The 142039-nt window shown below is 42.0% G+C and overlaps 14 protein-coding genes and 2 long non-coding RNA genes across 28 annotated transcripts; 8 read left to right on the top strand and 8 right to left on the bottom strand.

Annotated features, from left to right (window-relative positions):
• Positions 1 to 1987: 1987 nt before the first annotated feature.
• LOC120904049 (uncharacterized protein K02A2.6-like) lies at positions 1988 to 5973 on the top strand. The gene has a single exon (XM_040313770.1). It carries the CDS (start codon positions 2185 to 2187, stop codon positions 5956 to 5958), a length of 3774 nt encoding a protein of 1257 aa, XP_040169704.1. The 5' UTR covers positions 1988 to 2184; the 3' UTR covers positions 5959 to 5973.
• An 8068-nt stretch (positions 5974 to 14041) lies between these two features.
• On the bottom strand, positions 14042 to 18248 carry LOC120903862 (uncharacterized protein K02A2.6-like). The gene has a single exon (XM_040313519.1). It carries the CDS (start codon positions 18045 to 18047, stop codon positions 14190 to 14192), a length of 3858 nt encoding a protein of 1285 aa, XP_040169453.1. The 5' UTR covers positions 18048 to 18248; the 3' UTR covers positions 14042 to 14189.
• Positions 18249 to 25198: 6950 nt separating this feature from the next.
• Positions 25199 to 31380, bottom strand: LOC120901101. Its single transcript, XM_040308808.1, has 2 exons — positions 30629 to 31380; positions 25199 to 25208 (listed from the first exon to the last, which is right to left on the bottom strand). The coding sequence occupies exons 1-2, from the start codon at positions 31261 to 31263 to the stop codon at positions 25199 to 25201; spliced, it is 645 nt and encodes a 214-aa protein (XP_040164742.1). The 5' UTR covers positions 31264 to 31380.
• Positions 31381 to 33859: 2479 nt separating this feature from the next.
• Positions 33860 to 43852, top strand: LOC120903612 (F-box/LRR-repeat protein 20-like). Of its 6 annotated transcripts, none has more exons than XR_005739622.1 (4): positions 33860 to 34148; positions 38865 to 39517; positions 39595 to 40054; positions 42966 to 43852. XR_005739622.1 is itself a non-coding variant. In XM_040313142.1 (3 exons), the coding sequence occupies exons 1-3, from the start codon at positions 34045 to 34047 to the stop codon at positions 39654 to 39656; spliced, it is 819 nt and encodes a 272-aa protein (XP_040169076.1). In that variant the 5' UTR covers positions 33860 to 34044; the 3' UTR covers positions 39657 to 43139. The 6 variants fall into 6 exon arrangements, 2 of the variants coding, with proteins under 2 accessions (XP_040169076.1, XP_040169077.1); XR_005739624.1 differs by having other exon boundaries at positions 39595 to 39719; XR_005739621.1 differs by having other exon boundaries at positions 39595 to 39802; positions 39875 to 43139.
• Positions 37526 to 38149, bottom strand: LOC120903615 (mitochondrial import inner membrane translocase subunit Tim8). The gene is made up of 2 exons (XM_040313152.1): positions 37923 to 38149; positions 37526 to 37854 (listed from the first exon to the last, which is right to left on the bottom strand). The coding sequence occupies exons 1-2, from the start codon at positions 38022 to 38024 to the stop codon at positions 37684 to 37686; spliced, it is 273 nt and encodes a 90-aa protein (XP_040169086.1). The 5' UTR covers positions 38025 to 38149; the 3' UTR covers positions 37526 to 37683.
• Positions 43853 to 44056: 204 nt separating the features above from the next.
• LOC120903614 (clathrin light chain) lies at positions 44057 to 50230 on the bottom strand. Of its 7 annotated transcripts, none has more exons than XM_040313147.1 (6): positions 49872 to 50230; positions 48514 to 48612; positions 46222 to 46254; positions 45551 to 45740; positions 45203 to 45214; positions 44057 to 44582 (listed from the first exon to the last, which is right to left on the bottom strand). In XM_040313147.1, exons 1-6 carry the CDS (start codon positions 50044 to 50046, stop codon positions 44399 to 44401), a joined length of 693 nt encoding a protein of 230 aa, XP_040169081.1. In that variant the 5' UTR covers positions 50047 to 50230; the 3' UTR covers positions 44057 to 44398. The 7 variants fall into 7 exon arrangements, with proteins under 7 accessions (XP_040169081.1, XP_040169080.1, XP_040169078.1 ...); XM_040313146.1 differs by having other exon boundaries at positions 46222 to 46251; positions 48514 to 48621; positions 49872 to 50229; XM_040313144.1 differs by having other exon boundaries at positions 48514 to 48621; positions 49872 to 50227.
• A 134-nt stretch (positions 50231 to 50364) lies between these two features.
• On the top strand, positions 50365 to 53996 carry LOC120903611 (NHL repeat-containing protein 2). The gene is made up of 2 exons (XM_040313141.1): positions 50365 to 52662; positions 52726 to 53996. The coding sequence occupies exons 1-2, from the start codon at positions 51037 to 51039 to the stop codon at positions 53563 to 53565; spliced, it is 2466 nt and encodes an 821-aa protein (XP_040169075.1). The 5' UTR covers positions 50365 to 51036; the 3' UTR covers positions 53566 to 53996.
• LOC120901102 (dnaJ homolog subfamily C member 24-like) lies at positions 50410 to 50874 on the bottom strand. Its single transcript, XM_040308809.1, has one exon. The coding sequence runs from the start codon at positions 50872 to 50874 to the stop codon at positions 50410 to 50412; it is 465 nt and encodes a 154-aa protein (XP_040164743.1).
• Positions 53997 to 54236: 240 nt separating the features above from the next.
• On the bottom strand, positions 54237 to 68998 carry LOC120903610 (macoilin). Of its 2 annotated transcripts, XM_040313140.1 has the most exons (10): positions 68887 to 68998; positions 66368 to 67141; positions 61814 to 61958; positions 61607 to 61733; positions 61391 to 61517; positions 59506 to 61293; positions 59130 to 59421; positions 57658 to 57847; positions 57229 to 57566; positions 54237 to 56526 (listed from the first exon to the last, which is right to left on the bottom strand). In XM_040313140.1, the coding sequence occupies exons 2-10, from the start codon at positions 66442 to 66444 to the stop codon at positions 56407 to 56409; spliced, it is 3204 nt and encodes a 1067-aa protein (XP_040169074.1). In that variant the 5' UTR covers positions 66445 to 67141; positions 68887 to 68998; the 3' UTR covers positions 54237 to 56406. The 2 variants fall into 2 exon arrangements, with proteins under 2 accessions (XP_040169074.1, XP_040169073.1); XM_040313139.1 differs by having other exon boundaries at positions 56415 to 57566.
• Positions 68999 to 69608: 610 nt separating this feature from the next.
• Positions 69609 to 70560, bottom strand: LOC120903574 (probable elongation factor 1-beta). The gene is made up of 2 exons (XM_040313092.1): positions 70394 to 70560; positions 69609 to 70298 (listed from the first exon to the last, which is right to left on the bottom strand). The coding sequence occupies exons 1-2, from the start codon at positions 70471 to 70473 to the stop codon at positions 69710 to 69712; spliced, it is 669 nt and encodes a 222-aa protein (XP_040169026.1). The 5' UTR covers positions 70474 to 70560; the 3' UTR covers positions 69609 to 69709.
• Positions 70561 to 84221: 13661 nt separating this feature from the next.
• LOC120901103 lies at positions 84222 to 85355 on the bottom strand. Its single transcript, XM_040308811.1, has 2 exons — positions 84873 to 85355; positions 84222 to 84470 (listed from the first exon to the last, which is right to left on the bottom strand). The coding sequence occupies exons 1-2, from the start codon at positions 85353 to 85355 to the stop codon at positions 84465 to 84467; spliced, it is 489 nt and encodes a 162-aa protein (XP_040164745.1). The 3' UTR covers positions 84222 to 84464.
• A 24079-nt stretch (positions 85356 to 109434) lies between these two features.
• LOC120904501 lies at positions 109435 to 110928 on the top strand. Its single transcript, XR_005739773.1, has 3 exons — positions 109435 to 109942; positions 109998 to 110302; positions 110372 to 110928. It is a non-coding gene; the product is annotated as an uncharacterized LOC120904501 (long non-coding RNA).
• A 1800-nt stretch (positions 110929 to 112728) lies between these two features.
• LOC120904502 lies at positions 112729 to 114018 on the top strand. Its single transcript, XR_005739774.1, has 3 exons — positions 112729 to 113032; positions 113088 to 113392; positions 113462 to 114018. It is a non-coding gene; the product is annotated as an uncharacterized LOC120904502 (long non-coding RNA).
• Positions 114019 to 115705: 1687 nt separating this feature from the next.
• On the top strand, positions 115706 to 118420 carry LOC120901104 (uncharacterized protein K02A2.6-like). Its single transcript, XM_040308812.1, has one exon. The coding sequence runs from the start codon at positions 115721 to 115723 to the stop codon at positions 118418 to 118420; it is 2700 nt and encodes an 899-aa protein (XP_040164746.1). The 5' UTR covers positions 115706 to 115720.
• A 1358-nt stretch (positions 118421 to 119778) lies between these two features.
• On the top strand, positions 119779 to 124238 carry LOC120901105 (uncharacterized protein K02A2.6-like). Its single transcript, XM_040308813.1, has 3 exons — positions 119779 to 120233; positions 121718 to 122036; positions 122961 to 124238. Exons 1-3 carry the CDS (start codon positions 119779 to 119781, stop codon positions 124236 to 124238), a joined length of 2052 nt encoding a protein of 683 aa, XP_040164747.1.
• Positions 124239 to 139258: 15020 nt separating this feature from the next.
• On the top strand, positions 139259 to 140286 carry LOC120903601 (trypsin beta-like). Its single transcript, XM_040313125.1, has 3 exons — positions 139259 to 139521; positions 139588 to 139964; positions 140045 to 140286. The coding sequence occupies exons 1-3, from the start codon at positions 139366 to 139368 to the stop codon at positions 140235 to 140237; spliced, it is 726 nt and encodes a 241-aa protein (XP_040169059.1). The 5' UTR covers positions 139259 to 139365; the 3' UTR covers positions 140238 to 140286.
• Positions 140287 to 142039: the final 1753 nt, after the last annotated feature.

Consider the following 142039-nt stretch of genomic DNA (forward strand, 5'->3'; position numbering starts at 1 on the left):
GCTACTGTACCGATTTGCGACGTAACGGGCGACTTGCACTCATGGATAACATTTCTGCTGAATTGGCCAACTTAAAATCGGAATTGCTTTGCGAGTTTGATAGCCGCTTAACTCAAGCGTTAGATGCTGTTCGCAACGATGTGTTCGTGATGCTTGACAGAGGCAGCGATCTCACGTACACATCGAATCTGGATCGTCCACCTACCTCGAACATCGCGGCAGTTACACCTATTAGCTCTCGGCCATCTGATATGGATCGTGCTTCGCAGAATGCACCGCAGCGAAATGCGCCTAAACGTAGGCTTGTCGATTTTACTCCTCCTGCTCCTGATTCTGCGGCTCCTTTACACATTGGTACAGCACCCATTTCACCTTCGTCTCGGACTGTGTTGACAATTCCTATGAATGCATCACATGACGCCAGATTTTGGCTCTATATAACACGAATTGCTCCTTCGGTATCCGATCAGGAAGTTAAAGAGATGGTCATTGGACAACTGGGAACCGATGACGTGATTATAATAAAGCTGTTGCCAATTGGTCGTGAAGTAAGTACACTGACTTTTATATCGTTTAAAGTCGGTATGTCGCTTAACTTCAAAGAGAAAGCACTATCAGCATCCACCTGGCACCGAGGTATTGTGTTCCGCGAATTCATTGATAAACGAGCTACCAATACACAAAATTTTTAAAGGCCTGTCAATCACGATCCTCAATTTCCTACTGCTACTCTCGCACCGCAATGTTTACCACAAACACAGGCTCATCCACTGCACTACATCAGCGACCCGTTACAATGCCGATCACCAACCCAACATCTTCCATTGAACAACTCCAGCGATCCGATACACCTACACTCTCCTCACGCACCAGATTGTGTACCACTAACACAGCCACAGCACAACACCAACAACCTGTTACAACATACAATAGTTCCAGAGGAATCCCACATGGCGTAAACAACTATACTACAGTCTCAACTACACTCTCCAATAATTTGTTTATTTACTATCAGAATGTGAGAGGAAAGCACAAAAAATCGCACAAAAATCGCTGACATTCGTATGGCAATCATTGAGCCCGAGTTCGATGTATTTGTATTGACGGAAACCTGGTTGGACGATACGATACCTTCATCGTTAATCATCGACGAGACATACAACTTGTGATCGTAATTCGGCTAATAGTTCGTGCTCTCGTGGTGGAGGAGTGCTTATTGCCTGCTCTGCAAAACTCTCTTCATCGATCATCCCGCACACCTTTACATCGCTCGAGCTGTTATGGGTTCGCATTCGATTGCGTCACTCTTCTCTGTACGTCGGCGTAATCTACATACCCCCTGACCGGAGTGGCTCTGCATGTGTATTTGAATCGCTTCATGAGAGTGTGTCGATCCTTTTGGAGAGTATGAAGGCTGTTGATCTCATGCTCCTTCTCGGCGATTTTAACATTCCTTCTCTCTCGTGGAAAGCTGCACCGCCGCCCGATAAATTCTTTATCCCTTACAACGTGCTGTCTAATGGGGCTGTAGCATATCTGCTATACAAAACTTATTATAATACACACTATCAGCTATAGACACATTCTAACACACTTTGGATAGCCAAACCACACCATTGTAACTGTTGGAGACGCTAACCCGTCGGCATAAACGCGTTGCGTTGTTTGACGTTTGCTGCTTGGGTCGGAACCGAAGCCAGGAAAGTGCGCGCTCTTTGTAGGCGATCTCCACGGTGTACGGACGTGTGTGTGAACCAGAATAATTTGTAACCCTTTAGAACTATCTGAATTACCGAAATACAAGAACTTTTACTTCGTAAATACAACAACTGGCGACGAGAATACCACGATGTCGAAACCACCTGCAAAAGAAAGCTCAGAACAATGGATAATTGAAATGTTCAACCAGCAAAAGCAAATGCTTGATCAGCAGCAGCAGCTCTTGAACAGTGTATTGTCGGTGATGAAAACAAAAATGATGATGGATCGGAGAAAGCGATCGATGCCATTGCGGGGCAAATAAAAGAATTTCACCACACGGAGGATACAAACTTCGAGGCTTGGTATAGCAGATACGAAGGTTTGTTTCTTGACGATGCGAAGCGGTTGGATGACGGAGCAAAATTGCGTCTTCTTCTTCGTAAGATTGGCGTTACGGAGCACGAACGCTATATAAGTTCCATCATGCCGAAACAACCGAAAGACTTCGATTTCAAAAACACCGTGGAGAAACTGAAGAAACTGTTTGGAGACCGTGAGTCCATCGTGTGCAAACGGTTTAAATGCTTGCAGCTAGTGAAAGAGCCTCACGAAGAGTACGGAGCGTATGCGTGCCGCGTAAATAAAAAGGTTGTTGAGGCGAAGTTGGCGGGGATAGCAGAGGAGGAAATAAAATGTCTGTTGTTTGTCTGTGGTCTAAAACGGGATGCGGATGCTGATGTACGAGTTCGGCTGCTCTCAAAGATGGAAGACAACAGTGAAATCACGTTAGATCAGCTAACCGGTGAAGCTCAACGCCTGCTTAACCTGCGCCAAGATAGCAACCTTATCTCAAACACTGCGCATGAGGTAAACGCAGTGAGAAAGAATGAGACGAAACAACAAAACATCAAAGGAGGTGGCAAGGAAGCGAAAGCAGTAAGTTGCTGGTTGTGCGGAGGGCAACACTTTGCACGAGAATGTTCTTTTACGTCACACAAATGCGAGGACTGCAACGAGATAGGTCACAAGGAAGGATTTTGTGAAACGGCGTACCGTAATCGTTCTCGCTATCGCAATAACAAAGCGAAGGTAAGGGTGGTGACAGTGAACAAAATCCAGGCTGGCCGAAAGTATGTCACTGCTGCGCTAAACGGACGCGAGCTGAAACTGCAGTTGGATACCGGTGCAGATATCACCATTATATCGCAGGGAAAATGGCGTCAGATAGGAGGTCCCAAATTGAGTCCAGCATCCGTTTCAGCGAGGACAGCTAGTGGAACACCGCTTAAGCTACTAGGTGAGTTTTGTTGCAAAATGACAATTAACAAACAACAGAAAGAAGCGTTAGTTCGTGTTGTAGAAGAGGAACTGTTACTTTTCGGAGCAGACAGTATGGATGTCTTCGGGCTTTGGAAACAGCCACTTGATGCCTTTTGCAACATTGTTGGGTGTGTTAAAGATGCCGCAGCAGCTGTGATTCAGCAATTTCCATCGTTGTTCTCGAACGAACTTGGTCGTTGTGATAAGATGAAAATTAGTCTACAGTTGAAGGATGACGTGAATCCTGTATTTCGCCCGAAACGTCCAGTAGCGTATGCTATGCAGTCGATGGTTGAAGATGAATTGACCAGGTTAGAGCGTAATGGCATAATAACACCCACTGATTCTTCGGAGTGGGCAGCTCCGATTGTGGTAGTACGGAAGGCGAACGGAACAGTCCGAATATGTGGCGACTATTCGACAGGTCTGAATGACGCGCTTCAGCCGCATCAGTACCCGTTGCCGATACCACAAGACATATTTACAGCCATTGGAAAATCAGCTGTTTTTAGTCAGATTGACTTAGCAGAAGCTTTTCTCCAAGTGGAGGTATGTGAAAGGAGCCGTGAGTTGTTGACGATAAACACTCACAAGGGGCTTTACCGTTTCAATAGATTGCCACCGGGAGTAAAGACAGCACCTGGTGCATTCCAGCAAATCGTTGACTCAATGTTGAGCGGATTAGAAGGTGTCGCGGGTTATATGGATGACATCATTGTAGGCGGTGCTGATGAGGAAAGTCATTTGAAAAACTTACGCGCAGTTTTGATTCGTATCGAGGAGTTTGGTTTCAAGCTACGGGCAGAAAAATGTTCCTTTTTGAAGCCCCAAATCCGATACCTTGGACATTTGCTAGACCGGCAGGGTATACGACCAGACCCAGCAAAGATTGAAGCGATTTTGAAGATGCCAGCGCCAACGCAGCTCAGCGAAGTTCGTTCGTATTTGGGAGCGATAAATTACTACGGTAAATTTGTGTTTCAAATGAGAGATTTGCGTTATCCCTTAGACCTTCTTTTGAAAAAGGGCGGAGAATTCCAGTGGACAGCTGAATGCGAAAAAAGTTTTCGCCGCTTTAAGGAGATTTTAAGTTCAGACCTTCTCCTGACCCATTATGATCCTTCCAAGGAAATTATTGTGTCAGCGGATGCTTCATCAGTAGGTCTTGGAGCTACGATCAGTCATCGGTTTCCAGATGGTAGCATAAAGGTTGTTCAGCATGCTGCTCGTGCTCTAACGAAGGTGGAAATGAACTACAGCCAGCCGGATCGCGAGGGTCTTGCAATCGTGTTTGCAGTAACAAAGTTCCACCGCATGTTGTTCGGACGCCGCTTCATCCTCCAAACCGACCACCAGCCGCTCCTTAGAATCTTTGGCTCACGTAAAGGAATTCCCTTGTATACTGCAAATAGACTGCAGCGCTGGGCCTTAGCACTACTTCTTTACGATTTCGCAATCGAATATGTTGCGACAGACAATTTCGGAAATGCCGACATACTGTCCAGGTTAATGGACCGACACGAGAAACCGGAGGAAGACTACGTCATTGCTAGTATCCAGCTAGAGGATGATATTAATCATCTAGTAACCAGTGCTACTCAAGCCCTACCGTTGAACTTTAAAGATTTGGAGCGTGGTACACAAGCAGATCCTTTGTTAAGGAAGGTGTTCCAGTTCGTCCAAAATGGTTGGCCAAAGGGTGAAGAGAAGACTGAAGACCTAAAGCAATTCTTCGCACGACGAGAGGCCTTATCTACGGTTGGAAAATGCCTCTTATTTGGAGAACGGGTTGTAATTCCCGCGAATCTTCGGAATCGAGTGTTAAAACTGCTACACAAGGGTCATCCTGGAGTATGCCGCATGAAGGCGCTTGCAAGAGGGTATGTGTATTGGCCGAAATTGGACAGCGAAATCGAGAATGCAGTGAAGACGTGTCAGTCGTGTGCAAGTGCGGCGAAATCTCCAGAGCATTGCACACCAGTAGATTGGCCAAAAACTACAGGCCCCTGGCAGCGTATTCACGTTGACTACGCTGGACCTATGGAGGGAGAGTATTATTTTCTGGTTGTAGATTCCTACTCGAAATGGCCGGAAATAATACCAACGCGTCAAACCACAGCACAAGCGACAGTTCAAATGTTACGGGGATTGTGTGCACGGTTTGGTATACCAGAAACTGTCGTAAGCGATAATGGAACACAGTTTACAAGTTCGGAGTTCCGTGACTTTTGTATGGAGAATGGTATTCATCACGTGCGGACTGCGCCATACCACCCGCAGTCAAACGGCCAAGCCGAAAGGTTTGTTGACACGTTTAAGAGAGCGGTCAAGAAGATTCGGGAGGGTAGAGGTGAGATGCACGAGGCTTTGGATGAATTTCTTTTCACCTACAGGAACACGCCGAATAGAATCTTGGATCAAAAATCGCCGGGGGAGATGATGTTAAATCGCAAGGTTCGAACGTCTCTGGAGATGTTGCGTCCATCATTTCGCGATATTCGACCAGCGGATCCAGTGGTGGCCGACGAAGCTACTAGGAGGAGTTTCTCCATAAACGACCGTGTCTACGCAAAGCGATACCATCGAAACGGCTGGGAATGGGTATCTGGAGTAGTCGACAAGCGCGTGGGTAACGTAATGTACATGGTCAAAATCGATGGCAGGACCTTGCGCTATCATGTGAACCAGCTTCGGATGCGTAATGCAGAGACCAACGAAGGGCGAACTCAGCAACCAATGCCACTGCATGTGTTATTAGATGCCTGGGATATGTCTGGAACAACGGTGTCAGCATCCTCATCTGAAACAGCGGCAGCGACTACAACAAATCTTGCGGAACGTGAGATGACACCTGCGGATGGTACAGAAGAAAGCCTTCGTCGCTCGACGAGAGTGAGGAAGCAGCCTCCGTGGTTGGAGGGGTATCATCGCAGTTAAAGCGAGGGAATGTTGGAGACGCTAACCCGTCGGCATAAACGCGTTGCGTTGTTTGACGTTTGCTGCTTGGGTCGGAACCGAAGCCAGGAAAGTGCGCGCTCTTTGTAGGCGATCTCCACGGTGTACGGACGTGTGTGTGAACCAGAATAATTTGTAACCCTTTAGAACTATCTGAATTACCGAAATACAAGAACTTTTACTTCGTAAATACATCAGTAACACATTCATTATAACACATTCAGTAAATCAGATCATACCATAGCACCGCAACCAGAAGAGTTCAGGCCGTCCATTCAAACAAATAACAGATGTGACACACTTATCAAAAGCAACCGAAACGCACAACATAAGCAGGAACAGTATGTAACCCAAAGCAGGAACAGTATATGCGTTAAACCCAAAACAGGAACTTAGTGACAAGAACCATCGTTCTTGTCAACAAAAGACAAACGTAACTAGCTGAGTGAAAACAATAACTTTCCAACATAAAACCAGGAACCAAATGTGAGAAACCTTTAACTTCATTTAAGTATAAATAAAACCAACTCCGATCATGGCAAGTCAGATTCGTTCGGACTGTCAAGATAGGACATTACGCTGCCCAAAAATCTTCGCCTTCCAACTTATTTTAAGAGTTTAGTTATGTCCCCCTTCCGAAGGTAAGGCTTCTAAACTCCAACGTTTCCAGTAAGGGAAACCTCCTAAAGGTTTCTATGATCGCCTGGACGATCAAGTGTCGAAAAAGTCCGCTCGAACGAAGTTTTATTCCACCTCGGCTCATGTCAGCGAAACACTGACCTACCGCGACGGTACTCGACGTGCAGTTGTACGATCATCGCATTACATGGCGACCGTATCTATCGTCCGAACATATTACATGGCGACCGTGACCTCAATCTGCAATCGGCAGGCAGAAGTGTAAGCAAATTATTTCAAGTAAAATGTGATACGCACAACGGTAACGTAAAGCTTAAGTGACGTGTGACGAACCAAAAGTATTGTGAGCATAACCGGCATTCGGCGGAAAGTGAAAAAAAAGTGTCAAATGTGCAATTTTTTTACGGAACATTCATCAACGCAGCTAGCGCAAGTAACCCATATGTAAACAAAAGCAATAACGATGAAAGAACAGCTACAAGCAAGTTTCGTACAGTGCAGAATGAAAAGAAAAAACATTTAGTGCAGTGTAAGTGCAAATTGAATGTTTAATTGATGAACAAACATTAACCGTACACAGTGTTGTGAGAACCTACCTAAATGTGTAAAAACGTATTAACGCTCATGCGATCGGTTTACCTAGTAGAGTAACCTTGAAATGGGAAACTATAGAAAAAAAAGCTAACTTTTAACAACAACCCAAGTTCAGCACAGTACAATATAGCAATCTATACGATTCTTGGAGCAAGTGATATGGAATGATAAAGTGCAGTGCAAAACAAGCAGTGGTCAGCGTGATTGAATGGAACAACCGTTCCCAACGTGGAAGACCAAAAGACAAGGCGAGCCCACTGCCCAATATGGATTGGCACGCAAGAATGGACAAGTGTCCCAACTCCGACAGAACATCGAGCGACGACTGATGACATCGCAGAACTTCACATCCAACACCGAGTATGTACCTACCACCGATTAAACACCAAGCACCGGTAACAAGCGTAGCATCAGCAACAGCAACAAAAACAAATACATGCTATGTATTTAAAGAAGGTACCGTAAATTTGAAATATTACTAATGAGGCTGTATAAATTGGCAAGAGTAGCATAAAAAAACAGGTTAGGAATGTATCCCCCTTGCATGTTAGATACAGATAATTATCCACAAAAATGACAAAAGCAAATTTGAACAAAAATGCGAAGGCAAGCCAAACATTAGAGTTTGCGCTGCATCAGACATGCCCAAACGCAAAGAAACGCAAAAGAATCAAGTTATTACTATCAATGATAGCATATTAAAATATTATACCCAGCAAATAATTAAAGAAGTAAGAAACAATTATATTTTCGACGTTGATTTTTTTTGAGCATCAGGTTTAAAAAAAAAAGATAAATACAAACAGTACAGAACATTTTCTATAACCTATATGTCCAGCACAAATCAAAGAAAATAACATTTTTTTATTAAACTATATAATCTCAAACAATTTAACGAAATTGAAATACATCAAAACGCGAATAATGGCACAGTTCAATTTGGAAGACGCTTTGGCTCTTATACCCATGTATAATGGCTCAAACGAGCAACTTAACTCATTTATAAGATCGATACAATTTGCCAAAAAAATGTTTCCAGCAGATCAGGAATCAATACTAGTTGAATTTATTTATACCAGATTAACAGGAAAAGCTGAATCAGGAATAATTTCAAATGTATCAACAGTAGCAGAAATTGTGGAAGATATAAGATCAAGATGCGAGAAAAAGATAGAACTAGGAAATATAATATCCGATATGAAAGCACTAAAGACAAAGAATACAAAAATTCTATGCAATGAGATAGAAGAGCTTACTGAAAAATTAAAAATTTTATATGTACAAAAAAATATACCAGCCGATGTTGCAAACGAATTGGCAGTTAGAAAAGGAGTGGAAACTCTAATTGATAAAATTACAAATATAGACTCAAGAACAGCCCTAACAGTAGGAAAATTTGAAACAATATACGAAGTGACTAGAATAGTAAATGAATGTGAATATAGGCAGAACATCGCACAGATACATCATTTCCAAGGATCAAATAACTATAACAGAAATAAGAATAGGGATTTTCATCATAAAGACACCCTAATAAATTATCAAATATGTCCAATTTTTAATCAATCAATAACTACTCAAACAACATCCAACAACTACAGTTATAGAAATAATAACAACTTTAGTTTCTATAAACGCCACCATCAGTTAAGCAATTGTAGTAGTCAAAGTCAAGTTAACCAAGGATATGATAATCACGAATTCAACTATAATACTAGTAGTCAGAACAAATCCAATAATATCCAATGTTATTATATTAGAACAGAACAGAACAGAAACTATGAACAGTTTAATAGTAATAATCAACTCCATACAGATCATATTTACCACCAAAATGATGAAGATTATAGAAATACTATTGAAATGAAAGACCATGCTAAGAAGTATTATAAAAAGATTAACAGCAAAGCAAACTATAATGACAGAAAATATGAAGACAAATCAAAAAGAAGAAATGCATTTAATAATGAAACAATCAATTATATGAATAAGTCAAGAGACGACACTGAAAGAATAAAAGAAAATAATAACTTAACAAAAGAATATGAAAATGATAGTAACAATGATTATAAACATGAAAACAAACAGCATATACAAATGATTACAATAAGCAATGACAATGAGAAAAATATGGTTGAAAAACAAGTAACAGATAGTTTAATACTGCTAGACAACATGGAAATGAATGATGAAATTAATTGCAACGACAATCATGCAACTGAGCCAAAACATTTGAAGAAAAGAAAACGTAACATTACTTACTTACTTACTTATCTGGCACTACAACCACTTTGCGGACTTGGCCTGCCTCAGGAGTTTCAGAAGCCGCTCACGGTCTCGCGCCTTCGGCTGCCAGTCCGTTATCCCAGCCTTAATGGCGGAAACCTCCACGCCATCTTACCATCTCAGTTTAAGCCTACCACACCTCCTCTGTCCTTGTGGACGGCCTAAAAATACTTTACATCCGTTTCCATGCGTACAACATGGCCAGCCCACCGGAGCCTGGCAAGCTTGATACGCTACACGACCGTAAGGTCGCCGTACATCTCGTATAGCTCGTCATTATAGCGGCTCCTCCATTGTCCTTCCACACATACGGGGCCAAGTATCCTTCTGAGCATCTTCCTCTCGAACGCGGCTAAGAGGGCTTCGTCAGATTTGGACAGTGTCCATGTCTCAGAGGCGTATGTGAGTACTGGTACTATATAGGTACTATATAGTCCCAGCTTCGTCCGTCGCGAACGTAACATTAAATCAAAGAAAAAGTATATAAATGAATTAAACAATGAATTATATTGCCACGATAATAAGGCTAGAAAAATGAATTATTCCACATTATGTGAAGAAAATATGAAAGAACCAAGAAATAATGTTACTTACGACAATATTCTGAAAGAGCTCAAAGAAAAATTTCATAATGTTATCTCCATGCTAAAAGTCATAAGATCTATAAAAGCAGAAAACTCTAGAAACGAACACAACAAAGGAATCATAGGAGAATCTAAATATTTTAGAAGAAAATTAAATATTCCCAATTATTTATCTCTAGATAATAGATCTATTTACATAAAATATTACCCGCCTTAAGAGATAAGAAACGATTATAATAGTAAACCAAATAAGCATAGCTAAAACCGTATCCTAATTAAATGAAAAGAATAACTTCAATCAATTTCATTATTTTCGTTATTCTCCTAAAGGGAGGAGGTGTAGCATATCTGCTATACAAAACTTATTATAATACACACTATCAGCTATAGACACATTGTAACACACTTTGGAAAGCCAAATCACACCATTGTAACACATTCATTATAACACATTCAGTAAATCAGATCATACCATAGCACCGCAACCAGAAGAGTTCAGGCCGTCCATTCAAACAAATAACAGATGTGACACACTTATCAAAAACAACCGAAACGCACAACATAAGCAGGAACAGTATGTAACCCAAAGCAGGAACAGTATATGCGTTAAACCCAAAACAGGAACTTAGTGACAAGAACCATCGTTCTTGTCAACAAAAGACAAACGTAACTAGCTGAGTGAAAACAATAACTTTCCAACATAAAACCAGGAACCAAATGTGAGAAACCTTTAACTTCATTTGAGTATAAATAAAACCAACTCCGATCATGGCAAGTCAGATTCGTTCGGACTGTCAAGATAGCACATTACGCTGCCCAAAAATCTTCGCCGTCCAACTTATTTCAAGAGTTTAGTTATGTCCCCCTTCCCAAGGTAAGGCTTTTAAACTCCAACGTTTCCAGTAAGGGAAACCTCCTAAAGGTTTCTATGATCGCCTGGACGATCAAGTGTCGAAAAGTCCGCTCGAACGAAGTTTTATTCCACCTCGGCTCATGTCAGCGAAACACTGACCTACCGCGACGGTACTCGAAGTACAGTTGTACGATCATCGCATTACATGGCGACCGTATCTATCGTCCGAACATATTACAGGGCTTGGCTTTTGGACGGGATGAATTTAAATGGGTTATTCCAAATATCGGATGTAAAAAATTTCCGTGGGCGTCAATTAGATCTCGCCTTCGCCAACGATGCTACGGTTCGTAGTTGCACCAGTATTCTTGAGTCTTCTTATGCGCTTCTCACAATTGATCGTTATCACCCGGCAATGGAATTGTCCCTATCGATTCCCGATTCGATCCCGGCAATGACGCCTCGTGCTTCGTCTAATTTTTCATTACACCGTTTCTACTTTAAACGAATGGATTTCTTCAACTTCAGCCAAATCATTGAAAGCACGGACTGGGCATTTATCGAAGAGAATAGTGATATCGATGTAGTAGTAAATAAGTTTACCGATATTGTCAATTCCTCCTTTCCCCTATGTTGTCCTCTCCTTTCTCCCCCTCCCTATCCTGCGTGGTCTAATCGAACCTTAAGAGCACTTAGAGCAGATAAAAATCGTAAACTACGTTTATATCGGCGACAACGTACTTCATATTGTTTGCGTATATGCAAATATGCAGCTAGAGCGTATCGCTCTTATAACCGGTGGCGTCACAACGCTTTCTTAATTAGGCTCCAAGATCGCTTCTCGATGCATCCGAGAGCTTTTTGGCGGTACTGTAATGCCAGGGTAAACCCTAATACTATTCCTTCCCTACTTTCCTTGGACGGCGAGTCTGCCAGTTCTCCCGATGATCAATGTAATTTATTTGCCAAACACTTCGCAAGCGTATTCGTTGACCCAAATACTTGTCCCTTGTCTTTGTCGGATGGCCTCACCCATACACCATCAAATATCATTCCTTCTTTTGATGTCGCAATAGATGAGGATGATGTTGCTATGGCTATATCTAAGCTAAAGCTCTCTTTCTTTCTCTCCAGGTCCCGATGGTATTCCTTCATCTGTGATTAAAAAATGCGTATTGATTTTTGTCCCATTACTGTATCGTTTATTTAGAAAGTCGTTAAATTCCGGTTCCTTTCCAATGTTATGGAAATGTGCATGGCTAGTGCCTGTACATAAGAAAGACGAAAGAACTAATGCCAAAAATTATCGCGGGGTGTCATTACTTTGTGCTTCGGCCAAGATTTTCGAATATGTTATTCACTTCTCATTCCTTAAGCGTGTAGTGCATTATATTTCACCTCACCAGCATGGCTTCATGCCCAAACGATCGACCTCTTCTAATCTCATGTCCCTAGTTTCGTTCATTTTCAACAACATGGCTTCTGGTCGTCAAGTGGACACGATTTATACTGATTTCTAGGCAGCATTTGATAGCGTTCCTATCAATTTGTTATTGGCCAAATTTGCTAAACTGGGATTTAATGATTCTATGGTCGCCTGGTTGAAGTCCTATCTAGTTGGAAGATCTTACCGAGTCCGTGTCGTAAATTGTCTATAAAACCGCTTTGTGGGCCTGTCTGGTGTTCCGCAAGGGAGCGTTTTAAGCCCCCTTTGTTTGTCTTGTTTGTAAATGACTGTGTAAATGTGCTTCCCCCCGATGGTCTTCTTATGTATGCGGAAGACCTAAAAATTTTCTTTCCTGTCTCTTCTTCTGAGGATTGTTGTGAACTTCAAAATGTACTATCCTCTTTCTCTGTTTGGTGTGAACATAATGGCTTGCGTCTTTGTCCACTAAAATGCAACACCATCTCGTTTGGTCGATCCACCCGTAAGGTACTTTGGAACTACACGTTGAGAGATATTCCTATCAATCGTGTAACTTCCGTCAAAGATCTTGGCGTCTGGTTGGATGAAAAGCTTACGTTCAAAGACCATATCGACTTTGTCACAAGCAAAGCTTACCGTACTTTGGGCCTTATTACCCGTCTGTCTCATTTTATCCGTGATCCCTTGTGTCTCAAGTCTCTCTATTGTTGCTGGGTACGCCCCATTCTCGATTACGCTTGTGTGGTTTGGTCCCCCAATAATGTGCAGGATATTGCTAGATAGGAAGGTGTTCAACGCAAATTTACACGACTTGCCACGAGGCGTTTTCTTTCGGGTCATGATAATGCAGTAATCCCGTCTTATCCACATCGTTGTCGACTCTTGGGTCTGGACTCGATAAAAACTCGTGTGTATGTGTGTGTGTGTGTGTGTGTGTGTGTGTGTGTGTGTGTGTGTGTGTGTGTGTGTGTGTGTGTGTGTGTGTGTGTGTGTGTGTGTGTATTTGTGTGTGTGTATTTGTGTGTGTGTGTGTGTGTGTGTGTGTGTGTGTGTGTAGTAGTAGTAGTAGTAGTAGTAGTAGTTGTAGTAGTAGTAGTAGAAAGAGAGTGTGCTTTTTAATGTGTATTTGCAAGTGCGCGGGTTTGTGTCTGAAAAACGTAGCTTGCCATGATGTCACATTGCGTTGAAAGTATTCTGATAATGTGTGTTATCATGTGAATTATCGTACGTTTACACTTGGATAAAAACTAACCTCGGACGAAAACGCAGGTGTGCTGTTTCATGTATGTGAATGCGACACCGGTGCGAAATGGACACGCGATCAATAGCAATGAACTCGGCATTCCCTCACAGGTGTTTTCTCCAGTGCACGCCATTGAAAGGCCTTCGTGCATCTCTGCGTTGAACGTTGTGTGCGCATGCAAAACTTGGTGCGTGCATTGATCTGGTGCGCAGTTGTTCTTTTCAATGGGTTTTTGTTTCATGAGCGCGGCAGTATTCTGTTCTCGATTTTGAAGGGAAGACGCTTACTCGCGTACTCGTTGATAGTTTTTATCCATGCTATGTTTTCGCTGCTCGACAACGATGTAATTCATCGCGTATAGAATTAGAACGCAGGCAAAGCACGGGATCAGCCGTGTCCAAGTTTTTAACTATTATAGAGTTGCGTGTTGCTTAATCGAGTACTGTTTTATGACTGACGATTTATTCCTATCCTTACATATACATAGATATACTTATCTCTAACGCTTACACTATACGCTTACACTATACGCTTACGCTATACCTATACTTAGACACTACATTCTCCCCCCTTAAACGAAGTTTACTTCTATCTTGGATATTTCAATCTTGGTTGTCCTTCTAATCTTTTTGAACGTCTTAACTGCGGAGGACTTGATTCACTCCTTTTCCTTTTATGTGAAATATTTACATTTGTTGGTGTTATGATTACATTCTTATTCATTCGATTATCCTTTTTCCTTATTTGGTTTTTATGCACCATACGTATTACTCCATTCAGACTAATCAAGTATCTTAAACCACTTATTTTCTTTTTGACTATTGCTGGAATCCATCTCATATGTTCCTTAAAGTGGTTTTTATAATACACTTCTTCTTCTTCTTCATATTCATCTTGATCCTTTATCACATGGACTTGCTTTCTTGTTTCTTCCTTCGTTGAGACTTGTCTTTCATGTCCTTTTATAGGATTTACTTTTGCTATTAATGTGTGTGGTACATAACAAAATACTCTCTCTGATGGTGTGACTTTAGTTACCGTACATGGACTGTTTCTATAACTGATTAGAAAATGATTCAGCTTCCTTTGTAGACTTAATGGTTTTAATCTCGTATCCAACAAATACTTTTTAAGACTATCTTTTACTGTCCTAACCGCTCTCTCGGCCAACCCGTTTGACTGTGGGTGGTACGGCGGGGACTTACTGACTTTTATACCTTTTGCTCTTAAGAATGACAAAAACTTTTCTGAACCAAAAGGAGGACCATTATCTGACACTATTTCCTCTGGCAATCCAAAACATGCAAAAAATATTTCAAGCATCTCTATGACATTTTCCGCATTAGTGCTTCTCATAATTTTAACCTCCATGAACTTGGAAAAACTATCGACTATTATGAATAGTGTACTATTTTCAAAAAAGAAAAAATCGATATGCACTCTCTGAAACGGACGCGTGCATTGTACCCATTTCGTTGTGACTATTTCTTTTGGTACGATTTGTCTACACTGACAGACTTGACATGCTTTTATGTACTGTTCAAAATCTCTATCCATATTTTTCCACCATACGAGTTTTCTAGCTGACATTTTCATTCTTACTAACCCATCATGATTTTCATGGAATAGACTGACTATTTTATCTTTTAGTTTATCTGGTATTACTACTCGATCGTTGAAAAACAACACTCCATCTTCGATTGCTAAACTGTTGCGAACTTTAGCATAATCTTTCAATTCCCAATTCACATTATTTGACCATCCGTACTTCACATTTATGTAGACTTTATGCAAAATACTATCTGACTTTTGGAATTGTTTGACCAACTCAATATCTACAATTGAGGAAGACGACATCGTGTTTAATTGTGTGAATTCATCTTCTATCTCTAAAACTTCTGCCAAGGGTAATCTGCTTAACCCATCCACATGACTCATACATTTCCCTGGTCTATGCTCTATCACGTATTCATAATTCGCTAATAACAATGCCCATCGGCTCAGCCTAGCTACTGCTATAGAAGATGTTGTTCTTGACGGTTTAAATATTTCTTTGACACCTGTATTATCAGTTACCAGTTTAAATTTGATGCCGTAAATGTACTTGTGAAATTTTTGGACACCAAAAATAACAGCTAATGCTTCCTTATGAACCTGAGCATAATTTCTCTGTGCTTGAGAAAGAGTTGTTGAAGCAAAATATATAGGTTTTTCTACTCCTCCAATTTCATGAGACAACACTGCTCCTAACCCGTAAGGACTTGCATCCACTGCTAATATGACAGGTTTTTTTGGATCAAACGGTACTAAAATGTTGTTGGTAACTAACATTGCTTTTGTTTTCTCGAATGATTCCTGACACTCCTTTGACCATTCATATTTTTTCTCTTTGCGTAGAAGTTCATACATTGGACTTAGTATTGTTGCTAGATTTGGCAAAAACCTGCTGTAGTAGTTTATCATGCCTAGATACGCTTGTAATTGCATCACATCTGATGGTACCGGTGCTTTAATAATCGCTTTTACTTTCGACTCATTCGGTGTTATTCCGTTCTTTGATATTTTGTAGCCTAGGTACTCTACTTCAGTTTTAAAAAATTCCGACTTTTTTTCATTTATCTTTACTTTATGAATTTCTAGCTTTTTTAAAACCTCACATAAATTTTCTTTGCATTGTTTTTCGTTTTCTCCACCAACTAGTATGTCGTCCATATACGCAATGCCTTTAGTATTTAACAATATTTGATCGACTATAGCTTGAAATATTGCAGGTGCTGATTGTACTCCAAATGGCATTCTAGTGTACTTATATAAACCCTTATGTGTATTTATCGTACACACATTTTGAGAACTTTCCGATAGCTTAACTTGTAAATACGCTCCTGTTAGATCTATTTTGCAAAACACTTTCCAATTTGCAATTTTTGCCAAAATATCATCAATCCTCGGTAATGGGTAATGTTCAACCGAAAGGTACCTATTTATTGAAGCTTTTCCATCCAAGCAAATGCGTACAGAGCCATCATTTTTTCCTACCACCACTATAGGACTCGCCCACGCCGATGTACGTGTTGGTACAAGTATACCGTCATCCACTAATTTAGTTAGGTTGGCTTCTACTTTTTCAATTAGAGCGAACGGCACTGAATACGCTTTGTGAAATATGGGTGTATAGTTTGGCTTTAACACTAAATTCGCTTCAAATCCTTCTATCGCTTCTTTATGATCACCGTTTGTTAAATTCGGAAACATTTTTTTTATTTCTTCAAGCCATTTATCGGTATCAATTTGATTTAAATTAAAACTTTTTCGCCAATTAGGAAATAATATGTCTAACGCATCACGACCTAGTAGAGGATTCCCTTTGTTTTCAGTTGCGATTACTGTTATTTCTAGACTGACCGTTTTACTCTTTGTGCTTACATTTACACATATTTTTCCTAACGGTACTACACGTTGACCCGATGCCGTAATAAAACGCAAATGTGTTTGTTCTAATTCGATATTGGCAAATTTTTCGTTATACACACTCTCCGGTATGACTGTATTACACGCACCACAGTCTATCTCAAACGCAACGTCTTTCTCATTAACTTTTAGTACGCACACTTCTGGACTACTAATCGCGTTATCATCGAATATGCGTGTTAGTGACACATCCCTATATTCCGATCGCAAACTATGCACGTTAGTATTTCGGCAACACGACGACACATGACCATACTTCTTACAAGTGAAACACTGCCACATACGCGCAGGACATGTCTGTGGATTATGCGCTCTTCCACATCTGTAACACTTGCTCTCCTGCTTATGCGCACTGCTCTGTTGATGTATAGGTGTACTGCTTCCACGGTAGTAGTGCACTTTCGGACCGACGCTTCTTTTTGGCGCACACTTTATCACCGCCATCTCCCTCGGTTTCTCCTTCGCTGCAAACGTTTCGTTTTGTTCATCTGCAGCTTCCCACGTTCTGGCGATATTTTCTGCACTCTCGAATGTTAAATCCGACTCTCGTAGAAGACGTTTTCGTAATCCTTCATCTCGAACACCAGCTACTAGTTGATCTCGCAAGCATTGTGCTAAACAGCACGTGAATTTACACGATTGTGCGAGTGCTTTTAGTTCAACGATGTACTCTGCAACCGACCGATCTTTTTGCAGACAGTTTCTGAAGTTAAACCGTTCCGCTACTACGTTGACTTTCTGTTCCAGCTGCTCTTGTAGCTTAATGCACAGCTTCTCATAGTTCACCGTTTTTGGCTGTTCAGGCAACACCAGCTTTGATATGAGGCTATACAGCGACGCTCCACCCAAGGTCAGCAACATAATCGTCTTCTTCGATGGTTCCACCTCGTTTACTTGGAGAAAAATATCCATACGTTCCAAGTACTCCCTGATGCTCTCGCCCATGACAAATGGTTCAATTTCACCGATTAACGACATGACTTTAGACTTGTGTACTTTGACTTTTTCGGTAGCTTTATCCTCGTCGCCAACTATTATAGAGTTGCGTGTTGCTTAATCGAGTACTGTTTTATGACTGACGATTTATTCCTATCCTTACATATACATAGATATACTTATCTCTAACGCTTACACTATACGCTTACACTATACGCTTACGCTATACCTATACTTAGACACTACATTAACCAGCCCGTTCTTGACGGTCCAAGCAAGCAATGTTAGTAACAATGGGTCGAGGTAAACATTGTACCGATTATCAGCGCCATATGATAAAGCGAATGGCGGCTGCTGACATTAAGCGCAAAACGATCGAGTTCGTAATGGAACGATCGAGCACTTTTGTGGCAAACGCGCTTCGGACAACCGTAACGTGCTTAAACAACCGAAACGCGCTTGGACAACCGAAACGCGCAAGTCAATCGGACGTCTTCAGAAGACCACGGCGAAAGAAGACCGTAAAATTGGTAATATATCGAAAAAAACTGATCGCGAGGGCAGTGGTCCTGCTTATTACATCAAAAACCTAACCCACAACACAAAAAACTACTAACAAAACTATCCGAAACGACCTACTTGTGAAACAAACACACACACCAATATACATTCACACATACATACACACACACACACATGCACACACACACACATGAACACACACACACACACACATACACACTCACACACACACACATGCACACACACACAAACACAAACACACAAACCACACATAAACCTGTCCCAACGGGTGCATGCTGCGTTGAAAACACTAGGGTCCTATCATTCTGTCCGATACTGTACCCACAAAAAATCATGTACAGTGAACCCTCTCTTATTTGACACCTCTCCAATTTGAAAATCCTCTCTTATTTGAACATTTTGCACAGTCCCTTGATTTCCAGTACATTTTTGTTCCTTTAATTTGGAAAACCTCTGAAATCTGTGTCCCTTTTATTTGTGTATGGTGTTGCCATGGTTATTGAAAGATGTATGCTCAAATTGGCAATCCTGTTCGCAGTTTCCTATAGCAACAGTTAAGGCTGCATACTAAATGTTCTGTCTCTTTCTTCTTTGGATGGACCTTTCATTCACTTTTCACCTCTGTAATTTGAAAACCCCTCTTATTCAACAGTCCCATCGCCTCTCAAATAAGAGAGGGTTCACTGTATAAGTAGATCTAGAACAGCCTGCCAGAGACATTCATCAATATACCACACACTTATGGCACACGCAGCTATACGATACTTTCCTCCTTGCAATAGTATTTTAGTAAGCAAAATTATAGAAATGCTAAATGTTTACCGAGCGTAATATATTTTTTTCACATCGGCACTATACAAGTGTATCAAAAACACAAATGAAATTGCTCGTTATGTGAAATTTTACTCGTTAAGAGCGATTAGGCATTTAGATTTGATTGTTATGCGAAAAACTCGTTCTGCTAGATCGAAGAAAAAAACAGTAATCTGACGGAATAAGGAGAAGAAGTAAGGAACGAGTCATTGAAATAGGGATCGTTAGCACTGCATACCGTTGGTGTGATAGGGAAGGTTAAGTAATCTCACTGGTGAAGAACGCGCGATGGGGCATTATTTGGATTGTATTTGTTGGAAAAACAAAGTAGACCATTGCATATACGACGGGTATAAAAGAAGCAGCTAGCTTCAGTGATGTAGTAGTTTAGTATAATAAACTGTAGAGACACATTCTAAACTCATTAGGTTATGGGCTCTCCACGTCCCTAACTAGTGTGTCGCGGATATAAAAGGGATTCATTGAAGATAATTTTATTGTTGGTGGTCGTGTTCATTCCGGTCGATATTATCGAAGTACTCTGGAAAAATCAACATGGAGGAAGAACGAATGCAACGCGTGTATCTTTTTGATGTAACGAATTTTTCAATTTGGAGTTTTCGTATGGAAATATACCTGGAAGAATTGGGGTTACTCCATTGTATCGAAAAGACTCTGGAAGAGGAAGATTTTTTTCAAGTGGATCCGACGGCAGAAATTGAAGCGCTAAATGCAGAAAAACGGCTAAAACGGAAGCAACAAGATGCGAAGTGTAAATCGGTTTTAATTCATAATTTTGTACTTTTAAAATGGTATGGATTTATTATCTACAATGTAATATAATGTATAAATTAGTACACTCATACAACAATAACAAACGGGATTGAAATACGTCCGTCGTACGGGCCGGTCGGGAGCGAAGAGCCGAAACTTGTCACTCTCTCGCTGATAGCGCGTATCATCGGGAGTGATCGGCTTATCCGTCAACCGATCGGCAATCGCGACACAGGGTGATCCCAACATCCCTCCTCTTTAATCACGCTGGTACGACTCCATCCACTGCGGTTGTCTTCGAGCTCGCGAAGATCGGCGTAGAGGCTGTACCGGCGATGGTGATCCGCTATCTGCTGTTTCAAAACCAGGGGATGCAATCGTTTCCGTACTCATCTCTGACAATGGAGAAGTGCATAACAATGAGCCGGACGACGGTGACGATGACGATGACGATGACGATGACGATGACGATGACGATGATGACGATGACGATGATGAAGCTGGCGATGATGATGATGAAGCTGGCGATGACGATGATGATGATGATGATGATGACGACAACGAAGCTGGCGATTGTGTATCTGCATCGGAATGACATTCATCCAGTAAAATGTCTAAGGCAATCGAAGTCTGCTTAGCATACGGCTGTAAATCCTGTGCCTTAAAATCAGTCTTGTTGTTCAATCGCGGCCGTAACTGGTTGATGTGTGACCGCCAACATTTACCAGCAAAATTCACCACTTGGTACATCACTTTTCCAATTCGCTTATCAATAATAGCTGGCACCCAACTCCAGGTGTTGTAATGATATTTCTTCGCATACACAGATTCACCAATGTTAAAACTTCTGGTTGAAAACTGTCCATCATCTTGATAAGGTGAAGCTTTTACAGGTGGGCGCAGCAGCTCTAGGCAAGTACGAATCTTGCGACCAAACATAACTTCTGCTGGTGTTTTCATGCCTTCCAACTGCTTATTAGGTGTACTTCTATATGTTAAAAGAAACATGTCCAATGCTTCCTGCAACGACACCTCTCCCACCTTAATCTTTTTTAACGCTCTTTTGAACGAGTCCACGAACCGTTCAGCCTGGCCGTTGGACTGCGGGTGGTACGGGGCAGTTCTGATGTGTTCAATACCATTGGTGTTACAAAAATCAGCAAATGCTATGCTCGTGAACTGCCTTCCGTTATCGCTTACGATTGTATTTGGCATTCCCAGTCCTGCACACAATCGTCTCAAAATAGCAACAGTTGCAGTAGCAGATATTTGTGAGGTGGGTACAATCTCTGGCCATTTGGAATGTGAATCAATCACTAACAGGAAATACATGTCTTCAATTGGCCCAGCATAATCAATATGTACCCTCTGCCAAGGTGCATCCGTTGTTTGCCAAGGTACCGGTGAGCTTAGATTTGGAGACTTAGCCGCAGAAGCGCACGATTTACAGCATTTCACCATATCCTCAATATCTGCATCTATGTTTGGCCAATATACATAGCTTCGTGCTATTCCTTTCATGCGCTCAATCCCTGGATGTCCTTGGTGCATCAACTCAAGTACATGCTGGCGCTGCGACAAAGGTATGATTAACTGGTCTCCAAAAATAATGCAATCCTCAATTGCCGATAAAGAGTCACGTCTCGCGTGAAAAATTTTTAGCTCACGGCCTTCTAGCCTCTTTGGCCATCCACTCTGGATGTACTTTAACAACACCCGAAGCACAGGGTCTTTGCGCGACTCGCGCACAACGTCTTCAAAAGCTAGCGGCAATATCCTTGCTGCATTCTTTACTAAAGCTCCTATGTCGCTCTCAAGCTCGATGCTGGCAATTACAAAGTCCTGCTCAGGTTTTTCGTGTCGATCCATTAGACGAGAGAGCACATCAGCATTTCCAAATTTATCAGTTTGAACATACTCGATATGAAAATCGTAAAGTAACAACGTCAAAGCGAAACGCTGCAACCGATTCGCGGTGTATGTTGGTATCCCCTTTTTAGATCCAAATATTCTTAGTAATGGCTGATGGTCAGTTTGTAACAAGAAATGTCGCCCAAACAGCATTCGATGAAACTTGGTGACGGCAAAAATGATGGCCAAGCCTCCACGATCAGGCTGACTGTACCGTTGTTCCGTTGCTGTGAGCGCTCTCGATGCATGTTGGACCACTTTCATTCTTCCGTCAGGCCACCTGTGTGATATTGTAGCCCCAATGCCTACCGAAGAAGCATCCGCTGAGACTACAATTTCGAGCAGTGGGTTATAATGAGTCAGCAAAAGGTCCGAAGCCAAAATCTTCTTAAACTGCTCAAAAGCATGCTGACATTGCGGTGTCCATTTAAATAATCTCTCTTCCTTCAGCAGCTCGTCCAGAGGCTGCCGTAACATACGCATGTTGTGGACAAATTTTCCGTAATAGTTGATCGCCCCGAGAAACGATCGCATTCCCGGGACGTCAGTCGGAGGCTGGAGCTTAATGATGGCAGTAATCTTATCAGGGTCTGGCCGCAACCCTTTTGCATCCAACAAATGGCCCAAATATTTAATTTGGGGCTTCCGAAAACTGCATTTCTCTGCACGTAAAGTAAAACCGTACTCTTGTAGTTTCTCTAACACGGCATGAAGATTACGATCGTGCTCTGCCATATCTTTTCCTCCTACAACAATATCATCCAGATACACAGCTACTCCAGCCAAGCTGCCCACCATTGTATCCAATAATTGCTGGAACGCTCCCGGCGCAGCTTTAACACCTGGTGGCAATCGGTTGTATCTGAATAACCCACGATGCGTGTTTACTGTTAAAAAATCTCGACATTTTTCATCTACCTCCACTTGCAGAAATGCGTCAGAGAGGTCTAATTGGCTGAAAACTGCACAATTGCTCAAGCTCGAGAAAATATCTTCTGGCAGAGGTAACGGGTACTGGTGTGTCATTAGCGCATTATTAAGGCCTGTGGAATAGTCACCACAGATCCTTATACTACCGTTTGCCTTGCGCACCACCACTATTGGAGCGGCCCACTCTGAATACTCCACATGTGTGATTACCCCTTCATCCTCTAACCGCTGAAGCTCATCAGTCACTGGCTGTAACATAGCGTACGCAACAGGTCGCTTGGGGCGGAACACAGGGGAAGCATCATCCTTCAATTGAAGTTTAACCTGTGTCTTTATACAACGCCCGAGCCTATCAGCAAATAACTCCGGATATGACGTACTAAGAGCTCCACAGCTCACATCGCCGACATCGACTAGCCGGCAAATTGATGATAACGGAACATCCCACAAACCAAAAATCTCCATAGCATCCGCACCTAACAGTAGTAAATCAGCGTTAACAACACGTACCATACACGGCTTACACTGCTGCCCTATGCTCATCATACACTGGAACTCGCCCAAAATGTGCAAAGGCTCTCCGGATGCTGTTTTGGCTTTAATGTCAGGTTGTGTCATCGCCGGTTTACCCATATCCAACCAATGCTTTTTAGATATTAAGGTTATGTCGGCACCAGAATCGATCATCATCCGAGTTGGCATCTCATTTAAAATAACATTCACCAGTCCACGTTTAAAATTCGAAATTCTGTTTATCCAAACAGTTCTTATGCTCTTCTGCCTCCCACCGTTGGACCATCTTAAAGCGGAGTTACAAAATCCGTCCATGTGCCCGTACCGACGGCATTTACGACATTGGTGACTTTTATATGGACATCTCCTGGCATGATGCCCTTCACCGCACAACCAACACTTAATCGAGGACTCGGCCTTGCTCTCATGCTTAGTGTTATTTGGTGTTTTGGAATATGGTCTATAGCTTTGCTGACCTCGTATTGCACTGACTGTTTTATCGGCGTTTATCATAGCATCATCATGTCTCAAAGTGGCTAGACGTTTGCATTCTTCTGTCATTTCATCAAGGATAGTCACACGTTTGTCTCCTAAACGACTCAACAAACGTGTACGTACATCGGCATAACTTTCATCCTTGAGACCACACACAAATATCAAACATTTAAGCTCCTCTTCAGATAAAACACTTAGCTCAGATTCAACCACTGCCTTATTCACACGACACGAGTATGATACAAAATCTTCTTGTCTCGTTTTCGCCATATTTATGCACTTAAAACGCCTTTCCATCTCGGAACACGGTGAGCCAAACAGCTTCTTTAGCTTTGTTACAGTTGTGTCAAAATCAAAATCACCCGGCTTGGACGGTAGTATGTGTGAAACGTATCGCTCGTGCTCTACCATCCCAAGCTTTCGCAGCAACAATCTTACACGCATGGCATCATCCAGCTCTCTCGCATCATCCACAAACAAACTTCCAAAGCGTGTAAACCATCCGGCAAAAAATACGCGATCATCCGGATTGTAGCGGAACTCTAGCACGTCCTTCGCTAACGCTTCGATAACACTCTCCGATCCTGTCGGTTGCGGAAACTTTATAGTTGCGAAAACTTTTGTCATGAGCTGCTCTTGCTGTTGTAAAAACGCCTGCTGTTGCTGGTGTAGAGAATCTTGCTGTTGCCGAAATATATCCTGTATCCAGTTGGCATTAAGGCTTTCTTGCTGCTGCTCGACATGGCCGTCGCGCGATGGCCGGCCGTTCTCCATTTAGCACAATGCAGCACAGCACGTAGATATGAATTAACACGGCTTTCCAGCACAATACGTTGTTCCCGTGTTTCCTTTATCCTCGTCGCCACTTTTGTACTTTTAAAATGGTATGGATTTATTATCTACAATGTAATATAATATATAAATTAGGACACTCATACAACAATAACAAACGGGATTGAAATACGTCCGTCGTACGGGCCGGTCGGGAGCGAAGAGCCGAAACTTGTCACTCTCTCGCTGATAGCGCGTATCATCGGGAGTGATCGGCTTATCCGTCAACCGATCGGCAATCGCGACACAGGGTGATCCCAACACATAAAATAGCCGATAATCAACTGGAATATGTTCAAGGAAAAACTTCTCCAAGTGCAATTTGGTTGACGTTAAAGGAAATTTTCGTTAAGAAAGGAATTTCCGGAGTGTTTTACTTGCGTTTACTTGTATCTACGATGAAGTTCGATGAAAAGCGAACATTGCAAGAACATATTTTATCATTCGAAAAGCTCGTCAGGGAACTTGAATCGGCTAACATCAAGTTGGATAAGTCGGTATTAGTATTCTTTTTGCTACAATCGATGCCGAAATCATTTGAACATCTGATTACGGTATTGGAAACGTTGCCAGTTGAACAGTGCTCGATGGAATTTGTTAAAGCACGTTTGCTGAATGAAGCCGTTAAACGAAAATTCAACGTGGAAACAGTCGAAACCAGCACAGCCTTTTCTGGAAGAGTTGGAAAACCTGGAAATACTGGAAGATTTGTTTTCAAATGTCATGCTTGCGGAAAACCTGGTCATAAGCGTATAAATTGTCCAGAAAACAAAAGAAATGAAAGACACGTAAAAGCGGAAAATCAGAAGAAGAAAAGTACGGCACATTATGCGGAAAACTAAGACGACACGGCGTTTATAGGGTAAATGTACCTATAGTGGTGGTAGTACCAATAGTGGTGGTATTGCACTAAAATGCGGTTCATACGGCAAATTACAAGTAATTAAGTTATTTACGTTAGTGTGAAATGTTCTTTAGCCTTTTACAAGGGTTTTAAAAGTTAAATGGGGCCATTCCGTTACTTAGTGACCGAAAAATCCATTATTTTGTGAAATGTGTCAACATTTTTCCAAAATCCTTAGGATTTCATAACGAAACTCATTTTTCTGTTAACATTCTAAACGACCACATAACCACGCAATTACTAGTTTTTCAACATAACTGTTATGTAATGTTATTGTTTTACTAAAATTATTTGCCTTTTGACCATATTTATGCATTTTTAAGTGTTTTTTACCATAGTGCCATTATAGGTACACAAAACAGGCATGTTCCTATAGTGGCTATAGTTATAAAATCAATGAAAACAGGTCGTTTTAGATTTTTTCGAGAATATTTTTGACATATCGTACTGTTTTCACTAAAATAAGCAATAGAAATGAGTTTTATGTAGGTAATTTACCAAACACATGCCAATATTCGCTTATATGGCTGAATGAAAAATTGACTTCAAATCAAGCACGCTCTTCCGGGTGTAGGTTGACGACAGATGTGATGCATTACTTTTGTCAATAGTTTCATTGGTCAAATTTATACATTTTTTTACGATAAAATTACTCAAGAAACCAATATTATGGAAGTAATCCTTGCTATTCCTACAAAAACAGCTTCGAAACTAAGTTTCATTGATATTTTACACCGTTTTTTATGCATCTTTGTTTACCACCACTATAGGAACACAATACGACGACTATAGGAACCATAACACCAGTATAGGTGCAACGAAGCAGTCACAAAAATATGTATTTTTTCGTAAATTTGATGTATTTCATGATAAAAATGGTTGGGATTGCGTAGATAAAACATATTCCAATTGGTATGTGTTAAAATATTCAGAAATTGTCCTTCCTGCCACTTTAAATCCATTAAAACACATCGGCACCACTACAAATTGCACCACTATTGGTACATTTACCCTAACTGGTGATGTGAATTTAGATGAAAATTTCCGATGGATACTTGTTATAATCACACCATCCATTCACTTGCAAGGCTCAACGAGAAGTGCCTGGTTTTATTCCTCATTTCTCTCCGTACAGTTACATGCTATAATATGCTATAATCTAGTCCAGGGGGCCTCCAAACTTTTCAGCTCGCGGGCCGCATTGCTTCAAAAATAACTATGTTGAGGGCCATTTGACGCTAGCTTTAACTGATGATTGAACGTTTAAATCTCGTTTTGATAACAAAATACTAACGTTACTTGTATAGCTTCGAGTAACCAAAGCTTGATTTTTGTCTAAGAAAAGTAAAAAATACATTTTTATTTGAAAAAGTCATAATAACTTAATATTTATATTAACTCTGGCAAAGTCATCGTGGGCCGCATTATAAGCTCTTGAGGGCCGCATGCGGCCCGCGGGCCGTAGTTTGGAGACCCCTGATCTAGTCTAATCTAATCTAATCTATAATCTAATCTTAAATCTACAATAATGGATATAACAACTCTCCTCCCCTAAGGAAATTATAGATTTAGCCTTTGAGGCGCTTTCCTTACTCTTGTTGATCTACGTAAATATTCTGTGCTATCTGTTGGAGTCTCGTTTAGGGGTGTGTCTCTTGTTCGTTGGTTCGTTGTGCTGATGTTTTGGGGTATATTGTTTTCTATTATTGGAGGGTACATATCGAAAGGTATTCTTTGCTGTGAGTCAAGATTATTCTCCTCCCACTGCATTCCTGGTCCGGGGCTCAACTGATCTATATGTCGTTTCCATACCCTTCCGTCGTCTAATTGTACTTTGTAATGGAGTGTGCCTATTTTCTCTAATATTTTTCCAAACCTCCACTTCTCATTATTGGACATAAAATCACGGGCTGATACCCTATCACCCACATCAAATGATCTAACTGTTCTTTCTCTCTCTTTATCTGATGTATGTTGTTCGGATCCGGGAATCATTAGGTCCAATTTTGATTTTAATTGCCTTCCAAAAACGGCCATAGCAGGGCTTTTCCCAGTACTGGGATGTGCCGTCCTACGATATGCCCATAAAATATTTTGTAAATGTAGGTGTACCTCGGGTCTAGAGCATGATAGCGCTTTCAACTTCTGTTTAAATGTTTGAACAAACCTCTCTGCCTGACCGTTTGTTGCCGGATGGTATGGAGCACCCATTCTGTGTAAAATTCCGTTTTTCTTTAGGAACGTTTGAAAACTTTCTGATGTAAATTGTGTACCTCTGTCTGACACTAGCATGGCTGGTAACCCAAATGTAGCAAAGAATTCTCTTAATTTTTCTATCGTGGTTTCTGTTGTCGTGTCTGATATTATTTTTACTTCCGGCCACTTTGTTCCTGCATCTATAATTATAAGGAAATTAAGTCCCAAAAATGGCCCTGCAAAGTCTATGTGTATGCGTTGAAATGGTTCCACTGGTTGTTCCCAGCTATATCCCACCTTTTGTGGGTTTTTTCTAACTTTCGCACAGTGCATACAGTCACGCGCTGTTTCTTCTATGTCACGATCTATAGAGTCCCACCAACAGTATGTCCTAGCTAAGGATTTCATTCGTGAGATTCCGAAATGACCCATGTGTAGCTCCTTTAATATTGTTTTACGCAAAGGTATTGGGATGTAAACTCTAATTCCGCGCATTAAACAATCGTTTTGCAAACTGAATTCGGTTTGATCTATTCCGAATCTAAATCGACCCTCTACTGTCCGGCCTGTCCTCAATGCCCGTACTAGTTCTTGCACTGTAGTGTCTTTCAATGTATATTTTGCAACTTCTTTTGCCTGTACTGGTAGTGATTCAGTCTGATTGATTTGTAAGACATCGATCTCGTCTGCCTCGCATATGGGTTCGCCCTTTAACGGCAAGCGAGATATGCCATCCGCATTTCCGTGGTCTTTTGAGTTTCTATATCGGATTTCAAAGTTAAATGATTCTAAAAATACTGCGTAGTGTTGCATGCGCATAGCTGAGAGTGTCGGAAGCCCTTTTTGTGGGGACCAAATCTGTGTCAATGGCTTGTTATCTGTTACTAGTATGAATTTTCGACCGTATAGATATTTGAAAAACTTTTTTATGCCAAAAAGTACAGCGTACGCTTCTTTGTCAATCTGTGTATATCTTTGCTGAGTCTTTGTAAGGGTTTGCGACGCATATTGTATTGGTTTTTCGCTTCCATCTGCGTAAACGTGACTTAATACTGCCCCCACGCCGTAAGGCGATGCATCCGTGGCTAATATTAATGGTAGTTTTGTATCGTAATGTGTAAGCGCTTGTTTCGATTGCATTTCTGCTTTCATCCAAGCGAAAGCTTTCTCACAGTTTGGAGACCATTCAAAAGCAACTTCATCTTTAAGTAAATTGTTGATTGGGTACATGTGTGTGCTAAGGTTTTTCATGAATCTTCCGTAATAATTTACCAAACCTAACAGTGCGCGTACTTGCTCTTTGTTTTCTGGTCTTGGCATATTTTCTATTGCATCTATTTTGCCTTGTAATTTATGGATTCCTTTCTTGTCTATCATGTAGCCGCAGTATTCAATCTTATCTTCTAAGAATTCGCATTTCTTTAAGTTTACTCGCATATTGTGATCATTAAACCGTTTTAGTACTTCTCGTAATCTTTGTAAATGTTCCGTATCATTTGGGGCTGTTATTTTAACGTCATCTAAGAATATTGTTACTCCTGGTATACCTTGTAGAATTGAAGTTATTTCTCTTTGAAATATGGCTGGGGCAGAGGCTACCCCATACATAAGCCTAGTGGGTTGATAAAGTCCCATGTGCGTATTCAGCGTTAGTAGGTGTTGATCTTTTTCCCTGATTTCCATTTGTAGGTATGCTTGGGCTAAATCGAGCTTTGAGAATTTTTTTCCTTCACTCATGTTTGCAAAAAGTTCATCGATGGTGGGCAGAGGGAAATCATCAATTAATAGCCCTTTGTTAATTGTTAGTTTATAATCTCCGCACAGTCTTACTTTGTTACCCGTTTTCCTAACTGGTACTATTGGGGTCGCCCATTCGCTTCTCTCTACCTTAACTAGTATGCCTTTATCCACCATGTTCTTTAATTCCTCTTCTACTGTATCTCGAATAGAAAATGGAAGAGGCCGCGCTTTAAGAAACGTTGGGTTTGTCCCATTTTTCAAATGCAAAGATTCTTTGACACCTTCTATTTTTCCTATTGTGTCCAAAAATACTGCAGGAAATTCGTCTAATATTGCTTTTAAACCATTTTGGGTATTCGATGATTCAATAATTTTATCCACTGTGTACTGTTTACCATGCAAGATTTTATTCCAATCGTAATTTAAGGCTCTCATCCATTCGCGACCCAACAATGGTTGCCTATTGCCCCCAACTATGAACAATCGTAGTTTCTTTATTCCTTCTTTTGTCTTGATTTTCACTTCAGCCATTCCTGCGACAGAAATTTTCCCACCGCAATAACTTCTCAGTTCTACGTTCGTTTGTACGAGTTTGATATTTTTAAGATATTTCTCTTTGTCGTGTTCGTTGATTAGAGTAACTGGTGAACCACTGTCTACCTCGAACTTAATTGGTGATTTTCCAATTTGTACGTTAACAAAATTTTTTTTGCTATCTTTCACATTTTCTACTTGGAAAATATCTATTTTATGGATTTGATCCTCTTCTGTATCCTGACTGTCACTATCCTCGCATTGCTCCACGAGATTTGCTGTCCTACTCACTCGTTTCTTATTGTTCATCCCATGTGCTTTCCCCATTTTGAAACACACGCGTTGTAAATGACCGACCTTCTTACATAACGCACACACTTTCATTTTGTGTTCGCATTTATTCGCTAAGTGCGATGAACTGCCGCATCGGAAACAATACCGCTTGCTTCTTGGCGCTGGATATCGATCCATAAAGTTAACTGACTGAGCCCGTTGGGCTAAAATTTCGACACCGTCGTTAACTGTTTCTATCGAGAATGCGACTTGCTTTGCTTTCTCGAACGTTAAGTCTTTTTCGCCTATTAACCTCGCGCGTATCATTTTGTCACGTAAACCGAACACAAACTGGTTTCGCAGCCCTTTCTGTAAATAATCACCAAACGCACAGTTTTTCGCTTCACGTTGTAACGCCGCCACGAACTCGGTGATGCTTTCTGCTTCCTTTTGTGTGCGTTGTCGGAACTTCCACAGCTCTACCATTTCCAATGGTTTGGGGTCGAAATGATCGTCTAACGCGCTGACGATCTGGTCGTACGTTTTCGCCTCCGGTTCGTCCGGCGAGAGTAAGTCACACAGCACGTTGTAAGTCTCACTGCCCATGTAATGCAGGAGCGTCTGCTGCATGTCCGCTGGATCCACTTTGAACACTTTAGCAGCACCAGCAAACCGCTTCACCCATCTTTGCCAAGTGGACTTCTCGTGCACAAACGACTCGATATTAAATGTAGCCATTATCGATTCGTTTTTTAATGTATTGCCCGCCTCGTCGCCAACTGTTATAATCACACCATCCATTCACTTGCAAGGCTCAACGAGAAGTGCCGGGTTTTATTCCTCATTTCTCTCCGTACAGTTACATGCTATAATATGCTATAATCTAGTCTAATCTAATCTAATCTATAATCTAATCTTAAATCTAAAACAATGGATATAACAATACTCGATAGTGGTGCATCGGAACATATGGTAAACAACAAAAAGTATCTGCAGAATATTCGAAAACTGAATTCACCGATTGTTATAAATGTGGCCAAGTCGAGAGTATAACTAACCAGTGATGTAATTGGAGATTTGAAGATATTTGTGAAAATACAAGACGAGCAGTTGTCATACACAGTACACGATGTATTGTATGTACCTGAACTTTTTGCGTAATAAATAATGTAAATAAATAAATAAGTAATGGAAGTAAAATTCAGCAAAAATGGTGCAAAAATCATGCGTGGATCTAAGGTTTTGTGCACTGCAAGTCGAAAAGGTCGATTATATGAATTGGATATTTTAACACCAAATATCGAATCTGCCATGGTTACTGATTCTCAAGATTTGCTGACAATATGGCATCGTTGGTATGGTCATATTGGAAGCACGGGTCTGGTGAAGCTCATCCAAGCTGAAATGGTTGAAGGAATCGACAACTGTGAAAATGTGAAACCGCACGCAGGAATTTGTGAATCGTGTATGATGGGAAAACAAACAAGGCTACCATTTGAAACAGTTCCTCGACCTCGATCATCGCGACCATTGAAATTGATCCATTCCGATGTTTGTGGACCGTTCACACCAGCTTCCTGGGATGGTAAGAAGATGTTCGTTACCTTTATTGATGATTATACGCATTTTACAGCAGTGTACGTGAAATTAAAGGCGGAAGTTTTCGATGCTTTTGTTAAGTACACAGCGATGGCTACAGCTCACTTTGATCGTCGAATATTCCGAGTGAGATGCGATAATGACCGTGAATATATCAACTCAAATTTTACTCATTTTTGTGAGGAAAAGTGCATTGCAATGGAACCAACCGTTCCATAAACACCGCAACAAAACGGAGTTGCTGAATGCATGAACAGGACGATTATGGAACGTGCACGAGCTATTTTGGACGATTCGAAATTCAAACGATCGATGTGGAATGAAGCGGTTTTGACGGCAGTACATCTGATCAATCGAAGTCCATCCTCATCTTTAAGTATGAGCAAAACACCATACGAATTGTGGTTCGGGCACAAGCCAAATGTGTCTCGTTTCAGAATATTCGGAAGCAAGGTATTTTGTCACATATCTAAAGAGAAGCGAACGAAGCTTGATGTCAAGAGTCAAGTAGGATTTCTTGTTGGCTACGGAATCAATGGCTATCGTGTGTGGGATCCTGTACATCGGAAGATTATCGTTGCTCGTGATGTTGTAATCGAAGAATTAATGTCGAATCGTCGTTTGGAAGAATCCTCTTTTGACCAAGAAAGGATGCTACCAGAACAGGTTAGTGATACAAATGGTAATATTGAATTTACTGTTCGACATCTGGAAGATTTTGGCAATTATTTGAACACATCGACTGAGGGCATTAAAACGTGAAAAATACAAATATTGAAACTACGAATAGATCGGCTGATATTGTTGGAAATATGGAAGAAACATGTCATGAAAACTCGAATGATACGCCTGATGTTATTGACAACACAGAAAATAACGAAGTAGCAGTTCGTCGTAGTGAAAGGCTTCGAAATCCTACTGTGCGCTTTAGTAATTATGAAGCTAATGTCGCATTTGCACTGAACGCGGAAAATTACGTGGAAGATTTACCCGATACGATTGATGCACTTCGGAAGCGTGACGATTGGCCTGAATGGAAACAAGCGATCAATCGTGGAATCAATGGAATCAATCAATGGAAACAAAGCGAACAGTTCTATCTTCATCAGATGGATGTGCGAACCGCCTTTCTGAACGGAAATCTTTCAGAAATAGTGTACATGCTACAACCACCAGGATTTGAGAGGGGGAAGAAGGTATGTAAACTGAACAAATCCTTGTATGGTTTAAAACAGGCGCCGCGGAGCTGGAATGAAATTGTACGGTCAGCATATGACAGTTGGAAAAAGAAATCAAGGAACCATTGCATTGTCATCAACAGAAGCGGAATATGTTGCGTTAAGCCAATCATCCTGCGAAGCAATGTGGTTAGAAAATCTGCTTACCGAATTTGGCGTGCATTTGAATACTCCGTTAATTATATACGAAGACAACCAGTCGTGTATGTATATTGCCGAAGAGCCTCGCGAACAAAAACTGATGAAACATTTAGACATCAGATACAACTTCATACGAGAATGTATCCAGAACGGAAGAATCCAACTGAAGTATATTCCAAGCGAAAACCAACTTGCGGATATGTTTACGAAAGGGCTTTCTTCAGCAGTTTTTACGAAACATCGATTTGCGATAAGTCTAAGAGGGGGTGTTAGAACCGCCTTTCTGAACGGAAATCTTTCAGAAATAGTGTACATGCTACAACCACCAGGATTTGAGAGGGGGAATTGTTGGAAAAACAAAGTAGACCATTGCAAATACGAAGGGTATAAAAGAAGCAGCTAGCTTCAGTTATGCAGTAGTTTAGTATAATAAACTGTAGAGACACATTCTAAACTCTTTAGTATTAATCTCCGGAAAATGTATATAGTTCCTCAGAAGACCACTTACAAACATTTTTTTGTGCAATAGAGCCATTTCAGTTTTTGCGAAAGAGTCAAAATTTCCGATTTTAGTGTTCCGATTCCGATTTTACTACGTTTGTAAATGTATCGTAGGATTTGTAAGCAGTCGCTCACAATGTTACCAAACGGCGTTCCTCTTTTCCTCCAATTTTCGAAATCTTTCCTATTTGGATATATCTTCTTGATGTAAGTGTCTTTGAAAGATTTGTTTGTTTATTTATTTATTAATTTTTATGTTTATTTATTTTTTCATTCATTTATTCATTTATTTATTTATTTATTGATTATTTAATTTTTTTTTAATTTTTGTTTTTTTTTTATATTAATTATTTTTATATTATTTTTTTTATTAACTTATTAAAATGTCCATTTATTCATTCCTTCGTTTTGTAATATCCTGGAGATTTGACCCCTGATAAGACCATAGTGCCCAATATGCCGGATCGGAATATGACCATCACCGTGACAACTGTGCGATAATCTGAATGTCAAAATAAAGATCATTCGTTTACGGATCGTTGTACTGACAACACCTTCAGCCTTCTGTTTATTCTTCTACTTTGCGATTTTGTGCCTTTGTTATAACTTGAACGTTTAATTCAAATTGATAAAATTCGAGGTTTTACAGTTTATTATTTTTTTACGCTTTTCTAATATAATTAAATAACGTTCTAATATAATTAAAACATGCATAGCATACCAACGGATTGTCGAGAAGCTTCATTTTCCACTTCTTTTATCCCACTCAAGGTAGAGTACTGAAAAACTGACATGGGGCCCAGTCCTTCACCCTCGCGCTTCAGCGTAGTCTTCGCTCAATGTTTCAACCATATTGCTCCATCTAATTTTACCGCAGTTCAGCTCCGAATCCCGAAGATCCTCTACATCTTGAGCCAAGTTTCAGTGATCAACAAAGTACTGTTCACAAACCCTGCGCTTCATTTTGCTTACTAGTAGGCGATTCTTTTCCCTTCATAGAATTTAAACTACTTTCACAGACTTGTATGATTCGTTTATTAATTTGGCTATTACCATTTTTTTAATTATAATTTGGCCCTTTTTGGCCGCAAAATTTGGCTAGCATTTGTCTAGTGGATTACACAAGAACTCCTACATGGTTTAGCTTGAGATCGGAATGCTCTGAAATACCCTAGAATCAGAGACGGATTTATTCATCTCTGGGTCCTAAGAGGGAAATCGAAATAGGGCCCCTAGTTCCCTCTTAAACCCCCAACATATATCAAGATAAACAACTATTACACTGTTCGCATTTTTATGAACAACTTTTTACGAATCTTCTTCTGGCACAACAACAACAACAACAACAACAACAACAGGCATGTTGGTAAGTTGTACGAGTTGACGACTGTACCACGAGAGCGGCTTTTTACGAATACCCAACTCAATATCCTGAATTCGTTGAGGATTAGTTTTCTTCTGTCTTTTTATATGCCATTTATTGTATTATTTTACACTGTTTTCTGGCATATCAACAGCATGATTCAACACTTTCAATATGTTTTTCAACAGCTGTCATTATTTGCGACAGCTGGGCAGTTGAAAAAACTTTGAGAGAATGATGAATAATGCCGTTCACATTACACACTGACCCGGAAAAACTATATAGTCTTTGGTATCTATAGCCCGGTATCTATAGTCTTTGTGTACTCAGGTTTACATATTTTGCATACTTTTAGGTTGTTTTTTTTTTTCTTTATTTTTATAGTGACTTTGAACCATCTTTTATGTTGTCCATCATAGGTGTTTCCGCTAGCGCAAATTTTTCAAAACTATAATTGAATACAAGCCAGTGTTTTTTGTAAGAAAATTTTTATTTGCTGTAGAAGTCTTTCAAAACAAATGCTCATTTGGTCGTATATATAAGCAAAGAATCTTGCATATGGATATGGATGAAACAATGAAAAGATAAACTTGCGTTATTAAAACTCTAGACTTTTCAAGTGTCAGTACTGATCCAGTTGGTCAACCTTGATTCAGTTACCCTCACCTTCACAAATTTGACCACTGTAACAACCTGAGAATTGAAGTACACCTAATAGGTATATTTGAAAAGCCTAACAAAAAACCCCCAGTTTAACTAAACTCATTTGTTTGCGCAATCATGCGTATGAGAGGTGAACGCCATTGCACAAAGCTTGTGTGATTTCCTGTTTCACAGATACATAGAAATTGCCTGAATTCCAAGGATCCGCCTATGATTATCCTGTACTTGCGTATTTGTAGACTAGTCGCCCTTGCATTCGAGACCAAAGAAGAAGTTCTTAAAAAAAATATGCATTCTTTCTTGTCATCAGAGCTTTTATTGCTAATATGGAAGATTGAGAAAGTATCTCGAGTTTGTACAGGCCTTCAAAAAATAGCTTAGTGAAGCGACCCTTTCATGCCGGGCCCCCGCCCTTCATGCCGGCCACCCGCGGACGCTCAATCCGCTTTTAGAAAAATCCGCCTCTTACTCTTAAATCACTTACTTATCCTGTGCTACAATCGTTGTGCGGTCTTGCGCTTGCTACTGATGTGGTCGAAACTGCTCACAGCCACACGCCTTCGTCTGCCAATCCGTTATCCCTCCATTAATGGCGGACTTCTCCACACCATTAAATTTGGACAGTATCCAAGGCCCTAAGACGTATGGCGTATGTGTATATCTGAATCCATATCGGCCATGGAACTGATACTGAACTCATATCCGTCCTGGAACCGATCACGAACCATACCGGTTCTGAAACTGAATCCACATCGATCCTGGAACCGATACCGGACCCATATCGATTCATGACCCGATATCGCACATCGATGCTGAAGCTAGTACGGAACCCACACCGGTTCTGGAACTGATACTAAACCCATATTCATTCTGGAACCGATAGTGAACCTTTTGTGTTTCGGACAAGGTGCACAATTGAGGGATTAGGGACACACGCGTCTCTTTGGTATAAACAACTTATATTCTAATATAATCAAGATATGCGCTAAAAGGACTGTTGTGTGTGTCGGGTCGTAGCCTATGTTCGAGTGCCCTACGCTCGGTAGCCCGATCGCTCCCGAAGCCCTTAACGGCCATTCAGACGGCGGATGCTGTCAGTTGCACGACAGCATCGAGTCGCAGTTATACTGAACTGTTTGTGTACACAACAGAACCCATATCGATGCTGAAGCTAGTACGGAACCCACACCGGTTCTGGAACTTATATCAAACTCATATTGATCCTGGAACGGCTGATGATCCCATAATGGTCCTGGAAATGATACTGAACCGTTCGTATAACAGTTTTCGGTTTTGTTCCTTCTTGTAACTGTAACTAAACCTGTTCTGGATCCGAAACGAAAGTACAGCTGAACTTGTTGTAACGATCGATTTGAGCTGTTTTCAAGTAGAGCACCGGGCGCCCTCATATCCTGTTATCTCGATATGAATTTGTTTGACCTGTTTCACCAAATTTTTGACCTGTCATCATATTTGTCTTGAATATGCCATTAAATTATCAGTCAGGGGTAATATGAAACTGTAAAGACGAACATAAAACTGTTTAAACAATAATCAATCCACATTTTCACTTTCCTTGGAGGTATATTATATATGCCACTCTGCACTTATGTATTTAACAGAACAGAATGGTATGATTAAAGGGCCCTGCTGAAACTAAAAACTACATCCCAAAATGCGTTCCCATTGAAACGGTACCCCACTAACCAGAGCCCTTTACATTCCCTGGCTCTTCTGTAGGCTCTGGGCAAAACGCTGCGTGATCAGGAGCGACGTGTCGACGAAGCGGTTCACACAATTCGCCAAGCACGTTTCCGTCCGGCTGTCCAGTTTGTTGCTCGGCTTCTCCACGCACTTGTCCCAGCAGATATCATTGAACTCGTGGATCTGCAAGGCAAAAGAACGTTAAAGAATGCAAGTGGCATTGAATGCATGTGGTCGGAGAGGACTCTTACCTGTGCGCTAAGCCTAGCACGCTCGTTTTCAGCCATCAGGAAGTCCTGCAACTCAGGATCGACGTTTGCTTTCGGCGTGTCCGCACTTCCGAAGCTAGACATGGCTGCAGAGCGAGGAGTTTGTGGAGTTTTCTATTAAAATAACTATTTAACACAGATTGTACGGTTCTGCTGATGAAATTATTTGCAGTTTCGTTTCACCAGTTGTCAGGTACTTTTTGACAGCCTCGTGTTATTACGCAATGCACAGTGGATGCAAAGATACGTAATTTTGGCTAAAATTTAATTTCTTATTTCAAACATAATTTAAATGGATTTTAAGGCATTTGATGGTGTCAAATTCAATTGTAAAAAAATCCACGTCTTTTTAATGAACTTTAATTGTAACAAAAACTACCCTAAAGGCACTTTGTTTGCGTCGCCATACTTAGCTACCACTGTGCAAGCATCAAGCCACGGCACAGGGTGACCCATCCTCATGACAATCAGCTTGGTTGCTTTGTTTATAAACATTCATGTTCGTGTGTTGCTACGTCGCGTTCTCTCCGTTTCGTCGTGAATATTCGATGTAAATAGTGTTCCATTTCTTATTCCTTAGTTCGCGATAGCACACCTTACGTGTGCGCCGCAGTACAATTATACCCAAGTGCCCCCCTTCCTCCCAGTTCCGGACCGCCGGATCAATAAAGGCGTCAGCTCGTGTCGTGAAACCAAGACGGAAAAGCAACAACAATGAGTGTGAGGCCTGGCCAGCAGCCAGAGACGCTGTTTCACTCGTACGTATAGCGAACGCACAGGTCACGACGCCATATGGTGGCTCAGATAGCATCCCACGCACATTGGACGACGATTCCTGCCGCCCACATCCAACCAAAATTCAACGGTGTTTTATGCTTACTTTCTCCCATTTCTTCTCCTCCCCCCACAAACACACACTCTCAGATGCATTCGATTTGTGGCGAAAAATCTTCAACTGTACAAAAACATCGAGTATCTCGAGCTGCTGCCCGCTTTGGTGAAAAATGCCATCTTTCTGAACGTGGTGCGCGTTCACAAAGGCTTCCACGACGAGGAACTGCCCCGGCTACTGCTCAACTCGTCCCTCACCCGTGTCAACCTGTCCACATCGACCATCACGGACGGCCTGCTGGCGCTGCTGGCGGAAAAGTGTCCTCACCTGCGTAGCCTTACCCTGTCCGAGGGCAATTACCGGTTTACCCGGCCCGGGCTGTGCGCAATGATACAGCGGCTGGGCAAGCTGCAGCATCTGTACGCGAAAAACTGTCCACAGGTGGATGACGAGTTTGTGCGGCTGCTGGCCACCAGCTGCCCCCAGCTGGACACACTCGATCTCGAGTCGTGCAAACAGGTGGGCGACGGGTCGGCGGACTCTTTGAGCGGGATGCCCCTGGTACGGTTGAATCTGTCGTACACGAGCATTACGGACAAATTTCTCAAAACGATCGCTAACGAGCGGTGCGGCAAGACGCTTGAGGACCTGAACGTGGGCCACTGTCCGATCACGAGCGACGGGCTGAAGGCGCTGTCATGGAACACGATCAAGTACATTGGCTTCGAAGGGTGCAGCATTGAAGGTGAATGCGGATCGGAACGGTGCAATGGGCTCTTAGATTTGATTGCTTTATTAAATTAATTCTCTCTTCCCGTACAGATCTTGAAATTGTTGGCTTTGGCAAGCATCTCAAGTACATCTGCTGGACCATCTCTAACTGATACAGTGGAGACAGCGGACAAAAACGACAAACTTTCACGGAATACCTGAATCTCATACGAAAGGTAGTTTTCACCTGTATTGTTTCTTTCGACAAGCAAGTAAATTTATGGACAGGAGCCTGCTTTTTGCCGCGTAGTAGTTATAAGTAATAGTCAATGACAGACTCATTTCTTACGATTTTAAGATTTTATTACGGAAATCATTTGTCTTTAAACAGTATGTAAACGAAGTGTTTTGTTCCATGGAGCACATTCGACAGGCAATATGTAATCCAGTGATAGCAATGAGACAAAGCAAAAAAAAACAAACGTATATTGCAATACTTAAACACCGCTTTCTCTAGCCAGCAATGCGGGCGGGGAGGCCAGTTTACCGTGGACCAACAAAGCTAACAAAGGTACGAAAAGGAATCTGCTTGCTCCTAAAAGGAACAATACGATAGTAGAACCTACGCTCTATCACACTAGACGATGATAGCTATATTTTAACGGATGCACTTGAACAGCATCGACTACTCCTATAATCTAACTATACTATACCGACACTGTTTAGCCACACATACACAACCTAGCATTAAGGGAGCGACGTTACGCTTGTAATGTCGTTAATTAAACTATTGCAAAATAATAATACCACCACCACTACTACTACTACTACACGACTACTTCTAGCAAACCTTATCTAGCCACTAGCAAAACAGACAAGCAATCAATTGTAATACTACCGTATAAGTAAAGCAAGCGCAGTTTGCGTACATAGACCCACTTTAGGCAAGGGAGAAAAAAAAAAGGAAAATCCTTTATCCCAGTATATTCCCCCGTACTGCATCCTTTTTACACAAAACAAACAACTAAAAACGTGTCCCAGTGGTAGTGCGCAACGCCCAAAAGGATTTTCAAAAGGACCATTAAGTATAGCATTAGTAATAATAAGCTATTATAGGACGTACAAGCTACAACGCGAATTGTAGTTAAACGTCCACAGTGCAGTAATGCTGAAGGCACAGGCAGACAGCAGCAAGCAGTAACAGAAAAGAAAAACTATTTTAACGCGGTGATTTTATTGTACCAATAGTAAAGACACCGCTCAGTTAGGAGAAGAGTAAAAATCAAACCAGTTTTTCGTCTGATTGATTTAAGATGAGCGGGGTAGATAATTCAGGCCAGCTTTACATCGAACTCATTTTATTTTTTTAATTAAATGCATCCTCAACATTAGTTTTAATGGAAGATGTGTTATTAATAGTATTCTCTTGTTTGCATCAACTATGATCTCATCCTATTCGCTAAGAAGAGCAAACAAAATACGCTACATCAATTTCATTGCAACTTCGTAACAGTATTTGTACTTTATATTGCACCGTCCAATGGACATCCGTTTTTAAACAAGAGGCTTTGTTGTTTTATGAACACGGTTTTACATTTACTTCACTCCATTACATTTTACTCATTCAAATAATAGCCCTCGCGTCAGTCATGTTCCTAGTGTCGACACATACAAAATGTCCATTTAAAATGCACCAATAATAAATAATGTACCAGGGGGCTGGAGGCGAATTGATAATGATGTTAGAACGATACACGTGCATCCTTGCGCACACACGCATACACACACACAGGAAAGCAATGAATTTTTAAAATCTTGATAACTTGTATCCTGTCTAACTTGTAACACTGTCAAACTTAAATGTCGCAAGCGTGCGGGTAAAAATTAGCGTAATAATTGAAGAAAATACGAAGCAGCAAAACGAGTTACTACTACTACTATGCGTCGCGGACCAAGGTTGGAGGCTGCAGTAAGCGGCATTAGCAGCGAGATTTCAAAACCGCCCGTTTCCGTTTTTCCCACACATTTCGGGTGGTAAAAGTAACGATTTTGTTATATCCAAAGTGTAACGCGTAATAGCTTTAAACAACAAAAAAAAAAACATCGAACCAGGAAAGCAATAGCACGCACATGCTTGCAATGCTTGAAATGGAGCAGAGACGTTATGGAAGGGAAAAGGGATACAAAAGAGAGGAAGATAAAGAGCACGTCGCAAAATTTAATCCTCCCGTTTCTTAATAATCACTCTGCCCCTTTCGAAGTTAACCATTTAATCAGACCAGTTTTTCAATACGAGATACAAAAAAAGTTCAAGAAATACCTATACAAATATATTCACATACAAAAGAGTTTCACAAGCAAAAATAAGGCATTTTAAATAACACAATTCGCGAGCGATTTAACTAATGTATCACACCAAACGTTACGGGCACACCACCACACATTGTTCCATTCCAGTACTATTTATTAATAATACAAAACAAATGGTAAAGATTGAGTCACACACATACAAACACAACAACATTGAATAACTACTATAACTACTACTTACTAACGAAGCGATTTGTAACGATGCAATAATTAAGATGAATAGTGATGGGTTACTACCGCATGTATACAGACCAGGTACACGTACATTGCATAATGGTATGTATGTATGTATGCCCGAATGTTTTTAAAATCAAAATTTTATAATCGAACAGTAACAAGGATGGATATAATAGTATTGACATCGGGTGGAGTGGGCTTTCGAAGTGGGTACACTTTGGAGCTCCTTAACCTCGTGTTCAGTCATCGAAAAACGGAACCATAATAACCATGCAACTAATAATAATATTATTAATGAGAATAATAATAGTTATAATTATAGAATATTAATAATAATGCAACAAAAAGCAAACACTATATAAATGCAAAATTATTGTAATCGAAAACACCACTACTGCGCTAGGATGCAAGCATTGTTAGTTGTTATAATATTGTAATAATTAATTGCAACACGTCTCTGCTCTGCCCACCCAGCAACATGGGTACAGGGCCGTGAATGTTTCAATATTCTCAATACAATATTCTCCCTATTTTTACACAACACATATGGCAACACCCAACATTAACACAAACATACGGCAAGTAAAATAATGAAAGTTTCTATTGTCACACAAAAACACGGAAACAAAGCACAACCGAAACCCAAAGCACCCATTCACACTCCCGCAGGAACTGTTTTGGAGAAGAGTATTTTTATAGAAATTCATTAATATCTAGTAAATAATAGTCATTAAGCGCCAGATTTTAGAGCGTGTTGAAAACGGTATAGATAAATAGAGTAAACTAGTTAAAAATACAGACGCACCAGAGGTCTTATATTTTGTTTTATTTCGAATTAGTTTGAATATGTTGGTATTGCTTTAGTATTGAAACATGAATATTGATTTGAAAGTGTGGAAATTTTAGTGTTTTTTTTTCTTCTCACCTATATTTAGGGGAAAGCGGAGCAAAATGGACATGTTAACGGTTTTGGTCTGTATCTTATTGTAGTTAAACCACTTTACACTGTTAACGGCAATCGATACTGCAACGTCTTATTCAAGAAAAACAATCAGAAGTTTACCCATTAATAACAAATATATATGTTTAAAATTTATTTTAAAAATCAACTTCAAATCAACGTCTTAAAATGTATTGTGCGGGGTAATAAGGGTCTTGCTATGGGGCCAAATGGTCTTACACGAAATGTTACACATCAACATCAAAACAAAGGGGCAAAATAACAAAATAACAAATAACAAATTATAAACATGTTAATTTGCCAATAATGCAGGTGACCATTTCGCCCCAGGTTCCCCTACTTAGTAAGTTTCCTTAAAACACACACTCGTATGAAATTTCGTAAGAAAGCAATATAATAATATGAAAAAAATTATAAACTATCGTTATTACACCATCGCACAGTTTTTAACATGCTGTTCAAAGCAGAGTTTTTCGAACACGAAGCAAAAAAGCGAACATAAAAAAGAGACAAGAAACAAATGCAAAAAGACCAAATGTTATAATTGCTGTAGTACTTTCACCAGTGATTGTTTGAAAAGGCGCCAGAAACAAAACAAGTTATTGAGAATTAATATTTCACATTGGCACATGACAAAGCAAAAGAACCATGCACGCGTGTTCTTAATAATGCACCTTTTTGTCCATCTCTCTCTCTATAACATCAGTATGTTTTTTTTAATAAGAAAACAAAAACCTACAACAAACATTCTAACTAACTCCATCGCGCAACTAATACATCATTATCGTGTGGATGAATGTTTGAGAAGAGATAATAATAATAAAAAAGCGGGACAACTTGTTCGTTTGTTTTATATCCCCCACACATGGAGGTGTTCGGATTTACTGACTTGAAAGAAATGGTGCATTGAAAACCATACAGCCATTATGTGTACGATATCCTTTCGTGTATCGTTTATTTTCAAATATGTATTGTATTGTACCTTTATATATCGCTAACGGCATATCTGCACATGAATGTATCGTGTTGCTACTATATGTGTGAGGAATTCGTTCTTTTCTTTTCTTTTTTTTTGCTTCAACTTTAACCAGTAACTTATACAGGTATTATTTATACGCCTTTTGCTACCACCCATCATGATGCACGTTGCGCGTAGTGCAATGTTCGTTGCACATTGCGTAGTGCAATGTCCGAGTGTTGCACTGTATTAACTATAGTTAATATTTATATTATCTCAATAACGCTTTGAGGTTCATTTGCTTTAACCTCCTGAACTTTCTATCCATTCGTCCCATTCCCCACATCCTTCACTTCCATTCTCTCTTGATCTGTCTGCGTATATGCTTTTCTAATCCCCCCCAAAACGAATGCTAGATGCGTGTAAAAGCGTACCTCTGCCCGTGCGCCTTAAACCTTCTTCGTAGCCTGGAGTGGGTTCTGTTTGAGCTGCAAAATGATGGAACGCATACGCGAGATGTCTTTGTTTGATTTGTTCGTCTTCGGGTTGAAGTCGCACAGTTTGGCGATCCGTTCCCATTCCGTGCCCGGTTCGATTTCGTCCGTCTCAGCTACGAACTGCTTTTCGGCGTTTCTGTAAAACAGGCAAACGAAGAAGAGAAAGAAAATGGCACACCAATTAGTCGCTTCGATAGTGAACGCCGCGTGCAAAAACAATACTATCATCGTTACTAAAAAAAATGATGCAAAAACAATATAAAGGGAGGCGCAAACGTAAAACATGCCAATAGAAGATGAACGGGAGGTCAAATGTCATTGCAACCGATGACCATCACGGGTTAGTAACAAATGCACACACACACACACACACACACATTTATATATATATATATATATATATATATATATATATATATATATATATATATATATATATATATATATATATATATATATATATATATACACTACCACACACTCTCGAAGTTAGTAAATCAATTAAGTATTACACCGAACGAAAGAGTTAAATAAAAGGGACACATACACACAAATAGTCTGAGGTTCATTCATTTTTTTTGGTATAAAATCAACTAAACCAACTAATCGCAAACAAATTTTAATCAAGTTGAAATGGATGAAAGAAAGTATGGGAATAAAATGCAAGCCAAATCAAACTGTGAGAAACACAATGGTTTGTTTTATTATTATTGAGTGCTTTTTGGTTTCGGTATCGTTTAGTTCCGGTTTACTTACTTGGCCGATTCCCTGTGTGTTTTTGGCGCGTATCAACAAAATCAAACAAATCGCGCAAAAGTTGATTGGTTAGTACGTTACAGTTTTGTTTTTGTGTTTGTTTGTTTGTTTTAGCAAAAGAGAAAAGAACGGTTTCAGACGGGTTAGAATATAAAACCAAAACATTATCCCAAATCTGTACTGCCCCCACCCATCCATCCGGGGCTGTCCACGAAATCTCGCAACACAACACTCCTGGTGGCGGAGGAGGGGTTGGTCACTTTTCCCCGCAGTAGTTTTTTTTTACACAGCACAGCGCCACAACTGATATGATCAACTGAGCGCAGCAGAGTAGAGAGCAGAGCTTACCTGTTGGCTGACTTTGTCTTGGAAATGGTTTCCTCGTGATGCTTGTACCAGTCCTCCAGCTCCTTACGGGCCTGTTCGCGCAGTTCGTCCTTTTTGCGTTCCTCCTCGCGGTCCTTTTCCTCCAGGCGAGCCTTCTGATCTTCGCGCCATTTGCGTATCTTTTCCGGTTCCTCCGTCACTTGCTTCGGCACTGCGGGGCAGGAAAGGAAGGATAAAATTGTAAAATCGTAATAGCAGGTAAAGTTTTGTGGTCGAAATTTTACACAATTCACTCTGATATTAGAAGGGATAGTGTAGGTAGTTAAATCGTTATTTTGTTTTATAATTTCAAGTGTAGTCTGCTGCTTTAAATATTGTACCACTATTGTAACTAAAAAAGTGAAAAGAGGATGCATTCATTGTAGATTAAAATGATCCTACAACAAAGTTTCAATGTTTTTTAATTTAGTGTTGTCTGTTTTGCCAATGCTAACAAAAACTACAGCAGCCATCAAAGAATAAATTACAACAAATACAGCTAAATAAAATTAAGAACAAAAAAACGCTAAATGAAAAGGGGATTTTAAAAACGAAATTTGCGCATAACAAGGCACGTTAGAGAAGTTAGAAAGTGAGATAGAAAATTATTGCCCAAATTTTCATTCCATTTCCCCCACCTTTGCGCCACTTACCTGTGAAGCCTGCAAAATCATCATTATCATCTTCTAAGAGAGATCGAGAGAAAAAGAAACACATTTGTACAAATATTATTAGACTAAAACACAAAACGAAACCAAATGGGAAACGCGTATACGGTACGGCGAAACTTAAACACTACTTTATAGTACAAGAGTGACACAAAAAGAACGAAGCGGAAACACGCTACAACAAATTGCACGTGTGTTGCAAAGAGAGGCGCGTAGGGTTGTGGGTGTGTGTGTTTGTTGGCACGGTAAACGCGTAAACTGGAATCTACTTCCATTCATTATTTTTCTGTTTAGTTGATGAATTTCGTCTTGAGTCAGTTTGGGTCATATCCTTTAAAGAATAAAATTGGAACTATATGTTTAAAAACCAATAAAATTATATTTACATGAAGGGAGGTTCTTTAATCTATTTCGATTTATCTCATGAGGGCCCTTTAATCTTATTGACAAGCTAATATATGTTAAATTAAATATGAACACTAATTCTTATATGAACTTAACACTGCAATTTCATCCTTTTCTAAAAAATATTAGTCTCTCTAAAAGCCCATTTAGTGATTGAGTGAAGGTTACAGGGTTTTCCTAGGGTTCTCATAGTTGTTGGGATACTTCCTTGACTCTTTCTGATCGGAAGTGAAATTCATGATGCAAATTCCTATTGAATTTGTCCAGCAAGCGTGCTATAGAGTCTAATTCCCATTACATTAAGTTCATTTCACGTGAGAAGGAGTTGAGAAAGTGTGCCACAGCTATGAGAACTCCTGAAAAACCTGATAAACCTGAAATATCGGAATTTTAATTAAATCTCACAAGATTCTCAATGAATTGTATAACATTGAATGCATATTCTTTGTCTTCTATTTTAAACTTTTTTTAAATAAAATAATTCAGTTGCATTAAACATATTTTTGCCATTAATAATTAATTAATAATAATTATAAACATTTATGATAGTAAATATTAAATTTAAATTTAGCATAACCAGTTAAGAGGAATGCATTGTTCTTCCCAGTTGGTAAAACATTTAACTAAAACTAAATGGTCATTTACAAGGAAGTGTCTTTAAGATCAACCGTAGAGAAACTACATCGTATTTTCATCATAGACAATTACTTCTGCCTAGTCCGGCCAATGTATTCGATAAATAGAAAATTTTGGATTGATGAAATGAGAGCATTTTACCCCTGGCATGACGTTTGTTTTACAATAAGCTTCAGAGGTACCGATTTTTTTGTTAAATATCATTACTTAAAAACTGGTGAAAGGCGTAGTAGAAGCGAGTTTGTATGTATATAATTTATAATTCTGGAGGAAAACGGATGTTCCCTAAAAAAAATATACGATTGAATGAACGAAAAGTTGTATGTTAATATTTGCAACAATTATTAGCCTTTTTTATACTATATTGATCCGTTTGTACAAGAAAAATGTTAATGTCATTTAATTCCAATTATTTTTGTTTGTTTCTAACTTGAACTGGAAAAACGGCAATTAGAGGATAATTCTAAGCTATCATGAGAAAGTGTTCAAGGAATAATTTAAAAAAATATTAAATACAAATTTTATACCTCTTGTATTCCTAAAGTAAAATTCTAACGCAAAGTCTAAAGTAGCATTTGCTATGAAGGTGTTGTTTGGACCTGTTATTAAGCACAATTACAATTAGGCAGGAATAAAATATCATAAATATACCATAAATAGGCGCGAACGAGGACGTTTTATCCGACATTCGACATAAAGGACTTTTGAAGAACAATTTTGGTAAAAGAAAAATATAAAAAATAAACATTATGTTTAAAACGCAAAAGCAGTACTGTGTGTTGTTTAGAATTTGTGTATATGTTTTCTGCGACAAGAAACCGATTAACCGTAAATAGGGATAAATTTTCGATCATTTGCAAACCGAATGCGCAATTCCAAACCGTAAGGGGACAACATTTTTGGATGGATAGATTGAGAACAAGTTCCTTTTAAAAGGAAGGTAAGGATGGGGCAAGTGATAAAAGAAATGACAATGATAAACTACCATGGACAAATATTAGTCACTATATTGAAAGGTACAGAGAATGGGAAGTAAGTCAGGATGCCATAGCCATAACATGGCTCAACAAAAGACGGAACGTTATTTAAGAAAAAACTCGCTAAAGAACAGTACTAAATGAACTACTTACTCCCTGAATAAGACGTTGGTAGTAGATTAAACATTCGTATGTTTTGGGATGGAATTTCTATTTTTGTTCTTTTTTTTGTTTTCTTCTGCGTTAGTAATGTATTTACCTGTGTTGAGATTATTATCGCCAGTAGTAGTGGTGGGCGGATCTTGCGCATCGGCATTACTGATCATTTCAAAGCTTCCGTTTAGCTCGTTTTCGAGTCCTGTCGATTCTGTGTGTTCGTGTGTATGTGAGAGAGATTATTGTTCGTATGCGTACGACAGGGGGTGTGTGTGTGTGATCGCGATTTTCGTGAAGCAAAAGAAAACAAAATCGTTTGTGGCGCGCAATTTTGGCACAATTTTGAGAGTGTTTGTTTTTTTTTTAAACAAGCGTCAGTTGGTTTTGGTTTTCCGTTAGTAGATTGGCGTTATTAGCATAAACGGCACGACACCACCATATCGTTAACAGGCGAAAACCGAAGAAAATTGGGTAGAAGTGGTAGTAGTAGTAGAAGTAGTAAGCCAAAAACAAAGAGCACGATCATGCCCCGAGTGGCCGGCGCAGAATGGGCGTGAACATTGGTTGTGTCGTATCCGGAGCAAAGAAAGAATAAAAGAAAGAAAACATGAAATGAACAAAAATTTGATTAGAAAAAAAACAAACGATTACATGCACAGCTGCTCGGCGCCGCGGCATTTGGATGGATCGGAATATGATCGATTAAAAAATGGACTATTTTATGTCGGTGGGAGTTGTAATGATTAACGGAGGGACTTTTTAGCACATAATAGTCCCTTGTGTGTGTTTTCGATGTTGTAAAATTGTGATAGCGTATTAACAGGACGGAACATCCATGGAACAACATGGAAATGAAGCCAAAGGGAAAAGCAGTTTTTGGACAGTAACAAGCACATACCTGATGCTTGTGCATCAGAAAACAATACGGAACAACGGAAAAAATAGACATCGCAAGTATAGGAAGCTGTGCGAAACAGTAGATAAGCGTTTACATTATGCAGTGATGTGTGTGTGTGTGTCCGTGTGTACGCGTGTGTAATGCATATGTGATAAGCACACTTATGACATCGAAGCACACTAACGATATGTTGGCAGAAAGCACTATCCATCCATCGCGCTCGGGGGCGTTGCGACACGCACGCACGAAGGGGATGCATTATCAAGTTTCGTTCCTTGTTAATTGAATTAACGAACCAACAACCCATCCCCGATTGGGGTTAGCACAGACAAACAGGGAAAGATTCTCCAACAAATCAAACATCAAACATATGCGTGTGGCACCCGGTCCGGCACCGAGAGTGGAGATGACTAATGTTGTTAAGACGAATGTGTTGGTGAGCAGCAACCCGTCCCCCTCAAACCCCAACAATGTGCACGACAACCTAGACTGTATGATGCCTTGCACTGCAATGGGCAAAACGGAGCACAAGCTTTCGGAAGCTGCCTTGTCCACACACGCACCTGCTTTCGGCACGGGATCGCCATTGACGGAACCATTGGCGGAGGCTCCCGCTCCAGCGGCCACGGGGGGAATTTCATCCTCCAGTCCAGCGAGGGCGTTCTGTTCGCGGGCCAAAAACTCGGCCGCCGGATCCACCTCCGACTGCTGTTCGAAATTATCGCCGAATGCGTTCATGATGATGGAGTAGGAGTGATGACACCACACTAGTTTCGGGAAATAAACACACGACCGATTTTCTCGCGCGACGAAATTAAATCGAACAAATCGTTTTTGGCTGCTGCTCCTCTCTGGACAAGGGGAAAAAACTTTTTCGATTCGATTTTTTTTGTTAATGACGCGACGGAAAACTTGACAACTGGCAGACGCGTTTGACGTGTAGCGATGGCCAAGATAAATATACACAAAACGATCAGTTTGTAGATAGCGTAAACGATAAGTTAAAATTAACTTTGTTTTTTACATCTTTCGTTAAATAAGAATATATTTTTTAAACAAAATTTACAAATTTGCACATCCCATTTGGCCAGGATGGTAGCTTTAACGCTGCGGCGCTGTATTAACCTGCACTATCAATGAACACTCATCGCACGAAACGTAGATCGATTCGCCCGGCTGCACATCCTCCGGAAGAATGTAGTATCCCCCGCACCGACACGTGCGCAACAGCATATCTCCCTGTTCCGCATCCCGCTCGAAATCGGCCTCGGTAAGGATTTCGTTCACAAAGCACTCCTCCGCCTGCTGCATCTGCTCGGCGTCGTAAATTCGACGCAAACGTTCTTCCCGCAGCGTTTTCCACGCCTCATCGATGCGGATGAACTGATCCGCGCTTTCGTCGCCGACTGCTTCCCCTCGTTCCGGGGCTTTTCGCTTGTCCGGGTGATATCGTAGGGCGAGGGTTTGGTAGGATCGACGGATTTCTTCCAAGGTGGCTGTGCGAGAAACTTCCAGCACGTCGTAAAACGACAGGCGGTGGCTGTCTGTCTCACTGCCGCGTGACATTGCGGGCGGAAAATGCTAAAAAAGATAACCCAGTGAGAAACTGTGATTATTTGCATAATTTTCTCATCCAAAAGCACATTTTTCACACCTGTTTTATTGCTGCATGCTTTGCTAGTCCTTCGTGCACACCAAAACAATCACACGCACACACAAACACGTGCCATGTTTGTTGTTTTGCTGCGTCGTTTCTCGCGAGCTGCTGTGATCCGTCAAACGCCTGCTGCATTCCGATGCGAAACGTCACCGATCAAAACAATCGCTGCTGCTGCCGTGCGTGAAAGTTCCCGATCCCATCATCACCTTATCCAGCGAACGTTTCCCCACCTCCTTCACCCCCCGAGCGTCGCCGTCAAGATAGGTGCCAGGATGAGCTCGTCGCCCGAGGGTCAGGACGCGATGGAGGTCTTGGCCTGCAACAGCAACCAGCTGGCGGAGGATCTGTACGCGGCCGGCAGCAATGCGGGCAGGCGGCAGAAGCTCGTCCACGACTACCTGAAGGTGACCGACCGGGACGGCAAAAGCGTGACGGCCGAGTTTCCGGATGGGCTGGACTGGTTCAACGTGACGGAGCCGCTAACGCTGCAGGGATCGCTGCGCGGCAAGGTCGTGGTGCTGGACTTCTTCACCTACTGCTGCATCAACTGCATGCACATCCTGCCGAACCTGAAGCGGCTCGAGCATCTGTACCCGATCGAAGAGGGGCTGGCCGTGGTCGGCGTGCACAGCGCCAAGTTCCGAAACGAGAAGGACTCCGCCAACATCCGGGCGGCGGTCGAGCGGTACGAAATTTCGCACCCCGTCGTGAACGACAACGTGTCGGCGATGTGGCGCAAGCTGCGCGTCCAATGCTGGCCCACGCTGATGATCCTCGGACCGCGGGCCAACCCGCTGTTCGTGATCATGGGCGAGGGCAATTACGAGGACCTGAAGCTGTACGTCGGCAGTGCGATCCGGTTCTACAGGGAGAAGGGCGAGATAAAGCGCCATTCGCTGCCGATCAACCTGGTCAGCAGTGGGGCGATTGCGTCCAACATGAAGTACCCGGGCAAGGTCGCGTGCTCCGTGCCGACCGGTGCGGGCGGCAGCGAGGAGCAACTGTTTGCCGTTTCGGATTCGGGCAACCATCGGGTGCTGATCGTCGACAGTGCTGGCACGGTGCTGCACAAGGTGGGCGGCAAGCAGAGCGGCTTTGTGGACGGTAATTTCACCAAGGCACGGTTCAACGCCCCGCAGGGTGTGGCGTTCCAGGGCACGGACGTGGTGTTTGTGGCGGACAACGAAAACCATGCCGTGCGGCGTATCGACCTGAAGGCGCGGCTCGTCAGCACCGTCGCTGGCAATGGCACGCAGGGGAACGACCGCACCGGGGGGAAGGTGGGTCGAGAGCAGCTGCTGTCCTCGCCGTGGGATGTGGCCGTGTACTCGACGCGCGATCTGGACATGTCGTTCCATGCGGACGAGGCAAGCGCACCGCCGTCCAAGGACGTGCTGTTGATAGCGATGGCCGGCATTCACCAGATCTGGGCCCTCTTCCTGCAGGACACCATCTGGTGGAAGTTCAAGAAGTACGGTGCCGGAACGTGCTGGGCTATTGCGGGCAACGGCCACGAGCAGAACCGCAACACATCGTACCCGCAGAGTGCGGCGTTCGCGCAACCGTCCGGGTTGGCGATAAATCGAACGGCGAAGGAGGTCTATCTTGCGGACAGCGAAAGTTCGGCGATCAGGAAAATTTCACTTGCCGATGGCAAAGTGATGGCCGTGGCCGGGGGCGATCGTAATCCATTGGTAAGAAGGTGGGAGTCGTGTTTGAAAATCACGCATTATTCGGTTTCTCTTTTGTTCACACAGGATCTGTTCGCTTTCGGCGATGTGGATGGAAAGCAGTACGGGGCCAAGTTTCAGCACCCGCTCGGTGTAGCCTACAACCCACAGGACGGCTTCATCTACTTCGCCGATACGTACAATCACAAGATTAAGAAAATCGACGCCGCAACGAACTGTGCCACGACGTGCGAGTTCCGTGAAGCGAACGGTGCAGTTAGACGCTTCAACGAACCGGCCGGCCTGTGTTTGGACCGCTCCGGGCAGCTGCTGTACATTGCCGACACCAACAACCACGAGCTGCTGGTTGCCAACCTTACCGACTGTACCATCCGTCCGCTGAAGTTGAATTTCCGCGTGCCGGAAGAGCTGGACAGTGTGGCGGGCGAAGCGGAGCAAGGAGGTCGCCGTTCCGGCACACTGACCCTGAAGCCTGCGCGTCCAATCACAATGCATCCCAACGCGGGTCAGAGCTCCCTCCGGTTGACGTTTAATTTCACCTTCCCCGAGCAAACGACCAAGCTGACCGAGGGCGCACCACAACAATGGGCCCTGGAGCTGCCGGCCGGTGGATGGAGTTGTGACAGTACCAAGGGCACGATCGATACGAAAACGCTTCAGCTGCTGATTGCACTTCCGCCCGGGAACGACGCAACGAATGGCAACGAACCGTCGAATCCGGTCGCGCTTACCTTCAAGCTGAACCTCTGCGAAGGGGACATTTGCTTCCCGAAAGAGTTTGTCGTGCTGCTGGAGGTGCAATACTCGGCGTCCGAAGCGGGCCACCCAAATGTGGACCGTTACGATGCGCAGGAAACGTACGAGCTGCAGCTGTCCCGCAAAACGGTAGCACTGCAGCAGCCCTAAGTAAGCTGCTATTAAGCGCATCCGGCACAACGAACAAAAGCGCTTTTTAATGTTTTTACCTTCGAGTCGTAGGATACATCACGGGACGATGTAGTTGCATTTGTTATAGTCATTTAATTAGTAAGAGTTGGTGGCACATGCAGCAGCATGTGTACCTTCCCTTGGGTGTTGCATCTATTGTGGTAGTTTTTTTATTTCGTTAAACTTTTGATATCTTTTTTGCCTTCATCAATCATCATCTGCAGCTTCAGCTTTACGGCTGGATTTCAGGGAACACGAACACGATGAACTGCACCGCACAGTGTTTCTCGAACATGCAATCGACAATCTGATGCCTCAACGACTTGCGTTCGGATAGATTTTCAAACAATACAAAACCGCACTGTCGACCAAATGGTGTCTAAATAAAAAAGCTTCCAAGATAACATAAAGCAGCAAATATTTCAAATGTTTCTCAACTAAACGCAAGCAATGCCCGAAGCAGGTTTCCTCTTTGCTTTTCATTTGCATTTATCACCTTCGCGGTTTAATCTCTTCAGTGCGTTAATTACACCATATATTCGTTCTTCTTGTATGTTTTTATGTTCTTAATGTTGTTTTGTTGCTCTGTTATCATTCTCGAGATATTTGTTTTGTTATGTTGTTTGTCCGTATAAGTGTTTGTGTGTGTTTGTAGTACGTACCTTATCGTTTACTAATTGTCCCTCCCGCGCAGTTTTCATCCTCTTCTTCCGTTTACTTTATCTTTTATCGATTTTCCTCTCCCTCTATAATACATGCATCATTGCGCGAGTTCTTTTTGCCTTTTCAGGTTTATTTTTCTTCCCTCAGCTGTTTTGTTGTCGTTTTTTCGTACACTTGCTTCTGTCCGTCCCACTTTCGCCAAAATTTGCGCGCACCTTTTCTTCGGATGATGTTCTACGATAAATTATACAGCTTTGTTTTCTGTGTTTTCTGTTGTTGTTTTTTCCTTAGTTGTTTGCGATTAGCTTGTGTAAGGAGTTTGTGTTGTTTCGTGTGCGGTTGAGCCCGTCACCCCACCATCCAAGAATGAGCGGGGCGTATGGTGGTGGTGGTGCATACATCGGAAAAGCATAGCTTTTCCAATTCAATTCATTATTTTACTTCTGCCAGCAGCAATGGCCAATGTATCGACGTTTGTTTATTAGCGCAATCGTATTTTGTGTTGTAAAGATAACAAAAAAAAACGCAACTTACAACGTGTGCCTTTTTCTAATCGAAAAACCAAAAACGAAACTCTCAAAGCAGCAGGAATCGGCTCAAAATCAAACTACTTTCGTGCGACGCTTTCGATGAATGTTACTAACTAACTAAAAAAATACACACACACACTCAGAGTCTAACTATTTAGGATGCGAAACTTAACTAAACAGCATTGAAAGTATCAGTACTTGCGGCAGTTTACTATCGGCAGGTTTTTTTGGAGCGAGAGTCATAATTTGAAGAAGACAAAAATTTTGAATGCCAAAAAAACTTCATTCCGAACTATCACTCGAAATTTCACCAAAAAGAAAGGCATGCTTTCAAAAGGCATCTGCCTTTTTTAGGATTGAATTTTGTGTTAAAACGGGTTACGGGATCATTTTTTTTGTTTAAATAGTTGTTTTTCCACTAAACCGCTTTTGAGTGTTTTTTGTTGTTGTTGTTTTGTTTTACAACGTTTGTGTGTGTATGTATGTGTGTACATGATAAATAATCTATAGTTACGATTAATTGTAAAAATATATATTTAATATTAATTGTAAGAATATATATTGTACGTGTATATATATTTAAGTAATATGAATATCACAACATTATGTCTGCAAATTCCTCCTTCCCGGCACACGATACATATCATTTTCTTGTTTGCATTTTTTCATTTTACAAAACCGCTCTGGCCAAGCATGGTGGCTTTTAAGGTAGAAAGGGACCCACAGGGAAGGGCAACGCAGCTGAACATCAGTGCGTATAGACATCCGCAATGGGCGCGCACAAACCATATGTTGCTGTCTCGCCTTTGCGCTCTCTGCAGCCAAATTAGGGACAACTTAGAGGAAGAGGAAAAGTAATGCTCGACAAGCAGCTCAACGTAGAGTAATGGAAGGAACTAGCATTTGACACTCTATTCTCCTTTTCCCGTGAATGGAGTATGTCCAAAAACAAGGAAAACAAAAATCACTGTAATGAAATTAGCGGGAATCCTTTTGAGTTTAGGATGTTTGGATCACATCAAAGTACAGTCCTAAGTACGATGCCAAATCAGCTAAAATTCCTTTGAAACACTAAGCGATAGCCTAGAATAAATTGCATTAAATGGAGGAAAATACACAGAGAGAGTCATATTCAGAAGATCAGCACAAATTATGGCCGAACCGACCAGTCAATTAACAGATTATGTTCGAAGAAAGAAAAATGTAGGAACTTTGTGCAAAATAATTAAAATAAAAAAGCAAACACGTCCCACAAGGTGCGTGTTTCAGGTAAATTATTAACCCTACCGTAACCTTTGTACAGCGCAAGTGCACGATGGACAAGCTCGTACGGGGGGTGGTGCGGGAGAGAGATTATTCTTATGAGATCAAAAAACCGTTTCAGAGCTTTCGGGAGCTGTACAGCGAAACATGCGTGTTACGTTTGAACAGTGTATTCGAAGAAGCAGTAAAAGCCTTTCCCTGTGTTGCGAAATTTTCGTCACCACGGCGGGAAGGAGAAGCTAGACAGTTTAAAGATTAAAAGAGAGAGAAAAAAAAGTTCAATGTAGAAAATTTTAACCCAACGAACCAAACACAACAAATCGAACGTGAAGAAAGTTTCCGATGCGTGATGCGTTGTAGCAAATTAAACGAACGGATCGTTTGGCGGATGTTGTCTATGCTGCTGTTGTTGTTGATGATGCGATTGCTGTTTCTGTTGCTGATGGTACTGCGAATTCTGTTGCGGCTGCTGCTGCTGCTGCTGAAAGTGCTGATGGGCAGGATGATTCGTTTGCGTCAGCAGCGACGTTGAGTGTGACGGCAAACTGCTTGCAGCAGAACCGGCCACTGAATGTTGAGCATGGTGTGCGTTGAACTGTTGCGCCAGGTTGGCCACGCTAGCGCTGATCAGGTTGTTGGTGGTGGCGATGCTGCTGCTGCTAATTGGATTTGTTGCGCTGGCGTTAGCAGTGGATGTAGCAGTGGTGCTGACGGTCCCACCAGCGCTGCTGTCCAGGCTGACAAACAGCGCTAGCGAGGATGCCGATGGGAGCGCTGAAAAGGTGACATTGCCGGGCGGGAAAAACGATAACTCATGCGGTCAGGCTTCGGTGCCGCCGACTATGCCGTTGTTCTTCGGCGTGTAAATCGTCGCATTCGGATCGAGACTGGAGGGACAGTTGCCGCCGTTGGCGCCACCACTGTTTGCGTTTTGCATTTGTACTATTTGTCCTCCATTGTTGCCACTGCCAGGGCCGCCCAGCGATGGCAAACCGACGCAGACAGTACCGGACGACGGGTGGACGACGCCGCAGCCATTGTTCGCCGCACTCGAGTTCGGACCGGCCAGCACCGACGACGAGGGCAGCGTCGTCATCGTGGATGTTAGCACCCCGAGGCTACCTAATTGACTGCAGAACGATGGTCCGTTCTGCACCACCATGTGCGACAATGGGCTTGGTTGTTGCTGCTGCTGCTGTTGTTGTTGCTGTTGCTGCTGTTGCTGCTGCTGTTGCTGCTGCTGACTGGTTTGATGCATACCGCCTACCCCGCCTGTGCCTCCACCAACACCACCTCCCCCAGCTCCACCACCGCTAACCGGCCCCATCCCGTTCAGATGCCCGCTCGACAGCGATTGCGGCAGAAGCTGTGGTGCGTCGGCCAATCGCATCATCGACGACCCGTCCGTTCCACCTCCCCCACCATGGCTGGTCAGCCCGAGGGCATCGTTGGGCATGACCGCCACGAGCTGCACGATTTTTGCATTAAGATCGAGTATTTCCTTTTCCTTCGATCGCAAGGAACCTGGCAATGAAAAAATGGATGCAAAATTGGATTTAATATACTTTCCACCGTAATCGTACAAATTGTCGTGTGAGCGCTACAGGTTACGTACAGGTGAGAATTTCCACCTCTCGCCTGGTGCCCCCCAGGGCTGAGAATAAGTCCAGCTTAACTCTCGTTTCGGCCGACAGGTTCTTCTCCAGCGTTTCGTTCTTTTCCCGCATCACGGCCAAAGCGCTGATCAACACTTCTGTGTTGGGTTGCGATTCACGGCTTCGCAGCTGTAGCTCGTACTTTCTCATCTGAAAGGTAAAGGAAAGGTCAGATAGGCAGAACAAATACAAAGCATAATCGTATAATCGACTCTGTTGTGTCCAGGTATTTCCAGACCAGGTGAGAAAAGTCTCACGCTTCGAGCCACGAATCTCTGATAAACCATGCATCTGCTTTAGTGATGGGAAAAATGAAGTTTTTGTCGAAATCGTTTCCGGACAACAGGTCTAGAATCAGTTTGTGGAACCGAATCGAAATCGGCTACGGGATCGGAATCAGTATCGGAATTGAAATCGGATTCGGAATTGGCACCGGAATTGAAATCGGATTCGGAATTGGTTCCGGAATCGGCTCAGGGATCGGAATCGGTTCCGGAATTGAAATCGGCTAAGGAATCGGAATTGGCTTAGAAACGGAGTCGGTTTTGGCATTTCTATAAGAATAGGCGTTTGGGTCCAATGATGCTACGTATTGATAGTAGTGATGGGCGTTTTTGAGCGCACCAACGGCTCCGGAGCCGGCTTCCAACTAACGGCTTCTGAGTCGGCTCCGAAGCCGACCGGAGCCGGGCCGGAGTCTGAAACCAATCGAAGTCGTTTTGCCTATTACTAGTTGATAGCCGCAAAGAATCAAAATTTACTTGTAAACGATCCATTTTCATAGAGATTCCCGGACTGATATCGCTTCTGAAACTTCTTATATCAATTAAAGAACTGATTCTCATTCCGGAGCTGATTCCATTTCTGGAGTCAATCCTGATTTCGTTACCGCAGCAAATTGCAATTCCCAGGTAGATTCCAATTCCGGATCCGATTACGATCGCAGATTCCGGAGCAAACTCCAAATCATCTCCGGAATTGACTCCGGGAACGGGTACGGAATCGCAATTCCAGCATTTGTATCGGTCCCGAGCTCCGGAAAATCGAGCAGCGTTCGGCGAATCTTTTTCGTGCTATTTTTGCCATCTGCGGTAGGCTGGATGGAATCTTTGCTCGTAATCTTTTGACAGTTGTAAAGAGAACTGTGAATTTTGGTATTTCAACTTCTTTTTGGGATCCCCGCGCATGGGAGAACCTTCGTTTAAAGGTTTTTAGTGATTTCCATACGGTAAACACAATTGTCAATGTGTCAACGTTCATAAAATCGTCATTTTCGAAACCACAGAAGAAACGTGTCGTGGAAACGCAAAAAGGCTGCGAATCTTTTTTTTACGATGGAAGCGGAAAGATCAAACAATAGTTCCTTGGAATGTTGCCTATTCACAACTATCGAGCAAAGCATGGGATTTGTCCTAAACTATTGCAAAATTACCTCCTGCTCATAGTTGCGAGCCTGCTTTTCGGCCATCAGCTTGCCCTCCTCCGCGTTTATCACTTCGTGCTGCAGCTTGTCGATTTCCATTTCCATCTGTTGCTTTTTCATCTTGCACGACTCGCCACACTCGGAGCGCGCCGCCTTCTCCTCGGCCTGCTTCCGGTACTTGCGCTCATTGTTCAGCTGAGCCTCGAGCGATTGACGGTGGCGCCGCTCTTCACCCAGCCGTCGTTCAACGGTTTGCAAATTTTGCCGTTCCTGCTGCCGCTGGCTGCTAAGCTCTTGGTATCTGCAACGATTCGAACGAAAGAAGGGAAAAGAAAGGTTTAGTCTAGAGCTCGATTGCTGCTCGATTTTAACCGATTGCTCCTACCTGGTCTGTAGTTCGTCGTATTCCTTCTGCTTAGCCTGTAGACACGATTTCAGGTTGCCCGTGTTGGAATCATACTTTTGACGCAGCTCATTCTCTGTCTGTCGATGAGTTGACAGTTCAGCCCGCAACTTCTTTAGGTCACCTTCGAGCCGTGGGCACGATTCGCACACCTTCTGCACTACCACGGTAGTAGCGACTGGCGGTGCTGCTCCAGCAGATGAAGCTTGCCCAGACGACGATCCTGCCGCCGCTGGGGTCGCTTTCGCTGTTCCATTTGCTGACATACCGCTGGCATCTTTTTTGCTGTCTCGGGCGCCACTACTGCTGCTGCTAGACCGGCCATCGCCAGATTCCTTCACCTGTTCGCTATTGTGTTGGTGATTGTCCTTAACGGAGGCAGACGGCACACTGCCAGCCCCGGTGTACGAAGCTGACGTGATGGTTGTTGCATTGTCGCCACCACCACCGGATGACAACGTGGCCCCGGCCGCTGTCGTTAGCGTGGTCACCGAGGACGCCAGCGCCAGGGTAGCACAAAGTTTAGCAATTGCCGACAGTTGAGCCTGCTGCTCGGCAGCTTTCTTGAGCCGATTTTTGCGCCCGGAACGACCACCACCCCCTTTCGATTCTGACCCAGCCGTCGCTACTTCCGTACACGCCGCCTGCTGTACAAGCTCCGGCTGATGGTATTGCGAACTGATGTGGCCGTTCTGTTTGTTACTGTTCGATTTGCTGCTTCCCACCGCCACACTATGCGTGCTGCTTTCGGTTGGACTTTTGGAACGATTGGAGAGTTTCGCGGAGCTCGAAGAAGACGAACCGGTCGAACCGGTGGCCGCACTGCTACTGTTGCTCGTTGTCTCCTTGTCGTAATCTTTACGAGCGACCAGACTCTGCCCGGATCCATCTTTTGCATCCTTTGTCACAGCTCCACCGTTGCAGTGAATGTTACCATTATGATCGCCGCCACGACTTCCCGTGCTCGAGTTTTCTTTTGTACTGTGTGTGGCGCTACCACCACCAGCGCTACTGCTGCCGCTGGAGCTACTGCTGGTGGTGCTAGCGTTACCACCGTTCTGTTGGAATGTGGTGGTCTGGTGATAGGAGTAGTTACCTCCACTGCCACCGCTACCACCATTCATCTTACTGCCAGCATTAAACGTGCTGGTTGAATTGGATGACGCATTGCTTCCGCTGCTGTTGCTGCTGCTGCTGCTGCTGCTATCCTTGTCCAAACTTTTTCGATGCTTGGAAGAGCCTTGCTGTTGGTGTGAAGCGTGATTTAGGCCGCCGTTCATCGTATTGGTCGACGAGGAGGACGGCGAGCTACCACTGCTGACGTGCCCATTCACATGCGTCGTCGAGGAGGAGCCACTGCTGGACGATTTGTAGCTCTGCGCGCTCTTACTGTGACTTGCATGATGCTGCTGCTGCTGTTGGTGATTATGGTGGTGATGATTGTGATTATGGTGATTGTGGTGGTGATGCTGCCCTGTATCACTTCGGTTGCTCGTAACACTGTTGCTACTACTGTTCAGACTATGGTTGTTGCCCGACGTCGCTACGGGTACGAGCTCCTTCGTTGAAGTCAACTGCTCACTGCCCGCCCCGGTAGCCCCGTCGGCCAGCGGTTCTAGCGCCCTGGATTCCTCCTTCGGCAGTGCTTCCTGCAGCAGCTGCATGTAGAAGTCGTTATCCTTTGCTACCTCGCGCTGCTTGCGTTGCCGTATGCGGAAGCCTACGTAACTCTTGAAACCGAACCCAAGCGTCACCACCGGATAGCCAATGCTGAAATATCGTTCAAGATGATCATCAATATTGCTGTGTGCCCTTTCGCGTTTGGCGTTGCAACGCGGTCACTGTCGAAACCAACTGCCATGCTTACCAATGAGCGGCGAACGGTCGGCAAAGATTGAGATGCGGTATATTGCGACTGTCCTTCCATCGTATGGCAGCCTCCAGATATACGAACAATATCCACAGTATTATCGTTGGCAAACAGATTCCTTTATCTAAAATATGAAAAAAAAAACGGATTATGATTTAGGTATATGTGTTCGTCTGTTCGTCGAGCTAAAATACGGTAAAATATAATGCGTACCTGTATGCCAGACGTACTGGACCCAAACGTATGTACTGGCGGCAAAAAATAGCCACTGAACGGGGATGAAAAATAGACATACCAAATCGGATGTCACCGCTATGCAGACGAACAGCACCGAAAATGCCTATAATAGAAGTGGACGTAAAAATAAGAAACGGTACATAAGTCAAGTGCCATACAAGTCGGTGGATTGTACACACTTACCAATCCTTTATATTTGTAGGAATCATATATCGAACGAAGCAGCAACCAGAACGGCCATAGGAATTCAAAACGGAATTCGAGCAAAAAGTCTGCTGTTATTACGGACGCCCATAATAGGAGGAATTTGATGTAGAGCAGGGTGTTGCTGAAAGGAACAAAAATAACAAGTAATCCATCATTATCATCATTCGAACATGTCCTTTTTGCTCGCTGTTTGGCCTAGGGGATTTGTACTTTGAGCGTATTAACAATAGAATTAAACAAAGCTGAAAAGATTTATAAAGCTCCTAAGCTATTCGTTCACTGGCCATGAATCGTTCAGGAGCTGCTTTTTTTTAGGCGGAAGCAAACGCCGGGGCAATAAATGTGAAAGGCAGAATCAATTTGTTTCCATTGGGTTAGGAAGGAAGAATAAGCAGACGCATATAAGACACATCGACGGCCGACCGATCTGCATTCACCAAGACGCTTTGAGCAATTCAAACAGAAAAAAACGAAGCTTCTTTTGCAGAGCGAAGTGTAACTGAAGAGAGAAAGAGAGAAATAAAAACACAGCCCATCGATAAATGATAATTATCCATTGCTAAGGAAGAAAACATGCTTCGACCACCTTCAAAACAACTTCTTCAAACGACCTGGGCACCAAACACGCGTTGCAACCAGAAATGAAAAGGCACCAGCTGATGACGGCGATTGCAACACAGAACAGAAACCGGAACAGAACTAACAAAAACTGCAGTAGAATAACAGGCAGCCATTAATGCATCTGGCAAGGGAAGATCCAGAGACGACCAAATGCCCGCTGCAACCAAGTAAAAGCCGTTCGCTTCTCGGTTGTTTGCAGCTGTTGTTTCCCGTTGCTTATTCGTGAGAGAAATTATATCACATACAAGAATAAAGGGAGCATTGAATGGAGAAAAAAAGGAGACGAAACACAAATAATCTCCGCGTACATTACAGCAAAAATTAATAGCCCAGATCTGATCGATTCGGAAACCAGTAAGTGCTAAGGTAAGGTTGTCAAAGTGACATACTACCCATGAGAAAGAATACTTAGCGGGCAGGACAGAGCAACAAGTATCCCTTGACCAAATACAGGCGTGCGACAAACTCTACTTGTAGGTACGAGTCATGCTCTTGCTCGGTATTTCTTTTTGAATGATAAAACGTTAGCTATTTACATAACCCTATAGCCCTATATCGCACAAATGGTCATATTTTCATCACGCTAGTACTTCTACGGTAAACTTTCTTAACCTTTTTGTTCCAAATTGATTTCACAATTGATTGATATCATCATTTTTCCTTGGCTATCTTTCATTATTCCATCATTTTTATGAAATTGATATCAATGTTTCCTTGGCAGCTATGTTTTAAAGTCTTGTGTGATTCTCATGAACCATCGTTTGGACAAATCATCTTACAATACTATTAAAAATTAATCAATAATAGAAAAAATCAAATCAAGGGTCAAGTGAGAGAAAAAATAGAGATCCCGAATTTGAAGATTCCAGCTTGAAATAAAATACAATATAATATAATGTAATTGAAAAAACTGATATAAAATGGGTAAGCTAAGAGGTTTTTTGAGGATATCATTAATTGACAAACCGCAAAAAATATCGTCTATTTTTCAGACGGGCGACTTAGCTACACGCTCATCCACGTTTAAAACTTGTATTAACCAAGTCATCTATGCACAGGACGAACAATCCCAGCAAAGGGTAGACCGACTGTGAGAAATTACCAAACTTATGTTTATTAAATATGTTTGATAATGTAAGCCGGTCTTAAGCCGGGTTCATGGTACAGTCGTCAACTCGTACGACTTAACAACATGCCCGTCATGGGTTCAAGCCCCAAATAGAACGTGCCGCCATACGTAGGACTGACTATCCTGCTATGTCGGGGTAATCCAAAAGTCATTGAAAGCCAACTCCATAAGTGGTACAGAGGCAGGCCTTGACCGACAACGGTTGTTGAGCCAAAAAGAAGAAGAAGAAGATATCGTAAGAAAGTATATATTAATATATTAAAATATATGAGTTTCAACATTCAACATATTTTTTTTACGTTGAAATATGCACTCCAAAGAATTTATCATTAAAGCAAAAAAAAGCGGGATACAAAATTCTTTATGCAAAAAAAATCACCAAGTAGTGCTTGATTGGATGGCCTAGATGGGAATCGAGCCACGTCTTAGCCTTTGCCAAATTCGACACGTCTACCAAAAGACCAAGCAACTGCACCCATATTCCTAATACCTCCGTCGTAACCCTTGAGACGATCATCATTAAGAGAATTGCACAACTAATTTATTTGTTGGCAATATATTTGCGCACGAGAAATTATTTTCGTTAGACATATTTGCGCAGTAGACCCCTCAATTTCTATGTGCAGAGCTTTCAATGAAGTCTATCAATTTTTCGAGTTCGATACGTAACTAAAGTATTTTAAAGACCGCATTTGTGCCAGGATATAGGCGATAAGTGAAGTTTGTAGCCTAAGTTAGGTTTACACCTAATGAAATTCATCAGGACTATAACTGTTATAAAAGGCTAATGCGGCCAATCGGCTCAAAATCTCTACAAAAAACCATAACTGTCCATTGAATAATGACCTAATAATAATAAAAATTTTTTAACCGTAACTTAATTATATCTTACAGTGGAGATGGATAAACAAAACTTAGCATAGAGCATATTTTCAGGATCAGGCAAAACAAACCCCCAACGCGTGGATAGGATTTTGTGAAATCGTCTCGAACAATCTCCCGTTATGCTAAGGCTTCACTACTAGGACAAACATATCGATTAATGTGTCGCATCGATTTTATACAGCCTCCGGCACCATCTGTCAAGATGGTGGCGCGGGCATGTGGCGTCTCTTCCGAGCGCGTGTACTGAGCTAGTCCGCACCAAAATCATCTCAAGTCGAGAGAACGAACCAGCCAAAACAAATAATCATCATAACGTATGCTACACAGTTTCCCCAACATAAAGGAATGGCGAATGGGCAAGCTACACACGGAAGGATAACACACGGGGAGGGGGTTACGTTAAAAGTATCATTAACCGCGATAGCATAGCGGAAAACCGTTGCCTTGCCGGCTGCTTGCTCGATACGGCCGGATTGTGCGCGCGTGTGTGTTTTCGTTAACTGGCAATAAAATGCCAACGCATATGTACCTCCCCCCCCCAATGCTACCCCCCCCCCCCTTCATGCTGCTTCCCTCAGCAAGGGGCAGAGCAGCATGAAAGCTGTGTCTCATTTGTTTACAACGCGCGCGCAGCGTTGCCCCAACATCCACCTCACCGGGAGCCATCCTCAAAAAAGCTTTTTTTGGAGGCTTTGCAAAAAAAAATCAGAACCGGCCTTTTGTTGGAGTGGATGGGGTTTCCATCGAGTTCAGGATGATTTCTATATCATTGTTACGGTATTATTGTTCCCAATGCACACAAAACATTCCGACGCGGTTTATGGTCCAGGCTCAGGAAGAAGAATTTATCTCGCATAGCTAAAAGTAGCGGAATTTGGGGCAAGTGTGCCATACGGGGCAAGAGTGCCACCAAGCATTTTTCCTTAAAAACTTTAGTTTTATCATCAATTGTGTATACAGTTGGTTGCTTTCCAATGACTAAGTATTCTGAGCCTAATTTCATATAGACCAATCGATATTTCCCATTGTTTTGAACTTATTTATATTGAGTTTCAAAATAGAGCAAAATATTATAATTTTTTAATCCAACCAAATAAGCTCTCAAAAATCATGCGAACAATCAACCGAAAAAATATTTACACCACCGTATAGCTGAGAAAACGTGAAATTTTTTGTAGGGTTAGTTGAAAAAAACTTTTTTTTTGTCACTGAAAAATTCAATTTCAAAAAGTTACAACTTTTAGGGCAAGTGTGCCATCTCTGTTTGGGGCAAGTGTGCCACCATCTTTCATAGGCGCGAGCTGTCAAAAATGTAAACATTGTTGTAGCGTGCTGCGGAATGGTGCGCTATTGTGAGCGGATTCCACGCCAGAAAAACAGAACAGTAACAAACCATATTGTGGTACAGTTGGAGGTCAAAAAGGGTTCATTGGTGACTAAATACATGTAGGAATACATACACTAGTGGTACAAACGTAATTATTTCCTATTATCTAAGAAATACGGTTATTTTAACCAGGTGGCCGTCTTGCCCCATACGAGTGGCACTCTTGCCCCATAGCCCAAAAAAACAACGTCATTTTGGACCCTTTTTAAAACGCTTCAAAAACTGTTTTGTTTGCACTTTTTCAAGCGAAACTCATTTATAAGTGAGGAAATAGATGTAAAATGGTTATGAGATTTAAATCGGCTCTTGAAAAACATGTTTTAATGAGTTATAACTTGAAATGCTTAAGGTAGCACACTTGCCCCAAGTTCCGCTACAACTCATGTCCTCCAAATTACTGTATTAAATAAAGTCGACAAACTGAATCAGTTCCCTAGTGAGTCAAACGAATGCCATTGCTTCCCTGGGTAAAACTATAACAATACCCGCTCCCCTAACCCTTACATACCTCCCAATCTGTTCCGCAATTTTGTTCTTCTTGATGGGCCGTCGTATTTTGCCACAGTCGGCATTGCGCCTCTTCATTATAGCGCACCGCTTGATGGTGATGTCGGTCCGGCCAGCTCCGTGGTAGCGAATCCGTTTCCCAACGAAATGTTCCACGCCCGGCAGCAGCTGCCCGGCTTTGCTGTTCAGTCCGGCGGATATCCTGCCGACCAATCGAGGGACTTTCCCGGTTCGCTCGCACACGCTCTCGCGAAACCAGCAGGCAGTAGTAATGTGTAGTAGGGCTGTGGTGTTCTGTGTGGCTCCTGTCACTCTCACGCCTACTGCGATTCAGCGCGTGGAAAGCCCCGCTGCGCGAGTACACACACCGTTTTTCGCAGGACGCCTATGATGATAATGTTGCCACTAGCAGCAGCACAGCCAACGACACAACAACACAATCGCTGGCATGAAAAGGGGAAAAACCAACTAGTACTAACACACACACACGCACACAAACCTTGCGACTGTGTCCACTTTCGATAAATATAGAATTTTTGATCTCTCTCTCTCTTTTGGTTGTTGTTGTTTTCTTCTTCACTTTTCTCTTCACTCCGAGCAACGATGCACCTTTTCTTCAGCCGCACACACGGCCAGCGGTAAACACGCGTCACACTTCAAACCGTGCACGATGCTGGGGTAGGGCGGGCGGATCGGGACGGCAAGGTTCCTTTTTAGATGATATACCACCAGACTATCACGGCCAGCACATTGCACCAAAAACACAAAAAAGCACCTAAAGGGATGTGATAACAAAAGCCATGTGTTGAGATTTTCCCGAATCACTTCACATATGCATGTACAAGCGCGCACACAAACCCACACACACACACGAGTGCCACGCAAGATATGCGTGGAAATTTAGGCGAAGAAAAATCGCTACAACCTCCCAGGATTATTTGCCCTGCTCACTCTCAACTGCACTCTCGGTGCTCACAAACAATTGCGGAGATGTAATTTCGACCTCGTGTGGCAGTTTCCTCTGCACCTGTGTGGTAAAATATGCATTGACAAACGTGTTGATCTTATTTTTGCTCTTGTTTTTGGCAAACGCTTTTCATCCGAGCTCAGAAACCACGCACAACGTCACAAGCACGTCACCGGGACGGCAGTGGCGGCCTACTACACAACGAAATTTGCTAATCTGTTTTCCAACACCCTAACTCAATCTCACCTCGGGTTGTGTGTGCGTGTGTGGTTTTGTTTGTATGTGTAAAAATGGAAACGAAGAGAAGATTCAGAATAGAGATTTTCCCGAACAACGAAACCAACCAACCAACACACATTTTGCTATTTTATCGTTTCTTTAAACATTCACGATATGCTTTTCCCGTCGTGTTCCTTCCTGGTGGACATATTTTGAAATGTTTGGAGTTAATCAAATTCCGAAAATCTGACATGTAAAATGAAGCCGATGTATTCTCGTTCCTCCACGAACGCTGCTACCATCAGACCCCCGCCACGGGAAACCAAAAGGAAGGGTACAGATCGCTGTCCTATGTGAATGGGGGATCTTCTCGGCGTTCGCAGGATGTTGCCTATCGTTTCTGTGGATGGTTGTCTCCGTTCCGGTTTACGCTGGATGATGGAACCAGCTTCCGCTTCGAAAAATACCACGCACAAGCTTTTCTGCGCGCTCTCGAGTACATCAGCACGGCCGTTCGTTGTCGCCGTTGATGCGTTGGGTTCTTGCACTTTCTCGCTCTCTCTCTAGCTCTTTACGGCTGGTTCGTACGAATTTTCCTCTTCTCTCCGGGCAACATACTTTATGCTCTCGTTATTGCCCTCGGTCGGACAAGCTATGAAAGGCAGGACGGGAAGGAAAATCTTTTTTTTCTCCTTCATAATGCTTAAAATAAAAGAATAAACTAACTAGCTGGCTTCATGGAAAATCACAAAACTCGCCGCTGGCGATTTACTTTCCCTCCGCAGTGGGGCGGAAGAGCAGAAATTCAACAAGGAAATAGTGCGCAGATTGCCACGCGGGACGCAGACTCCCGTTTTTCACCGTTCCAGCTGTTTTGAATGAAAGGCCTCCGGGAGGGGATGATCCGGAGGGGAGTGATTGAGTGAACAATGAGCACCGCACAAGGGAGCGATTCAAGATTTTCCCATTTTTCGCTGTTGCACTACAAACACACACACACGCACACGGACACATACACACGCTACCCAAATAGGTGCGGAATCAAGAACCGGAATTTTACGCCAGAACACAGCTGAAACGTACAATCCCCAGCACAAATGATCACTCCGTCACCCCGAGCACAATACATAAAATCGATTTCCCAAAGCCGCCTGCTCTCTGCGCTATCGGTGATGATGATGAAGATAGGTTTTCTGATGTGTGGAACTCTCCCCCCCACTCTTCCCTGCACTTTACGAGTCGGCTGGTTCGACGGCAAAACAATTGAGGCGCACATAATCAACAACCAGTCGCACGATTCGATCGTTCACGTGCTGCACACGTTAAAGTTTCACCTTTGAAAGCCAGCCAAACTGTGGCAGCGCACAGTTTTACAGGATATTTCCGAATTTTACTTCTGCTGTGTGAGCGAGTCGCGTTTCGTTTCACTTGCTGTCTTGCATTTGGTGCTTGTGCTTTTGTTTGTGTCTGTTGCTGCTGTCACATGCGGCTGGGTTTATGGGCGTAGTTGGCCGATTCAAACCATCTTCGGAAGCGATCGGGCGGGCCAAACATTTGTAGGGTTCCGCGGTACAGGGTTGTTCGCAATAAAGGAAAATGTTTGATTTGGAAATTCGTTCGTTGAAAAATTATCAATAAATAAAAAAATAAACAATATGCAGAAGCAGATGGAAAATCAATTGACAAAGTATTTTAGTAAAATTTGGTTGGTTTGGATAACTAAGGAACTAAGAGAACACAATTCGAAAAGGATAGCCTGAAAATGAGCAGTGGGTTCGGTATTGACATTTTTATCTCAATTATTCAATTGTTGTGTTAGTTTTAGCAGCATTTTAAACATAAATTTAAACGTAGCAGTTATAATTATCAATTATTGAACTGGTCAACATGACGTTTTCTGTTTGCATATAAAGTATTATTTTGAGAGGCATCTGCATCGAAATATGGGATGTGAAGTACGTTTTTTTGTTTAAAGAATAGATTTTTATGCACACCGGTCACTCCGATTTCTGAAATGGTGTATCTTTCGGCTGTTCGTATCTAATATGCCAAGAAATCTGAGTAGTAAAATGGGTTCATTTATTCCATTCTTGTCGCACTGTGAAGAGTAGTTGGTAGAAACTTAAAACAGAAGCCAAAAAACGCACACACACACATTTAGATCTTGTTGAATGCGGCAATGTCCACAGACTGTACGTAATCCTCGAACTCCTGAATCGTCTCCGTCAGCAGATCGACCGAAACCTTGTCGTCCTCGATAACGCAGCAGATCTGCAGCTTCTGGATGCCATAGCCGACCGGTACGAGCTTGGCCGCTCCCCACAACAGTCCGTCCATCTCGATGCTGCGTACGTTCTTCTCCATTTCCTTCATGTCGGTTTCGTCATCCCACGGTTTGACGTCCAAAATGATGGAGCTCTTGGCGATGAGCGCAGGTTTCTTCGACTTCTTTGCATTGTATGCCGCCAGGCGCTCTTCCTTCAGTTTGGCCGCCTCGGCGCTCTCTTCCTCATCCTCCGATCCGAACAGATCCACATCATCATCATCGTCTCCGCCGGCTGGTGCGGCGGCGACAGTCGGCTTGCCGCCGGCTACCTGTGGCAGGGCCTGACCGCCCCATTCCGAGCGCTCCTTAGCGTTGAACGATGCGATGTGGTTGTACCATCGCAGCGCGTGCACATGGGTAGCGGCGGGAGCTTTGCCCAGGGCATCGAACACGGACAGATCAGCCTTCGATGGAGCGTATCTGGAGGGAAGGGAAAACAGGTGGCGTGTCACCATTCCAGCAAGCAGTCCGTGTGCTAACCTCAAAAATTTGAAACCATATTTTAACTAGCTTACCCTTCGACATAGCTGTGATCAGCCAGGAATTTGTCCAATTCCTTCAGTCCATTAGCGGTCTTAATATCTCCGAATGCCATTTTGAGCAAATTTCCTTAAAAAATCTCGGAACAGAGCGATCGGACACGACGTGTGCGCAATGAAGATTTGACGGAAAGAGTTTTTTTTAATCGTATTTTTGACAAATACGACAGTGCACACAAGGTGTATGGATATTAGGAGGTGAAGTGCTTCAGAGCAAATTGACATTTCACGACTTGACATAACAATACTGGGGGCCAAGGTGTATGGATATTAGGAGGTGAAGTGCTTCAGAGCAAATTGACATTTCACGACTTGACATAACAATACTGGGGGCTCCGGTATTAAAATCAGGGAGGGCTGGAGGGGGGTATAGAAAATTGTATGCGATTTGACATAACAATACTCAATGATGGCGCCCGGAAAACGCGCTAACAATTCACCTCCTTAATAAAGACACCTTGCTGGGGGCTCCGATCAAGGACCGTAAAGATATCAGGTCAAGTTATAAGCCCGTTTTGACAGCTAGGTGGAAGAAGAATCGACGAAGAAAACTGACAGTTAGTTTTCCGCTTTTGGCGAACGCTTCAAGTTCTCGAAGGAAAATTTCCATTTTAAATCACGGACTGTGTTTTAATAAACTAAAATATTCACCCAAATTGATCTCCACCAAATATTGACCATGCAAAACGTAAACAATCCATCAATACATATACAAGCGGAAAACCATCTGTCAAAATCGGAGCCCAGGGGGGGGATCGCCAAAAGCGCTATAACTACACCTCATTATACATTCCACCTTGGCTCCGATATAAAAAATCGGGGAGGGCTGGAGGGGGGTATAGAAAATTGTATGCGATTTGACATAACAATACTCAATGATGGCGCCCGGAAAACGCGCTAACAATTCACCTCCTTAATAAAGACACCTTGATTGCACAGAAGTGGACACAAGGACCGTAAAGATATCAGGTCAAGTTATAAGCCCGTTTTGACAGCTAGGTGGAAGAAGAATCGACGAAGAAAACTGACAGTTAGTTTTCCGCTTTTGGCGAACGCTTCAAGTTCTCGAAGGAAAATTTCCATTTTAAATCACGGACTGTGTTTTAATAAACTAAAATATTCACCCAAATTGATCTCCACCAAATATTGACCATGCAAAACGTAAACAATCCATCAATACATATACAAGCGGAAAACCATCTGTCAAAATCGGAGCCCAGGGGGGGGATCGCCAAAAGCGCTATAACTACACCTCATTATACATTCCACCTTGAGTGGACTCGTTAACTATGCTATAAACGCGATAGCCGAACAGTGTGGCCAGATTATTTTGGCGGTTTTCGGTAGGCGACTCAAAATTTTATCGGTATTTTTCGGTAGGTAAGGGCGGTGGCAACGCTCATCGGATGCGATTTTATCAGACGAGATTTGTATGGGATTTGACAGATAACGTCGGACGTGCGATTTCGTCGTCCGACGTTATCTGTCAAATCCTGACGCCCTGTCCGATAAAATCGCATGCGAAAAAGCGTTTCCACCGCCGTAAGGGCGGTGGCAACTAGTGTTGGGTCATGCGATTCATTTCACGACCCGACCCGGAGTCGGGTGCAAGCCAGTCGGAATCGATTCCGACCCGTGGGTGCAGCGGGTGCGCTAGGTCGGAGTCGGAATCAAATCCGACCCGCGGGTGCAATGAGTTCGGGTCGACCCGAAAGATCAGTAGATGCGAGAAAGCATAAGCGACTCCGACCCGTTGATGCGGCGAATTCGGGTCGGGTCGGGCCACAGTAGGTTCAGTTTGACCCGAGGGTGCGGCGAGTTCGGGTCGACCCGATAGATCAGTAGGTGCGAGAAAGCATAAGCGACTCCGACCCGTTGGTGCGGCGAGTTCGGGTCGGGTCGGGCCACAGTACACAGCAAATTTTCTCATTCTGCTTCAGTAAAGTTTTTTACTGAAACGGTTCAGTAATAGAATATTTTACTGATTTTCAGCATGAATGTCATGTTTTTACTGACTTTCAGCAAAATAATTTACTGAATTCGTTTCAGTAATACGCATTTTACTGAAAATCAGTAAAATAAGTGTCAAATAAGTCGTTTCACTGGATATCAGTAAAACAAATTACTGAAAATGCTGCAATTCATTCTGTCAAATCGACCTGTCAGTCAGAACATCAAAACAAAACAATGCGGTACCTACTTGCTCGTGATGTGCAAGATTTCGATTTTGTAGGCGCTTACAGGCACCCTGGTGAAAATTCAGGTGATATTTCGGTTTACGGGATTAATTTAAAACAATTGGCAGCCGTGTTGGTGTGTAAGGGTGGAAATAGACGAACCGAGATCGTCGCGGTACCGTGAAATTCGCGCCTTGTTTATAACAGTTGTAGAACAGTAGAGCTGTCAAAACTTCCGCGCCTCCAATCGCGCCTGCTGTTTCGCAGAGATACCCAACTTCGGTATTGCTGAGATTTTCGCGGTAGCGCGAACCGATTATTTTTACTTTTTCTGGCGGATTTGTGTGAAAACTCGTGTTGAGAAATGAGTTTTGTATGTTATTTTGCACAAACTATGTGAAATAAATCATTTGATTCGCAAATTGATAGAAAATTATTTCTTCTTGGCACATTCAATCGTCACCAGACCTCGGATGGTTCCATACACGAACCGCGATTATCTCGGCTATCTGTCAGATTTTATAACAGAATTGACAGCTCAAGTCAAACGCGATTTTCGCGGTACCGCGATGATCTCGGTTCGTCTATTTCCAGCCTAAAATGTTTGCTACAATCCACTGTGCTTGCTGAAATTGCGTGGTGTCTGTGAGCGCTTACTGAACCATCTACACATGCGGCGGCAAAATACAGTATAAAAACTGTATAAAACAACACAAAACATGTATGAATATGAACTGAGGGACTGGCAATATCTGCGCATCAATAAAAACTCAATTTAAAATAAATATTTCGTCATTTTTTAATCGCTACCAACTACTGAAAAATCAGTAATATGAGAATGGCTTTACTGGGATTTCAGTAAACGAGCTGTCATTTTGGTGAGCACCGGACATTACTGAATGATTCAGTAAACATTCTTTTTACTGAAAGGATTACTGAAACTTCAGTTAAAAACTTTCAGTAAAACTTTACTGAAGTTCAGTAAAAAAGTTTTCTGTGTAGGTTCAGTTTGACCCGAGGGTGCAGCGAGTTCGGGTCGACCCGATAGATCAGACGGGTCGGGTCGGGTCATATTGAACCTATCTTGATCCGACCCGACCCGAACTCGCCGCACCAACGGGTCGGAGTCGCTTATGCTTTCTCGCACCTACTGATCTATCGGGTTGACCCGAACTCACTGCACCCTCGGGTCAAACTGAACCTACCGTGGCCCGACCCGACCCGAACTCGTTGCCCCAACGGGTCGGAGTCGCTTATGCTTTCTCGCACCTACCGGAGTCGTTGCACCCACTGAACCTACTTGTACCTTTCGGGTCGACCCGAACGACTCCGGGTCGCTTACGGATGGCTCCGACCCAATAGGTTCGGGTCGACCCGCCCATCACTAGTGGTAACGTTTTTTCGCATACGATTTTATCGGATGGCCTGTCAATTTTTATATGGGATTTGACAGATAACGTCGGACGACGAAATCGCACGTCTGACGTTATCTGTCAAATTCCATATAAATCTCGTCTGATAAAATCGCATCCGATCAACGTTGCCACCGCCCTAAACACCGACAAACCGACGTGACCGTCCAAATAGACATACAGCGACAACGTAGCGCGCGACGACTTCGAGCGCGAAAAAAGTAGCTCAATTTTGCAAACAGAGCTACTCATCTCGCGCGACATTTTTGCTTCATCCGAAATAATTGAATTATTTACTTTGTTTACAAGCCAGACTAATGCCAAACGCAAAAAAATAGATTTGAACACATTTTAACCTATTTTTGTGTGTTTTCAAATAAAAAACAAGTTGGTTGACTGAGTCACATGAGCTACTTTGATCTACACCGAGTGAAATTTTGAGCTATTTTTCGTCGCGCGCGACGTTGTTGCTCTATGTCTATTTGGACGGTAACACTTAGAACAAAATGAGCTTCAAAATTTGTTTCCTTATTTCAAATGAAAAAACGTTAAACACTAGCGCCATCTCTATAATGATTCGCTTACTACACTGACACAGAGAAGAAACTGCTAAATCCCCTTTTTGTTTTTTCTTCGCTGATATGTCGCAGGAATATAACTTGAGAAAAACACAACTGCTTTATTCCTTAGTTCAGAATGGAATCATCTTTATTCACTCAATGTGTACTCTGATCGAGTCTTGCAATGTTACTGCGTTATGCGTGTTACTATGCAACATCTCCCCCCTTGTTGTGTGCGACAAAAGAGGTTGCCTACCCCTGGAAGCCGACAGGATGAGTGCCGATCGGGAGAGATAATCGGTGATCGGTCTTCTGCATGATGCAAGAGATCGATACACGAACTGGGGCTCTCTCCTACGGACCGCGATAAGAGTCAGACGTGCGTGCTAAGCTTATTTAATTGTTAAAAAGTGAATTGCATGTGTGGCGTTTAAAATAAAGAGAATAAGTTTTAAACAATACAACACCCCTTAATTCAGCCAATACGGCTCAAACCTGGCTGGTAGCCTACGAATTCTTCAGGTCTCTCGGCTATCACGGGTTGAGCAGAAGATGCAGGCATCGGGAGAGAGGCTTCAGTAGTAACTGCGGACGGTGATGTTTGCCAATTTTCTCCTTCAATTTCTTCAGCGGACTCTTCATCAGCTGAATAGTAATGTTCTTGTTCAGTCATTTCAATTGAGTTTTCAACTGCCTGTGGAGTTTCCAATCCAAATTCGTCAAAGAAAATAGTTAACAAATTTCCAGTGTCGTGACAATTTCTATTTCCACACGATGTTTCCTCCTGTAGACGCTTCTTCAGTTGATTTGCATGTGAGCTAACAATTCGCTGGTTGTCTTCCTACATTACGTTGTAGTTCACTCTACCGACTCGTTCGACTATTGATGCCGATTTCCACTCCCAGGAATTATTGCGATGGACTTGTGCATAAACCGCTTCTCCAGGAAGGAAGAATTTTCTACCAGCTTCTGGCTTTTCATTTCGTGACCGTGAAACAGGATGTAAAAATAATGACTGAATTGTTCGAATAAGCCGCGGAAACATCAATTCAGCTGGAGACTTTTCTGGTGTAGGTGTGGTTCGATAAACTTGCAAAAAAGTCTGCAATGCTTCATCTAAAGTCTCTCCTCCTGCTCGAATTTTTCGCAATGTACGCTTTAGTGTGTCCACGAAACGTTCTGCCAAACCGTTTGACTGCGGATGGCATGGTGCAGTACGGATGTGACAAATACCCAATTGTTTGCAAAATGCTTGGAATTCAAAGCTGGTGAACTGCGTACCATTATCAGAGACTATAGTTTCTGGAACACCAAACGTTGCGAATGATTGCGTTAAAAACTTGATAGTTGTCTTTGCTGTTGTAGTTTTGGTTGCATATACTTCTGGCCATTTTGTGTATGGATCAACTACAACCAAAAAATACACGCCATCTACAGGACCGGCATAGTCCACGTGTACACGTGACCATGGCTTTTCCGGCACAGGCCAAGATTGAGGTATTTCTTTGATTGGTGCTTTGCCAGCAGTGCAACATGAAGTACAACGACGGACAAAGTTTTCGATATCGACATCCATTCCCGGCCAGAAAACGAAACTTCGAGAAATGGATTTCATTCGCACCATTCCAGGATGACCGCGATGGAATTGTTGCAGTACCTTTTTCCTGTAAATAGCTGGTATCGCGAAAGAATTGGTTTAAAATTAACAGTCGTTAAAAATTAACCAGAGTCGTTTAAAATGCTAGAATTTGGCATCGCGAACGCATTGAGTTCATTTCTTATTTTTAACGACTGGTCCTATGCTGCCGTTAAACAAACGACTGTCAAGAGCGTATGCGATACAAATTAACAGTCGTTTAATTATACTGCTCGATTTTTTTCCCCGTGTTTGCCTATATGCGATATCGAGCAGTCGTTAACTGTTTTGACGGTCGTTTATTTTAACAGGAATGAACAACAAATGAACTCGGTTAAACCAAAATGAACATTAAACGACTGTTAAAAAGAGTTCATTTATTCGCGATGCCGGCTAATGTTTGGAACAACAACTCTGTTGTGGAACAAGATACATCCATCTACATGCGTTAACGATTCTTTTCGTGTGTAATACGAACGAATGTCTTGATTTTTGATTGACGACGCTTCGTTCTGCCAGCCTTCCCGGATGAATTTCAAAACAGCTTGCAGTGTTTCGTCCAATCTTGTTGCTTTTTGAATGTCAGCAAATGATACTGGCACTTGTTTCAATGATTCGTGCATGACGTTTTGAATATTTGATAGATCCGCATCCACAAGAGCGATAGTATTGAATGGTACTGGTCGTTTTGGACAGAAAACTGGTTTTACATTGGGCTTCAGAAACAGTTTCACCTTCGTTTTTGTGCAATGTCCAAGCGAATCATCGAAAACTGTTGGATATTTCGATTGAAGCTGTACTATTCGACCCTTTGGACATGCTGATGAAACTTTCTTACACAGTACATCGAAGGGAATTGCCCATAGATTAAACCTATCGATCCAATCTATACCTATAACATTTAGGACTGGTGATGATGTAACAAAACAAACACATTTCTCTGTAATCGCATTTAGGATAACCTCGCATTCGAATTCACCGATAAGCTTGAGTTGTGCACTAAGGAATAAAGCAGTTGTGTTTTTCACAAGATATATTCCCTGCGACATATCATTTGGCGACGAGGATGGGATATATATCTTGAGAAAAACACAACTGCTTTATTCCTTAGTTCAGAATGGAATCATCTTTATTCGCTCAATGTTTACTCTGATCGAGTCTTGCAATGTTACTGCGTTATGCGTGTTACTATGTAACATTCGCAAATTCCAATGCGTATTGTTTTATGAGCCGTTCTCGTAGTACAGTCGTCAACTCGTAGGGGAAAGCGGGGCAAAATGGGCATGTTAAGCAGTTTACTGAATATCCCTTTGAATATGCCACAAAACACAATTTTTCTTTCATTATTGTATGCCTCCACCATTTATCTATGGATTAAAATTGCCACATAGAACGAAAACAACTTAAATAGATGAAAATAATGTAAGATAAAAGTTAATGTTTAACGAGAAGCTTTTTTTGACACGCGGGGTAAAATGGGCATAACCCCGGGGCAAAATGGGCATATGTAAACAAACTGTGAAACGTCAAAACACTGGGGCAAAATGGGCCACAACAACTGCGCTTAGGTAATGATCTATGCTTTTGCACACGTTTCGTGAAATGTATTTTCGTTCTATCTTTTGTTTTGCTGGTCAGGAGAGCCCTTCAAATTCTTCCAAAAATATGTTATCAAAATTAAAACAGTTTTGAAACGTTTAAATCTACAAAACTGAATCTTTTGAAGCTGTGCCTGTTATCATTATTGAGTTGACAAATAAAACACCATAGCCTCACTGTTGAGCGGAGTTATAACACAGTGGAATAAAAGAGGAGCAGAAACTAAACAATGAACTTGTATGTAATGTATTTTAAACTAGACTGACGATATTAAACATTTTCTAAAGACTACTATGATGTGTTCATTGCACACATGTTGCTTTCTCAACACTCCTCCTCAACGTGTGCCATGAAGCCCTAACATCTCCGTAAATTTTCTTTGTTTTGTTGCTCCTAGTGGTTTCGTTAGGCCGAAAATACACGGATCGGAATTTCGCGGCCGCGGAATTCCGCTTGCTGAAAAATGTATGGATATGACAGTTCGGGAAAGTTGCCGTTGACACTTTGTATATGGGTTTGACAGCAGGCGGAATTCCGCGGCCGCGAAATTCCGGTCCGTGTATTTTCGGCCTTAGAATGTCCGCAACCATCTCTTCCGTGGGACAATATTCAATCATCATTTTTCTAGATTCACACTGTTGTTTGACAAAGTGTTCTTTTGCTTCAATGTGTTTCGATCGACGATTGGTTCTATCAGAGTTGGCGAAAGAAATGCAACTCTGGTTATACTCAAAGATTTTAACGGGGTTTTCAATATGTTCTCCTAGGTCTTTCATCAATCGAGTAAGCCACATTTGTTCTTGAGTAGCTTCACTTAAGGAAATATATTCTGTTTCCATCGACGATAATGCAATGCTAGTTTGTTTGCGACTGGCCCATGACACAGCTCCACTAGCATAGAAAAACACATATCCGGTAGTTGATTTTCTTGTTATAGTATCACCTGCCCAGTCAGCAACCAAATCGCTACCAGCTTTGTTGAAAGTGAGCTTAAAATATTTAGTTGCTTTTAAATATCTTACAACACGCTTAGCCGCAACCCAGCATGATTCAGTAGGATTACTAACACTACGACCAAGTATTCCCGTACTTACAGCAATATCTGGTCGCGTACACACCGATATGTATAGAAGAGCACCAACTAGACTTCTATATTGAGTAGAGTCTTTCAAAATAGAGCTTGAGTCTTGCTGCTTCAAAAATCCTTCATCCATCGGTGTTTTCGCAGTTTTTGCTTCGCTCAATCCGAACTTACGAATCAATTTTTCAATGTAACCTTCGAGGCTAACGCTGTAGTTACCTTTTTCACATTTAACCTCCATTCCCAGAAAGTAACTAACTGGTCCCAGGTCCGTCATTTCGAAATGTTCGGTTAAAGCATGATACACAGAATCAATGAGAGTCTCGTCCACACAACCGACTATCATATCATCCACGTACACTAAAATGTAGACTCTTTTTCCATCTTCAGTTTTAATGTACAGACACTGATCAGCAGCACTTTGTTGGAAGCCAATCTCTAGCAGAACACCGTGCAGTTTCTGGTTCCAACATCGAGCTGATTGTTTCAGACCATAAATACTCTTTTTCAATCGACAAACCAAATGCTCTTTGCCTTTTATCTCGTATCCAGGTGGTTGTCGCATAAAAAGCTCCTGATCTAGATCACCATATAAATAGGCCGTTTTAATATCTAAATGCCGTAATTTCATCTGTGTTTTAGAAGCTATAGCGAGCATCAAACGAAATGTTGTATGGCTTGTGACCGGAGCAAATACTTGATCATAGTCTTCACCAAATTGCTGAGAATAGCCTTGCGCCACTAGACGAGCTTTGTGTTTGATTACTTGTCCAGCTGCATTTCTCTTTAAATTAAAAAATCCAGCGGCAACCAAGAACCTTTCTGCCAGCAGGTAGCTCTACCAATGCATCCCATGTTCCATTTTCATCGTGTGATTTCAGTTCATTTTCCATTGCCGATATCCATTTTTCGCGCGCTTCACAGACGAAAACTTCTTTCAAATTTCTGGGTTCTTCGTTAGGTTCAGAAGATCCCGCCATATAACTTTCCTCCCTGAATCGAACAGGTGCGATGCCTTTTGTGGTTCGCGTGGACCTACGTACACTTTGATGCATTTCAATAGCCCCTGGTTCATCTGATAGTTCGCCATCAGATGCACTGTTGTATGGTGTAACATCAAGATCATCTACAGTATCGTTCATGTTCGATTCCCTAATGCAGGGGGATTCAGCAGAAGCCTCCATTTGAACGATGTTTTCTCTCGTGGTAGTTACTTCTGCGCGACATAATGAAGGAGTTGATCCAAGTGGCAGTACCACTACTCCTCCTGATGTCGTTGGTTTCGGTTTTGTTCCAATTTTCTCAACCTCGCATTGTTCTAAAAATTTTGCGTCACGACTAATGGTAATTGTTTTCGTCTCCAGGTTTACGAATCGATAGGCCTTCTGATTGTCCGCGTATCCGACGAACACCAACTTTTCAGCCTTTTTATCCAACTTACGCCGTTTTTCTTTAGGAATGTGTACGAAAGCTTCTGAACCAAATACTCGAAGATGTTCATACGAAGGATTCTTTCCGTGCCACATTTCGTAAGGTGTCGATTCCAGTAAGGAGGATGGCAAGCGATTTTGTAAATAATTGGCAGTAGTGATCGCTTCACCCCAGAACACCTTGTCCATGTTCGATTCTGCCAACATGCATCTCAACATTTCAACGAGGTACCGGTTCTTACGTTCAGCCACGCCGTTTTGTTGTGGAGAATATGGGGCAGTTTGTTGATGCACGATGCCGTGATCTACAAAAAATTCCTTTACAGAATTGCTCCTGTACTCACCACCACCATCCGATCTGATGACTTTCGGATAGTGTCCAAACTGTGTTTTCATCATGGTGCAATATTCTCTGATCCGGTTTTCTGTCTCACACTTGTTTTGCAACAGGTAGATAATTGTATACCGACTAAAATCATCAACCATAGTCATAAAATATCGGCTTCCTCGGGCTGTTGATACTTCAAACGGTCCTCCCAAGTCCGTATGTATCAGTTCGGCAACACCATATGTCCTTGAAGATGTAGAATTTGGGAAAGGATCACGGCTCATCTTCCCTTCACAGCATGATCCACAAATGGATTTCACATGACATCGGTTGATGTTCAAGCCGCTTCCCAAATTGTTCTGCGCAATCTTCATTATGGCTTCTATGTCACGATGGCCAAATCGACGATGCCATAGGTGTATACAGGAAGCTACATGGTTTTTATCTACCAACATGGCTTGTTCAGTCTGTTTTAGATAATACAGACCACCTTTACGTTCACCAATCAGCAATACTTGTTTTCCTTTCAGGACACGACATCCATACCTATCGAAAAGCATTTCGAATCCATTATCGGTAATTTTACTTACAGATAATAGGTTTGTCGTCAAAGATGGTACATGACACACCTTGTCCAAGGAAACTTTCTTGCGTTTTCCGTTTCTATGCATGGAAAACAATTTGCAGCTTCCGACACCAGCTGACTTGATGGAATCTCCGTTCGCTAATGAAATCGAGGATTGCTTCGATTTATCTATTAATTTCAAAATAGACGTATCGTTCGTCATATGAGAAGTTGCACCAGAATCGAAACACCATGGTCCAGTTTCGTTTCCTTCTCCAATGAACAAACATACTTCCTCTCGATTGTCTTCATTAGCAACGTTGACGCTTTCACTATCTAGTTTACTTCATTTGTCTGCAGCCCATTTTCTACAGTCTTTTCTTATGTGCCCATTCTTCTTGCAATAATGGCACTGTTTTTCCTTGTTGGTTGTTAGTTTCCTGTCCTTCCAAAATTTCGTGTTGTTCTTTCCTCCAGATAGTAACGCTTTATCTTCATCTGCACCATCTGCTCGACGTCTTCCTTCATCCAACAATTTGCCTTTTACATAATCCACCGTAAGATCTTCATCAGGTCTACTTTCCAAAGCCACGACCAAACCATCAAAGGATTTTGGCAAACTGGACAACATTAACGCGACAAAGGATGGATCTTTCATTTCTTCTCCCAGCGCAATTAAAGAAGTCGCAGAGAACATAGTTCTTTGAGATGGTTAGAAATGTCTTCACCTTCAGTCATTTTTGTGGCAAACATTTTTCGCATGACGTGTATTTTGCTGGACAAAGATGAACGCTCATGATAGCCTTTTAGGGCATCCCACATATCTTTCGATGAACTCGTTTGCATGACATGGATGAGTTGGCTGTCGTCCAACGACAGACCGATCAGTGCCCTAGCTCGTTCATCATTCGCAATCCATGCAGCGTCGGGACTTGCTGGTTTCGAATCTTTCACGACAGTCAGCACCTTTTCCCTTGCTAACAAAAAGTTCCATTTTGAATTTCCATATTGCGTAATTTTGATCGTTTAATTTTTCAATGGTGACGTGTGATTCAGACATGTTTCTAGATTTAAGTTTTCAGTGTTTCTTCAAGATTAAAATTTTCGATAAGTTATTACTTCAATATAACACAAACTTAACACTTGTTCGACAGTACTTCTGGGCCCATAACCTGTTGAGCGGAGTTATAACACAGTGGAATAAAAGAGGAGCAGAAACTAAACAATGAACTTGTATGTAATGTATTTTAAACTAGACTGACGATATTAAACATTTTCTAAAGACTACTATGATGTGTTCATTGCACACATGTTGCTTTCTCAACACTCACCAAGCGCCGTATGTCAAAAGCATCTGCCCATTTTGCCCCAAGCGTAACTGCCCATTTTGCCCCACGTGAAGCATTTTTGTATTTTTTGTTATATTAGTAAAAATACGCATTCAATCGCCTTGATTTCTTCAGACAAATTGTAAAGAAATATCATAACTTTAAAAACATATCATGTAAAACATCAACACATCCCTGTGACAATGATTTAAGCTTATTTTTGAAGTGGCAAAAATTATATCAATATGCTACTAAACCTTATTTTGCATTTTTCTTGGTTATTTATTATGTAAGGGTTATGATACTTACATGGTGTTCATAGAACACTCTATGAATACATTTTGAGCATTCGAAAGTATTTTTGTAGTCAAATAATGTTCAAATAGAGGGTGCCCATTTTGCCCCACTTGCCCATTTTGCCCCGCTTTCCCCTACGACTTAACAACCCAAGTAGCCTTAAGGACCGTGTCTGTGCTCCATCGGATGCGATTTTATCGGAAGGCCTGTCAAAATTTTATATGAGATTTGACAGATACAGGGTTTCACACTTTATCTCAAGACCGCGGGACCCCTTCCCGAATCTGTCTTAGCCAAAGCCAAGATTGCGGTATGATGCCGTGGTCTCGTAGTACAGTCGTCAACTCGTACGACTTAACAACATGCCCGTCATGGGTTCAATCCCCAAACAGACCGTGCCGCCATACGTAGGATTGACTATCCTGCTATGGGGGGGAATCAATTAGTCACTGAAAGCCAAGCCCACAAGTGGGTACAGGCAGGCCTTGACCGACATCGGTTGTTGAGCCAGAGAAGAAGAAGAAGATCCCATTTGGCGCGGTTTTCTCCCTTTTTATGCCTATGTCCATACACAAAACATCGCCTTAGCTGACAGTTTGTTGGAACCTTATAACAGTTTCCAACATTCTCCCCTCCAGTGCGACAAAGTTAGCTCTCTTTCTAACCACCGAACTAGACCACGTTAACTGTTGTCACACTCCTATTCTGACTGTCAGCTAATGTTTGTTTACCTTCCGCTAAATAAACGTGCTTACTCGTGTAGCTGAACAAAAAAGACGGATTACAATTCATCTCGATATTGTTGTGTGCCTAAACCGATCAAAACTGTTTCTACACATAAGTGGATCGCATACTACACACATGAATTTGTTCGCTGCGGACAATCTTTTTGTAACGGTGCCTCTCACTTTACCTAGCGAATTAGCTATCAGCGCAGTACGTAGAACCGTGCGCTCCCCGCTTCTGTACCTCACACCTTTCCTCTGTACGCAATGGTTCAATCGCTCACAGCTTCTGCAACCGGACCTCACACACATACTCGCAGAGCTGTCTATAAACGTTTCCCAGCACCGGATGGTACCACGATACGCACGGATGATTTGGCATGAGTATCCTGACGTCCTTTTATCTGCTGCTGAAATTAAATTATGTTTTTGTTTCAGCCGTACATACCGCCACAAGCCGTTCATTTTTCCATGAGGTAGTCCAATGTTGCACTGCAGCAGGCAACATTTAGTGGCAAGATCCCTCACGATCGACCAGACCGGATCCCTTCTCGACGACACAGAAGACTCCACCCTCCCAATCTCTCTGGATTCCGGGATAGAAATTCCGTTCCTTGACGAACGTGGGACATGGTTCGAGCCGTCGCGCGAGTATGTCTCCCCCTCCAGTGCTTCGTTCTCCTAGCTGCAGCTCCTCAGGCCTTGGTTTCAAGCTCAGTCGTGGCATGACTTCCTCGAGCTCGATTGCAACGCAGGGTTCGAAGTAAGCACCTGACTCCGATGGTTCTAAAACTTCGCTTTCCTCGATTAATTCCTGTCTTTCAAAGGTGGCCCCACCGCCACTTGTAGCATCTTTCAACCCCGCAGGACGCAGCCAGAAACGGTGATGAGCCTCGATGTACGTGTCTTCTAAGGCTGGAAATAGACGAACCGAGATCATCGCGGTACCGCGAAAATCGCGTATGACTTGAGCTGTCAATTATGTTATAAAATCGGACAGATAGGCCAGATAATCGCGGTTCGTGTATGGAACCATCCGAGATCTGGTGACGATTGAATGTGCCAAGAAGAAATAATTTTCTATCAATTTGCGAATCAAATTATTTATTTCACAAAGTTTGTGCAAAATAAAATACAAAACTCATTTCTCGACACGAGTTTTCACACAAATCCGCCAGAAAAAGAAAAAATTATCGCGATTAGAGGCGCGGAAGATTTGACAGCCCAACTGTTCTACAACTGTTATAAACAAGGCGCGAATTTCGCGGTACCGCGACGATCTCGGTTCGTCTATTTCCAGCCTAAGACAGTGTTTGTGTGCAATGTCGCGTTGGTAGTATTAGTGAACGGTTTTAGATTGTGTGTGTTGTGGATTACTGCGCGGTTATGACGTTTATCAGGGCATGTGTGTGTAGTTGTGTCGCCACTGACGTGCGTCCGATTCGCATCACCATTGCGGTCGAGGTCAATACACGGCGGGGAAGGGGTTTGACCCCGGAACATGTCCCCGTGCGGCTCGTGATGCCCGTAGCCAAATTGATCAGGATACGGTGCGCCCGAACGATCTGTTGCCCGGCATCGATCCTCATCCTTTTCAAGCTCACGGATATCATTTAACTCACGCTCTAGTTGCTTTATTCGTTGCTGTCTTTTGTGTGATTCGCGGATCTTACGCTGGGTCTCAGCGTTTTGCAGACGCAACGCTTCCGCTTGCGTAAATTGAAGCACCAATTCCCGATAGACACGATACGCTACGTCCCGATAGTTGGAAAAGGTCTCACCTTCGTTGCCGGTAGTCATTACTGCAGCCCTGGAGTCATGGATCGAATTTGTCGCGATGTGGTCCTACACCTGCATTCTTGGTGTCGCGTCACGGCCCGTGACGCACCTGCTCGTGCCCGCCTCACGCGAAGATTCTGCTACAGCTTCACACATTACGAGCGAGCCAAAGGACGTTGTGAAGGAACTATTGCGTCCTGCCGTCCGACTCGCTACGGGAATCTTTGCTTTCTCCCGTTCCACTCCGTGGAAATACTGCATGAAATCAATGGTGTTTGCACTACTCGACCTAGTGAACGTTTTCCTTTTTATCACTCGCGCGATTCAACACTAACGGTACTTAGGTGGCTACCGATATTTTTCGTTTCGCGATTTAGTTTTAAGCGTCGATGTGTTCCAAACTAATTTTTTGGAATGTTAGAAACTGGCGCTCTAACCAAAAAAAAAAAAGAGAACAAAGTGAATTTGATAGGTAAGCACTGAGGGTGCACCAAAAATTAGTTTATTTCTCTATTCTCCGTTATCTTCGCTCTTGGGTGTTTTTATCGCAATTATCCCATTTGGCGCGGTTTTCTCCCTTTTTATGCCTATGTCCATACCAAGGTGTTATAAATGACAAGGTGAAGTTGTTCAGAGCAAAATGACATTTCTCGACTTGACATTTCTCTTCCGGGGGCTCCGGTATAAAAATCGGGGAGGGCTGATGCGGGGTCAAGGTGTTATAAATGTCAAGGTGAAGTTGTTCAGAGCAAAATGACATTTAGGCTCAAAGTCTCTATAAAAATCAATAAAAAAAAATGACATTTCTCGACTTGACATTTCTCTTCCGGGGGCTCCGGTATAAAAATCGGGGAGGGCTGGTGCGGGGTAATGAAATTTGTATGTAGAGAGTGACAGATGTCCCCCACAATGTCGCCCAGCAAAAGCGATAAAAATCTACCTTCAAAATACATTTTCCTTGGTCCATACCAAGGTGGATTAAAAATATCAGGTGGTGGATAAGGGCCTTTGGGGGGTTGCCATAGTTGAGGGACTTTACGTCATTTTTGAACCGTTAAACATTGGTTTCCGCACACAAAGCTTAGCAAATAAAACAGATTTCTTTGTTATTATGTGCATTTTTGTGTGTCTATTGATTTTATCGAAAAAATGATATTTATTAACAAAAGATTTGATGATTTGTTTTTAGCACGAAATTTAAAATCATGTGAGTATGAGTTCTAATCTCACGTAAATTGTCCATGCGGCTCGTAGATAATAAGGAATCAATGTGAAAATTGATTAAAATAATGTTTTCTTAATTTTTATCTCCAAAAATGTCGAAAACATAATAAATTATAGAATAAATTCACGGAATAAAACAAAATAACACACTTTATTCCATGTTCTTATGTTTAATAAGAACTCTCAAAGTCCAAAATATATTTGTGTTGTATTGTTTATAACTTATTCTCTTTATTTTAAACGCCACACATGAAATTCACTTTTTAACAATTAAATAAGCGTAGCACGCACGTCTGACCCTTATCGCGGTCCGTAGGAGAGAGCCCCAGTTCGTGTATCGATCTCTTGCATCATGCAGAAGACCGATCACCGATTATCTCTCCCGATCGGCACTCATCCTGTCGGCTTCCAGGGGTAGGCAACCTCTTTTGTCGCACACAACAATTTGTAAAGAATATTTTATCGAAAAAATGGGGTTGATAAATTATATGAACAAATTTAATAAATGTAAACAAAGTTTGAATCCTGGGGACCTTACGTCAAGTGACGAATTGTCAAAATGCACTAGAGTGTCAATGCAATGTCAAAATGCACCTGATATTTTTAAATCCACATTGGTCCATACACAAAACCAAAGTGGATTTATTATACAGGTGGGCTTATCCCGAACAAATTGACAGCCGTACTGTAGAAAACTGAAAACGAAATGACAGGAGGGGATTCGATCATTTGTTGATGTATGCGTGTGAATTCCTATGGCTATTTTGGATGATGTGTCGTAGTGTGGGTGAAAAACTACGTATCACAATCGAATCCCCTCCTGTCATTCGTTCGTCCAATATGGCCTTCCCGCCAAACCTATAAGCCCACCTAGTCCCTATACCCACTTTGCACAAAACATCGATTTAGCTGACAGTTTGTTGGAACCTTATAACAGTTTCCAACACGCAATATTAGGCGGCGCTCTGGGACCAATCGAACGAGGCAAACAAACACGACTCTGTTCGATAGGTGCTCTGTCAGCTGTTCGATGTCTTATAGACCTGTCATGATGCACTGCAATACGCCTTTCTTTTCGTCTCGAAAATGAAGCATTTTCATAGTTTAAATGAATATCCACCTACAGGGGGAAGATTCAACTCATAATTTACTAGTTATTCACATCTATAATAACATAGAAATCATTCAAATTTAATATTGAAAAATGTAAACAAACGTCCATGCCAAAACACATACAGTGCATACACATGGATTATGTACACACAATAGTTTAATACGTTTCAATCCTTTATATTTGATGTTATAATTGATTGAAAAATTTAACAATAATTATTGATAGCTATTTTAAATATTTTGCACGCAATTTAAAGAAGAAAAAGAAACAAACTACTGTAATATGTTTACCTTTTACGCGACAGGTAATTCAACAATACATCTCTCCTCCGGAATACTTCTTAGGGTACGATGGTGGAGGTTTCGGACAAACACAACTGAATTAAATACACATTTCACTTTGTTTTGCAAATCGAGACTTGACCGACCACGACTTAGCAGCACCACTTTACAACTGTACGTACTGTGCGTAACTGTCGCTTTCACTGTCTCCGCACGTCTGTGTCTGGTCTCATCTTACATCTTTATTTATACGGTACTTTTCTCTTCATTTCGATTTGCGTTTACTTTTCGTTTTCTGTTGTTTGTCCGTTATGCTGAGGGTTAGGTTTTTTGGTTTAACATATGGTTGTAATTATTCTGTTAGGTCAGTTCTTGAGTTCTTATGCTTACGCGGTGTTTTGTTTCCGACGCTTGCAGTTAACGGTTACGTTTGTACACACGAGGGTACGTTGTCTCCTATTTCATTATTTATGAACTGATGGTTGCTATTATGCAATGTTATTGTTTTTACGCTTTACGCACTTGAAACGTTTTTGTGCTGGGTAATGTTTTTCTGCTGTTTTCGCACCTACGGGGCTGTGTGCGGGTTGTGTGGTTTAAGTGTTTTTGGACAAGGGTTTTTCTGCTGACTTACAATTCCTGGCGTAAGGTTATTTATGTGGTTTGGTTTGTGTTAATTTCTTGAGTGGTTATTTTATCCTTTTGTGTGTGTTGTGTGGTGTTGACAATTTGTGTTTATTAAGTGTGATGAGAATTGCGTGTGAATTGATTATAGACAGTATAGCATGTGCATGTGCATGCTACACCTCCGCCCTTTTTTGAATAATGTGCGACTGAGTTTTTACGAATAAGTGCATTATTCACTAAAACTGTTTTAATCGGTTTTTATGTACTGTTGTGGTTTTTCCTGTCTGATTATGTTTTATAACGCAATTTGTATCTGTGATTTCTACGATTATAAATGGTCCTATGTAGACTGGATCTAATTTTTTTCTATTTTCGTTTGTTAGGTAAACGTAATCTCCTATGCGTATGTTTAATTTGTTTAAATTTTCATTAAGTTTGGCTTGACGTTGTATTTTTGATGCGATTAGTTTGTTTTTGGCTATTGCATGTGCTTTTTGTAATTTAAATTTCATTTCATTGTAGTATTGTTCTATATTGTACACTGGGTCTACTTTTGTTTTGTATAGTTCTTGTGGTAAATTTGCTTGTCTTCCAAATACTAATTCGAAGGGTGTGAGGTTAGTTATGCTGTGTACTGAGGTGTTGTAAACAAATTCATAGAATTTAGTCCATTGATCCCAATCGTCATGGTGTTCATTGGTATAACTTCGTAAGTATTCGTTTAAGCTTCTGTGGTTTCGTTCTAAAGCTCCTATTGTTTGGGGATGATATGCTGCTGCGAATGTTTGTTTGATTTCTAATATTTTTGATATTTGGGTTAAAATTTCATTATTGTATTCAAGTCCTTGATCTGATCTCATTTCTAAAAAGTTTCCAAATGTAAGAATGAAATTTTCTACTAAAGCTTTTGCTATAGTGTTTGCTTCTTTGTTTTGAATCGGGATTATTACGATATATTTCGATAATTCGCATTGTATGGTAACTGCGTATCGATTATTGTTTGCTGTTTTTGGTAGTGGTCCTACGGTATCAATCGTTATGATGTTAAAAGGTTTAGAGGGTGTTGTCGTCACAACAGTTTCCTCTTTAGTATGTTTTAGGATCTTGTTAGTTGCGCATGCTTTACAACTTTTGACATACTTGATGATATCCGCTTTCATATTTTTCCATTTGTATTTATCTTTTATTTTACTATATAGTTTGAATTGTCCTAGATGACCTCCTACTGGTGTTGTGTGGAAATTGGACATTATTTGAAATTGTTCTTCTTTCTCTTCTATCCATTTAGGTTGTGTATACACGATGACATTAACGTCTGTTATCATTTTGTTAATAATTTCTTTTATGGTCGACATTGAATAAAATTCGAATAACTTGTCATTCGATGCAATTGCTAAATTCTTGTGATACTTTCTAGCGATTAGGCATGATTCATGCAGTACAAACTCTAGTGTTTGACTTTGCTTCGCAGAAGTTATGGGTATTTTAAATTTTCCCAGCGCTTTGTAATAATTGTGATTGTATATCACGAGCTCAATAAATTCTTCATTTTCAATAATATTTGATTTCATTTTCAACATTTTAGTTGTTTCCAGATGGCCTATCTGTTTCATACATATTAGTTTGATCATATTTCACTTTCGTTTCTTCCTTGTCTTTCTCTTTTTCTTTTTTATCTGCAGTTATATTTTTCCTTGTCATTGCTCTAGTATTCACTAATAAAATAGGATTAGCTAAATCCGTCTTATTTTTAGGGATAGATGCTTTAAGTTCGTCAGAATCCGTTACGATTCTGGATAGCGCATCTGCTACTACATTAGTTTTTCCTGCTAAAAATTCCATTTTAAAATCAAACTCTTCTAAATCTAATCTCATTCTAGTTAGTTTTGATGTTGGATTCTTCATACCAAACAAATATACTAATGGTCTATGATCTGTTTTTACAGTAAATTTTCTACCGTATAGATATGGTTTGAAATAATTAATTGCCCAATGAATTGCTGTCAATTCTTTTTCAATAATAGGCTTATTTTTTTCTCCTGGTGTGAAGCTTTTGCTTGCATATGCTATTGGGTGGTCTTCTCCATCTGTTATTTGTGAAAGAACTGCTCCACATGCTACATCAGAAGCGTCTGTTGTTAATATAAACTCTTTCTTAAAATCTGGATATTTTAAAACTGTAGGTGATAAAAGACTTTGTTTTAAGCTATTAAATGCGTTTTGACATTCGTCTGTCCAAATAAATTTTACTTTTTTCTTAATTAGATTATTTAAAGGTTTAGCAGTATTAGCGAAATTATGTACAAACTTACGATAATAATTACAAAATGCGACAAATCTTCGTACTTCGTCTGCATTTTTAGGTATTGGAAAATTTCTAATTGTTTCGAACTTAGAATCGTCTGGATATATTCCCTTATCTGTTATTTTATGACCTAAATAGGTAACTTCTGTTTTAAAAAATGAACATTTTTCTGGATTTAATTTTAAATTGTACTGTCTTAATCTATCAAAAACTTTAACTATGTTACTGATGTGCTGCCGTGCACTGCAGCCAGTAACGATTATATTGTCTATATATACAAATGCTAGCTCAGGAGTTAATCCTGCCATAGCGATAGCCATCATACGTTGAAAACTGTTGGGGCTAATGTTTAAACCGAACGGCATACGTTTAAATTGGTAATGCCCTGATCCGGTTGAAAAAGCTGTAAATTTTCTTGAATCATTTTCTAGAGGTATTTGGTGAAATCCTGACATGAGGTCAAGGGTGCTAAAATATTTTGCCCTGCCGAGTTGATCTAGTATTGAGTCAATTCTTGGCAATGGAAATTTATCTGGTATAACCTTTTTGTTTAACTGTCTGAAATCTACAACAAGTCTCCATTTTTTATTACCATCTGTTGATTTCTTTGGAACAAGTAAGATTGGTGAATTATATGGTGAAACTGAATGTTCAATTATATCATTATTAAGCATTTTGTCTACTTGATTTTGTATTTCGTCTGTTTGTGAATAAATTTGTTTATAGTTTGGTATGTAAGTTGGGATATTGTCTTTTAATTCGATTTTCTGAGGGTAAAAATTGTTTGTAGTAATTGGATCATCTTCTACGCAAAAAAATATCGTTGTATTCTGTAAAGGCCGGGCTACATTGATCGTACTCGCAAGTGTAATTTCGATTTTCACTAGCGCATCTGGCGGCGGCTGGTGGAAGCTTTTTTTGGTTGTCGGGGGAATGGTCGTGTTGGATCTCAAAGTTAATTAGTTTTTTCACCGTTTTTTGATGCGAAAACTGCTGTAATACTTGCACAACATATTTATCTATCAATTACAAAGCTTCTCCAGTCCAGTTCAAGTAAAAAACATGGGAAAATAACGTATTTTCTGAAGCGGCTCCAAATTGTCTGGCAAAATGCTTCGGTCAGCCGCCGCCAGGAGCGCTAGTGAAAATCAAAATTACACTACGGAGTACGATCAATGTAGCCCGGCCTTAACAATTTTTCTTAGATTGTAAATTTCCGAGGTGGGAATTTTATCTATTTTAATTTTTTGTAGAAGTTTTTGCAGTCTATCATTGTTTACTTCTCCTGCTTTGTTATTTACTTGTTTAGCTTCATAATTCGATAATGGTTCTGTAATAGGTTTGAATTCTGCATGAGTTATGTAGATATTTCGTTGCTTTGTGTTGATGAATTTAACTACTTGATTATCTTTAGAAATGATTGTACTACCACAAAATACTCCTGGTTGGATTTCTTGAGCGAATACTATGGTGTCCTCAGTTATATTTGGAAGGTATATTCTTCGTACTACTTCACTTCTGATAGGTAAAATAAATCCTTTTCCGTCGTCTTCCTCAATATTATGTTGAATTTCCTCTCCTTGGCATGTGAATGTAAGCAATAGTAATTCATAGTTAATAGAACATCTGTAAAGTTTGTAAAAATCTCTACCTAATATACCGTCTGCTCCTATGTTAAATTCATCTGGAACTAATACAAAGTCATGTTCCAATTCTAAATTGTTAAAAAAAATAGTACAAGTTGTAATACCCTTAGAATATATTGGTGTGTTAGAAATGCCTGTCAATGAAATCGAATTTGATCTTATTGGACTGTGATTTTTCTTTAATTTGCTTGATTTGAATAATGATACTGATGCTCCTGTGTCGACTAATAATATAGATGTTTCGGTATTAGCAAAACTCAATTTTATTTTTATGTAATCAACTCCATTCAAATCTAGCGAGTATATTGGTCTAGAGTCTGAGTTGATTCCTTTTGGTCTAAAAAATTATTTTCATTTTCCTGTACTTGAGCTGTAGTATGATATACGTTTCTGGATTGTTGCCCTGTTTGTCGGTTCGTTATGGCCCTAGGATTTCTATTTGGCCTGTTCTGATAGCCATAATTATTGTATCTTTGATTTTGGTTGTATCTATTATTGCCACTGCGGTTATTATTTCTTTGATTGCTGTTGTAGCCATCGTTGTTATGATTGCGGTCATTGAAATTGTTGTTGTTTTTGTGATTGTCATTGCTTCTGTATGATTGGTTTGAGTTACGACGGTTATTATACTGATAATTCCTGTTCTGTTGTCTATAATTATTGAATCTATTGTTGTTATATGAACCCTGGTAAGCAAGTACTTGAGCTTTGTCTTGCCTAGATTCGCATTCGTCTACTACTTTAGTGGCTTCTCATTTTCAAATTGCCTGATTGCGATTTATCGGTTGTTGGTCATCCTTAGTTTTAATATGATTTCTATCTTTTGCAAGCTATTACTTTGCTTGGTTCTACCTGTTCCTCACAGCGTGATTTTAAATCCTCTGCTAATTGCTGTACTGTGGTAAGGTTGGGTTTTATTCCCATTTCCGCCTTACCAGATAATCTAGTGTAAATATAATCTACCAATAGTCCCTCTTGGTTATCCGGAAACATTCTCTTTGCAAAATGTATTGCCCTAAGGAAGGATTGTAATTGGTCTGCGGATCCATTATACGTCGGTACTACAGCCGAAGCTTCTTTTAGGTCAAACGTCGCCATTGTTTGTGTTCCTAAACTGACGTTATTAATTGAAACTGTAAACTTTTGTTTGTGAATTGCTATGAATTTAGTTATGTCGCTATATAGTGTTCTAGCAATTTTAGATGTGTACGTTAGTTCTTCTTCACTTATTTCATTCTCATATTTAACTAACTTTTCTTGTAGCTTTTTAAAAGTTTCCTTAGCGCTTTCCTCATATGTGCTTATTGCGCACTGTCTGTAGCATCTGTCTATGTGTTTTAGATTATCATGCAGTTGTTTTAATCTTTCTACTAGTAGTTCTATTTTTTGTTTCATTATTCATCATATTAGTTTATAAATTAATGGTTATGCAGTACCTTGGAGTTCTCGTAGCTGGAGTCATGCCCGATGTCTCGATCTCATCATCAGCCTTTATGTCTCGTCCGGGTTGTGACGGGGTATGTCCATTCTTGCCTTATTCTTCTCGTCTTCCGCGTTGGGAACGGCTGTTCCAAACCATACCGCTGGTCACAGTGTTTTTACACGTTGAGGTAGGTTCTCATACGCGCATAATTGTTTTTTTTTTTTTAATCGCGGTCAATAGCTGCATTGGTGAACTTACGGTACTTTTCCACAGCCTTTACCTATTTTTGTGGGTCAAATAGCATATCACCTTTTTCGTATATCATTCATTCACTGTTCTCGATTCAATGTTTACGTTGCTACTTTGGTAGCGTAAGCACTTTTAAAGCGTGTTTTTGCGCTTGGTTACGAAGGTGTTTGTAACAAGTTTTCGCTATTTTAACAATGCACAGGGTGATTAGCAGCCCTAAAATAATGTTTAGTTTTAAATCCTGAGTCAGATGATATTCTGTATGAATATTCTGAGTTTGGACTATTGTAAGATCATGGTCTCCTTTGATATTTGTTTCAGGTTTTGCAGCCTTGCCTCCCATTTTGAAAATGATTGGTTTTCACTCGCAGTTCACTATTGTTGGTAATTAATCACTTTCCAAGTCATTTCAGAAGCACTTGCGATTTTTATAAAACGTTTCCACTTTGCACTTTTTGTCCGTGTTTGGGGTTTCATTCATCACTTTTTTTTTTGCACATCCGAAGATTACAGCTTAAAATTCACGGTCGCCATGTAATATGTTTACTTTTTACGCGACAGGTAGTTCAACAATACATCTCTCCTCAGGAATACTTCTTAGGGTACGATGGTGGAGGTTTCGGACAAACACAACTGAATTAAATACACATTTCACTTTGTTTTGCAAATCGAGACTTGACCGACCAAGACTTAGCAGCACCACTTTACAACTGTACGTACTGTGCGTAACTGTCGCTTTCACTGTCTCCGCACGTCTGTGTCTGGTCTCATCTTACATCTTTATTTATACGGTATTTTTCTCTTCATTTCGATTTTGCGTTTACTTTTCGTTTTCTGTTGTTTGTCCGTTATGCTGAGGGTTAGGTTTTTTGGTTTAACATATGGTTGTAATTATTCTGTTAGGTCAGTTCTTGAGTTCTTATGCTTACGCGGTGTTTTGTTTCCGACGCTTGCAGTTAACGGTTACGTTTGTACACACGAGGGTACGTTGTCTCCTATTTCATTATTTATGAACTGATGGTTGCTATTATGCAATGTTATTGTTTTTACGCTTTACGCACTTGAAACGTTTTTGTGCTGGGTAATGTTTTTCTGCTGTTTTCGCACCTACGGGGCTGTGTGCGGGTTGTGTGTTTTAAGTGTTTTTGGACAAGGGTTTTTCTGCTGACTTACAATTCCTGGCGTAAGGTTATTTATGTGGTTTGGGTTGTGTTAATTTCTTGAGTGGTTATTTTATCCTTTTTTTTGTGTGTTGTGTGGTGTTGACAATTTGTGTTTATTAAGTGTGATGAGAATTGCGTGTGAATTGATTATAGACAGTATAGCATGTGCATGTGCATGCTACACTACGTAAACAAACTTAAAAATGTCCCGAATTGAATTCTATCTACTGTAGCTGTGAAGCGTTTGACAGCCAAGGTACTCACAGCACAGGTGGGTATCGAACATCACAGACAGAATCAACTGACATGTTCGACTCGACGTTTGTCTTGTTTGTTTGTTTGTGTCTGACAGTGCACCTCCATATGATTATATGGGTTTGTTCGTGTCGGATGTCGTGTTCGATTGCTGCTAGAGCGCCGCCTTATGCGAAAAAGCGTTTGACAGCACGTGCGATAAAATCGCATGCGATGGAGCACAGACACGGGCTTAAGAAACTCTATTTGGCCAAGTAGCCTTAAGAAACTCTATTTGATTATTAACAGTATTTTAAGGCCGTTAAAAATCAAATAGAGTTTCTTAAGGGAATATGACATTTGCTTGCGTTACAGTGTAAGGGCTTGGTACTTGTTTCGACGCAGCGTATAGCAACGCATTGCGTGACGCACACTGGTATCTGTTCGCTGCGTTCTGCATGGATATGTCAACACATTTTACTAAGAAAAACATCAACAAACAGCAATAATGCCTCCTATTTATAGGTTCTGATGTGATTATAATGTTAAATTACAACTGTAAAATAATTTCCAGTTCTGCTCAAAACAGTGCAAAGCATGTTTTCGCTTTTTTATTGCATATTGCATACTGACCCACACCCACCTGTTTTGCAGCAATTGCGAAATTCCTTTCTCTACATTTATTTTGTTTTGTTAATAAAATTATTTAGTAGTCCAATAACACACAAAACTGCGTTCGTAACAATTTAACGTGGAAAAATATCGATTTTCACCCGATATGGTTAAACCATTTTGACAGACGCATCACGACGTGCGTCGAAATAGAAATTTTTCTACTTTGACGCTGCGTCGTGCGTCGTTAACGCATGCGTCTGTCAAATCCCATACATTTTGGCAAAATCGCAACGCATTGCGTCGGAACAAGTACCGCTCTCTAACGCTTGGAAGCGTTACACATATTTTTTTCCTTGCTGCATTGTAACGATACAGGCAGCAATCAACAAATGCAATTAATGTTTTAATTAATTAATGTTAAAATAAAACAAATATATTTCCAATTAGAAAATAAAAAATTGTGTTGGAGAACGTAAACATTACAGAACGTAAACATTGGGGTGACGGGACGACTCATGATAACGAGTAGTGGTTACACGCGCGAGTCGGAAAGTTGAAAAGCGTAGACGGCGCAATTCGCTATAAAAGGGCTGGGCTGCCGCCGTAGGGCCTTTTTCGACGGAAATTTTCTGTAGCGTGAACAACCACTAGAAGTGAGTAATATTTTGGCGTGGGTTAATAAAACGCAAAGCACCACTTATAATATTAACACTTTTCACACACGACCTAAAAAAGACTCACAACACAATCCGAACGCTACAAATAGTAATACATTTTTTCATCCTAAATGTTTAGTTCTTTTACTGTTGTTGCAAATTTCGTTGCGGCGCAAAGTTTATTTAGTGACCGCTTGGCGTACCTCACGATTCACATCATAACAGACGATATGAAAAGCAACAATTTCATATTGTTCTATGTTTGAACCCAATTAAGAGCTTCTCATTGAATTCTGAAGCCCCATTTTTAAGCAATGAATAACATTTGACAGATTTATCGGCTTCTATGCATCAGAATAGATTCCCAACCAGACCGTCCCTCCATAGCAAAGAAGGAATATCCGGCTAAATCTTGAAAGCCTAAACAGGACTGAATGACTACGTATGTCGTCACGCCAAAAAGAAGAAGATTGTGCATGTTTGTTTGGAAAAGTTTGGTCAAATAATCAATAAAGTATGAATGGTGATGTAAGCTTCACTTAAAAAAGTGATTAGATTTTACAATTGAATGCATTAATTATTTAATTCTTTCCTTGGAATGCAAATGTGTCCCGCGGTCACTGAACAAACGGTTGCGCTGCAATGAAATTTGCGCGAGCTACCGCAAAATCCAAAGGTAGCTGAGAGCGATCCAAACGTTGCTGAAAACGATCCAAACGTAGCTGAAAACGATTCAGACGTAGATGATTGCGATCCATTCTCATGGATTGCGATCCATAGCAATAGGATAAAGATTCAGAGGAAAGTGAGAACAGGTGTAATCAATGAAGTATGAATGGTGATGTAAGCCTCTAGTAAAAAATACGATTAGATTTTACAATTGAATGCATTAATTATTTTATTCTTTCCTTGGCATGCAAATGTGTCCCGCGGTCACCAAATAAACGGTGCGCTAAAACGGAATTTGCGCGAGCTACCGTAAAATCCAAAGGTAGCTGAGAGCGATCCAAACGTAGCTGAAAACGATTCAGACGTAGTTGCAAACGATTCAGACGTAGTTGATTGCGATCCATTCTCATGGGTTGCGATCGATAGCAACCGGATAAAGATTCAGAGGAAAGTGAGAACAGGTGTATCATAAAAATCACCATGACATCCCGACAGACAAAGAGAACGAAATATTCAGGGGTAGGTAGAAACACGCGGTGGGGGCCCGGCCCAAGATCGGATCCAAAGTCCGTTGTTTTGGGCTCGAAATTAAAAATGGCGGATGGAGCGCTACCACGGAGAGAATGCGCTCTCTTGCTTGCCTTTAAAATACACGAGGCGCTCTCGCTGTAAAGAACGCTCGCTCGCGCTGTTTCATCGTATTTTCCTCATACCCCTTCCTTCCCGTTTCTTTCGGCTTGCGCAGCGCTGAACTGGTACCCCCTCCCACTTGATTCCAGCGAATTGCGCTGCGCTGGACTGACACCCCTCCCGCTCGTTTCTTTCGTAGCGCGCTGTGCGCTTCCCTTCATTCGGACTTGGTGCACCCGAATCAAAACAAAAACTTGAACACATCAAACTTGGTTTATATTTTATCACTTTTATTGAAAATAAAGGGGCATTTTCATACATAGCTTCACACAATCTTGCCACAAAATCACACACATTATTTATATAAAAAAAATCGCCGTATTTAAAATAGTCGCCTAACTGCATGGATACCGTTGTTGATGTTCAATAAAGCAAACAAATATTAAAATGAAGCAACGCAAATCACACATTTAGGATAAATGATAAAAAAAAGCGCAGCTTCATTTCAATGTGCACAACACTTCAACACTTAGCGAAACTTCGATCGCCCGGGACTTAGGCTAACACGCGCGCGGCCTTTCTCGGCGAACGCTTGAGCTGAACTGACGATTTCGTGTGGTGGCAAGAAGGGGAGCGCACAGAAGAACACTCGCTGCACTAGTGCGAGCGAGACACCGATACCCGCATGCCGCTGCGAGAAAACCAAACTGAGCGCGCAGGCTGAAAGTGAACGCACACATTCACACATGTGTAATTGTGTGAGTGCAAAAACTGTGTAGAAACCAAAACACGCTCGCGCCTCCGCGTAATTCCGCGTATTTCCAACCGTCTCCCCATGCTTCTACATGCCCCTCGCCTGAAAGTTGCACACTTTTTCATTCTCATTGCTAGTAGGGATAAATCAGATTATGACATATTTTCAACTTTCTTTGGAAATAAAATAACTATTTTACTCAACGTATCCCATATAACCAAGATACCGAAAACGCCACCAATTTCTTGTACTAAAAATCCAGTTCCATCAAACAAAGCTAAAAAACTATCAGTTTGGTGGGTTAAGCCACATGGCCACAGAAGCAGCCACTTCAATGTTGTTGAAGTCAGTTTTTTATGCACGGGCAATTTATTTACTCAACATGTTTCACCTGTGTTAAAATGTTATTTAATTGTGCAAAGGAAGCAATTAAACGCGTGTGTTTAAGTTGGTTTGTTGTAAAACATTCATGTGTAATATGTGAATATGTGTGTTTGTTTACTTGCGAATGAACTCTCCATTTCGCTGGTGCATAGTTTATAGACTAATAATATTGCTGAAGTTGAAGTGCAGTGATGTAAGTGAATGAATTTAATCAATCGAGGAGTTAAAATCCTGTCCAGCATATTTACCTTACCCAACCCTTGACCATACTTTTCCTCAAAGCATTTTTGGAAAAGGTGGGTTAAGGGTGGGCAAGATAATACATCGGATCGGAACTGGCAGCTCCGATTGTTCTAAAATTTGGTGGGTTAACGACTGAATCGACCATCACAAACCCACGTGGGTTTGAAGTGGTTTTACAGTGGGTTAAGGACGATTTGGTTATTTGTGAATTATCGAACAATTTTTGAAACAAATGATGCAAATCATATTGGGAATGTTCAAAAATCTTGAAACGATTCCTAAACCAATTGAGAAACATACACAGGCACCATGGCAAAACTAAAATATTATTATTAAAAACCCTGTAACACGAGACGCGTTGAGCTTGACGAAACAACACATAACCTCAATAAGCATTTATCATGTACAGTATGATATCAACATACGCTTCACTCTACATAAACTATACGAGTATATGAGGTTAAACATCGTATTTAACCTTTTTTTAGCATAGCATCGCATCCCAAATAACCAAATCGTGCTTAACCCACTGTAAAACCATTTCAAACCCACGTGGGTTTGTGGTGGTCGATTCAGTCGTTAACCCACCAAATTTTAGAACAATCGGAGCTGCCAGTTCCGATCCGATGTATTATCTTGCCCACCCTTAACCCACCTTTTCCAAAAAATGCTTTGAGGAAAAGTATGGTCAAGGGTTGGGTAAAATAAATATGCTGGACAGGATTTTAACTCCTCGATTGATTAAATTCATTCACTTACATCACTGCACTTCAATTTCAGCAATATTATTAGTCTATAAACTATGCACCAGCGAAATGGAGAGTTCATTCGCAAGTAAACAAACACACATATTCACATATTACACATGAATGTTTTACAACAAACCAACTTAAACACACGCGTTTAATTGCTTCCTTTGCACAATTAAATAACATTTTAACACAGGTGAAACATGTTGAGCAAATAAATTGCTCGTGCATAAAAAACTGACTTCAATAACATTGAAGTGGCTGCTTCTGTGGCCATGTGGCTTAACCCACCAAACTGATAGTTTTTAGCTTTGTTTGATGGAACTGGATTTTTAGTACAAGAAATTGGTGGCGTTTGCGGTATCTTGGTTATATGGGTTTCAATTAATTGGGGAAACAATTTAAAATAAAGTGAGAGCAAGCAATAAATCATCACAAGAATAAAAAAGGATATCGAGCAAAACACGACTAGAAACCCTGCAATGCACTCTCCGATCGCGTGTCATGTCATAATGCGTAATACACTCGCGCGTCTTTTCATTTCATGTTAATACACTCTCAGTGAACAAGCCGTCTTTAACATTAAGTCCGAAAACCAAGAATTGTTTAATCTCTTGTGTCGAAGCAAAAGAATACGATGCTAGGAACTAGGGGCGCCATATGGTGTGAGCGAAGCGAAAACAATACTAAGAACTCTGTATTTACTTTGTAAAACAATGACACAATATGAACAGTGTGAAGCCTGCTCGCAAGTGGGATGAAAAGTGAAACAAAAGACAATTGTCTGCGCTAAGGCACGTGCGCGCTTTGGTGGCCGATCGGCCTTTCTTAGAATTTCCGATGTTAAGCGACAAACCAGAGAAGTTTTGTATCACGAGCGTATGAAATCGAAAGACAGTCTCTCGACGCGATCGGTCAAAATAAATGAATTGTCACAGCAGTCCAAGTCTAAGTTTTAATGTTTAAATTCAAAACATTGTTTGGTCCTTCTAACCGTATTCCAACATTTGGTTACTCGAGACGAATTCCAACAGCAGTTTTGCTTAGTTCGATTCGAAACCTAATGCTAGCTACAATCACTATCCGCGAACGTGATTGTGCACAGTGAAAGTGTTGATGAACAATAAGAACAATGTCAGTGGAACGCACGCCGGTAAAAGTTGCCCATCTAGTGCAAGGAAAATGTATTTAGAAGGTAGATTTTTATCGCTTGTGCTGGGCGACATTGTGGGGGACATCTGTCACTCTCTACATACAAATTTCATCACCCCGCATCAGCCCTCCCCGATTTTTATACCGGAGCCCCAGGAAGAGAAATGTCAAGTCGAGAAATGTCATTTTGCTCTGAACAACTTCACCTTGTCATTTATAACACCTTGATCTAGTGGGCGACCAAGAAAAAAGTGACACACCAGGTGAACAATTGCCGTCGACGTCTAAGATGGATCTCTCTGACCCGTTCAAAGGTTTCGGAACGGGAAAAAGTGACATGTTGGAACATGAAAAGGCTTCCAGAGTGCGCGATCATCTCGATCGAAAGATGAACCGACTGGATACCATTCTAAGCGATGCGGATCTGGAAATTTCCCAGCTTAACGAATGTGCGGACCGACTTGCGGCGGTGCAGTCGGAATACGAGAAAGTGCATGTGAGCATTTTAGAAGTGTCGGGCACAATCGAAGAAGAGGAAGAAATTTATGCACGCTTCGAGACGAAGTTGTATAAATTAATGCGAAACGCAAAGCAGCGAATCGCAGCTGCTACAGTGAAAGAAGTGTTACCTTCTAACGTTTCGAAGCAAACATCGCGAGTGAAGCTACCGGAAATCAAATTACCGAAATTTGACGGTTCTTTGCAAAATTGGACGACGTTTCGTGATAATTTCAAAACGCTGATAGATGCGGCGCCGGAGCTAAGTGAAGTGGACAAATTTACGTATTTGATTTCATGTCTAACGGAAGATGCAAAGCGCGTGATTGAAGTGATAGAAGTTACCACAGCGAATTACAGCGTTGCTTGGGATTTACTATGCACCAGATATGAGAACAAATATCTAATAGTGAAATCTCATGTGGACTCTATTTTTGCCATCTCTCCGATTAAAAAGGAATGTCCGGAATCTATCATGCGTCTGGTGGATGAATTTGAGCGAAATTTGAAAATGTTAGAAAAGCTTGGTGAACGGCCTGAAGGGTGGAGTACGTTGTTAGTGTTTCACTTGTCATCGTGTTTGGATCCGGCTACTTTGCGACAGTGGGAAACACATAAGCGTTCGACTGAAGTTCCTACTTACGACGAGTTAGTGAAGTTTCTCCGAGATCATTGTAGAGTGTTACAATCTGTGGAATCAGTGAAATTAGATCCGTCGGACAAAACCTCATCACAGTTTCGACGCAAACCGGTCCAGAAGAACACAGCAGCGTATTCGACAGTGTCCTTAGGTGCAGCGGAAAAGTGTGTTTTTGTCGTGACGTGAAACATTCTCCTTACAAGTGCGTTATGTTCCGAAACATGGCAGTGAATGATCGAAAGGATTTAGTGAAGAACAAGAAACTGTATTTCAATTGTTTATCATTGGGTCATACGGTTAAGGACTGTCCATCAGGTACATGCCGTATTTGCCACAAGAAGCACCACACCATGTTACACGAACAATCGAATGCCATGCCAGTTCAGGAAGTATTGCAACAGCAAACGATACCCGAATGCCAACCCGGTCCTTCCACTCCTGCTTCGTCTAATCCAGAAACTCCAGCTTCGTTAAATCACTGTTTTGTGAATGTGTCACCAGCTTCTAATCAGGTATTTTCAACGGTCTTGCTTCAAACGGCCGTGGTCAAGGTATGTGACTGCAACGGAACGCAGTATTGGGCGCGAGCTCTGCTCGACTTAGCATCACAATTGAATATTGTGACAGAACGACTAGTACAACGTCTTCGACTCCCTCGCATCAAGGAAGTACATTCGATCGGCGGTATTGGTGAGTCGAAAATCATGTCTTACTCATCGGTCATGGTGAGCATCAAGTCAAATTGCAGTGCTTTTAGAACGACATCCAAATTTCATGTGCTCAGCCAAGTCACAAGAAATCTACCGGTAAGTGCAGTCGATCTAACAAAGCTAACCTTACCTCTAAACATCGAACTAGCAGACCCTAATTTCCATGAACCCGGACCAATCGACATGATAATCGGCATGGACCTGTATTATCTAATCTTGGAAGAGGGCCTTTTGAAAATGCAGTCAGGTGCATTGGCAGTACAAAAAACTGTGCTAGGATGGGTCATAGCTGGAAGAGCCACCGTTTGCCAACCAAGTGAGCAAACATCAGTAGTGGCTCATGTGAGCAGCAACCTCGACGCACAGCTTAGACAATTTTGGGAACTTGAAGCATGCCAGACTAACAGCAAACTATCGGTGGAAGAAAGCAAATGTGAACAATATTTTGATAGAACAACAAAACGTAACACCGCAGGTCGGTTTGTGGTTTCTCTACCAACACGCGACGATAAAATTGCCCGGCTGGGCGAATCAAAATCTATTGCTTTGCGCAGATTCCTAGCATTAGAAAGACGTTTAGAAACCAGACCACAACTTAAAGCAGAATATGCACAGTTTGTTTCAGAATATATAAACTTTAACCACATGGTACACTGGTGGACATAAAAATAGGAACTTTTTTCGGTGACCGAAAGACATAGTTCTTGTCAGAAATATTTGGTAGCCCTGAAAAGGACTGTTTAAGTGGTTGTTGGGAGGAGGTGTTGCGGTGTTCCACAGAGCGAAAACACAATCTAACGGTCAATGTGGTGACCGTTATTCGCTATCACTTCTTGACAGCGTTTGGCCATATCGCCGATGAGCTTACGGCATTCGCTCATGGGTATGCGTTCCCACATAACCTCGCAGCGTGTCCATAGATCATCGGCTGAACGTGCAGGCTGGTTCTTAAGCTGACGCTTGAGAGTTGACCACAGATTTTCAATCGGGTTGAGGTCAGGACTCAACGCAGGCCACGGTAGAACTTGCACATCCTGGTTTGCCAAATAACATTTAACTGTTCGCGATGTGTGCTTAGAGTCGTTATCATGCTGAAAGATGTAATGCTCTTCGTCTCCGAATTGTTGCCGGGCGTATGGCAACATCTTACGACTAAGTATTTTTCTATACCCTTCCGAGTTCAGTGTCCCGTTGATACGGAACAAAGGACCCGTGCCGTGTCAGGAGAAGCAACCCCACACCATTACGTGGCCGCCTCCGTGACTAAGGGTTTTTATCGTATTTTTCGGATGATACGCCTGATTAGGAAAGCGCCAGACGTATTTAATGCCGTCCAAACCATCCAGATTGATTCTGGACTCATCCGAAAAAATGATTTTGCTCCACCAAAAGATGGATGCAGCTAAATGTTCTTCGGCAAACCGAATGCGCGCTTCTACGTGGTGCGGCTGGAGCTTACGAACCTTCATCGGTCTCCGGGCACAGAACCCAGCGGCGTGTAAACGGCGAGACACCGTTTTCGCTGAAACTTGCAAACCAAGCTCCTGCTTAATACGAGCGCAAGTTATGAAAGGATCCGCCCTGATCATCTCAACCATCTGCGCGTCAACGTCAGCCGTTGTTTTTCGCGGACAACCTGTGGATTTACCCGTAGCCTCGCTACGAATGGCGTTGTCCACAAACGTCCGCGAACGGCCGAACGCCTTGCAGATTGTCTTGATTGGCACGTTCTCACGATACAGCCCCTGAATGTGTTTTTGTTCCTCTGGTGTGCAGTGCTTTCCGCGACCCATGATGATTTTGTGGAATTTTTAAACAGCAACCTTTCACCTTGACCACTGATGGAAGAATGAAGCACAACACGGTTTGGCTCTCCTTTTATACTGTCGCAAAACGCTGCCGGCACTCAAAACTCAGATAAGTAGCGCACCAAAAATGAGAGTATAAAAGGCAAAATTCGGCTATTGCAAATTCAGTGCGCCTCGAACTGTTGGCGATGACACACCTAGTGCACGCAAAAAAAACACACAAATTTTTTTTTCCTATTTTAATGTCCACCAGTGTACAAATAACAGAAAACACCACAGGACAAGTTAGCCCAAGCTATTACATGCCGCACCATTGTGTGCTTCGTCCCGATAAAACTACCACCAAGCTTCGGGTAGTGTTTGATGCGTCGTGCTCTTCCAGCAGTAGAGTCTCATTAAACGATTGTTTGATGGTAGGCCCAATCCTTCAAGACGATCTTATGTCTATCTTGCTAAGATTTCGTATGCCAAAATTTGTACTCGTGGCGGACATTGAAAAAATGTACAGACAAATTTTGGTAGCTGACGACGACCGTTCCTTGCAACAAATTCTATGGCGCAATAAACCAACCGATCCAATTTGTACATTTGAATTGAGCACAGTCACTTATGGTACTTCTTGTGCACCATACCTCGCAACTAAAACCTTACAACATCTAGCAAAACTAGAAGCAAATACTTACCCAGAGGCAACAAAGGTTTTAGCTAACGACTTTTACATGGACGACATGCTAACAGGAGTCAATAGTGTAGAGGAAGGGCAGAAACTCAGTGACCAATTATTAAATTTACTTCAATCTGCTGGTCTTTGTCTTCGTAAATGGGCATCTAACTGCTCCGAACTACTAGAAAAAATTCCCGTTGATCTTCGGGATGATCGAACTGTTTATGATCTTGATTCGCCAACATCATGCATCAAAACATTGGGCCTGAAAAAGGCAACCGACAATTTTCTCTTCGAAACACCTGAGTACAGCAACCATGACAATCCAGTTACGAAACGCATTGCTGTTTCAGACTCGGCAAAACTTTTCGATCCTTTAGGATTGGTCGGTCCTGTGATAGTGACAGCTAAAATGTATCTTCAAGAGCTTTGGCGCTGTAACATATCTGCTATACAAAACTTATTATAATACACACTATCAGCTATAGACACATTGTAACACACTTTGGAAAGCCAAACCACACCATTGTAACACATTCATTATAACACATTCAGTAAATCAGATCATACCATAGCAACGCAACCGGAAGAGTTCAGGCCGTCCATTCAAACAAATAACAGATGTGACACACTTATCAAAAGCAACCGAAACGCACAACATAAGCAGGAACAGTATGTAACCCAAAGCAGGAACAGTATATGCATTACACCCAAAACAGGAACTTAGTGACAAGAACCATCGTTCTTGTCAACACAAGACAAACGTAACTAGCTGAGTGAAAACAATAAATTTCCAACATAAAACCCGGAACCAAATGTGCGAAACCCTTAACTTCATTTGAGTATAAATAAAACCAATTCCAACCGTGGCAAGTAAGATTCTTTCGGACTGTCAAGATAGGACATTACGCTGCCTAAAACCTTTGCCTTCCAACTTATTTCAAGAGTTTAGTTATGTCCCCCATCCCAAGGTAAGGCTTCTAAACTCCAACGTTTCCAGTAAGGGAAACAACCCCTTCTGGGTTTCTATGATCGCCTGGACGATCAAGTGTTGATAAGTCCGCTCGATCGATGTTTTAATCCACCTCGGCTCATGTCAGTAAAAACTGACCTACCGCGACGGTACTCGAAGTACAGTTGTACGATCATCGCATTACAGCGCAATGAAACGTCTTGGGATGAACCTCTCAACCCACCACTACAGAAACAGTGGAGAGATTTTCGTAAAAATCTTGCAGAACTTAATAAAATAAGTATCCAACGTTGGGTTCTTTCTCACACGCCTGTAAAACAAATACAGCTACACGGGTTTTGCGATGCGTCTGAAAAGGCGTACGGCGCTTGTATTTACATCAGATCTGTATCCAGCGATGATACAGTTACAGTGAATTTACTAACGGCTAAATCTAAAGTAGCTCCACTGGCAACTTCGCGTAAACAAAAACGAGTTTGTTTACCTCGTTTAGAGCTATCAGCCGCTTTACTCTTGGCACATCTGTATGAAAAGGTTTCCGGTGCCTTGAAAATTGAAATAGAACCATATTTTTGGTCAAATTCAAGTATTGTCCTACACTGGTTGGCAGCAAACCCATCGCGCTGGAAAACTTTCGTTGCGAATCGTGTATCGGAAATACAACACCTCACTGCAAACAGAAAATGGAATCACGTACCAGGTATAGAAAATCCAGCAGATATAATTTCTCGCGGAATGGATCCAGCACAGCTACAGCATGCCACCTTATGGTGGAACGGCCTACAAAGGTTGCAAGTAAGGTTGAACTACCGAAGGAAGATCTCGAAGAAAGAGTTACGTTGGCAGCTCATTCTATTGAACCAAGTTTCATTTTTAAACTGCGTTCGTCATTTGGCGATTTGAAAAGACTTGTAGCATGGATACTCAGATTTGCTCACAATGCAAAACTCAAAAATCGTGATCAACGACGATTTACGCATCTGACCACTGAAGAACTAAACGATTCAATCAAGTGTCTCGTCCGTCTAGCACAACATGAATCATTTGCGGAAGATTTTGAAAAATTTGAAAAAAATGGTTTCGTTGCAAACCATTCCAAATTGAAGTCGTTAAATCCATACATCGAAGCCGGCATACTGCGAGTAGGTGGCAGGCTACGTTATGCAGAAGTATCTAACGATCGACGACATCCTATGATACTTCCATCCAATCATCCCCTCACGCAGATTCATCGCGCGCAGAGGTAAGCCTTCATTAATTGAATGTGACAACGCTAAGAATTTTGTAGGAGCATCGAAAGAATTGGCTGTCCTAGCTCAGCAATTCAAGGACCAGGCATGGCAAGGCGACATAACTCGGAAGTGCAGCGATGAAGGCATCAAATTTAAGTTCATCCCCCTCGTTCTCCGAATTTTGGCGGCCTATGGGAGGCGGCTGTCAAATCCTTCAAAAATCATCTGAGGCCTACGATGGGAAACGCGTTGCTGACCTACGAGCAGCTCACCACGCTTCTAACGCAGATCGAGAGTTGCATGAATTCTCGACCTTTGACTCAACTATCAACCGATCCAGCTTATCTTGACGTTTTGACGCCGGGACATTTCCTGGAAGCGGTTCCAATCAACCAACTGAATCAATGGCAGGAAGTACAAGAATATCTTCGAAGGCTGTGGAAACGTTGGAGTACTGAGTATTTGTCCGGTCTACAACCACGGACAAAGTGGACCCGCCAATGCAACAACATCTCCGTCGGAACAATGGTGCTTGTGAAAGACGATGGTTTACCACCCCTGAAATGGTGTTACGGTAGAATAGTTGAGATTTTTCCGGGAAGTGATGGGAACATAAGAGTAGTAACCGTCAAAACGAAAGATGGGTTGTACAAGCGCGGAATATCAAAAATCTGTATCTTGCCTGTAACCGAAAATAATTCTGTTGAATTCAATAATTCAACCGGGGGGGAGTATGTCGAAGCAAAAGAAAACGATGCTAGGAACTAGGGGCGCCATATGGTGTGAGCGAAGCGAAAACAATACTAAGAACTCTGTATTTGCTTTGTAAAACAATGACACAATATGAACAGTGTGAAGCCTGCTCGCAAGTGGGATGAAAAGTGAAACAAACAGACAATTGTCTGCGCTAAGGCACGTGCGCGCTTTTGGTGGCCGATCGGCCTTTCTTAGAATTTCCGATGTTAAGCGACAAACCAGAGAAGTTTTGTATCACGAGCGTATGAAATCGAAAGACAGTCTCTCGACGCGATCGGTCAAAATAAATGAATTGTCACAGCAGTCCAAGTCTAAGTTTTAATGTTTAAATTCAAAACATCTTGGTTATTTCTTTCTAATGCATGTGTTGTGAATCTTTTTTTTCCTCTGTTGTAAATCTGTGTTTATCAAAACATGTTATCAAAACGTATAAAAAAAAGTGGCCAGTTGTATAGAGCTCGCGACCGGGTAGAACGAGTAAGACGCATTAATGGTGACCAATACAATCAACTACTGCATACAACTACAGCTAGACCATGGAATGATGCGCCGTTTTGTTTTAGGATGGAGGGATGGAAAATTAGGATTGATTATAGGTCATTTCGAGGAGTTGATATGGCGCGAAGGTATCGAATATGGAATTTCTTAAAATGGTGGACTGTGATGCATTATGAATGATGATTCTTTTTCGTGACAGGTTTATGGCATTAATGCAAGTATTTTTGTTTCAGATAAATTTCATAAAGTGTCCGTGCGTGTTGCTTATCGATCTGTTTACGACAATACCCTTACATATGATAATGTGTCCGACGCTATTTGTGAAAGTACTGGAAGTAAACATGACAGCAATATTTCAGAATCTAATACTTCTTCGAATAACAATGATGATATGTTCAGTGATGTAGAAAGCATGTCTGATGATGAAACAGGATTGGATAAACATTCTGATGACGATGCAATGTTGGATGAGCCTGATTTTGATAAAATGGACACGAGTGATTGTTTGAAATATTGGGCATTGAGCACCAAACAAACCCATTATTCAATGAATATGCTGTTAAAAATATTGAGGAAAAAAATGAACATGTGTCTACCAAAGGATGCTAGAACTTTCCTGAAAACAAATAGAAATGGACCAGAAATATCAAAAATTGGAGATGGTCTGTTTTGGTATCGCGGTGTTAAAGAGGGCCTCACCAAGCATTTGCGGTAAGATGCATATTGTTAAAACATTTTCCAATGATTCATCAGTTTTCTCTTTCAGTTTTGTTAAGGTGCCAAGCACTCTTTCGCTGAACATCTTTATAGATGGACTACCACTAAGTAAAAGCAGTCCAACGCAGTTCTGGCCTATATTGGCAAATATTTATGAAATGCCTCAACTATCGCCATTTACTATAGCAATTTATGCCGGAAGATCAAAGCCAAATGATCTGGATAAATATCTGAAGCAATTAGTGTCAGAATTAAATACCCTTATTGATGGAGGAACAATTATTAACCAGACAAAAATAGCAATTCGAGTGCGAGCCGTCATAGCAGATACTCCTGCTAGATCGTTTATCAAAGGTAGTGTAGCAAAATAATTTTAAACTATTCAATTGTTAAGTTACTAATTTTATCGTTTCGACAATTCAGGTGTAGCGAATTTTAATTCTGCCGATGGATGTCTCAAATGCACATGCGAAGCAGAATTTAATGAGGATGGTAGGTGCATGGTTTATAAAGGAGTTAACGCCCCTCCAAGAACTGATAAAGGTTTTAGAGGTGAAGAATATGGAAACCATCACAAATGTAGGTCACCATTCATTGATTTGAAAAAATTTGACATTGTTAAAGGCATACCAGTAGCAGATATTCTTCACTTAATACATTATGGTATGATGCGCCGACGAGGATAAAGTTTTATAATATACCGCTAGTTTGCGTGTTTATAACCCAATTTTAACGTGTGCATTTTATCTCGTGTGTCAATCGGGACCTTTTAACGTGTTCGTTTATTCGTATTGTGTGATCGCGTATCGTATGTGCGTGTGTTAAAATACCTTCACCGCGTCGGAAACGTCGAAGGATGGAGACGGACGAAGTGAACTCTGGTGACCTTTTTGGAGATGCCGATCAACGACGATTGTCGCAAGGCCGTGTTCCCGTTCCTGTCCAAGCCGCGCATCCAAGCGGCCTGCTGCAAGGAGTTTTCTCAACCCAGGAGCAGTATAGTGGACGCCGGGAAGGAACTGCATTCGCGCCGCCGCCATCGCTGCCAGGTCCAGCGCCATCGTTTTTCACTCCAGCGCCATTGCAAGCGCCCGCGCCATCGCAGGCGCCCGCGCCATCGCAGGCGCAACGTCTGGAGCAGCATGATGACCCGATGCTGAAAACGTTAAATTTGCTTCAACAGCAAATGGCCCAGCAACAGAAGATTCTGAATGAGTTTTTGCAGCAACGCCTTATAAGTCACGGCGCTGCAACAACCAGTTTTAGTCATGAACAAATAATTGATTCCTTGTCTCGAAATATTTCAGAGTTCCGGTTCGATACGGACACGGGAATCACGTTCAAAAACTGGTACTCACGCTACGTAGACTTGTTCCAGAAAGATGCTGCTAGGATCGACGATGCTGCGAAAGTCCGGTTATTGCTGCGGAAACTGGGAGCTGCCGAGCATGACCGTTATTTGAGTTTCATCCTGCCAAGCCGCCCGTCCGATTTTTCGCTCGAGCAAACGGTGGAAAAGCTGTCAACCCTCTACGACTACCAGGAATCGCTGCTGAGTAAGCGATTCAGATGCCTGCAGTTAGTGAAGAAGCGGAACGAAGACCATCTAAGTTATGCCTGTCGAATCAACAAGGCGGCCGTTGAATTCGAGCTCGGCAAGCTCAACGAGGAGGACTTCAAGTGCTTGCTATTCGTCTGTGGTATGAAGGACGAGACTGATGCAGACATACGAACGCGCTTGCTGGCAAAAATAGAGGACCATAGCATGACGTTGCAACAGCTAGCCGCCGAATGCAGTAGATTGGGAAATTTAAAAAAAGATAGTGCGATGATCGAGACACCGGGAAATGATCGAGTTTTGGCAGTGAACCTGAAAACGCCCTACCCTCAGAAAAAGTTTCCAAATGCCTCAAAAGCGAATCCCAGCAAACCATGTTGGCTCTGCGGAGGTACACACTGGGTGCATGACTGCAGATATCAAGCACACCAGTGTACGATCTGTTCCAGAACGGGACACAAAGAGGGTTTCTGCAAAACAGCAAATCGCCAGAAGTATAATAAGCCGAAATATAAAAAGCAAGGCAAAACGCAGACCAGAGTAGTTACGGTGAACGTGCATAGTGTTCAGAAACGCCGCAGATATGTCACTATTGCAATGAATGGCACGCCCGTCCGTCTGCAGCTTGATACGGCATCTGACATCACAGTCATTGATCGTGAAGCTTGGAAAAGATTGGCAGTCCGACATTATCACCACCAGCAGTGGTTGCACGATCAGCTTCTGGCACTAATTTGGCACTAGACGGGGAATTTGTATGCAAAGCCAGTGTAGGCAATCAGACCAAAGAAGCTACAATTACTGTTTCCCCGACACGTTTAATGCTTTTAGGTGCTGACCTCATCGATCTTTTTGCTCTTTGGTCTTTACCAATAGATAATTTCTGCTGCCAAGTACGAGGTACTAAATTCACGTCGCAAAGAACGTGGCAAGAACGTTTTCCTAAAGTATTCCAAGGAACCGGACTTTGTAAGAAAGGAAACGTCTCTTTTGCTATAAAAGAAAACAGTCGCCCTGTGTTTCGCCCTAAACGACCAGTGGCTTACGCCGTACAAGAAGCAGTAGACCGAGAGCTAGATCGACTTCAGGCCATAGGAGTAATAACTCCAGTGAAGTTTTCACAATGGGCAGCACCGGTCGTTGTAGTAAAAAAGCAAATGGTGCCATTCGCATATGTGGAGATTACTCCACTGGCCTCAACGATGCGCTACAGAACATGTAGAAAGCATGTCTGATGATGAAACAGGATTGGATAAACATTCTGATGACGATGCAATGTTGGATGAGCCTGATTTTGATAAAATGGACACGAGTGATTGTTTGAAATATTGGGCATTGAGCACCAAACAAACCCATTATTCAATGAATATGCTGTTAAAAATATTGAGGAAAAAAATGAACATGTGTCTACCAAAGGATGCTAGAACTTTCCTGAAAACAAATAGAAATGGACCAGAAATATCAAAAATTGGAGATGGTCTGTTTTGGTATCGCGGTGTTAAAGAGGGCCTCACCAAGCATTTGCGGTAAGATGCATATTGTTAAAACATTTTCCAATGATTCATCAGTTTTCTCTTTCAGTTTTGTTAAGGTGCCAAGCACTCTTTCGCTGAACATCTTTATAGATGGACTACCACTAAGTAAAAGCAGTCCAACGCAGTTCTGGCCTATATTGGCAAATATTTATGAAATGCCTCAACTATCGCCATTTACTATAGCAATTTATGCCGGAAGATCAAAGCCAAATGATCTGGATAAATATCTGAAGCAATTAGTGTCAGAATTAAATACCCTTATTGATGGAGGAACAATTATTAACCAGACAAAAATAGCAATTCGAGTGCGAGCCGTCATAGCAGATACTCCTGCTAGATCGTTTATCAAAGGTAGTGTAGCAAAATAATTTTAAACTATTCAATTGTTAAGTTACTAATTTTATCGTTTCGACAATTCAGGTGTAGCGAATTTTAATTCTGCCGATGGATGTCTCAAATGCACATGCGAAGCAGAATTTAATGAGGATGGTAGGTGCATGGTTTATAAAGGAGTTAACGCCCCTCCAAGAACTGATAAAGGTTTTAGAGGTGAAGAATATGGAAACCATCACAAATGTAGGTCACCATTCATTGATTTGAAAAAATTTGACATTGTTAAAGGCATACCAGTAGCAGATATTCTTCACTTAATACATTATGGTATGATGCGCCGACGAGGATAAAGTTTTATAATATACCGCTAGTTTGCGTGTTTATAACCCAATTTTAACGTGTGCATTTTATCTCGTGTGTCAATCGGGACCTTTTAACGTGTTCGTTTATTCGTATTGTGTGATCGCGTATCGTATGTGCGTGTGTTAAAATACCTTCACCGCGTCGGAAACGTCGAAGGATGGAGACGGACGAAGTGAACTCTGGTGACCTTTTTGGAGATGCCGATCAACGACGATTGTCGCAAGGCCGTGTTCCCGTTCCTGTCCAAGCCGCGCATCCAAGCGGCCTGCTGCAAGGAGTTTTCTCAACCCAGGAGCAGTATAGTGGACGCCGGGAAGGAACTGCATTCGCGCCGCCGCCATCGCTGCCAGGTCCAGCGCCATCGTTTTTCACTCCAGCGCCATTGCAAGCGCCCGCGCCATCGCAGGCGCCCGCGCCATCGCAGGCGCAACGTCTGGAGCAGCATGATGACCCGATGCTGAAAACGTTAAATTTGCTTCAACAGCAAATGGCCCAGCAACAGAAGATTCTGAATGAGTTTTTGCAGCAACGCCTTATAAGTCACGGCGCTGCAACAACCAGTTTTAGTCATGAACAAATAATTGATTCCTTGTCTCGAAATATTTCAGAGTTCCGGTTCGATACGGACACGGGAATCACGTTCAAAAACTGGTACTCACGCTACGTAGACTTGTTCCAGAAAGATGCTGCTAGGATCGACGATGCTGCGAAAGTCCGGTTATTGCTGCGGAAACTGGGAGCTGCCGAGCATGACCGTTATTTGAGTTTCATCCTGCCAAGCCGCCCGTCCGATTTTTCGCTCGAGCAAACGGTGGAAAAGCTGTCAACCCTCTACGACTACCAGGAATCGCTGCTGAGTAAGCGATTCAGATGCCTGCAGTTAGTGAAGAAGCGGAACGAAGACCATCTAAGTTATGCCTGTCGAATCAACAAGGCGGCCGTTGAATTCGAGCTCGGCAAGCTCAACGAGGAGGACTTCAAGTGCTTGCTATTCGTCTGTGGTATGAAGGACGAGACTGATGCAGACATACGAACACGCTTGCTGGCAAAAATAGAGGACCATAGCATGACGTTGCAACAGCTAGCCGCCGAATGCAGTAGATTGGGAAATTTAAAAAAGATAGTGCGATGATCGAGACACCGGGAAATGATCGAGTTTTGGCAGTGAACCTGAAAACGCCCTACCCTCAGAAAAAAGTTTCCAAATGCCTCAAAAGCGAATCCCAGCAAACCATGTTGGCTCTGCGGAGGTACACACTGGGTGCATGACTGCAGATATCAAGCACACCAGTGTACGATCTGTTCCAGAACGGGACACAAAGAGGGTTTCTGCAAAACAGCAAATCGCCAGAAGTATAATAAGCCGAAATATAAAAAGCAAGGCAAAACGCAGACCAGAGTAGTTACGGTGAACGTGCATAGTGTTCAGAAACGCCGCAGATATGTCACTATTGCAATGAATGGCACGCCCGTCCGTCTGCAGCTTGATACGGCATCTGACATCACAGTCATTGATCGTGAAGCTTGGAAAAGATTGGCAGTCCGACATTATCACCACCAGCAGTGGTTGCACGATCAGCTTCTGGCACTAATTTGGCACTAGACGGGGAATTTGTATGCAAAGCCAGTGTAGGCAATCAGACCAAAGAAGCTACAATTACTGTTTCCCCGACACGTTTAATGCTTTTAGGTGCTGACCTCATCGATCTTTTTGCTCTTTGGTCTTTACCAATAGATAATTTCTGCTGCCAAGTACGAGGTACTAAATTCACGTCGCAAAGAACGTGGCAAGAACGTTTTCCTAAAGTATTCCAAGGAACCGGACTTTGTAAGAAAGGAAACGTCTCTTTTGCTATAAAAAGAAAACAGTCGCCCTGTGTTTCGCCCTAAACGACCAGTGGCTTACGCCGTACAAGAAGCAGTAGACCGAGAGCTAGATCGACTTCAGGCCATAGGAGTAATAACTCCAGTGAAGTTTTCACAATGGGCAGCACCGGTCGTTGTAGTAAAAAAGCAAATGGTGCCATTCGCATATGTGGAGATTACTCCACTGGCCTCAACGATGCGCTACAGCCAAATGATTACCCGTTGCCTTTACCGGATGACATATTTTCAAAGTTGGCTAATTCAATAATTTTCAGCAAGATAGACCTAACCGATGCTTTTCTGCAAGTGGAAGTCGAGCCGCAGTACCGCCCACTGCTTACAATAAATACGCATCGCGGGTTATATCATTATAACCGCCTTCCACCAGGAGTTAAGGTCGCTCCAGCTGCGTTCCAGATGATCATGGACAAAATGTTAGCCGGTCTAAATAACGTTTCTGGATACCTGGATGACATTATAGTCGGGGGCACTTCAGAAAAAGAGCACGACGAGATTTTAGCCAAAGTATTCCAACGCATTCAAGACTTTGGATTCACGATTCGTGTTGATAAATGCGCATTTAAAATGCAGCAAATAACATATCTCGGACACGTAATTGATCGTCGTGGACTAAGGCCTGATCCCGCAAAAATCCAGGTTATCAAAAATCTTGCTGAACCAACAGATGTCACCGGTGTTAGATCCTTTTTAGGTGCAATCAACTTCTACGGGAAGTTTATACCAGACATGAGAAAGTTGAGGCATCCTTTGGATAATTTACTTAAGGCAAATACTCCATTTCATTGGTCGTCGGAATGTAAACGGGTTTTCAGAGAGTTTAAGACGATTTTATCGTCAGACCTACAATTGGCTCACTACGATCCGCAAGAAAAGATTGTGATCTCGACGGACGCATCATCAATTGGCCTTGGGGCAACTATAAGCCATCTGTACCCCAATGGTCTCAGACGTGTAGTACAACACGCTTCTCGTGCCCTTACTGAGGCAGAACGTCGGTACAGCCAGATCGATCGAGAGGGACTAGCGATCATTTACGCAGTAAAAAAGTTCCACAAAATGATTTTTGGTAGGCATTTTACGCTTCAGACTGATCATCGACCTCTACTGCATATATTCGGATCGAAGAAAGGCATCCCAATATTTACTGCTAACCGTCTTCAGCGTTTCGCGCTTACTTTGCTGGCCTACGATTTTAACATTGAGTACGTGCGCACCGACGATTTTGGAAATGCTGATTTGCTCTCACGACTCATTAACACGCACACCAAGCCAGATGAAGACTGTGTTATAGCAAGCGTGAACTTGGAAGAAGACATTAAATCGGTGGCAATAAGCGCGCTTGATTCACTACCGCTGAACTTTGCTGATCTCGCCAGAGAAACAAAACGAGACCCACTTCTGAAAAAGGTGTCAGTTTACATCAGCGAAGGCTGGCCCAGAAACGCAGCGTTTACCGATGAGCTTGCTCGTTTTAATGCAAGGAAAGATGCACTAACAACCGTAGAGAATTGCATTCTTTTCGGTGAGAGGGTGGTAATCCCTAAAAAGCTGCAACAAAAATGTCTTCAGCAGGTGCATCAGGGCCATCCAGGAGTGCAGCGTATGAAAGCGTTAGCTAGGAGTTTCTTTTATTGGCCTACAATAGATGCTGACATCGAGGTATGGGTGAAGACATGTCACCCATGTCAAGCAGCTGCCAAATCACCCGCACATTCCGCTCCGGTACCATGGCCGAGGGCAGCAGGCCCATGGCAACGTTTACACGTCGATTTTGCGGGCCCACTAGACGGTGATTATTACTTAATTGTCGTAGATTCGTTTTCTAAATGGCCCGAAATAATCCGTACCAGTAACGTTACAGCGAAAGCTACTATAGCCATGTTACGCTCACTTTTCGCTCGTTTTGGAATCCCGAAAACGTTGATATCGGACAACGGTACACAGTTCACCAGCGAGGAGTTCGGACTATTCTGCGACCGCAATGGCATCGAACACATCACAACGGCCCCCTACCATCCGCAATCTAACGGGCAAGCTGAAAGATTTGTGGACACTTTCAAGCGAACAGTCAGAAAGATATCTGCGGATGGTACCTCACTACAAGAAGCGCTGGATACATTCCTACTAGTATATCGAAGTTCGCCAAACCCTTCGTTAGGAAATGCTAAGTCACCGGCGGATATCATGTTGGGAAGGCAAATGCGCACAACTTTAAACCTGCTCCGTCCACCAAGTCCTGAAACCATTAGTATGGAAAACGAACCGAAACCAAGCAGACAGTTCCAACCCAACGATCTAGTCTATTTTAAACGCTTCGCAGGTAACGGATGGAGATGGGTAGCTGGTACAATTGTTAAGCAAATAGGTCATGTCATGTATATGATTGGAACGGATGATCAGAAAATGTTTAGATCTCATATTAACCAGATACGCAAGCGCTACGAGAGGCATCATCACGTTCCGGCTTCGGTCACCCATCGTAAGCTGCCTATAGATGTTTTGTTGGATACCTGGCAGCTAACACCGCAACCATCTACTGGCACGTCCCGCATACCACCACAGCCAGTCGACCCCGAGCATGTGGACATCTCTGTGTCCCCTCATCAGCCGTCATCCGAGACCAACGGTCCTTATGTTCCCGCTACTTCGCCAGCGACATACACACGCCCGACGACACGACCTGTTCCATCGTGTGCTTCGGCCCAGGTGCCACGACGGTCTTCTAGAGTTAGAAAACCGCCCAGTCGGTTCGACGTGTACCGTCGGTTTAAAAAAAGAGGGGGAGATGTTAGATGAAAGAATGCAGCCAGCTGCTCGCGTGCGTCGGGGTGGATCGTTCGGCTGCTGCGCGAAGAGCAGAGAACACTTCGCATCGGGGCAGCGCGGCGTACACAAGTTAGCAATAAAGCATCCGTTAAGTTTATAACTGTATTTACGTTCGTGTGTGTATTGTCCATTGTCGCATATATCACTAACGGACGTAAAAGTTGTCAGCTGACCAAGAGCAAATTTAAGCACAATACCTGCAGAATTGCAAAATACGCAGTGCTTGTGATATTCAGCCTCATACAATTGAAAAATGTTTGTTTTATTCTGTGAGAACAATGCATGCAATGTACCAAATTTTCCACGAATTCTTTATACTCGAACGATTCAGTTCGAGGGCAAAAAAGGAAGCTCGAGGAGGTTGTGGGTATGAGAAGCAGGCAATAAAGTAATGGAGCAGGATAGGCATATATTCCATCCTTTTCGTAGTTTCGTTAAATTTGATCATTTTCGTTAAAAAATGCCGACGCCATTTTGAATTTTAACGAAAAAATGAACGAAAATCGACGAAGAAAAGATGACGTTACGCAGTAATTTAAGCCCTGGAATTACTGCTGTATGGAAAGCTAAAAGTAATACTTTTAGGCATACTTTTAACGGTTTATTAACAGGATTGTGCTACTTGGGTTATTTTTAATGAATTCTGTTGTGGACAGAACCAGCATCGCGCGACATTGCCACTCTGGGTTGTTCGCTATAAGCGACAACCGTTGACGTTGGTAGCCATCAGCGATACAGGCGCGGCCATCGCGATCGTGTCGCAGGACACGAAGCCGGGACGACGACCCGAGAAAACGAGAGTGTCACTTCAAGTCGGATGATCAAGCGGTTAGGTGCATGCGTGCGGTTGGGGAGGTGTTTTATATATGAACCAAGAGTTACATGTAAATCGTATGAATATTGTAATTGTATGAATATAGTGTTAAACTAAAGTGCACGGCGTAAACCGTTTATTTATTTCTCGTGCTTTATACGGAAAGAACATAAAAGTGGCGACGAGATTTACCTTATCATTGAGTCGAGCCCGCGATATATATTGAAGAAAAAAAAACGCCATCGTGTTTTCCCCCCATGCTAACCGTATTAAAAACAGAAAAACTCATCGTTGAGCCTTAAGTGTTACAAGTGCAAAAGAAAATAACGTTTTAAACGCTTCATCAGTGAGAGCAGGAACATTTTCGTGTACGAAGCAGTAAAAAAAAAGAGTAATAAACGACAACAACGTTAAGCTCCTCATCATTTTGTTGAGCAAAAAGTTCGTGTACAGTGCGTTTTATTTATTTTGTTTTTGTTGAGGATTATTGCTATTTTAATAGGTGTTTAAAAAAATGAACATCAGTGGTGATGAAGAACGACGTTCTAGTGGAGTTTTTAATGTTCAGCCATCGATCGCACCACACCCGTCACAAAATGGTTCCGGAGAACCGCCATTGCAACAACCTCCATTGCAAATGCCGCCATCGCCCCTAACGGAAAATTCTTTGATGATGCAGATTCTGCAACTCATGCAGCAGCAAATGACGCAGCAGCAGAATATTTTGGCACAGCTGATGCAGCACCAAGGATCGGGGTCAGGCCAAAATTCACTCACATCGCCCGAACAAATTCTGGATTCACTATGCAGCCATTTAAAGGAGTTTAACTATGATGCTGAAGCTGGATCGACATTCGCAGCATGGTACAGCCGATATGAGGATTTGTTCGAGAAAGATGCAGCCCGCTTGAGCGACGAAGCGAAAGTGCGCCTTCTTATGCGCAAACTGGAAACCCTCGAACACGATCGGTATGTCAATTTTATTTTACCAAAATATTCACGTGATTTTTCTTTGTCAGAAACAGTCATCAAACTCACGGACTTGTTCGGCACCAAGGAGTCCCTGTTACATAGACGCTTCAAATGTCTAAATACGTGCAAAGGGAAATCTGAGGACTATTTAGCGTATGCTTGTCACATTAACCGAGGGGTTATTAACTTTAAGCTCGGGAAGCTTTCAAATGCCTCGTATTTGTCTGCGGATTGAAGGATGATTGCGAAGTGGAAATCAGGCAAAGATTGCTATCCCGAATTGAGGAACGTCCTGAAACTACATTAGAACAAGTTACGGCAGAATGTCAGCGCATCATCAATCTGAGACGCGACAGCGCTATGATTGAGCGTGACACGTCAGAACAAGTATACGCAGTACAACAAAGACGGTTTCAGTACCATCGTTCCTATCCCTCTAGTAAACTGTCATCCTCAAGAGACCCCCGCCATCCGTGTTGGCTGTGCGGAGCATTACATTGGTCTCGTAACTGCACATATCGTACTTATAAATGCACTGCGTGTGGTAAAATAGGGCACAAGGAAGGGTTTTGTAACACGAAGGCCAGTTTAACACGCAACAATTTTAATTACCCTTTCGATCAACATCAAACGAGTACTAGAACTGTTACTGTCAACGTGCACAGCGTCCAGCAGAGGAGGAAATATGTGCCACTCAACATCAATGGCAAAAGTCTAAGACTACAGCTAGACACCGCTTCCGACATCACAGTCATCGGTAAAAACGTATGGAAGCACATTGGAGCACCACCACTATCACCGTCATCAGTTGACGCTAAGACAGCATCAGGAGGAGAGCTACCAATAATCGGAGAGTTTAATGCAAACATCATCATCGGAGAGAAGCAGCGTCGAGAAACGATATATGTGTCTCAAGCGGATTTGAGACTACTGGGCACGGATTTAGTCGAGGCATTTTCTTTGTGGTCAGTGCCTATTGACCAGATATGCAACGTCATTCATACATCGAGTGTTAAGGATTTGGAACAACGATTTCCCCGCCTTTTTGGAGCTGGTATGGGTCTATGTACAAAAGGAAACGTTAATCTGCAACTGAAGGAGCATTGCCGTCCAGTTTTCTGCCCTAAGCGTCCAGTTGCGTACGCAATGCTGGACGCAGTTGATAAAGAGCTCGACAGGTTGCAGCAATTGGGAGTAATCACACCGGTAGACTATTCTGATTGGGCTGCGCCGATTGTTGTGGTACGGAAAGCAAACGGCCAAATAAGGATCTGTGGAGATTACTCGACCGGGCTTAATAGAGCATTGCATCCCCAGGAGTATCCGCTTCCGTTACCAGCAGATATATTCGCCAAACTAGGTAATTGTACTCATTTTACGCAAATTGATTTAACGGATGCTTTCCTTCAGGTCGAAATCGCAGAGCAGAGCCGGAGTCTCTTGACGATCAACACACACAAAGGGTTGTATTCCTACAACAGACTGCCACCGGGTATCAAGGTAGCCCCCGCTGCATTCCAACAACTGATGGACAAGATGCTTGTTGGTCTACGTGGCGTCTCCAGCTATATGGACGACATCATTGTCGGAGGTAGGAATCAAGAAGAGCACGATGAAACTCAGCTTCAAACCCTAGGTCGTATTCAGGAGTACGGTTTTACAATCCGTGTCGATAAATGCTCGTTCAATAAGTCACAAATAAGATATCTAGGGCACATAATAGATAGAAACGGCATCAGTCCCGATCCATCCAAAGTAGAAGCGATCATTAATCTGCCAGCACCGTCAGACGTCAGCGAAGTACGATCATTTCTTGGGGCGATTAATTACTATGGTCGTTTCATCCCAAATCTGCGTAATTTACGATACCCACTAAATGCATTGTTGAAGGAAGGGAAACAATTTGATTGGTCAGCAGAGTGCCAGAAGGTCTTCGAAAAGTTCAAAACTATATTATCGTCAAACCTAGCGTTAACCCACTACGATCCACGATTCGAGATAATAGTATCAGCTGATGCGTCTTCTGTTGGTCTAGGAGCAACCTTAAGTCACAGGATGCCCGACGGTACTATGAAAGTTGTGCAACATGCATCAAGATCGCTTACAAAAGTCGAGCAAGGATATAGTCAGATCGATCGGGAAGGGTTATCAATCATTTTTGCGGTAACCAAATTCCACAAAATGATATTTGGTCGACATTTTCGCCTTCAAACAGACCACAGGCCTCTTTTGAGAATATTTGGTAACAAGAAAGGAATACCTGTTTACACTGCTAACAGATTGCAGCGTTTTGCCCTAACCCTTCTAATGTACGATTTTCAAATCGAATATATTTCCACGGAAAATTTTGGCAATGCCGACATATTATCACGACTAATAAGCAAGCACAACAAGCCAGATGAAGATTATATTATAGCTAATTTGGAATTGGAGAGGGATGTAAAGTCAGTCGTCATCAGTAATATTTCATCCTTACCAATTAGCTTCATGGAGATCGCCAAACAGACACTAAAAGATCCCATTTTATGCAAAGTATTTCATTTTATACAAAAGGGCTGGCCCCAAAATACTAATTATGCAGGAGAATTATCACGATTTTATGCGAGAAGAGAAGCCCTATCAGCAGTAGAAAATTGTATTTTATTCGGAGAGAGAGTCGTAATTTCAAATATCCTGCAGCAAAGATGCCTTAGGTAATTTCACCGTGGACACTCTGGCATTCAAAGAATGAAATCGTTAGCTCGTAGCTACGTATACTGGACTTCAATAGATAGTGATATAAGCGAATGCGTAGCTTCTTGCGAGAAATGTCAAACTGCAGCGAAAACACCAGCACATTCACCTCATGTTCCTTGGCCTAAATCGTCATCTCCATGGCAGAGAGTTCATATCGATTATGCAGGCCCAGTAGAGGGAGATTATTTCCTTATAATCGTAGATGCTTACTCCAAATGGCCAGAGGTTATTAAAACATCAAGTACTACTGCTTCAGCGACCATAGCAATTTTAAGAGGAATATTTGCACGTTTTGGCATTCCAGTTACACTGGTGAGTGATAATGGGACGCAATTTACAAGCGGAATTTTTGCAGATTTTTGCACAAGTAATGGCATACAACATTTAAGAACGGCACCTTTTCATCCTCAATCTAACGGCCAAGCTGAGAGGTTCGTAGATACGTTCAAGAGAGCAATGAAAAAGATTTGTTCAGATGATACTTCGCTTCCTGAGGCAATAGATTTATTTTTGCAAACATATCGATCCACTCCAAACCCAGCCATTGATGAAAACAAATCACCAGCCGAGGTCATGATAGGGCGTCAAATGCGCACATGTTTTGACTTGTTGCGGCCCACTGCTATTTCCAATGAGCCTAGAGTACCGGATAATATGAGGGTTTTGCATTGTGGAGAACTGGTATACGTCAAAACGTTTTATAGAAACAATTGGAAATGGGAGCCTGCAATTGTAACAAAGAGATGCGGTAGCGTTATGTACGAGGTTAAAACTAGTTTCCAGCGTATACTTCGTAGGCATATAAACCAAATGCGCAGGCGTTCTGTAAGCTTCCATCAATCAAATCGTCCTTCACAACCCATGGCGTTGGATGTACTCTTGGGAACGTGGAATGTACAGCCAAGAACATCACCGATATCCAGCGACGTAAATCAGTGTACGCCATTGCTATCGTCTGTGTCGTCACCCAATTCTAAGCCAGCTTCGTTCGCGTCTTCACCGTCATCGTCACCATCGTCTACATTATTATCTACGTCTGAGTCAGCATCGTCCACGTCCTCACCGTCATCGTCATCATCGTTGTATGATTCGTCTTCAGTGTACACATCATGTTCACCACCACCTGAAGAAGAATCTCCTGTACTGTTAGCTGATAACAGTTCTGCCAAGCAATTGGAAGATGATAATGAGGGAACGCAGCTGGTACAAGCACCACGTCGATCTTCTAGAAATAAAAGACCTCCACGTTGGTTGAACCAGTACTAGCTATCTTAACAGGGGGGAGATGTTGTGGACAGAACCAGCATCGCGCGACATTGCCACTCTGGGTTGTTCGCTATAAGCGACAACCGTTGACGTTGGTAGCCATCAGCGATACAGGCGCGGCCATCGCGATCGTGTCGCAGGACACGAAGCCGGGACGACGACCCGAGAAAACGAGAGTGTCACTTCAAGTCGGATGATCAAGCGGTTAGGTGCATGCGTGCGGTTGCGGAGGTGTTTTATATATGAACCAAGAGTTACATGTAAATCGTATGAATATTGTAATTGTATGAATATAGTGTTAAACTAAAGTGCACGGCCTAACCCGTTATTTTATTTCCCGTGCTTTATACGGAAAGAACATAAAAATTCATTTTCCCATCGCTTCACTCACTGTATTTTGTCGAGGGCCCCGAACTGCAGAAAACCGGGGCCCCATACTACTCAAAGCAGCACATTCAATGTTCTAAGAAATCTTGCGACACGCACGCACAGCTCAAATCAATACCTCATCATCGTTGGCGCAAAGTATTGGGCAGAAACCGTCAATTTTGCTGGTGTGGATGGCCTGTGCACGAGACACCCAAACCCAAAACCCTGCTCTGCGTGGTTTTGGGTTTGGGTGTCTCGTGCAAAGGCCATCCACACCAGCAAAAATTGACGTGCTGCTAAATGGAATGCACAGAACGCTGCGCTTAACTACCAACGAAAACCCGTTACACAACACAAGCATACAACACACCCAAACAAAAAATTAAAGGCCCCGAAACACAATATCGATACACCGGCTCGTAGCCGGTAAAATTAGCAGGTGTTGTGGGCAGCCGTGCCGACCCCTGGACTTGCCGTGGCAGTTGCGCTGCCACCGGTCGACGTCCAGGGGGACGACAGTGTGTCACGCACACTGTCACACACTCTAAGCAGCGCAAGGCTTAGTGTGTGCCGAGCGCACAAGCAGAGTGTGTTTGCGAGCCGAACGAGCAGGAGCTCTCGGCAGGGGCGCTCGGTGCGGCTGGTGCGCGGCCACCGTACAGTATACGTTTTATTGTGATTGTTAATTGTGTTGTATTATTTATTTTGTATGAGTGTAAATAAAATATTTAAAAGTACCAAAGTTCAAAACACAAAAGCAGGAAAAATTGACAAACATCAAGCAAGCAACGGTGCTCCAGTGGGTAGAGGTTTCATTCGAAAAATGGTTAAATCGATGTCATTGTGTGCGCTCTTGGCTGGGATGAACCGTCCTGTTCTTGTATACGGGGCCCCTGCTACCGCTTTGCGATTGTGTGCCGAAAGCAGACAGCTGTTTCACACGAAAATCGGTATTCACATTCCTGGCCTGGGATAGTGGATTGTGTGTGTCTTTTAATGCAAAAACTAAAATTTTTATTCTTGACCCTAATCGAACACATCAAGTTTGTGGACCGAAAAGAAGGAGAAATGGGAAAGGTTTCTGTTAGAAGCAAGGATGGTATAAAAATACTCTAGGAACCTATGGACCATGTTCATTTATACATGATTTTTATCGACTATTTCAATTTTTGCGAATACAACAAGACCAAAAACCGTTACAGCTGCATCTACATATAGCCATACACAGCCATAATACGAAGAACAATCTCCATTGCCTCGGCCATTTGGGCCCCGTTGATGATCCCGTCGATTGAGGGGCCCCTTCCATTTGGTGTTGTCAACCCAATATACCCCCATTTTCCCCGCGGGGGTTATGTTTACAATCAGATTTACTATTACTACCAGACCTATCAGAAGCATATTTATTTTATTTATCAGAAGCATTTTACTATCAGAAGCAGAAAACATTTGCCTTTTTAACATGTGCAATATTTTTACCTTAGTTGGAAACGCAGAACGCTGCGATACATGCCCACAGCACAAAACAATATCATTTCATCATCGTTGGCCCATAGCGTTGGATCAAATCCATTGAACACTACACACGAGTTGAGTAAAGCGAAAATCCGTTACAAGAGATGCCTCACGAAACTACATGCACATATGACATTAAAAGGCTCCGAAACCGATCTCAACACAACGTTCGTAACCGTAGAAATTAGCAAGAAAAATTGGCTGACACCAAGCACGCTCTTTTTATCTGTGGAGGTTTCATTCAAGAATCGATTCCGATGTCGATGTGTGCGCTCTTTAATTTGGCCTGTGTCTATGTTATCACGCAAAAACTAAGAATTCGTGCCCCGGCTAACCTTTGGGGCCCCAGTCAAAATTTGGGTCAAATTTGGAAGGGTCGACGGAAGGAAATATCGATATGAATGATCGCGTAAAATTTGAACTAATTAAACTGTCGACAGCGGTCGGCAAAGTCCAGACCGCCACAATATGCAGTCAGGCCCGACAAAATATTTGCGCGATTTTGAAAGATAGGAAGATCCTATTCATTAAAAATTAACTAAACATATTTTAATATGACAATTGATTTCGTTGAACTCTTCCAAATTTGATCACCATAACATGGATTGTCGGTCCAATCTATATGGTCAAATTTGAGGAGAAATTAGAGTTCGAATAATTCCATAAAAACCTGACTGTTGATTTTACGAGAACAATGGTAACACACTATTGATTTTTAAAGAATACAACGATTTTCTAGAAGCTTTTTTTAAGAAATGCGCTATCAATTTGTCTAACCTGGCCTTACTTGTCCGTGGCCTCATAATAGTACTGAACGATTGTACGTTTGTCTCGATAATTTTTCAGCTGTTAAGGTTTTTGTACCATCTTCAGATATATCCTGAAAACAATTTGCAACATGGAAGGAAGGGTACATCAAGAAGCGATATTGCAATTTTGCTAAATTGTTTGGAACTTTTTATAACTTTTGCACACTATGCTGCTGACTCTTAATTGAAGAATCTTTACAATCAATTTTAGTAATTGTAATTCAATAAAATGAATTTGAAACTTGCTTGGATGATATAATAATTTAAGAAAAACAACAATACAACCAATCGCATTGTTTAATATCATAAACCAGCTATTTTGTGTATTAACTGTAATAATGTAATAATGTATGTGTAAAAGAAAAAAAATGCATTCTCCTGGTCCGCAACGCTCGATCATTTAAAAAGCAGCTGGTCTAAAGATGTGGTCTCCAACCTGTGGTCCGCGGATCATTTGAGACAAACATACTGCAATACAGGGTATTTTCAGTTACTTACGAATGAAAATGTTGTGTTTCCCGCGTGCAAGAAGTTATTGCTGTGACCGATTGAAAATGAAGTGGCCGTAATTCGAAGCAAGACGGTACTTCAGTATTCATTGTAAAGGTACCGTCTCCGTACCGTAACCAACGTAAAAGCAAAATATTGTTTTCATGTTATGCTCACGATGACAATTTTAAATCAAATCGTCCGTACTATGAAACACAAGCTGGAAACTGTAAAGTAGGAAAGAAAATATCGTTTAGAACCATCGTTCTTGTCAATAAAAGACAAACGTAACTAGCTTAGCGAAAACGATAACATTCCGACATACAACTCGGAACTAAAAATTCGAAACCTTTAACTTCTTTTGAGTATAAATAAAACCAACTCCGATCATGGCAGGTCAGATTTGTTCGGATTGTCAGGATAGGACTAAGCCCATCCCATCATCTATCGACTTCTCATTTAAGGAGTTTACTTATGTCCCTCTACCTAAGGTAAGCCCTCTAAACTCCAACGTCCTAAAGGTTTTTATGGTCGCCTAGACGATCAAGTGTCGAAAGTCCGTTTCGAAACAGTATCCACAGTACCCAAAATTTGAATATACCACAAAGCCTTTCTGATATTACTGATTGTTTAGTCATTGATATCGATTAAAAATTGGCGAAAAAAAGTGTTGAAATTGGGGTTTTTATTGATGCGCAGGGTGGCAGTCCATGCTGCTCATGTTTATCTCTGTTTCATAAAGTTTTTTACAGTTGTGAACTGTATTTCGTCGAAACAAGATTGTTGATTTGGTATGCACTCACGGTCACCACGAAATTTCTGCAAAAACAGCAAAGTGGTATGAAGATTTTTCTCAACCAAAACGTTAATCCTGCAAGCCGAATACGCATCTAAAATTTTATCGGGGTGTCTGTAAGCAGTTACCAAATCAAATTTTTGTTCATCACGAGCAAGCGGGCATCGCATTATGTTTTCTTTTGAGGCTCAGTAATTCAGTAATTGTTTTCAGTAATTTGTTTTGCTGATATTCAGTGAAATGACTAAACCATGTATTACTCAATAGCTTTCAGTAAAAATGTAACTGCAGCAAACTTAGAAAATTTGCAGTGTATGATTCGCACACCATTTCATTAGATTTTATGAATGCTTGCTGCTTTTGAACGTCTGAACTCCTTGTGAAGTATTTATCATTATTACCGACCAGGGGAAGAATTGGCTCCTTGATGGAGTCCTTTTATGACCAAAAGGAGACAAAAGAAGCCAATTGTACAATTTTAAAATTTTATTATTCTAGGAATTTGATGTATGCATCGCAAAGCAGAAAAAGTAACGGGGCTTCGATGCGATTCCCAGAGTAGTGTCCGATTTAGAATACTCATCATTGTACCTATAGAAACAATATCTACAGTCAGACGATATAATTAGTATCCATATAATTCCATACTGTTCCGTTCGCTCGTTCTAACCCTAGAGTAAAACGTTTTGATTTTCGTAAAATGAACTTTGGTGCTTTTGAGCAATTTATGTTGAATTCGGACCTTAATTTTATTGAATCAGCCCCTTCTATCGACGATGCCGTGAATCAACTTAATCATGTTATCCTTTCATCCTTCCCTCTTTGCTGTCCCATCCTAAATCCTCCTCCTAAGCCTACGTGGTCGAACAGATCCTTAAAAACTTTACGAACGGATAAGAAGCGTAAACAGCGTGCATATATGCATACTCGCTCTCAACATGCCCAACGGGTATACAAATATGCTTCCACAGCATATCTTATTTACAACAGAGCGTGCTATAAACTATACATCATGCGTCTTCAATTAAGATTTATCTCTGACCCTCGATCTTTCTGGCGATTTGCTAATAATCGTCGCAACTCTATCGGCATCCCTTCCATAATTTCCCTTGGCGATGAAGTGGCTGATACGCCCTCCAGCTGCAGCGAGTTATTTGCTAGACATTTTTCTAGCGTATTTGTGGACCCCGACTCCAGTCCAGTATCCTTATCTGATGGCTTAGCATATGTACCAAGTGATATAATTTCCTGCAACACAGTGGCTATCGATGATGAGGTCATTTACTCAGCATTGAAAAAATTAAAAATTGCTTTTCGCCGGGTCCAGATGGCATACCCGCATGCATATTGAAAAAATTCAGCACCTTGTTTGTTCCCATACTTAAACGCCTGTATGTGAGATCGTTTCAAGAGGGAACCTTTCCAGCTGTTTGGAAAATTGCTTGGATATGTCCTATTTTTAAAAAAGGTGACCGTTCAGTCGCTTCAAATTATCGTGGTGTGTCCATTCTATGTGCTATGGCTAAGGTGTTTGAGTCACTCGTTCATACTGCCATTCTTCCATGCGTAACGAATTATATAACGCAACATCAACACGGATTTATGCCTAAACGATCAACCACGAGCAACCTAATGCACTTTGTGTCTTCATTAATGTCGAATATTGCATGTAATCGTCAAGTGGATGCAATATATACTGATTTTAAAGCCGCTTTTGACAGTCTACCACATGACCTGCTAATAGCTAAGCTAAAGAAATTAGGAATAGGCTATCCTTTAATAACTTGGCTAAATTCATTTATAGCAAACCGTAGCTACACAGTCAAAATAGAGAATTTCCTCTCTTCTACATTCATAGGCCAGTCGGGTGTACCCCAGGGAAGTGCGCTTAGCCCTTTACTGTTTATCTTATACATAAACGATTGTATTAATGTTCTACCTGCTGATGGACACCTTCTATTTGCTGACGACTTGAAGATATTTCTTCCTGTGTCCTCTATTGTTGATTGTCATACGCTTCAGAGTTTTTTAAATAATTTTTCATCTTGGTGCTCGTCTAATGGGTTAGTGCTTTGTCCCCCCTAAATGCTGTGTTGTCTCTTTTGGTCGTCCTAACAGGAAAATTACATGGAATTACTTTTTGGTCAAACTCAGATCTTTAGAGAGTCTTCTATTAAGGACCTTGGTGTTTGGCTCGATGACTCCCTCACATTCAAGGATCAGATCAATCATGTCGTTGCTAAAGCGAACAAAGCGTTGGGACTAATAATTCGTCTCGCCTATGAGTTGAGAGATCCGCTATGCCTGAAGGCGCTTTACTGTTGCTGGGTTCGATCTATTCTGGATTACGCTAGTGTTGTGTGGACCCCGGCTGGAGGTGTCGCTATGCAGAGACTAGAGAGAGTGCAGAGGAAGTTTACGCGTATCGCTATTCGTAGATTTCTGCACGGACATAATGCACCTGTGCCCTCTTATTCTCTCCGCTGTCGTATGTTGGGCTTGATGGAAATCAAATCCCGGCATTCACACGCGCAGTCTTACTTCATTGCCAGCCTCCTGACTTCCAATATCGATGCTCCTTCGCTCCTCAGCTCCATTCCTATTTACGTCCCTTCTCGTCGTCTCCGCGACAGACCTCCCATTTTTATCCCCTCCCGCCGTTCTGTTTTTGGTCAGAGAGATCCATTTTTGAGAGCTTGCGCAGCATTTAATGAAGCTCATGATTTGTTCGACTACCACGTCCCCTTGTCCAGTTTTCGCTCTCGTCTTTCTGAGTCCTTGTCTCTATCATCAACCTCCCATCCTTAACACTTCCTTCTTCCTTAGTTTGTAAGACATATTATTGTGAAATCGTAGGCGGCTGACAATATGAAATAAATAATAATAATAATAATAATAATGTGTGTACAGTCAGTCCAAAAAGTATTCGTCTAGCTGAATATTTGACAGAAAAAGGGGAACTATGGCCGCAATAGGCATGGGGTGGTAAAAGTAATCATGGGGTTTGATAAAGGGACTATCAATACACACGTTTTGCTAAAAAATAAACATTAAAATAGTGCAATAACAACTAAATTATTTAAAAAAATAAAAAAAGTCGTTTGATGGGCGCGCAAAAGTATTCGTCTATCAGACTTTTGGCATAAAATGCGTATGAAAACAAAGGTTATGGAATCAAAAAATTCCTGATCTTGTTTCTTATTGCATTTATGACTATTGGTGACTTGCACAATTCAAGAACTCATTTGAACCTTTAAAAAGGCGTATTTTTGATCCACTCATCCTACAAGACTTATTACAATTATCCTCTGATAGAAATATTGCATTTCCAGACTACGTGGCCAAGTTCCATTAAAAATGGCAACTGATATCACACTGAGAGTCTACTAAATCATTTTCATCAGTTTGGTTTCAGCTGGTTTGGCGTTTTGGGCAAATGACAATGTCGTGTTTGTTCTCCAGCTCGACTGTTCTGAAACATGTGAGGCCGCGGGGCCACGGGGCTTTCTCAAGCTGAGAAAACGTTCTCAAGCACTCATTTAAGTTTCTCAAGCACTCAAAACTTGTTCTCAGACTCAAGCCCGTGGCCGTCGTCAGTTTTTCTCACTCTGAGAAACTGATATAGACACTCAAGCTTTATTTAGAGCTTCAAATAGAAAAACAGTTTTAAATCCGATAAACAAATAGCACAGTTCTCCATATTTCAGTTAGCCGATCGCTGCATCGTCAACTTTCTCAAAGATTCTCAAAGATTCTCAAAACCGATTTTGTTCCGATTCGACAAACGCTGAGAACGAGGTTTTCTCAAAAGCACTCATGAGTGCTTGAGAAAATGAGCGTTGAGAATCCCCATGGCCCCGCGGCCTGATACATTTTAAGTACAATTTCTCAGAACTGGCACCCAAAGTACTTAAAAACTCCATTAATATGTTTTCCCATCTCGTCTCCTATCATTTTGAATCATTTTTCTAGCTCTCCTTACCGCACTGAGCCCTAGTATCATGACTCCATGATGCTACCGTTAACCGAGATTTTGATGTTGGATCTTAGTAGACTGTTTTCGCTATGGTAGACAGCGCCCGTATGACCTTGGCGATTTAAACATGTTTTAATATGTTAGTAGAGCCTAATTTGAAACAAATTCCTGAATTATTTGATGCAACTTAACAGATTTGGCCACTTTCTGTGTATGGTATTATTCAAACAAAACATGTTTGTAACAACTCACTCATTCAAGCTATTACATGACCAGTGTAGAAAATTATACCGGGTGTGAAATTGGAGGAAAACTTGTGATATTTTGGGAATAAGAAAAATAACGTGTAGGCGGTTGAACTTTCACTTTGCTAATGTGTATTCACTTGTCCGTTTGAGTTCATTTGTACATGCTATAATTCATTACATAGTTCATCTCATCCTCATCTATTTCCCTGTTTATATTGTAGCCTTCAAGAGTTGTCTGATTCTAATCCCGGATAAAAGTAAAGGGTAAAAGTAAAGCTCAGCCCTCTACGTTACATTGGAGAAGCGTTACATCCCTTAAAATATTCCCAAGCAGCATTTTTATTACAGTATTGTCATACAAGCGACCGACCAGTGTACATTATTTGAATAAAAAATATTTTAAATTGCGATACAAAAAAATAATTGCTTTAAGATGAATCGATTTCTACGAGATTTAATTTTTAAATAACAAGTAAATTAAAAGTTCAATATTTTTGATTGTTGCATTATGATTTATGAAAAATAGTCTGAAAGAAGGAAGTTCATAAACATCCCAAAAGCTTTCAATTGGAGTAACATTTCCTATGATTAGAAAATGTAAAATATTAAAAATATTTATAAATAAATTGTATGTATGAAATATAATTATTACCTATTCAATCTATTGTTCCGGCCATTTTGAATAAACATTACTTTAGGTGCGAGGGCTCTTTTTTAAAGTAAGGTTAATGAAGTTAATAAATATTTGTATGCATTTCATTATCCTGCTTTATCAATAGCTGGGAAAATAAATAAATAGTCATTTTTATAAGTAACCCTTTCTTATGCATAATATTTTTATTAATTATAATACTTGAAGTTCTTACAACTCTATTTGCTGTTAAAAATGATGGCCTAATAGTAATCCCAAGGGCCACAAATCCACTAAACGACCACTAAACGGCTTCTAAACGACTCAAGCTCTCTACCTATACGGAATATAGAAAGCCTTCGTTTAGCAGACGGCAAACGACTCATGCATTCTAAAAATAGCAAAAAAGCTGGTGGCGCTATCTGTTGGTGGGATACCTCAACCAGTTGAGCTTCATCGCTTGGAGGAGAGCTTTCTCATTTCCTCTGTACTGTTGTATGGTTTCGCATTGAAGTTATGCATCGCTAGAACTAGAACGGCGATACGATTGTTTAAATACTCAACTCCAATGAGAACCATTTGTACAGAAGCAAGTGAGATTTGAGTAATGGTCGTTGGTGTTAATACCCACGTATCTGATCACAAGACCATTAATTTAGATTTTTGCTCAGAAAGTGAGAAGGCTATATAGGTCATGATAAGATGAAACTTGCCGAAACACATTGCAAGAAAAGAATAGCAATATAATGATGCGCCATCTATTGATCAAACCAATGAAACTGTGGAGCTTTCATTTTTTCTATGGATATTCAATTTTCCAGTCGTTCAAGCTTAATCTGTGGCGCTTTGGAATACTGTAATTTATTTATACTCATGAAGTATCAATGAGTTTTATCTTTATTAGCGATTGCCGTTCTTTTTTATGATTGTTCAAAATTTTTTGCTTTTCTAATTATCATGTAAAAATAAGCAATAATAAGACATGATAATCTATTAATTTGCTCATCCACGGCGGTTAAAACAGGCTTTCAAAAATGTTGCTTGGGTTTGTGATAAACAGGCGTTACGCGTAACGCTAGCGTAACGTAGAGGGCTGAGCCTTCCCGCTGCGCAAATTCGAGCAGTTTCCAGCGCAAAAATGCACCAAAATCTGCGCTGGCTAGCGCAGATTTTGGCTGGTCTCCCGCGCTGTTCTTCAGCGATTCCTGCGCTGGGTCGAGCAAGTCGAGCAAGTCGAGCAAGAACTATTTATGGCGGCGGAGCAAAAAACGGTCAAAAAATTTTTTAAAATATTGGCGCCCATTTTTTCGTCCGCTTCTTCTCCCTCCCTCACCCTGCCCTGCCTTACTTGCGCTTCTGCCCGTGCCTTCCCCCGCCAGCTGATTGGCTGTTGCGGTGTATGCGTTGATACTCATATCCCGACAGACAAAGAGAACGAAATTTTCAGGCGAGGGGTAGGTAGAAACACGCGGTGGGGGCCCGGCCCAAGATCGGATCCAAAGTCCGTTGTTTTGGGCTCGAAATTAAAAATGGCGGATGGAGCGCTACCACGGAGAGAACCCGACAGACAAAGAGAACGAAATTTTCAGGCGAGGGGTAGGTAGAAACACGCGGTGGGGGTCCGGCCCAAGCACGGATCCGAAGTCCGTTGTTTTGGGCTCGAAATTAAAAATGGCGGATGGAGCGCTACCACGGAGAGAATGCGCTCTCTTGCTTGCCTTTAAAATACACGAGGCGCTCTCGCTGTAAAGAACGCTCGCTCGCGCTGTTTCATCGTATTTTCCTCATACCCCTTCCTTCCCGTTTCTTTCGGCTTGCGCAGCGCTGAACTGGTACCCCCTCCCACTTGATTCCAGCGAATTGCGCTGCGCTGGACTGACACCCCTCCCGCTCGTTTCTTTCGTAGCGCGCTGTGCGCTTCCCTTCATTCGGACTTGGTGCACCCGAATCAAAACAAAAACTTGAACACATCAAACTTGGTTTATATTTTATCACATTTATTGCAAATAAAGGGGCATTTTCACACATAGCTTCACACAATCTTGCCACAAAATCACACACATTATTTATATAAAAAAAATCGTCGTATTTAAAATAGTCGCCTAACTGCATGGATACCGTTGTTGATGTTCAATACAGCAAACAAATATTAAAATGAAGCAACGCAAATCACACATTTAGGATAAATGATAAAAAATAAGCGCAGCTTCATTTCAGTGTGCACAACACTTCAACACTTAGCGAAACTTCGATCGCCCGGGACTTAGGCTAAAACGCGCGCAGCCTTTCACGGCGAACGCTTGAGCTGAACTGACGATTTCGTATGGTGGCAAGAAGGGGAGCGCACAGAGGAACACTCGCTGCACTAGTGCGAGCGAGACACCGATACCCTCATGCCGCTGCGAGAAAACCAAACTGAGCGCGCAGGCTGAAAGTGAACGCACACATTCACACATGTGTAATTGTGTGAGTGCAAAAACTGTGTAGAAACCAAAACACACTCGCGCCTCCGAGCAATTCCGCGAATTTCCAACCGTCTCCCCATGCTTCTACATGCCCCTCGCCTGAAAGTCGCACACTTTTTCATTCTCATTGCTAGTAGGGATGTGCATTGCGGTTTTGTATTGTTATTGGTGGGTGTTAGCATTTATTAATTTGTGTGTGACCTTGAGACGCCGTGGGAGAAGCTGGTTGGGTTGGTTTGGGATTTAAAGTGTTATCGGTGGGTGTATTGATGGTTTATTTTATTTCGTGCCGCTGCTGATGAGACCATTCGATGCCGCTGCCAGTTGAGGGTGAAGAAGCCTATTTAAAACAAGCGTAGGAGAACGTCTAACACTAATCTAATATTTTTTAATTTGAACATGTTTGATGCTTCAACGACCTTCTAAGCATCATGTAGCACAGTGTATAGTGGCATTAATTTTTTTTTTTAATGTGCCGAAATCTGTCTCGAGTTTTTGGGTCACGACACACACACACACACACACAGCGCGGGGAAAGTGACCATTCACTCTATCATGCCGCGATCCCCCACCCCGCCCGGCGCTAAGGATGAGGATGCTACAAGAAAGCTGAACCAACCGTTCTACCGATAAGGTAGCCGTAATCGATCATGCGTGGAGGGGGGGGGGGGGTGGTCTAGTGAGGGGGGGGGGGGTGTAGTGCGTGCTTGCGCGACTTCGGGGGTGCGTGCTCGCGAGCGCGCTTTCGTGGGTGCGTGCTGGCGTGCGCGCTTTCATGCTCGCGGGCGCGCGTACGTGCGTGTGTGTGTGCGTGCTGGCGTGCGCGCGTTGGCCTACGCGATCATGCCGGTCTTTTCAGGACTTGAGTACCACGCAGCCGGATAGTCAGTTCTTGCTATGGCGGACGGTTCATACGCGGTTAGAACCCACGACGGGCATGCAGATGTGAGGAATGACGGCGGTGCCGCGGGACCGCTCCTATCCAGCGGGTAACTTGCATACTGCCACATTGTCTCCTTCCCGATGCATACGCTGTAGTATGCCGTATGTCTACAAGTGGGCAGAGTATTAGCGACAAGGGCCGCCGGAAATATGGTCGTTGGGGCCCCGTCGCTGGAGAACCTTCTGCACTCCCCCCCCCCCCCGCCGGCAACAATTTTAGGACCTGTGACCGATGATCGTAGGGATTCCATCGCCAACCCCCCTCCCCCCCGCCGGCAATTTAAGTATAATGTTCAATCTCTCAACAGCTGTGTGCCAGTACCTCCTGCTCCCGGTCATCAGTTACCATTGACAGGGGCCTCAATTCGTCTTTCCGCCTTTCATGAACACCTTCCTTTCTTTGACTGATGGATCATAACATTCCGGAAGAAAACACATTTGGCGATAGTGTTGCACACACACGCACGCTCACACCCACGCGCAGATGGCTCAGTATATCTATGTAATATACAGCATACGAAAGCAAAAGCTTAGGGTAACAAAGTTATGCTTAATGCTTAACACGTTCAGCACGATGACATGTCCAGTGAACTTTCCAGGATGCTGGTTTCACAATCAGCTTGCGTTCTTGATGTTGGTGGAACGAAAAGTTGATGAAAATCAGCGCCGGGCTGAACGTGTCAATGCGAATTAGAGTTCAGCGCGTTGCACAGCAAACCCTCCTGCGTAAACTAGCGATTCCTTAGTCATTTTTATATTGCAGCGTTTGAACTCATTGCGCTTTTTGGTTTGATTTGTGAAAATGCAACTTCATCGCCGCAATGTTTGTTAACGGCATTTTTAGGCGCCACAACAGCTCGCGAGCATTGACCACACGCGAGAAAGAGATAGCACTATGGAGGGAAAGAGCACGGACGATGGCTGACAGCGATTGGCCGTCTGACGCACCAACACATCCAAACCTTCGGCAGCGCGCTCAGGCGAGGGGTATGAGGCGGAGCCAGGGACGGGTAGCTCGACGAGCTGCTTGACAAATTTGCCGTTGGAGAGAAAAGGAAGGCATGATAAAATTCTCAGAACGCCATAACGCCTTCCGTCGCTTTGCACAGCGGGTTACTTTTACCTAATCCCGTTACCATAATCCCATAATTCATGCCATAATAAAATTTAATAAAAAAAAACATATACATAGAAATTCAAACATCCAGCTACGATGAAATGCAGCATGACCCATCAACCAAATGTGACCCATATCTTTTCCTTTTCTTATTGGCCATCACAAAATGCACTGATTCCATGGTAAAATTTGATTTTTTGGACATTAAACCGCTTCTTTCGTTAGATTAACCGTCAAGGATGGCTGCTTACATGGCAATTTGTCACACAATTAGTGTCAAAAAAATGGCCAAACTCTGATCAAATGAAGGAACGAGCCCTTCCACACATTTTGTAACCTTCAAAAATGGGTAGGATAGGTTATGCATAAGTTAAAGATACGATTTTCGCCATCATGCTACAATCATTTAACTCCCCCGCCTTCGTGCATCGGCAATGATGGCTTGCAAGCAGACCCAGTATAACTGCTGCCCAATTTCCAAATGATTCTTCTGAAGATCGTTCATCTCCATCACAAACTGCCTTAAATACTCCTCCAGGGAGTGTGGTTTGAATTCGCCACAAAATATGGCCACCACCATAACGGGAGAATAAGGTTGGTTAAAAACCTTCATTAACATTGGACAACACTGAGACCGACTGCTTTTGTAAAGCAGCATACCATCTACAAAAAAGTCGATCTCAAAACCCTTGACTGGAGATTTCACGTTGCTAAAATAAATCTAAACATACACACTAGTGAGAAAACGGAATAATCCATTGAACGTAATGAAAAACTTAGTATTTTACAACACTTAACGATAAGTGTGCTGCAGACATGGGACCACACCTCTGTACACGGACGTTCTCCGCCGATGGACGTTACCTCTGCTTCCGTCGATTTCGACAAAGGTGTGTGCATCAACTCAGTGGGTCGCGTGGCAATTAGCAGTGCGGTTGGTACTGCCTAATGTGGGCAAGTAAAGGGCCAAAGCGCTATGAGTTTGGCCGGTCTGTAGTGCCCACAGTCTCAAGCCATCCTCAGACGACGCTTCACCGAACGGACGATCTTGCAGCGGCAACTCGTGCGGCAAACCATCGGGTATACGGGAAGTTCACTGGTAGACCCTGGGGCCTGCCACCGGGCTGATCGTGTTAACCGAATGCCTAAGGTATACTGCGGAACGCATCACCTGCAAATTGGACCAAAGCATCGACACTATCCTCTCACCAATTACCGATTGCCAGTTAATACTCTTAAAATTTCACCGCATGAGTATTCTATGTAAGAAACTTACACCAAAACCGCGTATAAACCAGATAAGCATGTTCAATAAAATCAACTGCTAGCTTTAAGTACAACAACACAACTCGGTATAAGGTAAATAAAATAAAATTGGCAAATGAGGTCAACTGGCTCAAAGTCTCAAAAAAATTGCTACATTTGTCGCTCTAGTTTGATCCCATCTTGAATATAATTGCGTAACGTAGTGACCCAATTCGCATGCGTGAATGTATGAGATAAAATATATCTGTTTATTTTGCATGCAATTTCATTTGCGTCATACGAGAGTCAATTTGCACAGGTTTTATTAGTGAGTGCTAAACACCTGTGGGGAAGGATTTTTCGGGCTTTAAATACGATGAAGAGTTTGAGGATTGCCATAATCGAACAGGTAGCAAGATGAAACAAGTAATCAGTCTAGTGCTATTCGGATTGTTTTGCGGCAACGCAGTCCTGACCAACGTTAACGGTCAGAACACAATAGAAGGACCCTCCCATTCTGGTCGTATGGTCAATGGCGTTGCAGTGAACATTTCAAATTATAAGTATGCACTGGGCTTGCTACTTGACGGCAAATTAAGCTGTGGAGCTTCCATCATCACTTGTTCACATGCCCTGACTGCTGCTCATTGTGTGTATAATATTGAGAACGGTCTAGGACGAGTAAGTTGTACAGTAAATCGCTCTTTTTATGTACTTAATAATCAAAGCGTCAAATGATTGTTTTAGATAACTTTGCGTGGAGGAAGCACATCTGCTTCTTCTGGTGGAGTTGAATTTCCCATTATCAGCGGAGCTTGGCATCCTAATTACAAACCGACTTCTCAATTGAATGCATCGGATTACGATGTAGCTGTCCTAACTGTCCCTGCAAATTCCTTCGGTGGAAAGCCAAATATGGCCCCATTAGCGCTGCAAACTAAAGAACTGCCGGTCGATACAAGGTGCTTCGTGGTTGGATGGGGCCAGACAGGTATTAAGCAACCAACGTCTGTAAATCAATTGCTCTACGCCAACATGAACATTGTGTCACAGAGCAGTTGTGCTGCAACGTGGGCTAATTACGGGACGCGGTGTGCAGGATGCACGCAATCTGTTACCTCCAAGTAAGTGAACTGCACTTGATCGCCAAATTACATTGCGTGATTCCTGATTGATTTTAATCGATTGTCTTTTTTTCGATTAGCATGGTTTGTACCCAGTACAAAAACGGTGAGGACACGTGCAAGGGTGACAGTGGCGGTGCATTGGTGTGTGGAGGTAGATTGACCGGAGTTGTGTCGTTTAGTCTTTTTTGTTCAGGTGAATGGCCATCAGTATTTGCTAAGGTAACTGCACCTAGCATTCGAAGCTTTATTCGCGAATACGCTGGCATTTAGATACTGGACATGTTGCAAAGCAGTAATAAACAGATGTGTAATCATTTTGTTGCGTAAAATTTTCTCAACGTTTATTTGGGGAAGAAAAGGCAATGTAGTGCATATCACGAGTGTACATACAGTTTTATAGCATATCTGCTATACATAACTTATTATAAACTACACTCTCAGCTATAGACACATTTTATCTGTTGTAATCTGTATTCTTTGGTGCTTTTATTTATGCACTTAATACGCGATACATAATAAATAAACACAATACACATTAAAATACTAAACCCGCCAGCCGCACCGATCGTTCCTGCTGAGAGCTCCTGCTCGATCGACCTTCGTATACACTTTGCTAGTACGGCGTTCGGCACATACTACGCCTTGCCCGTTTAGTGTGTGCGAAAGTGTGTAGTGCTCACTGTTGTCCCCGTAGACGTTGACCGGTGGTAGCTCAACTGCCACGGCAAGTCCAGGGGTCGGCACGCATTTCTACCCACAAGAATATCATACTTCGGAAAGCCAAATCATACTGTAGCATATCTGCTATATAGAACTTATTGTAAACCACACTATCAGCTATTGACACATTGTAACACACTTTGGAAAGTTAAATCACACCATTGCAAAGCATTCAGTATATCAGATCATATTATAGCAACACACCTGCAAGAGTTCAGGCCTAACCGTTCATACAAAAAACAATTGTCACACACTTATCAAAAACAACCAAAACGCACAGCATAAACAGGAACAGTTTATGCGTTAAAACTCAAAGCAGGAACAGTATATGCATGAACCCGCAACAGGAACTTCGTGACAAGAACCATCGGCCAGTCAACAAAAGACAAACGTAACCAACTTAGTCAAAACAAATAACTTTACAACATACAACCCGGAACTAGAGGTGCGAAACCCCTAACTTCTTTTGAGTATAAATAAAACCAACTCCGATCATGGCAGGTCAGATTATATCGACTTCTCATTTGAAGTGTTTAGTTATATTCCCCTACCCAAGGTAAGGCCTATAAACTCCAACGTTTCCAGTAAGGGAAATCCCTTCCGGGTATCCAAGATCGCCTAAACCAGCGGTCGGGAAAGTCCGGCCCGCGGGCCAAATGCGGCCCGCCACACCATCCAATCCGGCCCGCGAAAGGATTTGACTGATTTTGAAAGATGGGAAGAAACGATTCGTACACAAATTACTGAAGATGTTGTAGTATACCATATTAAACCATCGTACTTTTTCAACTTTTAATTAAAGTACTATGGAATGACGGACCGTTCAGTATGTTCAAGCTCGAGGTCAATATCCCCATAACTTTTGCATGATAATGTAAAAAACTTTAAAACTATAAAGTGCAGTTTGTCGCTTGTGCTTTGTGACTTGTCGGAGCTGGTTTTAATTAAACTTTACAAGTTTCAATCAACCATGGTTTGTGGTTCGATTTGCACCGCCACCGTGTACCTGATAACGACTGTGACGAAAATATGCCATTTTCGGCTGGTTGTAGAAAAAAAACTAGGAAAGATAATTTCTTTACTTTTACATCTGTTGAAAGGGAATTAATTCAGATTACTTGCACAAATAAGTTAAAGACTTTGCGAAATGCCTTTCGTCAGTTATTAGGAATTTTCACCATGGTGGACCAAGACATGCATGATTTAATTTCTACCTTCGATTTTCATCAATTCATCCTTAGTTTTTGCTACAATTTTTTCTAATTTTACAAAGAGTTTTTGCATCTCGTTGGTGTAGAAAAAATCGATGGGACACAGGTGACGGATGTTGGACCAGTTTGCGGACTAGGGTG

Source organism: Anopheles arabiensis, chromosome 3 (genome assembly GCF_016920715.1).
Source record: "Anopheles arabiensis isolate DONGOLA chromosome 3, AaraD3, whole genome shotgun sequence".
Taxonomy (NCBI): domain Eukaryota; kingdom Metazoa; phylum Arthropoda; class Insecta; order Diptera; family Culicidae; genus Anopheles; species Anopheles arabiensis.

What these genes read in the sequence shown, in the direction of transcription:
- LOC120903611 (XM_040313141.1), top strand. Translation starts at nt 51,037, where the DNA reads ATGTTTGTTGTTTTGCTGCGTCGTTTCTCGCGAGCTGCTGTGATCCGT. An exon ending in GGGGCGATCGTAATCCATTG is followed by an intron (nt 52,663 to 52,725) that starts GTAAGAAGGTGG and finishes TTGTTCACACAG; the next exon opens with GATCTGTTCGCTTTCGGCGA.
- LOC120901105 (XM_040308813.1), top strand. Translation starts at nt 119,779, where the DNA reads ATGAACATCAGTGGTGATGAAGAACGACGTTCTAGTGGAGTTTTTAAT. An exon ending in GAAACCCTCGAACACGATCG is followed by an intron (nt 120,234 to 121,717) that starts GTATGTCAATTT and finishes TTCCTACAACAG; the next exon opens with ACTGCCACCGGGTATCAAGG. An exon ending in CACCGTCAGACGTCAGCGAA is followed by an intron (nt 122,037 to 122,960) that starts GTACGATCATTT and finishes TCTGGCATTCAA; the next exon opens with AGAATGAAATCGTTAGCTCG.
- LOC120901101 (XM_040308808.1), bottom strand. Translation starts at nt 31,263, where the DNA reads ATGGATGGTGTGATTATAACAGTTGGCGACGAGGCGGGCAATACATTA.
- LOC120903610 (XM_040313139.1), bottom strand. Translation starts at nt 66,444, where the DNA reads ATGAAGAGGCGCAATGCCGACTGTGGCAAAATACGACGGCCCATCAAG. An exon ending in ATTGCGGAACAGATTGGGAG is followed by an intron (nt 61,959 to 66,367) that starts GTATGTAAGGGT and finishes TGTTCCTTTCAG; the next exon opens with CAACACCCTGCTCTACATCA. An exon ending in CCTACAAATATAAAGGATTG is followed by an intron (nt 61,734 to 61,813) that starts GTAAGTGTGTAC and finishes CTTCTATTATAG; the next exon opens with GCATTTTCGGTGCTGTTCGT.
- LOC120903612 (XM_040313142.1), top strand. Translation starts at nt 34,045, where the DNA reads ATGTATCGTAGGATTTGTAAGCAGTCGCTCACAATGTTACCAAACGGC. An exon ending in TTTGGATATATCTTCTTGAT is followed by an intron (nt 34,149 to 38,864) that starts GTAAGTGTCTTT and finishes ACACACTCTCAG; the next exon opens with ATGCATTCGATTTGTGGCGA. An exon ending in CGAAGGGTGCAGCATTGAAG is followed by an intron (nt 39,518 to 39,594) that starts GTGAATGCGGAT and finishes CTTCCCGTACAG; the next exon opens with ATCTTGAAATTGTTGGCTTT.
- LOC120904049 (XM_040313770.1), top strand. Translation starts at nt 2,185, where the DNA reads ATGCCGAAACAACCGAAAGACTTCGATTTCAAAAACACCGTGGAGAAA.
- LOC120901102 (XM_040308809.1), bottom strand. Translation starts at nt 50,874, where the DNA reads ATGTCACGCGGCAGTGAGACAGACAGCCACCGCCTGTCGTTTTACGAC.
- LOC120901104 (XM_040308812.1), top strand. Translation starts at nt 115,721, where the DNA reads ATGGGCAGCACCGGTCGTTGTAGTAAAAAAGCAAATGGTGCCATTCGC.
- LOC120903862 (XM_040313519.1), bottom strand. Translation starts at nt 18,047, where the DNA reads ATGTCGTTAATCGGTGAAATTGAACCATTTGTCATGGGCGAGAGCATC.
- LOC120903614 (XM_040313144.1), bottom strand. Translation starts at nt 50,046, where the DNA reads ATGAACGCATTCGGCGATAATTTCGAACAGCAGTCGGAGGTGGATCCG. An exon ending in CGATCCCGTGCCGAAAGCAG is followed by an intron (nt 48,622 to 49,871) that starts GTGCGTGTGTGG and finishes ACGAACACACAG; the next exon opens with AATCGACAGGACTCGAAAAC. An exon ending in TGATTTTGCAGGCTTCACAG is followed by an intron (nt 45,741 to 46,221) that starts GTAAGTGGCGCA and finishes CCTGCCCCGCAG; the next exon opens with TGCCGAAGCAAGTGACGGAG.
- LOC120903615 (XM_040313152.1), bottom strand. Translation starts at nt 38,024, where the DNA reads ATGTCTAGCTTCGGAAGTGCGGACACGCCGAAAGCAAACGTCGATCCT. An exon ending in GTGCTAGGCTTAGCGCACAG is followed by an intron (nt 37,855 to 37,922) that starts GTAAGAGTCCTC and finishes TTTGCCTTGCAG; the next exon opens with ATCCACGAGTTCAATGATAT.
- LOC120903601 (XM_040313125.1), top strand. Translation starts at nt 139,366, where the DNA reads ATGGTCAATGGCGTTGCAGTGAACATTTCAAATTATAAGTATGCACTG. An exon ending in TTGAGAACGGTCTAGGACGA is followed by an intron (nt 139,522 to 139,587) that starts GTAAGTTGTACA and finishes TGATTGTTTTAG; the next exon opens with ATAACTTTGCGTGGAGGAAG. An exon ending in ACGCAATCTGTTACCTCCAA is followed by an intron (nt 139,965 to 140,044) that starts GTAAGTGAACTG and finishes TTTTTCGATTAG; the next exon opens with CATGGTTTGTACCCAGTACA.
- LOC120901103 (XM_040308811.1), bottom strand. Translation starts at nt 85,355, where the DNA reads ATGACTACCGGCAACGAAGGTGAGACCTTTTCCAACTATCGGGACGTA.
- LOC120903574 (XM_040313092.1), bottom strand. Translation starts at nt 70,473, where the DNA reads ATGGCATTCGGAGATATTAAGACCGCTAATGGACTGAAGGAATTGGAC. An exon ending in GATCACAGCTATGTCGAAGG is followed by an intron (nt 70,299 to 70,393) that starts GTAAGCTAGTTA and finishes CCTTCCCTCCAG; the next exon opens with ATACGCTCCATCGAAGGCTG.